This window comes from Dendropsophus ebraccatus, chromosome 9, assembly GCF_027789765.1.
Source record: "Dendropsophus ebraccatus isolate aDenEbr1 chromosome 9, aDenEbr1.pat, whole genome shotgun sequence".
NCBI lineage: Eukaryota > Metazoa > Chordata > Amphibia > Anura > Hylidae > Dendropsophus > Dendropsophus ebraccatus.
The window spans coordinates 84439202-84552794 of NC_091462.1; the positions used below are offsets into that span (position 1 = coordinate 84439202).

A 113593-nucleotide genomic window follows, 5' to 3' on the forward strand; every position below is an offset into this window, starting at 1 on the left:
AACGGCCCTGCAACCCCCATGCCACAGGACCAGTCCCAAAATTGCCACACTAAAACCCAGCCAGCACCACCGGCGGAGGAAGCTGCCCCCAAACAGCACAAGTCTGGATAAGGTATTGCACTCACCATAGCTATCAAAGACAGAATGGGACAGACAGGAGGGATTAAAACCATGAGCACTCAGGTGTCTGCTGCTAATTGCGGTCATGTGGGTCTTACCAGGAGGAGTGCAAAACACGGAGAAAAGAGAGAAAGCAAAATGCGGTTCAGGGAAGAAAAAGAGTGCTGCACCTCACACCTATGGCTGATACTAGTACCTCTCGGCTGTATAAAAAACATCAGAATTCTGTATGTGAATTGATCAAGCCACACTGCCCCATGTACCTCGTGAACCGTATTTTGTTTCTCTCTTTTCTCCGTGTTTTGCACTCCTCCTGGTGAGACCCACATGACCGCAATTAGCAGGAGACACCTGAGTGCTCATGGTTTTAATCCCTCCTGTCTGTCCCATTCTATCTGTGACAGCTATGGTGAGTGCAATACCTTATCCAGACTTGTGCTGTTTGGGGGCAGCTTCCTCCGCCGGTGGTGCTGGCTGGGTTTTGGTGTGGCATTTTTGGGTCGGGTCCTGTGGCATGGGGGTTACAGGGCCGTTCCATGGCCTCCCCTCCCTGACTGTGCACGCCTGCGGGGGTGGTGGTCACTGACTGGCACAGTGTGGACTTAGTGTAGGGACCCATGTGTATTAGATACCTGCACGCGGTACATGGGGCAGTGTGGCTTGATCAATTCACATACACAATTCTGATGTTTTTTATGCAGCCGAGAGGTATTAGTATCAGCCATAGGTGTGAGGTGCAGCACTCTTTTTTCTTCCCTGAACCGTAATTCTATTGCTATGTTGTAAGTACAGGCTCTCACACTCATCCTCGCAGTAAACACCATATCTATGTCCCCATTGATGATGGATTTAATATTGTTTGACAGCTATCTATATTTAGCAGTGGCTCAAAAGTGATTCTCCTCTAGGGCTCAGTTGCTAAGCAGCCATCTCTTGGCTGGAATGATTAGTTTGGTAGCAGGTGGCTATTAGTGTTTTCATGCACAGATTACCTTACGGCCTGTAACAAGCAAGTGTAAGTGTATTTTTCCTCGCTAGACTATTGCTAGATATCAGGGCACAACCGCATTAGCCTCTCGATCCTGCTGAGAAATCCTGCTTTGTCATAGAAAATAACTCCTCACTAGTGATGAGCCTATGGCTGGTTCCATGTTTTCCAGGACTCCCTAGGGCTGCATCCAACTTCTCCAGCCACATGTATCAGAATATTAATATATAGTGGACTAGTCTAAGTCTCTTAAAGTGTTACTGTCACTTTAAAAACTTTTGGCTTGACTCACAAACGTGTCAAAAGTTTTGATCACTTGGGGTCTGGGTGATCCCCACCAATCATTTGAAAGAGCAGGGAGAAGCGTTGCAAGCTTATTTTTTTTAACTATTTCTGAACTGAGCTATTTTCATTTGGGATGTACCGTGAGCTGATAACTACCCAAACTATATGCCATAAAACGTTCCCATGTTTGTATGTAAAAGGTTGCATTGAATGCATATTGGGGGACAGCCAGGGCATATGCTAGGTAGATTCGTCCCTTCTTTCTGGCATAGGCCTGACGCATGCCCCGCTAGCCCGATGGGCAGGCAGTGGGAGCTCGGGGGGGGCATGGCAATCTACACCTGCTGGAAGATTTGGTACGACAGACGCAGGTCCTGGCGCCTAAGAGGCGTGTGCCTCTTAGTGAATTTGTCCAGGGAAAAGGGGGCAGGCCTAAGTTAAGTCCGTCGTAAGAGAAAGCCGGTCTTCATAAATCCCTAAATTTTAGAGAATTGTATTTTATATAGAAAACAGGCAAAAAAATCATTACCATTATTTAGCATTATTTGTCTGTATTGACAGTACCCATTACAGTCTGCACTAGTCTGCACTGTATTAGCTGACTAAAATGTGCACAAACACATGTTTTGATGCATTTAAGCCACACCTCCTTGAAACTGAAGCCACACCCACTTTTGTGGGCCCCGCGACTTGAGGTACAAAAATGTGCTACAACTGTCTAAAACACATTAAAAATGTTGGGTTAGTTTTATGGTGCAAATTGCACCAGATTTTTGGCACATGCAGTGTCATTTATCTACCCCATTGTGTTAGAAAGGGCACAGAGCGGGGCAAAGCCTTAGTGCAGGCTCAGCATGACTGGGTCAGCTGGGACAGGAAACAAGTGTAGGGATTTAAAAAATAGTGTATGGTGTGGGAGATAGGGGAGGGGCATTAAGGGTTAAGATGGGTTCAGGAAGGGAGGAGCAGGTTGGTAAGCAAGGGAGGGGTATTAGATCACTGACCGGTGTGGAGCTATTGAGCTTAAAAGAAGAGGTGAAGATAACGTGGAGCGTCAGTTTCATGCAGGACCAGCTTCAGCCCATCCGCCCATGTTGCAGCATTTTGAATGGAATGGAATGGTGTGCAGGTGTGGGATTTTTGTTTTGATTTATTTTCTGTGGTAACAGCCTGTGGTAGAGAGGTCTTGCAAGGCATGTCCAAGTGGAGTTGGCTAAAGGGATACCCGGTAAAGGAATGGTACTCCTCCACTTTTTATGGTGGTGTAAAATTTGGAGATATGGTGGTGTTCCCATGTAGTGACCCATTACGGGCCCCTAACTCCCTCATGTTCACACAAGTGGGATGAGGTATCCACTGCAGTTAGTGTTTTTTCCACTAGGTGTCGCTACTGTGTTTGTATGTGTCTTGTTCTATGCACAGCTGAGGCTCCCCCAGGGTTAACTGTTATGTGTCACATGTTGCCTTTTTGACCACACACAGGTGCAGGTGCTTTCCCTCCTTTCTCTAGCCTATCTTCTCTTTCCTTTCTCTCTACACACAGCCCCATCAATCACAGACAGGGTTAGAAAAGCCCCTGTAGTTAGGACTTAGTTTCTGGTGGGAGGAAGTGTCAGTTCAGTTGGAGTTAGTTGTAGTCTGGAGTCAGTTGAACAGGGACACAACTAGTCAAGCTACAGTTTCTTTTGATGCACAAGAATCACTATGCAGTGCTAAAACTTTACAGTGGGAGAGAGGCCAAACAGGAAACACCTTGTCCACACCAGGAACCTCTCTACAAGTGCAGGGCAGTTACCACAGAAGTTATAGGAACTGACCCCAGTGGTACAAAGGCATGGGAAGTCTACGTATTCCACTGCATAGCGCAGGACAACTGGGAAGTCTCAGGAGTCTGCTTAGCCCAAATAACAAGGCCTGGGGCTTGTATTATCCACCTAGGATGGGTAGTTCGCAACTAGGGGGCATAAGGCAGTCAGACTAGAAGTCATACTTGAGTAAGTGTATTCTCTATTCTCTTCTTCTACACACCTCTATTGTACCGGCAGAGTATATTTCTGCATTGGACAAGGCCTTTCTGGCAATCCCTCTCCTCTGCTCTCTCTAATGCTCTATGTTCTGGGCAGGATGAGGTTTATGAGTATAATAGGGGAAATCTACTATATGAAACGTAACAGAATTTTATTTCAAAGTGTGGCAAAAAAAATATTTTTTTTGCCCTATAATATTACTATTAAAGGGGTTATCCAAAATAAGAAATAAAAACACAGCTTTTTGTAAAACTGCACCAACCCTGTTGTGTGTGCTATTACAATTCAGCTCCATTTACTTCAATGGAACTGAGCTGCAAAACCACATACAAACTGAGGACAACTGTGGTGCCACTTGTTGAAGAAAGCAGCTGTGTTTTTCTAAGCCCGGAAAACCCCTATAGGGTAGCTTCACACACAATGTATTCACAGCGGATTTCTCGCAGCGAGTTCGCAGCGAAATCCGCTGCAGATACTGGCCCATTCACTTCAATGGGCTGACATACTCGCAGCGGGATTGTCAAATTCAGCGCCATTAACCTCCGCAACCCAGGAGCGTACATCACCTGCTCCACGTTCCGGCGGCTACTGGCGCTCATCCAATCTGTGTGCTGCCCTGCTGCAGCAAGTATTTGCAGCGAGAAATCCGCTGCGGATACATTGTGTGTGAAGCTACCCTTAAATCCCCATAGCCTACCATAGACAAAGACTATAGTAGCCATTAAGGTGTTTTTTGCTTTTTTTTAACAAAAGATTTCAGAATTATATCTATTAAAGTTGTAAATTTTGAGCAGTTTTAACTATATTCACCTTTAAATTAATGTATTTGCTGCATCAGATACATAAAGGGTCAGTAAGGATCTTTAGAGCTGAAACAATCATATCCTGCGGTAACACTGCCACCTTGTGAAACCAGATGGAAATGCTTCACACATAGGAACACACATTGAAATTTATCATGAGATGATTTTTTTATATTATTTTTTATCTGCTTGTCAAAGTTTTATACGGTAGAGTATTGTTGTACCGTGTTAGCCATAGAATTCAGTAGAATAGAGAAGAAATCAGGCGATACCTTTTGGAGGCTAACTGAGTATATTTGAGTGTAAGCTTTCGAGAGTCTAGCTCCCTTCGTCAGACATGATGTTATACAGAACTGAAAAAAAATCACAGACTTATATACACACTAAACAGAGCTCATCAAAGGATTTTAGGAAACTTTAGAATTAACAAAATGTAATATACACAGGGTCTGCTATTTACAACAGGTCCATAAACTATAGCTCATGAGGCGTGACAAGAGGATGGTAAGCTCTTGTTGCTATCTGATTGTTGTCAGATTAATGGCCTAATAGTAATTAATAATCTTCATAGCCAGAACAGGTCACACATAGGCCGACATGAAGCTGGCATGGATATTGAGACCATGTTGCAAAGTTTTACATTTGAGCATTAGTTTATATTCCCATTCCTTTCTTTCTCTTTGTGTCTTAAAATGTCCCATTAAAGGGGTTGTCCGGAGATAAAAAATTATTCACAGAATAACACACATTACAAAGTTATACAACTTTGTAATGTATGTTATGTCTGTGAATGGCCCCCTTCCCCGTGTTTCCCCCCACCCACGCTAGACCCGGAAGTGTGGTGCATTATACTCACCGCATCTCGTGTCGTCCACGGTCTCCGATCGTCAGCAGTGACGTCTTCTTCGGGAGGCCAGCGGATCTTCCCGAGTGCCGGCCACCCTCTGCAGTGTCATCCGAAGCTCAGCCGCGATTGGCTGAGCATAACTGTGCTCAGCCAATCGCGGCTGAGCGGCTGATGACGCGGCCACGTCATCAGCTGCTCAGCCGCGATTGGCTGAGCACAGTTATGCTCAGCCAATCGCGGCTGAGCTTCGGATGACGCTGCAGAGGGCGGCTGGCACTCGGGAAGATCGGCTGGCCTCCCGAAGAAGACGTCACTGCTGACGATCGGAGACCGTGGTCGGCACGTGATAGGTAATGTATAGCGCACCACACTTCCGGGTACACGGGTGGGGGTGGTGGGACACGGGGAAGGGGGCCATTCACAGACATAACATACATTACAAAGTTGTATAACTTTGTAATGTGTGTTATTCTGTGAATAATTTTTTATCGCCGGACAACCCCGTCATCGACGTAGTCCATGGAATCCGACGTAATCCCCAGGATACCGATATCTGAAAAACAAAAAGGGAAGAAACACACAAAAAAAACACAAACAGGAGCACAACACCCATCATTGTGAGCGGTGTTGTGCTCCTTACAGTATGCAGCATCTTTACAGATCGCTGCTTACAGTCTGACCCCCAAGGGGTTAAGGGAGGATGTATTGCATCCCCCTTAACCCCCTGGGGGCCAGACTGATGTCAGACTGCACCCATCCCAGCAAGGAAGGGGTTAAGTGACCCCCCTTCCTTGCTGGGAGGGGTGCAGTGCTGGGGAGGGGTGGGGAGAGCTCTATACTCACCCCGATGTTGTCTCTTCGCTGGTCCGCAGCACAATGAAGTCACTGTACTGCGGACCGGCTCATTATATGTGCGCTCAGCCGAACAGCCAATCAGCTGAGCGCACATATAATTCTAAATGTTTCTTCTAATAATGCTATTGTGATAACATAATTAGAAGAAACATTTGATGTTTTAATTAAAGTAAAGTGATGATTAGTGCAGAATGCTCTATTGCCGGGAATATGAATTAACGGCTTATGGAGCTTCCTGTACTAATTAATATTTAATTAACAAAACACATTTTCGTTGAAATAAATACAGTTTCTTTGTTCAATAATTTAATTCTAACGAATCCATCATTGTGCAATTAAATATACTGTCAAAAAATTAATATATATATAAATATACATTTATTTATATATATATTTATTTTAACAGTATATTTAATTTCAAAATGATGGAATCGTTTACATTTAATTATTGAACTATAAAAGGGACTTTATTAGAAAGAAAATGTGTTTTATTAATTCAATATATTAACCATGAGAGACATCGGCTATAGTGCAGAGGATCGCAAACCCCGGTAATAGCAATTCATGTAAACTGTGTTCCCTGCTTTCCCAGATGCATCCAGAGGTGTTTGCATCACTTTCTTAACATTTTATTTGTTATTTTTTAGTTAAGACTGTAACCCGCAGGTCTTCTACTGTGTGTCCCTCTCCAGAGAAATGTGCAGCCACGGGGAGGTCTGTCCGGCCGTTGTTAATAGTAAATCGGTGTGAGTTCATATGTTGACTCAGTCTCTGCCCTGTTTCCCCCACATAGAGGCCTGTAGTGGGGCATCGCACACACATGATCAGATACACCACATTGGAAGATCTGCAAGAAAATGTTCGCTTGATTCTGTGTACCTCCTGTGACTGTGGGACTGGTACACTGTCAGAGATATGGATATGTGTGCAGGTTTTGCACCGGGTTTGTAGGCAGGGTGAGGTGCCATTATCTGTTGGGGCCTTCAGAGCACTGCGGACAATGATTTGTCGCAGGTTTGGTGGTTGCCGAAATGAAAGCAGTGGGGGGGGCTGGAAATATTTCTTTTAGTCTGCTGTCCTTGTGTAGCACAGATTGGAGTTCCCTAGAAATCTTTCGTAGGATCTCCAGCTGTGGATTGTAGGTGACAACTAGGGGCACTCTGGGTTTATCTTGGGCCTCCTTGTATGTGAAGAGAGTGTCCCTGTTGATGGCTGCTGCTTGGATCCGCTTCGTGTATGGGACCCGGCCCCTTCAACCTCCGCCGCTGGCTGCCCGTGGCCCCGGCCCAGAGCATACATTACCTGCTCGGCGCCGCAGCTGTGTGTGACTCTCCTGGATCCCCTCGCTCCTCATCAGCCAATCAGGCTGATTGGCTGATGGATAGCGAGGGGAGTTGGGAGCGTCACACACAGCCGTGATGCCAAGCAGCTGATGTATACTGGAGGCTGCGGGCAGGCGGCTGGCGGCAGGGGGGATTAAAGGGGTCGGGTCCCATACACGCAGCGGATCCGCTGCAAACTCTCAGCGTGAAATCCGCTGCGTACATGTGAAGCTACCTTAAAGAAAAAAAAGTGATTAACAAATGAATAGGTTTTTATTGTTTGTTTGTTTGTTTTTGTGCCGACTTTCTGGACTAAAATAACACAACGCCAGGGGGAAAAAAGCCATACACACAGCAATGGCATTTTTGAGATGATCAGAACATTTCCATTGAAGTCTATGGGAGAAAAACGCCACAATTTGCCAAAAAATGCCACACCCTCAGCATGCTGCGTTTTGGAAAAACTGCCAGAGTCTCAAAAACACCAGTAAGGAGAGAAAAACGCCACCTCCGAAAAATGCCGTGTAAGGCATATAATAAACCTCCATTGACTCCCTGCTTACTAGGGATGGTCCGAACCTGCCGAGGTTCGGGTTCGTACGAACCCGAACTCTCGGCAATGATTCCTGCTGTCTGCCCGCTCCGTGGAGAGGGTGGATACAGTGGGAGGACCGCCTGGAAAACCGGGATACAGCCATAGCCATAGGCTATATCCACCCACTGCACGGAGCCGGCAGACAGCGGGAATCATTGCCGAGAGTGCGGGTTCGTACGAACCCAAACCTTGGCAGGTTCGGACCATCCCTCCTGCTTACATCAGTTTTACAATTTTTTTTTTCCTTTTTGATGTTTTTCCCACATTTTGAGGCAGTGTGAAGCCAGCCTCCTAGAGCTAAACTCTGCAAGCACTTCTCTCTCAGGATCAGTTGGCACTTTCAGGGCATGGACCCCCTTCACATGTCCTTATTAGTTTTTACTGTCAGGAAATCCTGCTCAGGAGGCCTTCAGTATTTCCTGACAGTAATCAGTATTTACAGTCAGGAAACCATCAGGCCTGCTTTCAGGATTTCCTGAAAAAAAAAAGTATTGCAGCATTTGTAATTCTGGTTGCTTTCCAAGTGCACATTAGGAAACTGGCAGTAATTCTGGATGCTCCCATAGATTTCTATGAGGGCGTACGTGACGGAATTCCCAATAAAAATAGGTCAGGTTCTATAATTTCCTGACCTTTTATCCGGAGCGGACACCCTTCAGGAAAATCCGGAAGTGAGCCAGTGCCCAATAGAACCCTATGGGTTGGGAAATCTATCCAGATTTCCTGATTTTAAAAAATCCTTTAACCCTTTAACACAGTTATCTCCAGTTTGTGACTCTCCAACTGTCTTGTGACTGCTTTTAGCATGTCTTAACAGCTGTAGTTAGAAAAAGCGATCGGAGCGGTGGCGGCGGGGGATGGCGATCGGAGCGGCGGCGGGAGGGGTGGCGATCGGAGCGGCGGGGGTGGCGATCGGAGTGGCAGCGGGGGGGCGATCAAAGCGGCGGGGGTGGCGATCGGGCCGGCGCAGGGGGCTGCGGTTGACCGTGGAGCCGGGCTGCGGATGAGCAGGGGGCCGGGCTGCGAGCGGGGGGCCGGGCTGCGAGCGGGGGGGGCGGGCTGCGGGGGGGCCGGGCTGCGGGCGCGCAATCGCAAAACAATCGCAAAACGATTTTTCTGTACGATATATTGTACCGTCTAAACGCTGATCGTTTTAAAAAAAAATCGTTACTTCGAAATCGTTAATCGTGCAATCGGGCCAATTATCGCTACATGTAAACTTAGCATAACTCAGACTAATCTGTACAAGACACAGATGACATTAGTGAGATGGCGTCTTTTAAGTTTCTATAGAAATCCACACATCCTTCATCTATTACTAGACTGCTTTACATCATCACAGCACAATATGTCTCCTCAGCGTCTTCTACTAATAAATATACATTTATCAAACTGTTCAAAAGCAAAACTGTCCTCATTGTCCACAGCACAGCAATTTATATTGAGTCTGTTCCCTCCTGCTCAGAAACCAGCAGTGAAGATGAAGTGGCATCCACAGGAGGAGGAGGAGAGGCAAGATGGCTCCTGGATATCAGCATGAGCAGTGGTGGGCGTGAGTTGTATCTTTTATACACTGATCATGTCACTATAGATAATTACCCTTCCTGGGAAGGGTGACAGGAGGATCCACGTTAGGGGGCTGGGGCAGGCCTTGGTTAGTAAGAGAAACAGGAGGGTCCCCATTAGAGGGCTGGAAAGGGCCTGGGCTGGGAAAGGTGCCAGGAGGGTCCGTGTTAGGGGGCTGAGGCAGGCCTGGGCTGGGAAGGGCACCAGGAGGGTCTGCATTAGTGGGCTGGGGGGGCCTGCGCTAAGAAGGGCACTGGGAGGGTCTGCGTTAGGTGGCTGGGAAGGGCGCAGGGAGAGTCTGCATTAGGGGGTCAAAAGTTAATGGGCTGGGGAGGGTCCACGTTAGGGGTCTGGGGCGGGCCTTAGCTAGGAAGGGCCTCGGGAGGGTCCGCGTTAGGGGGCTGGGAAGGGCCTGGCCTGGGAAGGGCGCCGGGAGGGTCCACGTCTCTGGGCAGGCCTGGGCTGGAAAGGGCACCGGGGGGTCCACATTATAGCAAACGACATGTACATGAGCTAAGCTGGTGGAAGCAGTACTCCTGGTGGGAGTCACCCATGTCAGAAAAGTCAATGGGGAGAGGCCAGACTAAGCAAGGCACTCTGAAGAGGGGGCTGGTATCCAGGGGCGTAGCTAATGTCTCCTGGGCCCTGGTGCGAGAGGCCAACTTGGGCCCCCCCCCCCTCCTTTCACGACCAAGTGATGCTATTGTTGTGTGTGTGTGTGTGTGTGTGTGTGTGTGTGTGTGTGTGTGTATATATATATATATATATATATATATATATATATATATATACACAGTGGTGCCTTGGATTATGAGCATAATTCGTTCCAGGACCGTGCTTGTAATCCAAATCCACTCTTAAACCAAAGCAAATTTTCCTATAAGAAATCATGTAAATGCAGACAATTGGTTCCACACCCCAAATATATTTATTATTCTGTACTGTACAGTAATGGAGAGGATGGGAAACACAAGGGCTGACAGAGACTGCAGGGAGCATGAAGGAATGAGCAGGACAGATGTGGGCACATACATGCAGCACTCTCTGTCCGGGGAGAGAGGGGTTACAGCTATGGAGAGATTACCCCCCCACACAGTCCTGTCCCCTGATGTAAGCCCCAGCCTGAAGGGGATCTGCTATGATTTGGAAGGTGTTTAGAGTACAGTGCTGTAGACCCCGCTATGCAGGCCATGCCCCTTCTCCACTCGCGCTCCCACCCAATACAGGAAGTTCTTAAACCAAAGCAATGCTCTTAAACCAAGTCACAATTTTGAAAAACTGTGAGCTCTTAAACCAAAACGCTCTTAAACGAAGTTACTCTTAAACCAAGGTACCACTGTATGTATATATATATATATACATACACACACACACACACACCAAGACAGATATTACCTATTACCGCCATACTGTTACCGACCAAATCCTGTATACTGAGACCAATATTACCAGTAATACCAGTATATAGGGAGGAAACATTACCGCCACACCACAACCACAACCATCACCACCATATTGTTACTGACCAAATCCAGTATACTAAATCACCTCATCCAGTCATATAGAGGTGGCCCCAGCTCTACACAGGCTCTATACACCATATACATTACAGTGCAGATATATCAGGTGACTCACAGGAGACGTCTTTTCTGATCGGAGATCTTTCCTTTTCATCTTCTTCTCCATCCGTCCTAGGCCGTTATGAGAACTTCTCCGAGCCACGAATCCACAGAATCTGCCAGACAGACATATTAGGCTCCTCACACTGACACCATCCTCATCTCTATACACACTGCACATCTGTATTGGCCCCTTTACACCCTCATTTAGTGGGTAGCCCTGACTCTATGTGACCTCCTAATAATATATGCCCCCCTCTGTGTATTCCCTCTCCCCCTATGTTGCCCCCCCCCAAATAGATGGCCCCCTCTCTCCTCACCCTCCCTTATGGATGGCCCCCTCTCCCCCACCCTCCCTTATGGATGGCCCCCTCTCCCCCCACCCTCCCTTATGGATGGCCCCCTCTTCCCCACCCTCCCTTATGGATGGCCCCCTCTCCCCCCACCCTCCCTTATGGATGGCCCCCTCTCCCCCCACCCTCCCTTATGGATGGCCCCCTCTCCCCCCACCCTCCCTTATGGATGGTCCCCTTTCCCCCCCCTCCCTTATAGATGGTCCCCTTCCCCCCCCCCTCCCTTATAGATGGTCCCCTTTCCCCCCCTCCCTTATAGATGGTCCCCTTCCCCCCCCCTTTATAGATGGTCCCCTTTCCCCCCCTTTATAGATGGTCCCCTTCCTCCCTCCCTTATAGATGGTCCCCTTTCCCCCCCCCCACCCTCATAGATGCCCCCCTCCTACCCTCATAGATGCCCCCCTCCTTCCCCCCTCACCCTCATAGATGCCCTACTCCTTCCCCCCCCCACCCTCATAGATGCCCCCTCCTTCCCCCCCCACCCTCATAGATGCCCCCCTCCTTCCCCCCCCACCCTCATAGATGACCCTTGTGGCGGGCCCGGTTGCGGCGGCGACCCCCGCGACCACGGTGGCTACGCCACTGCTGGTATCCTAGAAATGTAAAATATTTAAAATACAATGGACATACATTATCGACAATCCATCTAGCACTCTGACTACACATATCAGTCAGCAGGACACACCACACACATTGCTATTCTCATCTGCTTTTGTTGTTGTTGACTAATGAGCATTGTAATGGCAAGCAGGAGATGGCAGGACCCCTGCACCTAAGATTCCTGTCCACCACTAAGTTCTGTCTGCATTCCTGCTAGGCCTCACCCTTTTGTCAAGCCCCCTCTACCTTTTTATTAAGCCTATGGATTTAAAACTAAATTGTTCTTCTGATAGTTACCCCTGCCTTGACCAGTACTGATAAGGAGTCTGCTTTTCCTCCAAGGTCAGATCTGCAGCAATCATGAGGAGGTTGGGCCTGCTTGGAACTAGTAGATGAAGGATATGAGGCTGGCTGAATACAGGACTCCAATGTGATGGATATCTTCCTTTGTTGTGACGTACAAGGAGGTTGCTGTGCTTGGGAAAATCAGCCGTCTAGCTGTTCATGGACTGGCCCACTTAGCACACCGGCCCATCTGGTATCTGCCTGACTTGTCACAATAGTCTGTAAGCATGCATGCAAGCAGAGCCCTCACTGAAAATTGAAAATGAACAAAGTCCTATTTTTTACATAGAAGTAAGATTTTTAACTGTTAGAAGAAAAAATATTCTTTCTTGGTCAGAATACTAAAAATGTAGAGAAACTTCACAATGACAAACCAGCATCTTTTTTATGGTGGACATTACGCAAGAGAAAATAATTCTTTGTAATTACATCCTTGCTTTTCACTCCACGCTAAGATTGTTCTACTGGAACTTGTCGATCTTCAGTCGTGACGGTCCAAGAAACTAGTTCAAAGACGGGGATTTGTTAAATGTCTACAGATGTGTCATAAGATGAATATCTCAGCAGCCTACATGGGTCAAAATACTCATAAGTATAGCCTAAAAAAAAAAAAGTAATAGAAATTCACTAAATTGGGTTTCACGACCTCGGATCATTGATGCCTCAATGCCCATGTCGTGATTTGACATCAGCTTATGGGATCATAATGATCCCATAAGCTGATGTCCCTCTCTCTGCCCCCTCTCCTATGTCCCCTGACGCTGTCATAATCTTGTGACAGCGATAGGGGAGAGAAGGGAGGGGGCGCGCATCCTGCCTTGCCTCCTGACCCCCGCCGGCCTCCGTAGATAGAAACCGGAATCCTGAGGCTTCCGGTTTCTATGGCTACCATAGGGGCTCTTGATCAGTTCGCAGAGTCCAGATGCACACCGGAGAGACAATTGTCCCTCTGTAGAGGGAAAATTGTCTGTCCGGAGCCCTATAGATACTGCGGTCTTGCTGACTACAGTATCTATAGGGTTAACTCTCAGCACTAGAGCGCAGCTCCGGAAAGAAAAGAAAAAACCTAATGCCAGAATTATCATAACTAAAGCAAAGTTAGACACATTCCTAATGTACACTAATTATTGGAAATGCACATATAGTTCTATTTCCCTCAATTTAGTAGATTAGGCAGGCTTCAATTTCTCTAAAAAAATGTGATGTCACGACCCGGTCTGTACCTGAACTGTCCAGCAGGGGGCACAGAATATGTAGACATTGCATGTAAAAAATAACAAGGCCCTACCTGTGCTTTCGGCATAAAATTTAGCTACCTGGGCCCCCCAGCTTACCGCCCAACACATCCCGATAGCACCAGAAGTACCAGCCCTGTCCTGTGCAGCGGGGTTGATGCTCCTCTATTGCCGTCCCTGCTGCCTTTCTCCCGCTGCAGTAATTTAAAGGTTTGGAGGGAGAGGCACCGGAGAAGCCAGACACCAGAAAATGTGGTAAAGTGAGTTAATACTTTTATTTATAATATTTTATACTAAAGGCAAGGACTGCAAGGACTTTTGCTGCCCAATAGTCAGCCCGTCTAATTATTCAGTAAACAAGTTTATGAACGGGCTGTCTAATAGGCCCCTTATATCCAGTGACTTACAGGTTCCATCTTTTGATAAGAGTCCCTCACTTTTCTTTTTCTTTTCTTGTCTGCAGACAAGAATCCAACAGAGATAAATTTTAGTTCCTTGCTCCAGCACATATAGTAAATCGGTCCCGTTGTGTCCCAAAATAGTACTTAGGCCCCTCTGTGCCCCCTGGAAGGCCCCTGTCAGGAACCGAGCCGCACAATCAGCCTCTGGCGATGGCGTCCCTGGTTACGGGCAGGGCCGGTTGCTGAGGGCGCGCCGACGGCGTCCTTAGCAGCCGGCCTGCTGTTTGTGCGCTGCAACGTGTTTTTTTTACCTTAGTCCGTTCCTGGTCTTGTTGCGTTCTTTGTTTGTGTCTTCTGTTATCCGGTCCATGTTTTTCGGTTTCCCTGCACCTTCCTTGCTGTGGCTAACTCACTGATTGTTTCTGTCTGTGTTCTGATTGACAGCTGACCTGGCCAGTTAGCTGTCAGCACCTAGGTTCCTATCCACTATATAATCCAGCCCTAGGCCTCAGTCCACTGCCTGTGAAAGAGCCTAGTAACCCTAGTGTATCATGAGCTAGCATTCCTCTGTCCTGTTTATCCTGTTTTCCTGACCTCCGGCTTTTGGACTTCGACTATTCTTTTTGGACTCTGATTTTGTACTGTAGTTGCCCGTTTGTTGCCGACTTAGCTTTCCTGACTATTCTCCTTTGTGTTGTTTGTCTTGTCTCGTCCTGTGTCTCACTTGCGTCAGTGTAAGGAACGTCGAGAAGTTGTCCGCAGTGTCCCTAGTAACTGTCTGAGGCAAGCAGGTAGGGATAGCTGGGGTGGGTGCGAGTTGCAGGATTGCACTTGTCTTTTGTTTCCCAGTACCCTACCTGACAGCCCCCCTATTGCTCTCATATAGTGGCTAGGCATTCTCTGAGCTCCTATATAGTAATCAGATCCCCGTTGTGCTTTCAAACAGTGGTTAGGTCCCCCCTGTGCTCCCATATAGTAGTTAGGCCCCCTGCCCCATCTGTGAATCCATATAGTAGTTAGGCTTCCTGCTCCATCTGTGAATCCATATAGTAGTTAGGCTCCCTCTGTGCATTCATATAATAATTAGGTGATCCCCCCATGCTGTATAAATAGAGGATATGTGGCTGACAAGGATGAAGGATGGGCCAAATGTTCTAGCAATTCTTATAAATTGTTCACTTATAAATGTTTACAACCTGACCGACATTTTTCCATAGACTTTAATGTAACATATTGTTAGATTATAAATACAGGTGCATTTTGTATTTAGCTTTTATTTTACTGTGTGTTTGAACATAGCCTCAATTGTATATAGTCCCTGTGATAGAAAGATAGTCTGACTACTATCACAGACATCTCAAATAAAATCTCTATTTGTTTTATTGACGCGCTAAACGCCTCAAATGTAGACAAAGCTGCAATCAAAATGCCAATAAAATTAAATTTCCTTCATCCAAGGAACAATTCAGAATTAATTTACAGTGATAAGATTTTCTGTTAAATAAACTTTGGTGTGAAATACCCCAGGCATTAGAATTTTATTAAACATATTCATCAAGTCCTGAGCTTTCTTCTAATCTTCTTATCTTTCTGTAAGGGCAATGGAGCACAAAACAGGAAGATGATTGAATGATAGATAGTCAGCAATAGATAGATAGATAGATAGATAGATAGATAGTCAGCAATAGATAGATAGATAGATAGATAGATAGATAGATAGATAGATTAGATTGATAGATAGATAGATAGATAGATAGATAGATAGATAGATAGATAGATAGACAGATAGATAATAGATAAAAAGATATGTTGAAGTGAAATGATAGAATCCAGGGATTTGATCAAATTCCGGGAAATGATGAAATGACCGTACTGTTCCATCATTTCCCTAGGGATTTGATAAAACACCTGACCCCTATCAGGCATATGGCGGCGGGGGCGGACGGGAACTCCCAGCAGGCATGGCAGCAGAGGCGGATGGGGAGCAGAGCGGCACACCTCCCCGGCAGGCATATGGTGGCAGGGCAAACAGGGGAGCAGAGCAGCACACCTCCTGGCAGGCATATGGCAGCGGGACGGCCGGGACCAAAGACAGACGGGGAGCAGAGCGGCACACCTCCCGGCAGGCATATGGCGGCGGGACGAACGGGACCAAAGGCAGACGGGGAGCAGAGCGGCACACCTCCCGGCAGGCATATGGCATTAGGGCGGACGGGGAGCAAAGCAGACGGCCGGGGGAGCAGGAGGCACGTCGCAGGGCGGGCGGACGGGACCGGAGGCAGACGGGGAGCAGAGCGGCACACCTCCTGGCAGGGATATGGTGTCAGAGCAGACAGGGAGCAGAGCAGACAGGCCGGGGGAGCAGGAGACGTGTAGCAGGGCAAATGAGCGGAACGGGGAGCAGAGAGGCAGCGGAGGTGGACGGTGAGAAAAGCTGAAGGCTGGGGGGGGAGCACAGAGGCGATACGGTAAGCTAATACTATGTCGCAGGGAGAAATTATAGAATTCATTCCATCATTTCCCTGAAAGGGGTCAGTGAATCGATCAATTCCCTAGGGAAGTGATGGAACGGCGCAGGCAATTTTTATCGTTTCACAGGATTTGATCAAATCCCTTAGTGATTTGATCAAATCCCCGATTCTATCATTTCACTGCAACAGATAGATAGATAGATAGATAGATAGATAGATAGATAGATAGAGGCTGTAATTATTCAGTATAAAGCCAGGAACAGATCATAAATGGAGGACACGAAAAAAGGAACGACTGAGACATCTTCTGTTTTTAAATAAATTCTGTGATTTGTATTTAATAATTACAATTATAAACCTGAATGTGTGAAGAAATAGATAATATTTAGCTAGTTCAATCAGCAGATAACTATTAAGTAGATGTAAGGCTCTTTGACACAGCAGAAGTAGCCAGCGGCCGCCGCATGTGTTCGATCATTGCAGCCGGCACCTGGAGTTAGCCACTAGCACTGATAATTGTGTCTGACACCTGGCTGCACCGCCACTTACAGTATACTGATAAGTCCAGGTGTCGGATACAATGATTGAAAGTGTGCAGCTCCAGGCTATTACTGCAGCAGCCTGAGAAAGTAATAGATATATATGGATAGATAGATACAAGGGGGGAACATTACAGAGATAATTGTTGCCAGCAAGTCCAGGGTCATAATCAGGGTCTGTAAATTATTGTTTCGCTGCAGCTTTCCTTTTGTAGGAAAACCTTGCACAACTTTAATCTATCAGTGCAGAGAAAAAGTGAGCAACTTCAGTCTCCTCACAAAACCTTTCCTAAGCTTGGAGAAAGGTTCTGGAATGGGGCTAAAACTTTTTTCCTTCGCTGATGATAAATTAAAGTTTTGCAAGATTTTTTTTTGGAGTGCTGAAGTCTTTTGTTAAAAATAGATAGATAGATAGATAGATAGATAGATACAGAGGAGAAAGGAGCCGCACTTCTTCACAGGTGTAGCGGGTGCAATAGGATGTAAATCCCTTGGCTGGGGGGATCCCCAAGTATCACACGAAAATCCAAAGCACTCCAGCATAAGGTGAAAAAAGGTAGTGGTTTATTACAAAAATGTGCAAAAACACAAGATGCAACGTTTCAGTTCTCTCACAGAACCATTTTCAAGCTTGAAAATGGTTCTGTGAGAGAACTGAAACGTTGCATCTTGTGTTTTTGCACATTTTTGTAATAAACCACTACCTTTTTTCAGCTTATGCTGGAGTGCTTTGGATTTTCGTGTGATAGCTTGAAAATGGTTCTGTGAGAGAACTGAAACGTTGCATCTTGTGTTTTTGCACATTTTTGTAATAAACCACTACCTTTTTTCAGCTTATGCTGGAGTGCTTTGGATTTTCGTGTGATAGATAGATAGATAGATAGATAGATTCAAAAAATTCTAACAGCACTTCCCGATATCTTCAAAAACGTGAAATATTTATTCAATCACATAAAAAAAAAAAAAAAACAGTGGGACATATCAAAAAAATCAAGCGACGTTTCTCCCGTCTCACACGGGCATTTTTAAGCTCATATCCCCAAGTGATAATCAAACTTTTATATCAAACAAGTGACTAAAATTTACATTCCATTGGTTGTTTCAAGTGTCCATCTTTTACAAGTGTTCTCTGATAGGAGGAAATCAAAGTCCATCTGTGCTATTGTGTTTCAGTGAGTTCTTTGTAAGGCAATGTGCAGTGTTAACCCTTTTTGTGCTAAAGTGAGTGACTGCTTGAAATTACCCACTTGCAAGTTCCTCATAATAAAGGTAATTAGAAATACAAAGTAATGAATAAAAATAAGTCCATCATAAGTGTAGCAACGAAGAAGGATAGACAGCACTATGTTATCCACATCATTTGGATCTTTTAGATAGATAGATAGATAGATAGATAGATAGATAGACAGACAGACAGACAGACAGATAGATAGATAGACTGAAATTAAGAGAGATAACTAGCTAACCAGGAAACCAGCACTACAGAGATGAAAATGCTGTGCGTGAATATCTTGATGTGGGTCTAAAAAAAACATTGTATTCAGAAAATTGACAGCTCTCTAAAAATGTGGTTAACAATGTGCAAACCCAGCCGGGTATCTGCTATCTCTTTCATGTTGCCTGAACCATAAGTTATTAGGGTGTTCCCTGGTGACTTCTGCCTACCTTGTCAGCCACTGAGAGACCTATCAATCAAAGCTGATGGAATAGAGAGAAGCTGCCAGAAACCTCCCTTATGATTTATGGCAGAACCATACACAATTAAAGGGAACCTGTCGGTTGCAACTCAGCATCCAAACTGCTGACACTGTTATATAGCTGTTAGGACAAGGTGACGCATGGCACCTTTCATATATCCATCTGTACTTCCATAACATAGTAATATGCTTTTATTATATAGTACAAAGAGTCAGAACATGTTTCCTGTACTCCTGAAGTGCAGCAAGCTGTAACACCTTCTTACTCTCCTTACCATAACGGATCTTGGTAGGGAGGAGGCATTCCAGCCTGCAGCTATTCAGGAGCTTGGGAAAGCCTCTTTAATTCTTTGTACCAAAGAATAAAAGCATTTTTCTATGTTCTACATGTCTCTTTGACCTAACAGCCATCTACCAGTGACAGCAGTTTGGAACCAGAACTACAGCTGATAGATTCCCTTAAAAAAAAATTCAATTAAAGATTTCCACCAGAGGGGCGGAGCCTGACCGCAGACTGAGACGGCAGCACTGTAACTTAGCTCCTCTCAGCCACGGCCTCCAATACTCCAATATAAGAGCCACCAGACCCTATAAATGGGTAACCACCGACATGATAGAAGCAGAGAACACCCGAGCACACCCAGATCGACTAAACGCACGGGTGAGATGGACAAATTCTTTAAAAAGAAGAACATGGGAAGCCCGGCGTGCGCCCAAGATGGCGCCGGCTGCCCAGAGGGGAACAGACCCGGACCCAGACCGGGAAAGCACACAAAGTGCATTAACAGATATGTACGAACCAGACTCCACACAGATCTCCAGATCGTACCTGAAAAAGACGATCCAAAGTGCCCTGAAATCGGCTATAACCCCTGTACTACAGAAACTAGTGGAGCTGAAACAGGAAGTGCGCCATGTTGGAGGCCAGGTGGAATACCTAGAGACTGCGACCACCGAAATTGTGAGTTTTTGTGATGCAATATCCCATACCATGAGGCAGCATGAGACACACCTGAACAAAGCATACCTCCTCCTGGAAGACCAGGAGAATAGAAGCAGGAGGAAGAATATATGTTTTAAGGGCATCTCAGAGACTTATGCTGCCGAAGCCCTGCCTGCTGCAGCGAAACAAATATTTTCCTCCCTGCTGGGAGAAGAAAGGACTGAAGGCATAGTCATTGAGAGGATTCATCGAGCTCTTCACCCTAAACCACAGCCGAACGAGCCCCCCAGAGATGTGGTATGTGGCCTATTGAGCTTTGTAGACACGGCGGCCATCTTACGCGCTAACAGGGAACACCCCGGCCTCACTTTTGAGGGAGCTCCTGTCTCGCTGTACCAAGATGTGGCTGTATCTACGCTTTATAAGAGACGGCTCCTCAGACCGCTATTGCAACAACTAAGAGAGGCCAAGATTCAGTATTCCTGGCTATACCCTTTTGGCCTAGCAATAATCAAAGATGGCCGACGGCTAACGATTCAGTCTCCGGAGGACCTGCAGTCTGTGTGGGACGCGCTGGACCTGACCTCAGTCGAGATACCTTCCTGGCTTCCAGTACAAGCCGGACCTCGTCTCCCTGATCTTCCGAGAATGCCGCAGTGGACCAAAGTGGGTCGCCCGAAATCGCCAAGAAACAAGAAGTCCCAGCACAAAACTCTCACCGGCCCAGATACCTGAATGACAAGACCCCACAAAATCTCTAATAGACGGTCCGGTTCGATTGACAGGTCAACCGGGCGACCTGTTACTGCTGTGACTGTTTGAGATTACATCATAGCTACTTATGTAAATTTTTCACGATGGTATTGTATATTTGGCTCTTGGTTATCTTCACCACAAAGTTTATTATTTATTCATAGGTTAAATTTAATACATATCCTGTCCACAGAAACTCTTCCCCCTCACTCCCCCCCTCCCCCCCCCCTCACTCCCCCCCTTCTCCCCCCCCCCTCACTCCCCCCCTTCTCCCCCCCTCCTAATCCTACTCTCCTACTAACAAATCTCTCCAACCCCCCACCCCCCATTCACCCTCCCCCCCTTTTCTTTTCTCTCCCCTACTTACATACCCACAAATGGTGGCATTTCAACATACCGACTTTAGAATGGAGTTGAAAGGCCGATGTGCGCATCGGATCAGGAACCTCTCTATGTCCCTCCCCCCCCCCCCCCCGACACCTACTCCGTATTATTCTAATCGCTTTCTTAGTATCTATGCTTTTCATAGTTATTCTGTTGAGGACTGTTGTTCTCCCCCACTGTTGTTGTTGTTGTGGTGCATATTATTTTTCCGCTTTACTGTACCTGATACCTGTACATCTATGTGGTCCTTCCAATTGACTTCATATAACACTTAAAGGGGTAGTCCACCAAAAAATTTTTCTTTCAAATCAACTGCTACCATGAAGTGCCAGAGATTTGTAATTTACTTCTATTAAAAAATCTCAAGCCTTCCAGTACTTATCAGCTGCTGTATGCCCAACAGGAAGTTGTATTATTTCCAGTCTGGAGAGCAGGAGAGGTTTTCTATGGGGATTTGCTCCTGCTTTGGACAGTTCCTGACATGGACAGAGGAGGCAACAGAGAGCACTGGGTCAGACAGGAAAGAAAACACCACTTCCTGCTGGACACACAGCAGCTGATAAGTACTGGAAGACTTAAGATTTTTTAATAGAAATGAATTACAAATCTCTGGCACTTTATGGCACCAGTTGATTTGAAAGAAAAATTTTTTTGGTGGACTACCCCTTTAAGGCCTCAATTCGCCACAAAAGAGAAGTCATATTATATCACTACTAAAGAGAGATAAGGCAGCAATCGTCGTTTTTCAAGAGACACATTTTAAATCACAAAAAATCCCTAAACTACCCACTAACTATTTCTCTTCCTGGTTTCATAGCACAGGTGACAGCGCAGCTTCTAGAGGAGTTTCCATAGCGATACAGAAAGATGTTCCATTCTACCATCTGGCAACTCACAGCTCTGGCGATGGCAGATTCCTATTCATTAAAGAGAACCAATCACCTAAAATTTACTATCCCTATTATCAAAGATTCTCTCTCCCTAAGTCTATCTATGAAGATACAGACTGCCTTTGCAGTCTGTATCTTATTCTTTACCTAATTCCTCTTCCTCTGTCCAGTAATGCTGGGCGCCGCCATTTTGATGACGTCACGCTGGAACGCACGTGACGTCATCAAGATGGCGGCGGCCGGCATTAATGCACCCGAACAAAGGAGCAGGTAAAGTATAAGATACAGATTGCAAATGCAGTCTGTATCTTTATGAAGTCTATTTATGAAGATACAGACTATATTTGCAGTCTGTATCTTATACTTTACCTGCTCCTTTGTTCCGGTGCAGTAATGCCGGCCGCCGCCATCTTGATGACGTCACGTGCGTTCCAGCGGTGCGTTCCAGCGGTGCGTTCCAGCGTGACGTCATCAATATGGTGGCGCCCGGCATTACTGCATCGGAACAAAGGAGCAGGTAAAGTATAACATACAGACTGCAAATGCTGTCTGTATCTTCATAAATAGACTTCAGAAAGATACAGATTGCCTTTGCAGTCTGTATCTTATACTTTACCTGATCCTCTGGTCCGCTACAGCAAGGTCGGCGCCGCCATCTTGATTACGCTACTTGCGTTCCACCGCTGGAACGCAAGTGACGTATTCAAGATGGCGGCGCGCGGACTTCCTGCACCGAACAAGAGGATCAGGTAAAGTATAAGATACAGACTGCAAAGGCAGTCTGTATCTTAATAAATAGACAAAATGAAGATACAGACTGCCTTTGCAGTCTGTATCTTATACTTTACCTGATCCTCTGGTCCGCTACAGCAAGACTGGCGCCGCCATCTTGATTTAGTCTTTTGCGTTCCAGCGGTGGAACGCAAGTGACGTCATCAAGATGCATGACGGCAGCTTTCTGTCTCGCGCCGGCTCTTTTGAAAAGAGCCGGCGCGAGATAGGAAAGTAAAAAGTAAATATTTTAAAAACACAGCAAAAAAAGTAATCAATTATATTTACAAATATTAATAAAATAAGTAAATACATCTAATTAGGGAAAAAATGTTTTTTTGATTTTCATCGATAATTGTTTCTCTTTAACCCTTTGAGGACCAGGCCCAAAATGACCCAGTGGACCGCGCAAATTTTGATCTTAGTGTTTTCGTTTTTCCCTCCTCCCCTTCTAAGAGCTCTAGCACTCTCAGTTTTCTATCTACAGGCCATGTAAGTGCTTGTTTGTTACAGGAATAGTTGTACTTTGTAATGGCGTCATTCATTTTACCATAACATGTATGATGGAATTCCAAATATATTATTTATGAAGATATAAATTGGTGAAATCGCAAAAAAGAATGCAATATGGTAACGTTTGGGGGGTTCCTGTGTCTACGTAATGCACTATATGGTAACAGCGACATGACACTATTATTCTATAGGTCAGCCCGAACACAACCATATGCAGGTTACACAGATTCTCTAATGTTATATATTTTTTTTAAATGAAATCCTTTTTTTTGGCAATTAATTATAAATAAAATGGGCCTATTGTGACGCTTATAACGGTTTTATTTTTTCACCTACGGGGCTGTATGGGGTGTCATTTTTTCCGCCATGATCTCTAGTTTTTATTAATACCATATGTGTGAAGATCGGACGTTTTGATCACTTTTTATTAATTTTTTTTTATTTATAATGTAACATAAAATCGGTAATCCGCGCACTTTTTTCCCTCTTTTCGTGTACGCCGTTTACCGTTCGCAATGACGCTTGTTATATTTTCATAGATCGGACAATTACGCACGCTACGGTATATTATATGTTTATTTGTTTATTTATTTTTATATGTTTTATTTATATAATGGGAAAGGGGGGTGATTTAGACTTTTATTGGGGGAGGGGTTTTGGGGTAGTGTATTAGTGTTTATAACTTTTTTTTTTTTACACATTTGAAGTCCCTTTGGGGGACTTGTACATAGATTAGTTTGATTTCTACACTGATGAATGCTATGCCATAGACATAGCATTGATCAGTGTTATCGGCGATCTGCTCATTGAGCCTGCCTGTGCAGGCTTAGTGTAGCAGATCGCCGATCGGACCGCACGGAGGCAGGTGAGAGACCTCCGGCGGCCCGTTTTACCGATCGGGACCCCCGCAGTCACACTGCGGGGGTCCCGATCGGTAAGTGGCAGGGGACTCCCCCTGTCGCTTACACTTAAACGCCGCGGTCGTGCCGCGATCGCGGCGTTTAAGGAGTTAATGACACGCGGCAGCGCGATCGCTGCAGCGTGTCATTACCGGTGAGGTCCCGGCTGCTGATTGCAGCCGGCCCCCACCTGCTATGAAGCGCGCTCCGCTCGGAGCACGCTTCATAGCGGGAGAAACACCCAGGACGTACGGTTACGCCCTAGGTCGTCTGGGGACAGACTGCCATGGCGTAACTATACGCCCTGGGTCGTCTAGGGGTTAAAGGTAAAATAGGACACCTTATATACACACTGGCGTGCTTATACGCCCCCAACACTAAACAAGTGCCATGGCTTTGTCGCACGCTTGAGGAGCTAAGGGCCTTCGCTGAAGGACCTATAATCTTGGGAGGCGATCTAAATGTCACTATAGACCCCACCAAAGATTCCTCCTTAAAGTGTTCCACTCTGCCCTTCTCTGCACTTGGTAGGGTGTCGAACAAATTAAGAGAACTGGGTTTAGTGGATACGTGGAGACTTATGAACCCCACTTCCTCCAACTACACCTTTTTCTCAGCCCCCCATAGATCTCACCAGAGACTGGATTATGTTTTCATTGATGAGAGCCTAGTCCCCTCCCTCACCTCCTCAGACATAGGCCCCCGCACTTTATCAGACCACTCGCCAGTGCATACTTCAGTTCAACTGTCCCATCTCCCAGTAAGACTGGACCTGGAGACTTAATGAAACTTTATTGGATAATCCCACACACGTAGAGTACCTCTCCTCACATCTACAATCATACTTTGATATTAATTCCTCGCCGGAGGTCCCCACCACCGTCACCTGGGAAGCCCATAAGGCATTTATGAGAGGCTTATTTATATCTCTGGGTACCAAAGTTAAGAAAGAAAAAAGGAAATTAGCTCACTTCTCTCAGCTATCACCCATTTGGAATCACGCCATAAACGAACGTCAAATAGAGCGGATGACAAAGAGCTTATGGGTTTGAGAGAGAAGCTGAGAGACCACCTTAACATTAAGTTAGCCAAAAATCTTCTGTATTTCAAGCAAAAAATATATGCACATGGGGACAAGGGAGGTAAACTTATGTCCTCTCTCATAAAGAAAAAGAGAGAAAAAATGTTTATCCATACCATAAAAACCTCTGATGGCAAGATCTTGAACTCCTCTAAAGATATAGCTCTTGCTTTCAAAGATTTTTACAAAGCTTTATATTGCCTACCCACTCAGGGGGATACGCCCCAGGCTAAAGAAACAGCTTTCCTCTCTTTCCTTGACACTCTACAACTCCCTTACCTGACAGACTCTGAAACACATAAGCTGGTGGAACCGTGTACGCTTGCAGAAATAAAGGAGATCCTTTACTCCTTTCCTAACCCAAAAAGCCCAGGCCCAGATGGACTCTCTATAGCTTACTATAGGAAATTCTGTGATTTGCTACTGCCACAGCTGACAGCTACATGCAACTCACTTTTGAGAGGGGAGGCCCTCCCACCTCAAACACTGGAAGCACACATAGTGGTCCTCCCGAAGGAAGGCAAAGACACTACGTCCTGTGCAAATAACCGCCCAATTTCGCTCTTGAATCAAGACGTGAAAATCTGGGCGAAATTGCTGGCAAACAGACTTAGGGATGTGCTGCCTCGCCTCCAACATACAGATCAGACGGGGTTTGTCAGGGGAAGAGAGGGCAGACACAATGCCCATAGAGTTTTACAGGCGATCAATTATGCCCACTGTACTAAAACCCCCTTGGTGCTACTAGGGACGGATGCTGAGAAAGCGTTCGACAGAGTAGCCTGGGACTTCATGATGGCCACCCTTAGTAAATTTGGTCTCCCTCCTAAATTTATAGCTGCAATATTATCCCTTTACTCCGAACCTACCGCCAAAGTAAAGATTAACAGAATACTATCCCCTCCCTTTCCCATAAAAAATGGCACGCGGCAAGGTTGCCCCCTATCCCCCACCTTATACGTCCTTGTTATGGAAACGCTCTTACAGAGCCTACGACAAGATCCATGCATTGAAGGGCTACGTGTTGGCTCCCACACGCACCTAGCCACTGCTTTTGCCGATGACCTATTATTGTTTATTACCAACCCAGCTCAATCTCTGCCCCACATACAGGAAAAACTCACAGAATTTGGTATCCTTTCTAATTTTAAAGTCAATTACAGCAAATCTGAAATCTTAAATATCACCCTTACGAAGTCCCAGGCTACCTGTCTTAAGCGAACATCACCGTTTCAGTGGCTTGCCCATTCTATAAAATACTTGGGCATCAACATCCCTCCCTCCCTAAACTCCTTATACGACTTAAACTTCAAACCCCTCCTTTCCAAGATCTCTCAGCTTCTCTCCTCGTACAAGATACCCTTCCTCTCGTGGATGGGCCGCAAAAGCCTCCTCCAAACTTATATAATGCCTATAATTCTATATATTATAACGATGGTGCCCATGGATCTACCTCAAGCCTTTTTTAAAGATATTAAACGCCTATTCCATAATTTCCTTTGGAATCAGTCTCTCATTCTGTCCTCATACAACATAAGACAAAAGGTGGTATGGGCCTTCCGGATGTAGAAATGTACTATAGAGCAACTCACCTTCAAAGATGGGTGGATCTGGTGACAGTGGGGGGACTCTTGCGGGGCCCAGACTTAGAGACAATAACGATGGGGGACGACAGATATGCGACCCTATGGTCTCCCACTAGGCGTGTTGTAGATTCCATTACTAGCCCCCTCCTAAAAGGTACTCTGCGGGTCTGGAATAAATTCCGTCAAGCGTCACTAACCACCCCCTCCCCCCTAGCCCCTGCCTCCCTTTTGCCACACCTTATAACGTCACCTCACTCCCCTAAAGACCCCCTGTGGGTTATACTAGATAGAATACCACTCTCCACTCTAATGAGTGACAACAAAGTACCTACTGACCAACACATCCAGTCTCTGGTGACACCACATAATCTGAATTTCCTGCAACTGCTCCAGATTAAGCAAGTCTGCACTGCATTCTTGAAAATTCATAGAGCCAGTAGAGAACTACATTGGATAGAGAAAGCCTGCCTCTCCAGAGCTGTGACCAAACTTCGCCTTTCCTATTTTCACTCGCAACTTCTGTCTGAGATTGCTCCACAACCCCCTCCGTATCTTGCCGCGTGGGAAAAGGAATTGCAGCTTTGTCTAACGAAAACAGAAAAGAATCAGATCTTGAGACATGCCCATGGCTTCTCTAGATGTGGAAAACTGCAAGAAAATCATTACAAACTTCTTACTAGGTGGTACAAAACCCCAGAACTCCTGTTCCGCATGGGACTCTCTCCTACAAATGTATGCTGGCGCTGTCACCGAGAGGTAGGATCGCTGTCCCACATTTGGTGGACATTTTCACACATTACCTCTTACTGGCGTGAAATAGAGACCACCATAAATGAGGTATGTTCTACCTCTCTGACGCTTGCCGCCCAAACCATCTTATTAGCTTTACCATCCGCTGATTTTAAGATCTCCAAAATGTCTCTAGCTACCCACATGGTAGCGGCAGCTAAGCTCCTTATCCCCCTTCAGTGGCTCAGTGATTCTCCCCCAACTCTGTACCAGTGGATTGATAAAACTAACCAGATCTGTAGGATGGAAGAACTGACTAGTTGGGCAGAAAGCAAACATGACATGTTTCTGAAAATATGGTCACCCTGGTTGTCTTATAAAAATAAACCCCTGACATCACCTGCTGTTCATCCCACCCCTCCCCAAACAGCTACCTAAATCTATCCCCCCCCCCCTTCTTGCTGCATAGACTTTTTGGCCTCATCCCAAGCTTTTTGGCCTCACCCCGTAACTACCCAACGCCCATCTACCGGCCTTCTACAACTGCCCTCCTTCCCTCTCTAGCAACCTGGCTCCCCCACCCCCACCTCAGGTATGATCCTATCCAGCTCAGTAATCCCATGGAAAAGCACTTCTTCTGTTCAATTGTGCACCACTAATTGTTTATTTGTTCTTGTTTATCATTGTTCATGATGACGGGCTCAGTTCCGTATCCATTTATGTTTTTGTTACCCCCTTATCTCCAACCCCCAGTAGGGTTGTATACTGTATTCTTTTCATTGTAAGTGTCAACAGCTTTCTCTTCAATAAAAAAAGATTTGGTAAAAAAAATTTCCACCAGAGGTCAATTTCCACATGGATATTATTTCTCGACAGTGCATGCCTGGGATTTGTTACCGCCTGCAGATCCGGATGTTACATGAATATCCTTGATAAAGAACAAAATGAGGAAGCGTCGCTCAGACTGCAATGGTTATGCACCCGTGATTTAGACTAAGGTGTACCCCCCTAGGATTGTGAGTATACCTATTGTAGCATCTCTTAAATTTAGTAGCCATAGCAATAGTGAATAAAACTAGGAGAACCATAATCGTAGAAGACATCACACACGTTTCTTAGCAACTGCTGCGTAGCGGTACAAAACATCTGTATGTGGAAATTAAAAGCAGACGCCAGGTTTGCCTGAGAAAGTGGCATCAATAAATTCACGGTTTTTCACTGCTCACGTAGATTTCGAGCACCATGGCAGCAATACATGCCACCGTCCTTGGATAACAAGTCTTTCTGCTCAAAGCTTCAGCATTAATCCCAGACGTCATAGATCCTGAAGTAAGGAAGAGATATTGTATGCATTCATTTGTTATTTGCTTGTTTAACAATTTCCACACCATAGTTATGGTTTATTACCTGTTCAATCACTTACCTGACTTATGGTCATTACCTAATACTTTTAAGGGTGGGTTCACATGTACAGGATTGCAGTGGATTTCATGCTGTGATTTCAGCAGCGAAAACCGCTGCGATCCTGTGTCCTGTCATTTTGTGCAGTTCATCAGTATTTGTTTATTCGAGTCTATTACATGGCACAATGATCGTTAGACATCATTAGGGATTTCTGTGCAGCCTTTGCCCTAAACTGTTAATACATTACCTCTCCACGCTTCCAGGCCTTCTTCTACCCACTGTTCACGGCCACAGCTGCAGCTTCACAGCAACCTGTCTGAGCTAACAGGCCCCTCAACCAGTCACTGGCTGGGACCGCCCTGGCCAGTGATTGGCTGAGCAGCCTGTCGGCTTTGAAGCTGCAGCTGGAGCCGCAGTGCCGGAAAAGAGAAGAGAGCAGGAGAAGACGGGGAACATGGAGAAGTAATGTATTAACAGCTTATTCAATTGTTAGCCGTCGGCCACCCATCGCTATTACACGTAGCGATGCACGGTCAGCGGCTAATGATTTTGGTGTCTGACCTAAAGACAATGATCGTTGTCATCCACTGATCATCTCTATTACACAGACCAATAATTGCCCAAAACTGCCTGATTTGGCCAATTATCGCTTCTTGTAATCGGGCCCTTAGTGCCAGGTCAGTGAACACTGGCATATCTACCACAGAGGCAGAGTTCATGTTTGCTGGGGGTTACCTGGTGATATGGGGTGTGGCACCAAACTGCTTTACCTACTTGAATAGCAATTCCGTCTCTCCAAGTGGCCAAGTTGCGCCACTTCCACAAAAGTGGTGCAACACAGAGAATAAAAAATGGGCCGTAAACCATCCAAAAACAATAGATATAGTTAGGCTGAAATACCAAGCACAATAAGAATGCATAGTAACTTAAATCGCAACTCTGATGCAACTCACCCTCCACTGATTGCTGTCAAGAGATGAAGTCCAAACAAGCAAGCAGTGGGGTAAAAATTATTTGCCATCTGTTACACTGCACGAAACACAAAAAAACAGCATGTACATATAGTATCCAAACTCAGTGTGAACACGACTACTCGGAAGGCACCACCCACTAATTCATAAACCCTGTCTTCCTAAGGGTATGTTCACACTGAGTAAATCAGGTGGAATTCGGAGAGTTCTACCTCAGTGTGCCTAAGTGTGACATAGCCTATTTATGGGAGAGCGCGGGCAGTGACATGGCAATTCTTTGAGCGGAGAGCGGCAGCAGTGGAGGAGCACACGCTTTCCCATAGAAAGGCTATGGCACACTGAGGTAGGCGGGATTCCGTGGCGGAGACCTCCGCCAAAGAATTCCGCCTGATGAACATACCCTTAACCTCGCCCTTTCCAGTGTAAGGAATTAATTGTGAGCCGTACCTGGTTTAGAGTGAAATTTTCAGTCACAGTGACTGGAGATGGTCTGCAGTGGGAGGTGCTTACAGGGACAGGATAGTCCTGTGTCTCAGTACATGAATGGCAATGTTCCTTCCAGTGTTTTTTACAACGTGCAGCGACAAACAACACTTCAAGGAGGAGAAAACAGGTTTGGCTACGATCCTTTGGCTGATGCTGCGGAGTACTAAGAGGGGGCACGCTGTGGCCGGTAGAGTGCTTTTTCCCACGGTACCTTGTGACGTCACAGGTAGTATGGAGGCCACAGGAGGCCAAAACTCCTACGCGTTTCAGAAACTGTAGAGATTTCCTTAGAAGGAACAGAAGTTATTTACAAATTTGTATAACTTTCTGACACTACTACTACTACTACTAATAATAATAATAATAATAATACCTCTAGTAAAGGGGGAAGCCTCAGACAGGATTCTTAGCAGAAACACACTTCAGCCCTAAGCTTAGCAGAAGCTATAAGTTTTCCAGGCTTTCTTCCCTTATTCTCCTCTTAAAAGATTTCTCCCACCATGTGCATAGGCTATCCTGAGACTGCACTACACCTCCTCACACTAGGAGAGTTTACACTACACTAACCCAACTTCGGGTTCTCTCTGCAGAGAGGATAGCTCAGGGTAAGATACTTCCTGCAACAAATCTGCAGCAAATCCACAAGGAAAAAGCAGGATATTCACCACATGTGAACAGACCCCAAATCTGCAAAACATAGGAGGGTGGCATGTGCCCCCTGGGCTGGTCCGCCAGTGGATACTTAGGGCCCCACTGGAGTTCTGCGTCTGGCCCTTTAAGAGTAAGTGTTCATAATAAGTGCTTTTAGTTAAATATTGTGCATGCCTTATATGCTCTCTTTCTTCAATTCCTTTTTTATGGGCAGCTCCATACCCTCCATGGTATGCTGGATTTATATACAACAGTAATTCCAAAATCAGGCAAGTACCCTGCAAGTTTTAGACCTATTTCTCTGTTGAATGCAGTCTGAAGATTTTTACAAAGTTGCTAGCTGTCAGAATGGGGGCGCCCCTGCCCACTATGGTACACAAAGGCTTTGTGACACACCGTCAGGCGTTATTATTTATGCATTTTATTTTAACCAGAGAAAACATTAAAAAAAACCAGTAAGGCACACAGAAGTTTGCGGACAGCTGAGAACCACTGCATCAAGCAGACACAAACCATACTAAACAGGAACTAGTTTAAAGTCTTAAGCGGGCATAAGCACAACAGATCAGTAGTAGTGTTCATGAGACCCAATCCTGTCTCATGCCCAGTGGAGATCTTGTAGCATGAACTGGAAGGACATTAAATACTGCCTGATACCCAGGCCCCCCTGTTGATGGACCCCGTTAACCAACTAGCCAAGTGTCCATACACAACAAACATACAATCACTTACACTCCGTCAATCTCGAAACAAGCCCCCCCCTTCAAAGCAACCAGAAAAAAACAGAAAGCTGTAATCTAATCTTGCTGGGTTGTGGCCGTACCAGGCACCACAATCCACTGGGACCATATTTTATCAAACGTCCTGGGACAGTTTCTCTTTTGATATAGGACTTTATACATACCTCCCAACCGTCCCGGATTCCGCGGGACAGTCCCGTTTTCAGGGTGCTGTCCCGCGGTCCCGGAACGGCCCCCCGTGTCCCGCATTAAATGTGGCCCCAGCGAAAAAAAACAATAAACCAGTAACTCACCTGTCCGCCGGTCCCAGCAGCTCCTCTCCTGGCAGGGCGCGCACTCCCGTCATCCTCCGGAGCGGGGTATACAGACACTGACTGTTCCGGCAGTGACCTGCAGCCTCCATCATGAATCACTTCCGGCACAGTCAGTGTCTCTGTACCCCGCTGCCTGCCCCGGAGGATGACGGGAGTACGCGCTCTGCCGGGAGAGGAGCTGCTGGGACCGGAGGACAGGTGAGTTACTGGTTTATTGTTTTTTTTGCTGGGGCCACACTAATGGGGGGATTGGCTACTCTGTGGGGCATTATATGGGGGATTGGCTACTATGTGGGGCACTATATGGGGGCATTGGCTACTATGTGGGGCATATATGGGGGCATTGGCTACTATGTAGGGCACTATATGGGGGCATTGGCTACTATGTTGGGCACTATAATGGGGGACTAGCTACTATGTGGGGCACTATATGGGGGCATTGGCTACTATGTGGGGCACTATAATGGGGAATAGGCTACTATGGGGGGCATTGGCTACTATGTGGGGCACTATATGGGGATTGGCTACTATGTGGGGCACTATATGGGGGCATTGGCTACTATGTGGTGCACTATATGGGGGCATAGGCTACTATGTGGGGCACCATATGGGGCATTGGATACTATGCGGGGCACTATATGGGGGCATTGGATACTATGTGGGGCACTATATGGGGGATTGGATACTATGTGGGGCACTATGTGGGGGATTGGATACTATGTGGGGCACTATGTGGGGGATTGGATACTATGTGGGGCACTATAATGGGGGATTGGATACTATATAGGGCATTTTTGGGGGGATTGGATACTGTATAGGGCACTATTCAGTCAGCAGCATGTGGTGACTGTAGGGGAGTGGCTATGGAGGGTCGCTATGGGGGCGTGGCTATGGAGGGTTGCTATGGGGGTGTGGCTATGGAGGGCCGCTATGGGGGTGTGGCTATAGGGACCCCAACGCACATGTCCCTCTTTGCTCTTTGCAAAAGTTGGGAGGTATGCTTTATATAGAGGAAGATATGAATTAACCAGAGATTTCCATTGTATAAGGGAGGGGATGTCAGGGGACATGATTACCACCTTTCTGGTGCAGAACAATAGAATGCAGGGGGGGGAGGGGTGTACTTGGGGAGAGAGAATTCTCAGAAAGTCAAAATGCTGGTGCATGAATATTAACACTAATGACCAGAAGACTTAGTGTAGGAAGGTCCTGTGTCACCCCCTTGGACCCACTTACTTATATTCTTAATGTTTTCCCTAAAAACATGTGTAACCATGCACCAGGCTGCTTCTCCATATTTTAACTGTTTGTTAGCCAAGTACTGGAAACAACATCTTTTCCCCTCAGTGGTGGAATTGCTTCAAGGGGTTATCCAGCGCTACAAAAACATGGCCACTTTTCCCCCTACTGTTGTCTCCAGTTCAGGTGCAGTTTGCAATTAAGCTCCATTTACTTCAATGAAACTGAGTTTCAAAACCCCAACCAATCTGGAGACAACAGTAGGGGGAAAGTGGACATGTTTTTGTAGCACTGGATAACCCCTTTAAAGGGGTTATATAGCGCTACAAAAACATGGCCACTTTCTTCCAGAGAAAGCACCGCTCTTCTATCAAGTTTAGGTGTGGTTTGCAGTTAAAGGAGAAGTCCGGCAAATACTTTTTATTAAAGTATTGTATTGCCTCACAAAAGTTATACAAATCCCCAATATAGACTTATTACAGGAAATGCTTATAAAGAGCTGTGCGGGCTGTGGCTGCTGGAGAGGATGATGGCAGGGGAACACTGAGAGACACAGGGCACTGGACACTGAGCATCCTCCTGCCACTCTCCAGCAGCCACAGCCCGCACAGCTCTGGGAGGCGGGTCGTGACATCACCATTTTATCCAGGAAGTGAAGCCTTGATGCAGTAGTAAGTGCAGGGAAAAAAGCACTTTATAAGCATTTCCCGTAATAAGTGTAAATTGGTAATTTGTATTACTTTTGGAGGGCAATACAATACTTTAATAAAAAATTTTGCTGGACTTCTCCTTTAAACTCCATTCACTTTAATTCCTTTCTTTGCTGCAGCATTTAACTGACACAAAGCTCACGTACATGCTGCAGCACAGAAAGGGTTAAAGGGTAGGACACAGGACATTTTTGCTCCATCGCTCCTGCAGCGATTACATCTAACCTCCATTCTCAGACTGTCCGCAAGTAGAAATATTTGCGAGACTCATCGGGGATCATCAGTGCATGATCGATGAAGCATCAATGCCTTTCTTTCTTTGTTGCAGCATATAAGTGAACTTTGTACTTTGTGTCACATGTTGCAGCAAAGAAATGGTTAAACAGCTGCACATTACCAGGGGCCGGGTAGCAAGTGCTGGCCTCCCCTCCATGCTCCTGGGGAAGGTGAGACCACTCGGCTGCTCTTAATAAGCCCTTATAGTAAATATAGTGCTCTTCCAGTCACTCTTGTGGCCACAGGCAGCATTCTGCTTCTGGCCACAAGAGGCTGTTGTTAGGAAGTCAGAGGACTGTCCAGAAGCTAGGTGAGTATGTGTGTTTGTTATTTTATTTTATTTTTTATAAAGGGGGCAAAGCCTATATGAGATGGGGGGTTGCCTACAGGTGGGGCTGTCTACAGAGGTGGGATTACCTACAGGTGAGGGTGCTTACTACTAGGGGGAGGGGGTTTACAGAAGGGAGGATCAACTATGGGGGAAATACCATTTACTGGGGTGGGGGGGATAGGTATATGGGGGATTTTACTTACTGATTGGCTTAATGGGGGGAAGGGGGGACCTAGGCGGGCCAGCTACCATATGAATGTGCAGAGAAGACCCCCTATACTATATGGGGGCACAGAGTGGCCTGACTACTATTTGGAGGCTCCAGGTTACACCTCTGAGTGGGACGCTGCCTATGTGGCAGCCATGTGTTGGAGGCAGACAGCTGGGAACAGACATGTGTGGTGTAAGGAATGAAACTAAAGGAGAACAGCATCTAAGTATATGGGGGGTAATAGGAAGAACATTAAAAAAGTAAGTGGAGGAAAACAGTTCTCATTGCCATTGTGGATTTATAGTCAGGACCCCAGTGCTGTAGGTTACAGAGCTGATCACATGATGTGTACTAGACGTGAGCTCATGGATCTCATAGCTGGAGCATATGGCAGTGTCCCTGAGTGTGTGTCCCAGCCTCTCCGCCAGGTGTCGCTCTACCATCACCGCCTATTGAGCGACACCCAGCGGACAGCTCAGCCTCGCGGAGCGCCCAGGAAAGAAAAGCAAGGGAGAAGAACAGGGGGCGGGACCGTGTTACGACAGCCAATGACAGAGACAGCGCCCGAGAAGGAAACGGATCTCTACCTGATAGCCAATCACAGAGGGCGAGTCAATGAAGGTGGGCGGGACCTCCGACGACAGCCCCGGAGCGAGCAGTTCACACAGCGCTGTAGAGCCGCCTCCTCCTCAGGAAGCAGGAACCGAAAGCACTACTCCCGCCTCGGCCTCGTCCTGTTCCCCGCTCCCTGTAGCCTCGTCCTCTGCTGCTGGCCATGCCGGCGAGGGGAAGGTAATGAGCCGCAGAGCCCCGGGGACTCGGCTGAGCAGCAGCAAGCAGTACACACGGAGCTGGAATGACTGGCAACCCAGGTCAGTTGGCGGCCTAGGCCTCGCGCTGCCCGAGGGCCGGTGCGGAGGGTGACGGGGCACGGCGGGGGGAGCTGGGAGGCCTACACCGCCCGGGGGAGCCCCTCATGTCCCCGGGTGTGTGTGCCATCAGGCCCGGTACAGGGGCAGCTCAGCCAGGGAGCGTATACAGTGCGCCCGGGGACTGTGCCCATTGTGCCCCAGCAGTGTATGGTGAGGACTGTGCCCATTGTGCCCCAGCAGTGTATGGTGAGGACTGTGCCCATTGTGCCCCAGCAGTGTATGGTGAGGACTGTGCCCCAGCAGTGTATGGTGAGGACTGTGCCCATTGTGCCCCAGCAGTGTATGGTGAGGACTGTGCCCATTGTGCCCCAGCAGTGTATGGTGAGGACTGTGCCCCAGCAGTGTATGGTGAGGACTGTGCCCATTGTGCCCCAGCAGTGTATGGTGAGGACTGTGCCCATTGTGCCCCAGCAGTGTATGGTGAGGACTGTGCCCCAGCAGTGTATGGTGAGGACTGTGCCCACTGTGCCCCAGCAGTGTATGGTGAGGACTGTGCCCCAGCAGTGTATGGTGAGGACTGTGCCCCAGCAGTGTATGGTGAGGACTGTGCCCATTGTGCCCCAGCAGTGTATGGTGAGGACTGTGCCCATTGTGCCCCAGCAGTGTATGGTGAGGACTGTGCCCATTGTGCCCCAGCAGTGTATGGTGAGGACTGTGCCCACTGTGCCCCAGCAGTGTATGGTGAGGACTGTGCCCCAGCAGTGTATGGTGAGGACTGTGCCCACTGTGCCCCAGCAGTGTATGGTGAGGACTGTGCCCCAGCAGTGTATGGTGAGGACTGTGCCCATTGTGCCCCAGCAGTGTATGGTGAGGACTGTGCCCATTGTGCCCCAGCAGTGTATGGTGAGGACTGTGCCCATTGTGCCCCAGCAGTGTATGGTGAGGACTGTGCCCATTGTGCCCCAGCAGTGTATGGTGAGGACTGTGCCCATTGTGCCCCAGCAGTGTATGGTGAGGACTGTGCCCATTGTGCCCCAGCAGTGTATGGTGAGGACTGTGCCCATTGTGCCCCAGCAGTGTATGGTGAGGACTGTGCCCCAGCAGTGTATGGTGAGGACTGTGCCCACTGTGCCCCAGCAGTGTATGGTGAGGACTGTGCCCACTGTGCCCCAGCAGTGTATGGTGAGGACTGTGCCCCAGCAGTGTATGGTGAGGACTGTGCCCCAGCAGTGTATGGTGAGGACTGTGCCCATTGTGCCCCAGCAGTGTATGGTGAGGACTGTGCCCATTGTGCCCCAGCAGTGTATGGTGAGGACTGTGCCCATTGTGCCCCAGCAGTGTATGGTGAGGACTGTGCCCATTGTGCCCCAGCAGTGTATGGTGAGGATTGTGCCCCAGCAGTGTATGGTGAGGACTGTGCCCCAGCAGTGTATGGTGAGGACTGTGCCCCAGCAGTGTATGGTGAGGACTGTGCCCATTGTGCCCCAGCAGTGTATGGTGAGGACTGTGCCCATTGTGCCCCAGCAGTGTATGGTGAGGACTGTGCCCATTGTGCCCCAGCAGTGTATGGTGAGGACTGTGCCCATTGTGCCCCAGCAGTGTATGGTGAGGACTGTGCCCACTGTGCCCCAGCAGTGTATAGTGAGGACTGTGCCCCAGCAGTGTATGGTGAGGACTGTGCCCACTGTGCCCCAGCAGTGTATGGTGAGGACTGTGCCCACTGTGCCCCAGCAGTGTATGGTGAGGACTGTGCCCCAGCAGTGTATGGTGAGGACTGTGCCCCAGCAGTGTATGGTGAGGACTGTGCCCATTGTGCCCCAGCAGTGTATGGTGAGGACTGTGCCCATTGTGCCCCAGCAGTGTATGGTGAGGACTGTGCCCATTGTGCCCCAGCAGTGTATGGTGAGGACTGTGCCCATTGTGCCCCAGCAGTGTATGGTGAGGATTGTGCCCCAGCAGTGTATGGTGAGGACTGTGCCCCAGCAGTGTATGGTGAGGACTGTGCCCATTGTGCCCCAGCAGTGTATGGTGAGGACTGTGCCCATGGGCAGCCTATTGGGCCCATAGGCTGCCACCTATCCTGCCCATCATGTGCCCACAGTAGTGTATGGTGGGGAGGCTGCCACCTATCCTCCATCATGTGCCCACAGTAGTGTATGGTGGGGAGGCTGCCACCTATCCTCCATCATGTGCCCACAGTAGTGTATGGTGGGGAGCCTGCCCCCCTATCCTGACCATCATGTGCCCACAGTAGAGTATGGTGAGGAGGCTGCCCCCCTATCCTGCCCATCATGTGCCCACAGTAGTGTATGGTGGGGAGGCTGCCACCTATCCTCCATCATGTGCCCACAGTAGTGTATGGTGAGGAGCCTGCCCCCCTATCCTGACCATCATGTGCCCACAGTAGAGTATGGTGAGGAGGCTGCCCCCCTATCCTGCCCATCATGTGCCCACAGTAGTGTATGGTGGGGAGGCTGCCACCTATCCTCCATCATGTGCCCACAGTAGTGTATGGTGGGGAGGCTGCCCACCTATCCTGCCCATCATGTGCTCACAGTAGTGTATGGTGAGGAGGCTGCCACCTATCCTGCCCATCATGTGCCCACAGTAGTGTAGGGTGAGGAGGCTGCCCACCTATCCTGTCCATCATGTGCTCACAGTAGTGTATGGTAAGGAGGCTGCCCATCATGTGCCTCAGCAGTGTATGGCGGGGAGGCTGCCCATCATGTGCCCACAGTAGTGTATGGCGGGGAGGCTGCCCACCTATCCTGCCCATCATGTGCCCACAGTAGTGTGTGGTGAGGAGGCTGCCCACCTATCCTGCCCATCATGTGCCCACGGTAGTGTATGGTGGGGAGGCTGCCCACCTATCCTGCCCATCATGTGCCCACAGTAGTGTATGGTTAGAAGGCTGCCCACCTATCCATCATGTGCCCCAGTAGTGTATGGTGAGGAGGCTGCCCACCTATCCATCATGTGCCCCAGAAGTGTATGGTGGGGCGGCTGCCCATCTATCCTGCCCATCATGTGCCCACAGTAGTGTATGGTGGGGAGGCTGCACATCATGTACCCACAGTAGTGTAGGGTGGGGAGGCTGCCCACCTATCCTGCACATCATGTGCCCACAGTAGTGTATGGTGAGGAGGCTGCCCACCTATCCTGCCCATCATGTGCCCACAGTAGTGTAGGGTGGGGAGGCTGCCCACCTATCCTGCCCATCATGTGCCCACAGTAGTGTAGGGTGGGGAGGCTGCCCACCTATCCTGCCCATCATGTGCCCACAGTAGTGTAGGGTGGGGAGGCTGCCCATCATGTGCCCACAGTAGTGTAGGGTGGGGAGGCTGCCCACCTATCCTGCCCATCATGTGCCCACAGTAGTGTATGGTTAGGAGGCTGCCCACCTATCCATCATGTGCCCCAGTAGTGTATGGTGAGGAGGCTGCCCACCTATCCATCATGTGCCCCAGTAGTGTATGGTGAGGAGGCTGCCCCACCTATCCATCATGTGCCCCAGAAGTGTATGGTGGGGCGGCTGCCCATCTATCCTGCCCATCATGTGCCCACAGTAGTGTATGGTGGGGAGGCTGCCCATCATGTACCCACAGTAGTGTATGGTGGGGAGGCTGCCACCTATCCTGCCCATCATGTACCCACAGTAGTGTATGGTGGGGAGGCTGCCACCTATCCTGCCCATCATGTGCCCACAGTAGTGTATGGTGGGGAGGCTGCCCATCTATCCTGCCCATCATGTGCCCATAGGGGTGACCAGACGAGAAGTGGCCACCATGTCTAGTTGGTGGCCGGTTATATGGAGTCTACATAGTGACGGCCTAGTTCACACTAGTGTAACGCTCTGATGGTCCGGATGGATGAGCTGTCAGCTTGGGTCATGGTCCGGGACTTGCCGCCATAATAGAAATGCAGACCTCTGTCCGTATTATACTGATGTGAGTCCAGCCCAGCGCCACATGTGATATAGCTGCAGTTAGGCATCGGTATAGCTGCTGCCTGTCCCTGTCCCCCTCATTTCTGACAGCTGGCAGTCCAGGTCATCAGCCCCACGGTCAGTGCTGTAAAAATACCGCCATATTACACCATAGTGACACCGGCCTTATATCCCAGTCAATAAAGCTGTATTGTATGGGGTCCATATACCTCCAATGTGACCTCCTGCTGTCTCCACACCCCATAATAGTGTTGGGCCGCCATTGCATCCTGATGGGACCAGTAGTCAGGCAGGTTGAATATGTCACTAATATCATGCTGCCCGATCCAGGAGCAGCATGAAGGACTGACAGTTCTCCATATCACAGTGATACTTAATAGATTCTGAACAGCGTCATTTTGGCCAGGAATGGGACTTGGGTACTGTGCCAGTGACTTACAGGGGCTGTCTGGGTTTCTGACATTGATGTGTAGGATGGGCTGTCAGTGTGGTCAGTGACTGGTCCTGGCCTGAGCTGTCCCCTGTGTAGCGGTTGTTTGGATTTCTGCAGGTGGAGCTGAGCTTTAGTATCCCACACTACCCCTACACAGAAGCTCCAGGTATTGGTGGCACAATGCTGATAACATATTGATCCCTTATTATTTGTCTAGGCCCTCAATGGTATAAGCCTGGACAACATCTCTAGGTGATCCCTGGTGATCCGACCGCTAGGACTCCCACTGATCATGAGCACAGACCTCAATTGTCCCCTGAAAGAAGGGCACACGTTTTTAGCCCCCCCTACAGTACTGGGGAGAAATCCCAAAGACATTGAAAAGAGCAGTGGCTGAGCAGGTGTGCTGGCACTACAGTCACATGGGGGACGTTTGTGCTGGGGATCAGTGCAGTTCCCAGAGGTCCCACCTCTCTGACACTTTGCACCAAAGACTAAGGTCCCTACTACACCAACAGATTATCTGACAGATTTTTTTGAGCCAAAGCCAGGAATGGTTTATAAACAGAACAGGTAATAAAGGAAAGACTGAGATTTCTCCTCTTTTCAAATCCATTCCAGGCTTTGGCTTAAAAAAAAATCTGTCAGATAATCTGTTAGTGTAATCAAGCCCTAAGCATTTTTCTACATTCTGGAAGCACAGATGGATATATTACAGGTATCATATGTCGCTGCACCCTAACAGTGTCAGCAGCTTGAGATGTAAAGTGCAGCTAAGAGCTTGCCAAGAGCTAGAAGGATTTGCAGAATTTCCAGGGATGAAATAACAATGGAGAGATAACTCTCCTGCCCGGCCCCCTGATGCCAGGCACTAGCTGTGGTAGGTCACAACTGCGGCCTTTTCTGGGGAAGTGTCCAGCAGGTCTCTCAGTAGTTTGCTGTTTCGCCAGGAGGCAGATATCTATCTATCTATCTATCTATCTATCTATCTATCTCTATCACACCCCTAGAAGCCATAGGAGCACAGACCACGGTGTGGACTGTATGTCAGACACATACTGTGTTACAATTTAGACACGTTTAGGCCACACCTCTTCACTGAATTCCTGCCCCTTTGTCAGATAAGAGCCGCAGTACACAAGGCGATTCTAAGCCAAACAGGCTGTTAGTTGCCGTATGTAACAGGACGAGCAATCAGACAATAAATGAGAAAACACTTGTCAGCTGATCGCATTGTTTTTGCATGTTAAAATCTCCTTTTTTTCTGCCGTTCATCTTATGTAACCTACATTGGATGTACAGTCTGTGTGGCTGGAGCTGATTCATTGAGTGTCGATCTAGCTGATCAGCCCCTGCATGGGGCAGCAGTCTGCCTGTCTAAAGCCCCTATTACACTGGGCGACGGAGAGGAGCAAACGAGTGCAGTCAGCGCTATTACACGTGTGGGCAGCAAGTGGGTAAGAGCTGCGGGGGGCTGCCCAAGTGATGGCTAGATCGTCCGGGCAGCCCATAGAAGATAGCGACGGTCTACTGCCGCCGCTCCTATTCCACAGAGCGACGGAACAGATTGCTGCTATTTTAATCGTTTGTCACTTGACATCAGCGGACATCGTTCATGCTTGCTGATCGTTGTCTTCTATTACACAAAGACGATTTTCGTCCGTAAAGGCCAGTATCGGTCGAATGCAGCCGATAAACGTTTTGTGTAATAGGGCCTTAAAGGGGCTATCCTACAAAATCATGGCCACTTTTTTTCACAGACAACACGACTCTTGTGTCCAGTTCAGGTACGGTTTGCAATTAAGCTCCATTCACTTCAATGGAACTGAGCAGCAAAACCCTGCCCAAGCTGGAGACAAGAGTGGGGCTGTCTCTGGAAGAAAGTGGCCATGTTTTTGTATGGCTGGATAACCCCTTTAGGGTGCCTTCACACGTACCGTCTCGCTGTGTATTTATCGCTGCGAGTTTCTTGCCCATAAATCCACAGTGATACTGATTGCTAAGAAGCCAATGTATGTGTATTCTCACTGTGTGTTTGGTGCGATTTTTACATGCGAGTTTTGATTTTCATATGATGAGTTCAACACTACAAAAAACGCAGCTAATTTCACGCGAGTTTGATGCGAGTTTTGTGCAAGAAATAAGCAGCGATGCAGTACGTGTGAAGGCACCCTTAAAGAAGATGTACCATCAGGTACACTCTTTAAAATTACACATAAATCGAACCGGAAGCCGGTGCCGCGGTCCATTTTTAGAATCGGTGGAGCCGCGCCATGGAGGGGTAGGGGTTTCCTGCCACTGGGGTAGGGGTTTCCTGCCCCCCCCCCCCCCCCCCCCCCCCCCTGGCCTGGTAACCATAAATAAAGCAATGCCTTATGCAGGAACCGGGCCATGGTTCAAAGAAAAGTACTGCGGCACCGGCTTCCCCGTGCCAGCGCCGTCCGATTCTTGTGTAAATTTTAAAGAGTGTACCTGATGGTACATCCTCTTCAAGGGTGTTTCCACCTGCTGCATATTTGTTGCAGATCTTCCTAAATATCTTCAATAGTCCAGTTATAATCTCTCGAGTGTTAATGTACTTCATACCACCAACATATCAAATGTGGTGAAAGACCTGGAGGACAGTGGTTTCCTTATAGTTTAATGATATCCACTTGTAGTCCTTGGAGCTGCTGACTGTAATGGCCGGGAGGGAAGGTATCCATTCAGTGACTACAAGCCTGGAAATGGGATTGATCCAGGAAGTAGATTAGACTATTATACAGTGATATGCCTTATTCATGAAAACTGCACCACTCCTTTTTCTTTGTGGTTGTTTATTGCTGCTTATTGTTGATGTATAGATACCAAAGCAGCAAGGCGCACATTTACTGGGTGACTTGCACTACACTTGCTATGTATCTTGTTCAATAAAGGGTTATGGCAAATGCCGATGCTTTCTGCCCTCTCACTCTACTGAATGGGTGGCAAAGAAATCCACTAAACAGAAAAGTGTGATGGTTTAGACATCACATGACCATATGGTAAATTTGATGCATTTTATGCTTAAGTGAAAAGCAATGAGAAGCAATACACAGTTCCCATTGAAATCTGTATATAGCTTGCATGTGCGGGGTCCTGGGAGCAAGGAGGACAATGTGCACACCTTGGCCATAATGTAGAATGATAGAGTGTTTTATAACACTGAAGGAGTTGTCTAAGAGTCTGATAAATGAAAGTACCTGAAGGAGTTGTTATAGGATAATATACTCCTAATAATATTCCTCGCCTTTAGGCCACATCCACACATTAGGTTTGCTTCAGGATCAGTGACGTCCTGGAGACACCATCAGTGTGGCATCAGCAGAAAGTCATAGGGGGTAATAGAAGGCCACAGGGTGGCATCTGCCTAGGGCTTGCCAAGCAATGCTTTAGTACAACACAGATGGCACATTGATGGTGCATTACTGTGTCATCCATGAGAAACTTCCATTGGAACTTCTGTTTTGAAGAAAAACTGACTATATTATTGCAGGTCCTATTTAAAAAAAAAAAAAAAAATCTAACTCAGAGTAGGGAGTTTTCTCCCCACTTGTTCTCCCGATCAATACGGGCCTGAACACTCGGACCCAGACCGATCAAAACTTTTGATGAGTCTTTATGACATACCAAAGTTTTTTGTAACCACAATGACCCTTTAAGTGTTTCAGAGGTCAGGTGGTTCTATAGAAGTTTCTCAGGAGTAGAAACATTTTCTTAGTTCCTTATTAGCATAGAAGTTTGACGTCTATGCTTTATGAAGTGGATTGAGGCAGCAGTGTTTGCCCGTGTGGTGCTTAGCCCCTATAACTAGTATTGGTCTATATTGGTTATTATAGAGCTGTGTCATATCTGTAAGAACCACAGGTTAGAAAGCCTTATACTATTTAGGCATTAGGAGCTTAGTGCCAAATGCTATTGAGGTCACCAGCTCGGCCTCTTGTGATGTCCTGGGATCTCAGAACTGCCGGTGGTACTGGACTCTCAGTACTTTTTGCCATTGACTAATGATCATTGTGGGTATCAGAGAGGTGTATGGCACTTATCTAGCTACTGAATGACGGCCACTTCTATTGTAAATTCTGGTGACATTTTTAGGCTTTGTTCTTCTTTTAACACTGCATTGGTGGTCTGTCCTCCTGTGCAGGACACAACGTATCCAGGATGTGCCTGCATAGTGTAGACAGTGTCATAGACTCACACCTCAGCTCAGTGCACTGTAACCACTTTGTGGCCTTTATATATACATGTCTAGAATAGAAGCAACTGGTGCCTGCATTTCTTATATCATTTAGCTCTATGACTTATACAGTCCTGTCCAGAGCAGTAATCTTCCATAGTCTCCTTAGGGTGGTAATACACGGAACGATTATTGTTCAAAAAATCGTTAACTCGTTTGGATTTGAACAATAATCATTTACTGTAATAGCAGACATTTGGACCTATTTTTATCGTCGATCGTTCGCATGTAATAAGATGACGTTCGGTCATTCGCAGTAGCGACGACAGGACAAACGCAATAACAATCATAAGTAACAATCATCATTCCGTGTAATTGGGTGAACGATTTCAGGTCGTTTACCATAGTGGTCATTTGAGTTCATTTATCGTTAATGGTCAAAAAATCGCTTTGTATAATAGTACCCTTAGACTATGGTCACCTGTGCCGTAGGTTAGAGCGGCAGTGTGCCCACCCAGCCACCACCTCCTAGCTACACCTGTGGGGTTGCCCTTTTTTAGTGACTCAGTAGTCAGGTGATAGCTTGCTGCAGGCTTATATACCAAATAAAACCCTCCTCGATGAAACGGTATGCCATTGTCTGTGTCTTTCTATGCATTCTCCATTGCTGACCAGCTTTATTACCTGGTGGATCACTGTGAATACCACGCATGCTATTTGAACAGTTTGACTTGTATGCTATTTTTAATACTCAACAAACAAGCTGTGCCCTTATGTAATGTGATATTTCTTAAACGTGAGTTCAGTTCTAGTCACTATGTACATTTCAAATGCATATATGTGTGTGTATGTATATATATAAGTATTAACCAAAAGACAGAAATGTGGTAAAATAATAAAAGAACCTTAAGGGTGCCTTCACACCTACCGGATCCACAGCGGATCTCACTTCTGCGGATTCGAATCGAGAACCGCTGCGGATCCGGTATCAGTTCACCCCTATGATAGCACATATTCCCGCTGCGAATATGTGCTTTAACTCCCTGGTGCCCGCAGCCCCGCCATCGCATCCCCCATCCCCGGCGGCGGCACATCAATCCCGCTGCGAATATGAGCTATCATAGGGGTGAATTGATACCGAATCCGCAGCGGTTCTCGCTTCGAATCCGCAGAAGTGAGATCCGCTGTGGATCCGGTAGGTGTGAAGGCACCCTTAAAATAATAATAAAATCATTACTCGTCTGATAAATCCCCTGTCACTCCAGCGTTTCTGAAAATTGTTCACTTGGCTGCAGAGCTGATAGGTAGAGATGTGTAGCCATGGGACTGCTGTGGCCAGTCACAAGTCTGCCAAGACAAGTGATTGGCTGCAGCATAAAAGTTACCTCGCCTCTGCTGTTCCTGCAGTGTCATTTGTTTCATCCGAGCTCAGCTGTATCCATACATTTCATTACTGTATGCTTAATCCTGTTGTTTTCAGAGATACATTGCTACCAAAAGTGTTTGGCAGTAACTTGTCTCTCCTGACTGAGAACAACATGAACATGTATGGAGGGATTAGGAGTGATTGCAGTCGGGCAGCTATCTATGGGGTATGACTACTTAATTCTGGAGGCCACAGTTTAGCACAGCTTTCTGCGGAGGTGCTAGCCACATGCTCTTATGGTTCTCCTGCCTAAAATTAAGAGTGCATCTGATCTGATGGCTCTTAGTAAATCATACAACAGATCATTCAGGATAAGAGAGACTACTAGAGGAAACCCATGCAAACAGGGAGAACACAGACACACTTAAGGCCCTATTACTTGAAGCTATTATAGGCCCAAACAGGCTGTTATCACCCTATATAATAGTCCATCAAACAATGAGCGAGCAGATGCATTTTTTCCCCCCCCCCCTCTTTTTAAAAATTACTAATTTACTAACATTATTTTGGTAGCCCAAGAAGTTAACCACCAGCTGCAAAAAATGGTGAAAATGGAAGGGGTTGACCGCTTAATAGTGAAATTACTCAGTGTACAGTATAAGAAAATGTACTGCACTTACTGACAGCTGTCCTGCTCTGTGTTGATTCTGTCCAAAAGATGGCTGAGCATGTGACCATGCCCCAAACCCAATGTCCACCACTGAGCCTGTATATGCCTAGGTTGGACATAGAGGGAGGGACATGGTCAGATGTCTTTTGGACAGAATCAACACAGGGCAGGAAAGCACAGTCTCAATCAGGGGAGCCGTATTTTGCCTTGTGGGGTACACAAGGAGCTATTGTCAATAAAAGTTGTGGGTACATTTACAACAATTTTACTATAAAGTGGCCAACCCCTTTAATAGACAATCCTGGTGTGCTCATTTAGGGAACAGTTTTGTCCCCATGCTTTTTATCTTGTTAACATGTTACTAGTATTCTTAGGATACCTAGCTGCAAACCCAGACCATTGCACTCCTAATAATTGTGTGTTCTCTTCTTGTAGATCTGATAGTGCTTCAGCTGACCACGACAATCTAAAATACTCTACTTCCAGAGATCGGGGCAATTCTGCCTCCTATGGATCACACACTTCAAATTCAGCTGGGCGACAGAAGCATGATGATGTCAGGGTTCATACTGAGGTGCACAATGAAGAGGAAGGTAAGGACCCTTTACTTGTGGACAGATTATGTTAAAGATTCTACTATCGACAAAGTAAAGAGAAAATGTGAAGGAGGTAGAAATCATTAAAGGGATCTCCACTTTGGTCGTTCCCTACTCGTTAGAAGCATCCCTTGACAATAGGCTGACCATAAACTGTGCAGGGGGCAGGGAGTGCAGCTATCGGCTATAATCTCTGAAAAAAAGTATCTCCAGAGTCCCAGCATTACAGTGCCCCCTTAAGGCCCTATTCCACGGAACGATTATCGTTCGTATTCGGCCGATATCGGCTGCTACGGACGATAATCGTCCGGTGGAATATAGTGCAACGATCAGCCGACATCGTTCATGTCGGCTGATCGTTGCAGTCGCTTGTTTTTCAACATGTTGAAAAACAAGCGACTGATATAGCAGCGATCTGCTGCCGTCGCTCCGTTGAATAGGAGCATCGGCAGCAGACGCTGCTGTATCCTATGGGCTGCCCGGACAATCAGCGATCCCCCGGGCAGCCCTCCCACAGCTCCCCGCCGCCCCCTCCCCCACTCACCCGCTCGCTGCAGCCGCGTTGAATAGCGGCGGCAGCAAGCGGGGAACGAGGAGCAAACGAGCGCTGAGAGCGCTCGTTTGCTCCTCTAAACGACCTGTGGAATAGGCGCATTAGCTGCTGTTACCCTCCCGTGCTGGGAGGGAGTCGGTGGCTGAGGGGGGGGGCACTGTATTGCGGGTGATGGAATGCGGGGACGGCAAAAGCAGCCTGTGGCGGTGTTCTGCATAGAGACTTTGGCTTAAAAAATCTGTCAGATAAATTGGTAAGAAATCTGTTGGTGTAATAGCGCCCTAAGACCAGCTAGTTTTGGGGGCATTTCATGTTTTAGCTCTTGGGAGGAATACACCTTGAAGTAATACTTTCTATCTGGTGCCAGACATATAATTGAAATTACAGTGGTGCCTTGGATTATGAGCATAATTCGTTCTGGGAATGTGCTTGTAATCCAAATCCACTCCTAAACCAAAGCAAGTTTTTCCATAAGAAATCATTGAAATGCAGACAATTGGTTCCACATCCCAAAAATAATGATTTTATATTCTGAATAACATGTAAAACAAATGAAACAAACATTTATAAACAGCTGAATGTGATATTATAAGTTACTGTACAGTATAGCAATCAGCATGTGGTGTATAATGTACAGTAAATTTATAAACCTAAAACCAGAGGATGGAAATGCAGATCCCCATAATGCAGTAGCGTAGTACAACAGGCTAGAATAGAGAAGCAGGGCTGCTGTCACAGGTCTGTGTGGTCACATGACAGCAATGTAGAAGGCATGTGTGTTCAGCATGGACCAATCATGACTGACAGACTGCAGGGAGCATGAAGGAATGAGCAGGACATATGTGGGTACATAAATGCAGCGCTCCCTGTCCGGGGGGAGAGGGGTTACAGCCATGAAGACATTACCTCCCCAGTCCTGTCCCTGATGCAAGCCCCAGCCTGGAGTGGATCTGCTATGATTTGGAAGGTGAGGGAGACTTCCTGGGTCAGAGTACAGGGCTGTAGACTCCGCTATGCAGACCATGACCCTCCCACCCAGTACAGGGAGCTCTTAAACCAAAGCAATGCTCTTAAACAAAGTCACAATTTTAAAAAACTGAGCTTTTAAACCCAAACGCTCTTAAATAAAGTTACTCTTAAACCAAGGTAACACTGTAGTTCTTTTATTTCTTTCATTTCCAGATAGCTACAGCATCAACGGAGGATCTGGAGAAAATGCTTTTGGTCGGAAGTCGTTGGGGCAAGAGCTGAGGGTTAACAATGTGAGCCCTGATTTCACTGTTCAGCATGGAAACCGTGCATTAGCCACAAAAGATATGAGGAAATCCCAGGGTAGGTTATGATTTTACAGATGGTAAATCCTTGTATGGGGGGATGTATTTACACAGCTTGTAATTAGAGAATATCGAATCGGGGTCGAGTCCACCCGCACCCGATGGTTTGGCATTTGATTAGCGGGGGCTGCTGAACTTGGATGAAGCTCTAAGGTTGTCTGGAAAACATGGATACAGCCAATGACTATATCCATGATTTCCACATAGCCTTAGGGCTTTATCCAAGTTCAGCAGCCACCGCTAATCAAATGCCGAAAGTTCGGGTTCGGATGGACTTGAACCCGGTTCGCTCATCTCTACTTGTAATACATGTGGTCCTAAAAAAAAAATAAAAAAAAATGTTGGGATGTTAAAATAATAATCCTGGTATCGCCTTATCATTGTCCTCCCTCAAATCTGCACGTGTTTACACATGGCTGTGTGTATGCTGGCCTATTACAGTCTGAAGCTGGGACAGATCTAGGGTGATATTACAACATAACTGAAAGTGTTATTATAAATATGAAAAATAGCTATAGCACACAGATATGTCAGGTTTTTATCAGTTTGGGTCTCGGTCGGGGGAAGCACTCTGGTGTGCAGCACTTCCTCACTCATCGCTCGTCCGCCTTATTACAGGAGATGAGCTCCATAGACGTACAATGCAGCCATGTCCTGCAATGTATCAGATCCAGCAGGCAGCCATGGCGTGAGACACACAGCCACATGTTTGTCCTGCTGTAAGTGGTCTTAGTACTGTACCTTTGACTGTGTGCCATATCAAAAGTATTCTTTAAATGACATAAACCTTTTCATGTGTTGTAACATCACAATAGACATGTTTCTGCCACAGACTGACAGTAATGCTTTAGCAACTTTAGTATAACAGGATATCTCTGCCTGGTTTACCCAATGAATAGCAAATCCTCCACCTGCCCGAGTCTTGACTATGTGTTTTGCATATATAGTTTCCTCTGCTTTTGTTTTATGATACAGTGGTAGTCATCTACCTTAATCGCAAAAAAAAAAAATAATTTAGTTAATGCAATTATCACAAAAAAGAGAGAATCTGGAAATATTATAGGTAAATTATATTGGACCTTTAATATTTTGTAATAAAGGGGTTATCCAGGATGAGAAAAACTTTCTAAAAGTTACAGCCCCTCTTTTGTCTTAGTTTATGTGCAGTATTGCAGGTTAGTTCCATTGACGTGAATAGCGCAGTGTTGGGGACAGGTGTGGTGGGATTTTTGTAAGAAAGCAGCTTTTTTTTTTTTGCCCCTTAATCCTGGAAAACTCTTAACATTTACTCTTTATGTATTTTATCAGAGCGATCGCTGTCCTATTCTGATGAGTCTCGGCTGTCGAATCTTCTACGGAGGATTACCCGGGAAGACGACAGGGACCGAAGACTGGCTACTGTTAAGCAGCTGAAAGAATTTATTCAGCAACCTGAAAACAAAATGGTAAACGTGTATTTTTATTTCTCTACTTCATCTGGCAGGGTTGGTTGTTATGCTGTTTAATGCCACAGTTAATTTGATATTGAATAGTTTTCCGGGTGAAGTCTTTATTAAACACATCATAAATCATTTGACTCCTGACCGCTGCAGAAGTTAGATACCGCCATAGGAAGCCCTGGAAAACACTGATACAGTCGTAGGCCGCATCCATGTTTTCCTGGCAGCAGTGAACAGTTCACCATCATGAACAGTTCAGCAGGTTTGCTCCACACTACTTCTGACGCAGAGTTATCCCCTCTTTCTCCCTCTCTGTATTAAGAATGTCACATATGGCTGCTCCCCTGGCTATCTCCTGGCCTTTTGTTTTTAGGGGATTGTGGTTCACATACTGGGCAGGAAATGGGGCAGTGTCAGTAAATAGGGCAACAAAGCAGATCTGTGTTGTGCATGAAGAATTGAAGTAATTACATCACTACTTTACACCTTGTAACATAGAGGCAAGCAAGTCGCTGTAAATGGAGGCAATGGGGGAATTGATACAAGACTTAAAACAAAAAACTAGTGTATTTGTGCAAGCCCTGGCACCATCAAAACAAAGATGCTGTAAAACAAAATGAAAATAAAAACAAAGCCGTCACCTAGTGAAGTCCTACATGCAGACTCCTTTAGGTACTTTCTGTATGTTTTTAAAGGCTTGGGAAACCCCTTAGTAGAGGTGTCTGTGTAAACAATTTTTATTGATCTCATTGGAATTGTGGAAACTTGCTTCCCCGACTGGTTTGGTTTCTATAACGTGCTGTAAGAGTCTTTAAGCCAGAATAACACCCTGTGATTTGTAGTCTACAATAGCCCAAATGTGAAGCGTGGCGCTTTGGAGAGATTGTGAGAGAACTTCTACCTCCTCACCATATTCCACATGAAGTTGTGGACTTGCCAGGTCACGTGACCTAAATTGTGTACTTTGGCTTTGCCCTGTATTTTACAAAGCTTATTGTCTATATCCTGGTACACTCCAACTTGTCCTTTTCCTTATTACCTATTTTTCATGTAGCAGTTTAGTACCATTTATAGGTATCCACATGTTCTATTAACCAAATACTACATCGGATAAGTCAGGTTACAATTTGTCTAGTTTTTACATTTATTGTTTGTTTTTTTTACTAATTCTATAACGTGGTTAATCTGTGCAGGTGCTGGTTAAGCAACTTGACAACATCCTGACCGCTATAAATGATGTGTTGAATGAAAGGTATGTCTTAGGAAGCTTGTATGTCTCTTGTGTGGTTAACCCCTGGCAAAAATCTAAAGATGTAATGATATTCTTAATCTTTTCCCTGCAATGATTCATGTTTTAGTACTAGAACTGCCGGTAATCCTTTATAGTAAGTTCACACACAGCAGATTTGTTTTTGCTGGAATTTCTGCAACACTTCTTTCTATCTGAGAGGTTTGCAGAAATCTATATGCTTGAGTATTTAAGGGGTTGTTCAGGCTTAGAAAAACAGCTGCTTTCTACAGCATGGACACAGTGTAGGTTTTGCAGCTCAGTTTCATTGAAGTGAATGGAGCTGAATTATAATACCACACACAGCCTGTGGACAGGGGTGGCACTGTTCTTGCATGAAAGTAGCTGTGTCTTTCTAATCCTGGATAAACCCTTTTAAGACTTTACTGGTAGTCTTTCCGTGTCAGTGACCAAGCGTGTCAGGCTGTGTCCAAAGCAGCATCAGAGGGCCTCTTTGGTGTCTTGTTTCAGATCCCATGACATTTGATAGAAAAAAAAATAGCGCTGTTTTGTGCATCAAATCCACTTACTCCTTGCCAGAATCTGCGGACCCCATTGTGGTCTGCTAAAGTGAGCTTGTAACGTTGAAAATGTAGTCCAGTCGTCAGCTGATCGCTGGCCCTTTTACAGGAGGCAATTATCATCAGTGAGGGTTCCTGTCCATAATCACATACTTGGCTCTGAATGAGATGATTTTATATGAATAAATTAAAAGCTGTCTTGAAAACTGTATTTCAGTCTACAACACAGTTGCACTGGTGTATCAATGCCAGTATATCAAGTACTGAGAAGAAAGGTTCAATGGTTTGTGTATTAAAGTTTTGTACCTGTGCACAATCTAAAGGTTTTCTGTTTCTGTAGTAGTAAACTTCTCCAGGAACTGCGGCAGGAGGGGGCACAGTGCTTGGGCTTGCTCTGTGCGGCTCTGAGCTATGAGGCCGAGAAGATCTTTAAGTGGATTTTTAGCAAATTTAGCTCATCTTCTAAGGATGAAGTCAAACTACTCTTCTTGTGTGCTACTTACAAAGCTCTAGAAACTGTAGGCGAAAAGAAAGCATTTTCCTCTGTGATGCAGGTGAGTGTGGGAACAAGATTTTTATTTCTTGGATTTGAGTGTAGTTAAAAGTGATCTGACTAGTTGTTGAGTCCCAGTATCCTTATCAACACATTGAGTCACCAAGGCACAAAGTGCAAGAAGTGTCATGAGAACAGATTCAGAAGGCTTTCGTCACCAAAATTTTACACACACTCAGATCTATCTATCTCACCAAGATATGGTCCTATAACCAGGATATATTCTATCAGTAGGTAGGTAGGAAAAGACATTTAAAGGGGTAGTGTGGCGTTTAACTTTTATTCACTAAATAACACTAATTACAAAGTTATACAACTTTGTAATGTGTGTTATTTAAGTGAATGGCCCCCTTCCCTGTGTTCCCCCCACCCCGGAAGTGTTATTGCAATATACTTACGTGTTTGCCGATGACGGGGTGGGGGGGGGGGGCGGCGGCTGTAGCTGTTTGGCCGGCCTCCCGAAGATGACGTCGTCTACACAAGATGGCGGCCAGGGTTTTCAGCGAACACGTAAGTATAATGCACCAACACTTCCAGGGTAGGTGGAACACGGGGGAGGGGGCCATTCACTTAAATAACACACATTACAAAGTTGTATAACTTTGTAATGTGTGTTATTTAGTGAATAAAAGCTAAACGTCGCACTACCCCTGTAAAGAATACCTATCATTAGAACAAACTTTTTACATGTCAAAATTTTGATTGATGGGGCTTGAGTTTTAAGACAGTCACTGATAGGAGAATGAGTGCCAGAAGTTGTGTGCGCTACGCCCTCTCTCCTGTGTTATGTGACCCGGATGACCACGTGATGTAAGTCTATGGGACTGATCAGGTGGGAAAAAAAATCACAAAGCCAGGAGAGAATTCATGACTTGCACATTCTCTCAACTTGTTCCCCTGATCAGTCACGGACCCTGAGTGATCAAATATTTTGACATATTTGACTTTTTTTTTTTTTTTTTGATATGGCACATTTAAAGCGTAACTGTCATTTCAGGGCCATTTTTTCTGAAAACATTATCAACAGTACAAGCGATTTTAAGAAACTCTGTAATAGGTTTTATGCACTATAAAAGAGTTTCCTTCTGTAGTGAAAAAGCAATCTCCCAGCCTCCCCCCTCACATCAAATGAAGCAGGATTTCTGTCTCCATTATGTGGCTATGGAGAGGGGAGGGGCTGTTAGGAGTGACTGAGCACGGAGGAAATCTGCAAAGCACAACACCCTGCAATCTTCTCTCAGTAAGTTCATAGATATGCACTGACCTTTCTGACACCTGAATTTAGCGTTTTAGGTGCCCAGAGAGTCTACAAACAGCTGACCTTCATGTCACCTCTTCCTGCTCCCTGCTCGTTTGCTCCTCGTTCCCTGCTCGCTGCCGCCGATCCCCCGGGGAGCTGCGGGGGGGCCGCCCGGGGGATCGCTAGATCGTCCGGGCAGCCCATAGGATATAGCAGCATCTGCTGCCGACGCTCCTATTCAACAGAGCGACGGCAGCAGATCGCTGCTATACCAGTCGCTTGTTTTTCAACATGTTGAAAAACAAGCGACTGCAACGATCAGCCGACATGAACGATGTCGGCTGATCGTTGCACTCTATTCCACAGGACGATTATCGTCCGTATGGGCCGAATACGAACGATAATCGTTCCGTGGAATAGGGCCTTTACAATGGAGAGAGCAGAACCAGTCTTCACTGGCTTCTCTGTAATGAAGACGTGTTTGCCTGATAATGCACAGATAAGAAGTCAGGGGGGAGGCTGGGAGATTGCTTCTTGAGTACAGAAGGAGGCTTTTTTGGCTGATGAAACCTATTACAGAGTTTCTTAAAATCGCTTATACTACTGATTTCTGCAATAAAAAAAACATGACAGTTACGCTTTAACTGTAGAAAATATCCTAATAAAATTCTCATGGTTGGTCTCTTCAGTCTTTGTTTTTCTTTATCGTTTATGTCAGTGATTTTCAACCTTTTTTGAGCCGCGGCACACTTTTTATACTTAAAAAATCCCGGGGCACACCACCAACCAAAATGGCACAAAATGACACTAAAACAGTACATATTATACATATAGTTCACGGAGTTCACTCTTGGGGGTTTTAAATCAGCTTCTTATCACCACAAGAGCTGCTTTTTAAGCCCTCAAGAGTGACATATGCCGGGCAGAGATCCTTTCAATAAATTATTCATTTTAAAAAAAGTGAAATAAAAAAGGATAACCCCCTCATATATACAATCCCATGTAACCTCATACATACAGTTCCATGTATTCCCATATATATATATATATATATATATATATATATATATATATATATATATATATATATATATATATAACAGTCCCATGAAAACTCATACATACAGTCCCACGTATATGAGCACATAATTATCAGCACCATATACTGTGGTGATGTGCACTGTATAGCCACAGTATATGGTGCTGATAATTATGTGGCTCATATAACTGCAGTATAAAGGGGTACAATGAGAAGTACTATGGCCATGAGGCCAGAGTACAAGTGCCCCCTGCTTTGCCCTCATACAGTAATAATGCCCCCTGCAGTATGCCCCATATAATAATAATGCCCCCTGCAGTATGCCCCCATATAATAATAATAATGCCCCCTGCAGTATGCCCCATATAATAATAATGCCCCCTGCAGTATGCCCCCATATAATAATAATGCCCCCTGCAGTATGCCCCCATATATTAATAATGCCCTCTGCAGTATGCCCCCATATAATAATAATGCCCCCTGCAGTATGCCCCCATATATTAATAATGCCCTCTGCAGTATGCCCCCATATATTAATAATGCCCTCTGCAGTATGCCCCCATATATTAATAATGCCCCCTGCAGTATGCCCCCATATAATAATAATGCCCCCTGCAGTATGCCCCCATATAATAATAATGCCCCCTGCAGTATGCCCCCATATATTAATAATGCCCTCTGCAGTATGCCCCCATATATTAATAATGCCCTCTGCAGTATGCCCCCATATATTAATAATGCCCTCTGCAGTATGCCCCCATATATTAATAATGCCCTCTGCAGTATGCCCCCATATATTAATGCCCCCTGCAGTATGCCCCATATAATGCCCCCTGCAGTATGCCCCCATATAATGCCCCCTGCAGTATGCCCCCATATAATGCCCCCTGCAGTATGCCCCCATATAATGCCCCCTGCAGTATGCCCCCATATAATGCCCCCTGCAGTATGCCCCCATATATTAATGCCCCCTGCAGTAAGCCCCCATATATTAATGCCCCCTGCAGTATGCCCCCATATATTAATGCCCCCTGCAGTATGCCCCCATATATTAATGCCCCCTGCAGTATGCCCCCATATATTAATGCCCCCTGCAGTATGCCCCCATATAATGCCCCCTGCAGTATGCCCCCATATAATGCCCCCTGCAGTATGCCCCCATATATTAATGCCCCCTGCAGTATGCCCCCATATATTAATGCCCCCTGCAGTATGCCCCCATATATTAATGCCCCCTGCAGTATGCCCCCATATATTAATGTCCCCTGCAGTATGCCCCCATATAATGCCCCTTGCAGTATGCCCCCATATAATGCCCCCTGCAGTATGAGAACATGCACCAATAGTTTTAAAAAAAACAAAACAACAAACCATCATACTCACCTAATCGGCGCTGTGTGTTCTCCCTCCTCTTCAGGCTCCGTCCTGTGAGCCGCGGCGACTGAACCTCCGGCAGGCGTGATGACGTCACATCATCACGCCTGCCGGAGAGGTCACGTCCCGGCCTCCCATAGGCTGCTGGCATGAAGTGCCGCGGCCTATGGGAGTCAATGTCAGAGCAGGACGCTGACAGGTCCTGCTCTGACATTGTGCGCGATTGAATGTTTCGCCCGCTCACTGTGTGAGCGGGCGGAACATCAATCCATCGGCATATCCCTAGAAGCTGCGCGGCCGCAGCTTCTAGGGATATTAAAGGGACAGTTTCTAATTTCCGACCGGGATCCCGCGGCACAGCTGGCGGGTTCTCACGGCACACCAGTGTGCCGCGGCACCCCGGTTGGGAAACGCTGGTTTATGTGTTATAAAATGCATAATATTGCTTTTTTTATGTTTTAGTTGGTAATGACCAGCTTGCAGTCAATCCTGGAGAATCTAGATACACCAGAATTGCTGTGTAAATGTGTGAAATGCATCTTGCTTGTGTCCCGCTGCTACCCACATATCTTCAGCACAAACTTCAGGGTGAGCTTTTCCTTCTATACATATAAATACGGTACTTGTCTCTATATGCTGTTATTAAATTAAATTGACCAAAATGAACTTTAAACTCTTTGTTTCCACTTTCAGGACACGGTTGATATTTTGGTTGGATGGCACATAGATCTCACTCAGAAACCTTCGCTCACACAACAGGTGTCAGGTAATGTCACTACCTGGAGACAGGTACTCAAGTGTTTGTACATATTTATATAATACATTTATGGAAATAATGCAGAAACTCCCTTTTTATTCTTTGTAGTAATTTGCGTCTTGATTTTGTTTCAATGTCTAAATATATCCTTTTCTTGGGTTACACTTGCAGGGTGGCTACAAAGTCTAGAACCATTTTGGGTTGCTGACCTAGCATTTTCCACTACGTTGTTGGGGCAATTTTTGGAAGACATGGAAGCCTATGCCGATGTAAGAAACTACATACAGTTTGGTTTAATACAACTTTATATGGGTTATATTGAAATGCAGATTATTTTTACGTAACTGTATTCTTTCTCTTCATATAAATAAAGTTTGTTTATGCCGTGTTCAAACTAAACATTGTGGTTTTTAGTATGATAGATACCATGACACTGAAATATTCATAATATTAAGGATGTGATGCGGAGTACTGGGCTGACTTATACTGGCTCCATCAGAATTTTCATTGATTTTAGTGGAAAGAATAGCTGCACTTCTACTAATGTGCATACATTCCAATGAGTAAGAAGTTGTTAAACTCTTCCGTTTTTCTCCTTAAGGATCTCGGTAACATTGCCTCTGGTGAATCTGTTGATGAAGACATTCCTCCTCCATCAGTTTCATTGCCTAAGCTGGCCGCTCTTCTCAGAGTGTTCAGTACAGTGGTACGAAGTATTGGGGAAAGGTTCAGTCCGATCAGAGGTCCCCCGATTACTGAGGCTTACGTCACTGATGTAAGTATAAAAAATATATATAATTTATGCACTGTGGTGTAAAATTTCACCAGCGTTTTTTTTTTATTATTATTATTTGTCATATATACAGTATGTGAATTGGTAATTGTCATCTTTCACCAGTGTCCCAACAGTTTAATTTTAGTTATGAATAGGTCCATTCCCTGACGACGTTACATGTTGCTGTCCCATTTCAATCCTTAGATCTTGTATCGAGTGATGAGGTGCGTTATTGCAGCCAACCAGGTGTTCTCTTCAGAGACTGTATTAACAGCTGCCAATGAATGTGTTGGTGTATTACTTGGCAGTATGGATCCTAACATGGCAATACACTGTGAAATGGTAATCGCATACGGGTTAGACCAGCTGGAGAACTGCCAGACTTCTGGTACCGATTACATTATCTCTGTCCTCAATTTACTAACCTTGGTAAGTATATTCTTATATTTTTTCTCATCAATAAAAAGTACATTTTGCCGAAAAATGCGTGTGTGTGGGAAACGTTTTAGTTTAGCACTTTTAGGGTCAGTTCACACATACAGACTCGCAGCGTAAATCTGTCTGAACGACTACTGCGTGTATGTAATTCTGCCGGCCCCTTAACCCCTTCTGCTGCCGCCCAGCTCCTGCTCTGCTCTGTATTCATTACCTGTCCTCGCTGCACGGAGTCCCGGTGTACTGCTCTCCCGCCCGGCCAATCAGTGTGTTGCCCAGCCGCAGCCACTGATTGGCCGGACAGGAGAGCAGTTCGCTGGGACCCCGTGCAGCGAGGAGAGGTAATGTATACAGAGCAGAGCGGGAGCCGGGCGGCAGCAGAAGGGGTTAAGGGGCCGGCAGAATTACATACACGCAGCGGTCGTTCAGATGGCTGCGAGTATGTAGTGACAGTGAACTGCCAGGACCTGAGCTGTGAGTCTGTATGTAGAACGTATGTTAAAGGGGTACTCCAGGCAGGAGCCTCCTTTAGTACATGTCTGGTGATTGGTCATTTGAAAATAATTAAGTGTATTTCCCTGTGGTACGTATGTTAACCTATCCGTCCTGCTGTTAAGCCGCTTCCTAGTATCACAATGTTGCAGCCCCGCACAGCTAGTTGGAGGCCGCTGTGGTGTACTGCCTCAGTCCACTGATTGGCTGGGTGGGCCTGCAATGTCACGGCTTCAGGACCCTGTAGTGGCCAAACAGTGGGAGCCAGAGAGGTAAATGCACTTTATTGTCAAATGACCCATCACTGGGCATATATTAAATAGGCCTCCTCCCGGAGTATCCCTTTTAAGCTTAGCTACAAGTATTAAAACACCATGCGTTCCACACACTGAAATTATGCAAAGATTATTTGTGTTCTCCTGTGACATGAAAATTGTGGACAATTTTCGCTTCGCTATGGGTATACATTTTAGTTGGGATCCTTAAATTTTAATACTCATATTGTACAATGCACCAGGTCCATAATAGCTACCAACCACTGACCTCTAGGGACAAATGTGACCGTTCAGCAATTTTCTTAGATTTGATGGTTAAAGGAGAAGTCCGGCGAAAATTTTTATTAAAGTATTGTATTGCCCCCCAAAATTTATACAAATCACCAATATACACTTATTACGGGAAATGCACATAAAGTGCTTTTTTTTCCCTGCACTTACTACTGCATCAAGGCTTCACTTACTAGATAAAATGGTGATGTGACGACCCGACTCCCAGAGCTGTGCGGGCTGTGGCTGCTAGAGAGGATGATGGTAGGGGGACACTGAGGGACACAGGGCACTGGAGGGACACTGAGCATCCCTCTGCCATCATCCTCTCCAGCAGCCACAGCCCACACAGCTCTGGGAGTCGGGTCGTGACATCAACATGTTATCCAGGAAGTGAAGCCTTGATGCAGTAGTAAGTGCAGGGAAAAAGCACTTTATAAGAATTTCCCATAATAAGTGTATATTGGTGATTTGTATAACTTTATTTATTTTATTTTTTTTTGGGGGGGGAGGGGGCAATATAATACTTTTAATAAAAATCTCAGCCAGACTTCTCCTTTAATGAGGTTTGTGTAAATGTCAGCAGAATAAAATTAAACAATAGAAACTGTACAAATTTAAGAAAAAAATTAAAGAGCTAATTTTTATACAAGCTCCATGTTGTTTTTTTTTCTCTTAGATTGTCGAACAGATTAATACAAAATTACCTTCAACTTTTGTGGAGAAACTGTTCATGCCCAACTCTAAGCTACTTGCACTAAGATTCCATAAGGAAAAGGATGTAAGAAATTGTTTGTCTTAGAAGTTTTATTTTTTGCAATGACTAATGAACTAAATCCTAATGTGTCAACATAAAAGTACAAATGTGAGAAGGCCCTTTGTCTATTGTCTATGCCACAGGTGTCAAACTGTGGCCCTCCAGCTATTGCAAAACTACAATTCCCATCATGTCTGGACACTAATAACCAAAGCTTTGGCTGTCCAGGCATAATGGGAATTGTAGTTTTGCAACAGCTGGAGGGCCACTGGTTTGATACCCTCTGATCAAGTTGACACTTCTGCATTGTGACATGAGCATGTGTGGTAGTGCTGCAGAAAGGCCATCAGGGTAACATTACCTGTCAGTCACTCAGATTGACAGACCAGATCTGCAAAAGAGATACTGATGCTGGCACACATGAGTTTTTCTCAAATTATAAAAAGTATTTTCGACCAGAAAGACAACAAAGACATGTTTTATACAGGTAAATATGAATCTGGCCAGCCTACCCTTCTAATGATTATCAATGGAGGAGGATGGCCAGATTCATATTTACCTGTATAAAACATGTCTTTGTTGTCTTTCTGGTCACCTGGAAGCAGATTGGCAGGTGGGGGCGGTTGCCCCGCCCCCAGTGCGCTTGACAGGCAGAGGATTTTTGAACAAACTGCAGGGGACCAGCGCTAAGGATGTTAGAGAGCTATCAGCAGGTTAGATTTTTTTTTTTGGGACTTTAGTATGATAAGCTATCCTTCATAAAAATAGCAACAGATTCTCCTTAAAGTGACACTGTCACCCCCCTTTTTCATTATGACTTCTCTACACAGGTGTAATGGGCAGATCTTGCAGTTTTCTTACCTAATTTTATATCATACGTCATGGTGGGGCTTCCTGTAAAAAGTGATCTTTTATCATCTGTGGATTGTGCTAACTGGGCCGCCATTGGTATGGGCTGACCTAGAGGGGGTGGGGCATAGACCGTGCGTACCAATGGCCGTCGAGGGGGCGGGGCCTGACAGTTATGACATTACAGAGGGGCAGGGTGTACAACGCTGTTGAGGGTCGGGCTAAGTGTCACTTTGGTCGAGAAGCCCCGCCCAGGTGGCGCGTCTGCAAATAATAAAAGATCACTTTTAACTGCAACAAGTACCATGATGTATGATATAAAATAAGGTATGGGAACTGCTAAATTTCCCTTTACCCCTATGTAGAGCAGTCATAATGCAAAAAGTGGGTGACAGTGTCACTTTAAAGTCAAATGCATGTTTTCCAAAAGCCTAACTTGGGTGCAGTAAGTGAAATAACTTTTAAATGTTGAATTTTACCATTAGGTAATTGGTGCAGCCAATTCCCTGTACCAGGCAGTATTGACCCTGAAGAACATTCCGGTTTTGGAGACTGCGTATAAACTGATTTTGGGGGAAATTACATGTGCTTTAAACAGTCTCTTGAGCTGCCTGCAGCTACCTGAAGCTTGTGGCGAAATTCAGCATGAAGCCTTTAAGAGCCATGTTTTTGGTGTGGACAGCGCAAAGTTTGTTGCCGTATTTGACCTGAATGTTCTGACAACAATTGGAAACGCAAAAAATTCGCTGATTGGGGTAAGTTATAAAACATTTGTGACAACAAAAAAAAATGCCTCAGTAAGGGATATATTGACTGCACTTCCAGGTGTCTAAACACTGGAGAAAAGCAATGTTCTCTGCCTATGAGAAATTGTAAATGAAGAATGTATGCGTGCTCAGAATGCCCCCAGTAACATCCATTCCCATTCTATGTGTATGCATTGGTTCTTCCTAGACAACCCCTTTAGGGTACGTCTTACCGGATCCGCAGCTTATTTTCTGCTGCAGATCCGCAGCAGATTTCATTTAAATAACTGAACACAGCATCAAATCTGCACCATAAAACCTGCTGCATATCTGCTGGGAATCCTGTAAGTAGAATTCTTGATAATTTTGTGGAAAGAGCCTTAACACTGCAGGTTTGTTCTGTATTCCAACAGTCCCCCGTAACTGTGTATTTTGTTCAGTCTGTTATAATTCTTCCCAGATTGTTATTTTTGTTTTTAAATTTTGATATTTCTACAGATGTGGGCTCTGTCTCCCACCGTGTTTGCTTTGCTGAGTAAGACGCTGATGGTCGTACATGATGACATTGCTGTACACTACCCAGAAGTTCAATACTCTGTACTCTCTACGTTGTATTCTCATTGTACCAGGTATGGAGTAATCTTCAGCTATGTTTATATGAAGTACATATGTAATTTTTATATCTTCATGGCATTAAATCCAGTAGTTTTCCTCTTTGCAGGCATGACCATTTTATTTCTAGTAGCCTCAGTTCCTCATCTCCCTCACTGTTTGATGGAGCAGTGATCAGCACAGTAACCACTGCCACCAAGAAGCATTTCTCTGTAATCCTCAATCTGCTGGGAATGTTACTGAAGAAAGACAATATTTGCCAGGATTCTCGGTAACTTCATTTACCCTCAGCTTTTTCTTTTGCATGCTATCAAAAACATTTGGGAAAAGTTATATATCCTTTTATCTGATGAGATTCAATCCCGCTCTTGTCAGAAAATGGCGTTCCCATGCTAAGCTGTATTACAGATGTATAAATATAGTAAAAAAGGGGGTGGGGAGACCATGGGCAAGAGTTGTTGAGTCTAATCAACCGAGTTGACATCTTTATTTTTCCATCAAGCAGGTATTCTGTCTGTATAACTTTTTTTTTTTTTTTTTTTCTTTCTTTCCGAAGGAAATTGTTGATGAGCTGGGCTGTGGAAGTGGCAGTACTCATGAAGAAATCGGAGACCTACGCACCATTATTTTCATTGCCATCTTTCCATATGTTTTGTAAAGGACTCCTGGCAAATAGTAAGGCTAGCCTGTGCTCCATTGCACTTTACTGACTGTGTTATGCAAATTTCATAATTGTTCACCATGCTTTTCTACTCTCCAGCCCTTTTTGAAGATGCTACAATCTGCTTACAAGCTTGTAACAGCCTCCATGTCCTGTCTTCGTCACTACCAGAAGATTTACTGCAGAGGTATGTCTTAGAACACTGTGTGATAGAGCAGGGGATTAATAAAGCAAGTTATGCCAAGTTACGCTGCCAGTCAGCGAGTTATATGTATCAAAGTGCCATAGAAGGAGAAAACGTAGCAGGAATTCTAGATTAATAATTGTTGTAAAAGATATCCATTCTTTATGGGTTACCTCACTTGTGCTTCATTCACATCTGTGTCAGTAGAAGCTATCACAAGTTCAATCAAAAAGCCAGATAGAATGTGCATCATCTGGCACTAATTTGTCTGGAAAAACTATGTAAACCTGATAGCCCCCGTTATTCTTTGGGTGCCATTGGTGTCTGGCATATGGTGATGCAGCACCATTGTAATTATTATTCTGCTTTAATGATTGCAAACAAGGGTATATGGATTAATGTAACATTTTGGTTACAGGTGTGTTGATGTGGGTCGTGTTCAACTTGTGGCAAGTGGAACACGGGTGAGACAAGCATTCGGAAAGCTTCTGAAATCAATTCCTTTAGACGTTGTATTAAGGTATGTGCTTTTTAACTACATAGCATGTTACTTTCTGTCTTCTGTATTGACATATTTCTGTTGGCTTTCAAAATCTCATCTCATACAGATATGCTAAAATGTCACTAAGGTTAAAGGTGTTTCTGGCCAAAATTCATTGCTTGCTTGTCTTTAGCTTAGGTCATCAGTATTAGATCAGTGGGGGCAGCTTTGCTTCCATTTACCTGAATGGAGCTAATCTGCAGTCACCAAATGTTGCCTGTATACTGAGGTGCCTGCACTGTATATACCCATACTGTGCTTCTGTCAAACAGCTGAGAAGCAGAGGTGCTTGATGTTGCTATCCCACTGATTCGATATTGATCACCTTCCTAAGGATTCTTCAGTAAATTTTGTCCTTTACATGTAACCGTTCTCATCGTGTTGACATTCTGTTCACACTTGCAATATGAGATTTCCCTCAGGGTCTTGTTTATAAGTCCCTGTGATTTGTCGGGATTCCTTGTTAACAGTTTTGAGAAGTGATTTCATGACTGTATAGTGTGAGACCTAGTGATGCAACAACAATTTTGCATATTTTTTTTTTCCTCAAAAGGAATACAAGTCACACTGAAATGCAAGAAATCTCCTCTGCAGTAAGGAACCACATGAGCAAGTCTCCAAGCAACACTTTTCATCCGCAAGACTTTTCTGATGTCATTAGTTTTATACTCTATGGGAATTTTCATAGATCAGGGTAAGACTATGTTTTCAGTTCGATTTAAAGGAGCTAAATCTAGAACAGAACTCGTTTTGGGATTTGCTGTGTTACACTTGGTCAACCTCTAAACATCCCTGTTTTAGGTAGCTCTTGTAGTGCTAGGATGCTTTCCCTGCGAAATAGAAAGTGGAAATGAGTTCCTGTAGACCTTGATACTTTCACCCATTGGTGGAATTGGCAGCTTTTCTTTAAGATAGATTTCACTATCTTAAAGACATATAAAGGCCCTGTCCACATAGTTCTGACATATATTGTGTCTACTGTATATCTATTGACAGTCTGCATCCCATAAGCCTAAATATGGTTTCTTGCCTGCACACATGGAGTGGAAAAGTTAATTTTTATCCCTGTAGAAGTGAAGCCAAATTCTGCCAAATGTTTACTGTGTTCTCTATGGGAAGGAGAGAGGGCTATGCCACAGCCAGACATACATTATCTGTCAGCTGAGACTTGGGAGGACCCCATACAGTTTATACTGAGGACCAAACCCCCCTGCCAGTGGCCAATCCAGCCAACATTGGTTTGAAGTGTCCCTTAAGTAGCATGCTATATTTTCTTGTGGACTTCACATGAAAATCCATGGATTAATCCTACTAAATGACAATGTGGCTGCTCCTCTTATGAATCTGAGGCACTGCAAATTCTTGGCAGAAATACATGTTTTAGTTTAAAGCAAACTGTTAACATAGCTAAATTTGTAAATTTTAACAACCAATGTAGGAATGCCTCGGTATAGGCATGTAGTGAGTGCCATACATTGTCCATAGGCTTCGGTTTAAAAGAAGAAACCTAAAAGGTGTGCTGGTACATGTTTTATACATGATAATCCTATATTGAATAGTTGGATAGGGCATTCTTGGCAGCAGAAAAGAAACTAGCCTTACAGGCAGAAGACAAAAGGATAATGGGTGGCCATGGCTTCATTTGAGACTAGGCACATGAATTCTGGCACATATGCATACTGCAGATTGAGTGAGAGCACCCTGATATATCTTTAATTCTCCAGCCTAGTTTGTTGAGAAAAGTGGAATGATGGTAGCATAAGATCTGTTCAATAGGTAAATATAAGTCTATGCTTTTATTCTTTCTAATAGCAAAGATAACTGGCTGGAGAGGTTGTTCCACAGCTGCCAGAGACTTGATAAGCGAGACTCTTCACTCATTCCAAGAAACTTGCTGAAGACCGAGGCTGTCTTATGGCAGTGGGCTGTATGGGAAGCGGCTCAGTTCACTGTCCTGTCAAAATTAAGGACCCCTCTAGGAAGAGCTCAAGACACGTTCCAGACAATTGAAGGTGTGTAATTGGTGTGAATTGAAGAAGACATTTTATTCGTATGTATATGATCGTTTTTTATTGCACACATCTAAGGTCTGTCTACCTTTTACTCTTTGGACTCATTCCTAGTTTTTATTCACAAGTACTAAAGCACAGTACTGACTAAAATACTGGTTGGTGGAAAGTGGCCTAATTCTATTACTTGGTTGACTGAAATCTTCACTTTGTTATAAGGTATTATCCGAGGTCTGGCTGCTCACACTCTGAATCCAGACCAGGATGTCAGCCAGTGGACGACTGCAGACAACGATGAAGGACATGCCAATAATCAGTTGCGTCTAGTACTTCTCCTACAGTATTTAGAGAATCTTGACAAGTTGATGTACAATGCATATGAGGGATGTGCAAATGCGTTAACCTCACCACCCAAGGTATGTGGAATAAAAGGTTTTTCTTGTGATGTCGAACACTTTTTAAAAAGTCTTTATTAAATCTGCATATATTTTTCTTCAAAGGTGATTAGAACATTCTTCTATACAAACCGACAAACCTGCCAAGACTGGCTCACCCGTATCCGAATTGCTATCATGAGAGTAGGATTGTTGGCTGGCCAACCAGCTGTAACAGTCAGGCATGGCTTTGACTTGCTGACTGAGATGAAGAATAACAGTGCCCCCCAGGTAAAAAGAAAATCATAGTATAAGATACAACTTGTGATAACTTAGGTTCAATGCTTAAGTATGTCTTTTATATTTGTAAAGGGTACAGAGTTTGAGATGACAGTGATGATGGTGGTGGAAGCTCTTTGTGAACTTCAGTGCCCAGAAGCTATACAGGGACTTGCTGTGTGGTCTTCAGTTGTTGCTGGAAAAAGTCTTTCTTGGATTAATTCTGTGGCCCTGCAAGCAGATGGAAGGTACTATTGACTTTTTAATTAAATAGGCTTGCCCTCTCCAGATTTGGCAGATATTAAACTAAAGTGCGTGGATAGATTAAGGGGGTAATCCAGTGAGTGGACATTTTAAATTTTTTTTTATTTTTAAGGTTTGAGAAAGCAGCAGTGGAATATCAGGAGCACTTATGTGCTATGACGGGGGTCGACTGCAGCACTTCAGGATTTGACAAGACTGTTCTGAAATTGGCGAATTCCAACAGCACATCTGCGAGCCCCAAACACGCTAATGGTACGTACTGGATCAAGTGCTTTACCTTTCATAGATTCCTTCATGTTTTAAACACAATTACAAGTACCTTCCCTGTTATTTTAGGGGATGCCCGCAAAACAGTCCTGACAAAACCTAGTGATCCTTTACCTGAAGTTGTCAACTATTTGGGCAATAAGGCCTGCGAGTGCTACATTTCTATCGCTGACTGGGCTGCAGTCCAGGAATGGCAGAACAGCATGCATGACTTGAAAAAAGGAGCATTGGGAAGCTGTATCAATATGAAGACAGACTTCAATTATATAAAGTGAGTCCCTGCATATTTTTACATTCTAATTGTTCAATAGAGAATGGAGGGGAAAAAAAATAAAAAAATAAATATATATATATATATATATATATATATATATATATATATATATACACATATATTAAAATATATTGCCATTACACAGTACCAAAGGTGTTGAGATCTGACAAGAAACTATTCTTACTGAGAATGCTTGCATTAAGACTTTGTAGGTGTTCAGGAGGAAAAGTTGCTGTGTATAGCCGGCTTTAGGTGGGATCAGGTGGGATTCCAGTATAAATAGCTCATCAATAAACATTGTGTTTTAACTTGACTGCCAGTAGGGTCAACCATTGAGGTTACAATTGTGCCCAGTAATCCGCACCAGAAATCTAGTTAAGCAGAATTGTACATTTTAAATCGATGAGGAGTTTAAAATAGTAGGTCTTCTAACTCTCTTATTTTTTTTTTCCCTAACAGGTCTCTAAGTAGCTTTGAGTATGGAGAATTTATTGAATGCGCAGAACAGTTGGAATTGCTGCCTGGAGAAAATCTAAATCTTGTGAATGGAGGATTTAAGGAAAAAATTGGTACATTTCTTAAATCTGTATATATGAATTGTGTTTCTAACTAAGTGACCAGGTAGATTTAATAAAAGTAAGGCTATGTTTACATCTAAAATTACCCTACATTCATGGTATACATGGGCAAGACGGCAGAAAGGTATGCAGGGGTATACCATGGCGTATTAGTGCCAGGACCATCAGGGCTGTGGAGTTAGTCTGAGATAGTTTTGGCAGGAGTTGGATTTGGGGAAAAAAAATTACTTACAAACTCCAGTTTAAAAAAAAAAAAAAATCTTTAAAAATGTTTTAATTGACTTTTTGATTTTGATTTTAATTTTATAAATTTTCCTCAACAATATATTTTATGTTCTATAACTCTAAGGACCTTATTTAAAACCAGAAAAACTTTTTCTCACACATTTAGTTTCCACCATATTTCAGTAATAAAGCACTGGCATCAGATAAGGGGGGTCGGGAGATGTCGGTCACTATTTAGCAGTTTGTTTCTGAACTGGAAGAGTCCACTGCGTGTGTGTGTGGGGGGGGGGGGGGGAGATCTGTGCTGTTCTCATGCTGGATAATTGGATATGATAAAAACAGTAGAGGGCTTCAAAACAGGGCTAGACAAGTTCTTAGACCAAAATAATATAAATGCATATGTATAGAACCTATCACCCCTCCCCCTTCCCTGTATCCATCCCCTCCTTGGTTGAACTTGATGGACATGTGTCTTTTTTCAACCGTATTAACTATGTAACTATGTAACAGCAGTGTAATATGAAGATATTTTGTGTAATGTAGAGAAGCCAGAAGATTGTGTGTGTATGCTATGGCTGCAGCAGGCTGCGTGTGTTTGTGCGCACTCTGAGGGTGGGTTCATACTGAGGAATTCTTGCGGATAATGTCCGCGGAATTCCGTCGGCTCTATAGACACCATTCTATGGGCCGGCGTATTCCGCTATCCGCCAAAAGAAGTGACATGTCACTTCTTTCGGCGGATAGCGGAATACGCAGGCCCATAGAATGGTGTCTATGGAGACGGCTGTGTGTGTGCTATGGCTGCAGCAGGCTGTGTGTGTGCTATGGCTGCAGCAGGCTGTGTGTGTGCTATGGCTGCAGCAGGCTGTGTGTGTGCTATGGCTGCAGCAGGCTGTGTGTGTGCTATGGCTGCAGCAGGCTGTGTGTGTGCTATGGCTGCAGCAGGCTGTGTGTGTGCTATGGCTGCAGCAGGCTGTGTGTGTGTGTACACTCTGGCTGTAGTAGGCTGTGTGTACATGCTGTGTGTGCGTGCTGTGGCTGCAGAAGGGTGTGTGTGTGTGTGTTTGAGAGAGGCAGAAATTAAAAGGGTATTCTGAGCAACAGTAAAAAAAATCCAGGGGAGACGAGGTGGTGGGATCATAATAAAGAAGTCCTATTTACCCAGGAAAGAGATCTATTCGCTTTAGTGCAAGTACACAACTCTCTTAAGCACCTCTGTTAAGGAGGGGAAAGGAAGCACATTAGTTTTTATTTTGCTTCATAACACATGGCTGAGTTTGTTGTGTAATGGTGTTTTCTGTTACACTTTAATAAATGACACACCTTCCTGCTTTTGCTTTTCTTTTTAGATATGAAGAAACTACTTCCCAACACACTTAGTCCTGATCCTAGAGAACTTCAGAAGTGTATTGAGATTCAGCTGCTTAGAAGTTCTGTATGTTTGAGTTTGGCTCTGAGTGAACCAGAACAAGAGCAGAAATGGCAAGCCATCTCAGAGTAAGCAAAGCCTGCCGTTTCCTTCCTTTGTAGCCTCTTGTGTACTGTTAGGAAAAACTGGTTTGTACTTCTGTTGTGATTATTGCTCACTACCTATATGCAAAGGTGTTTAAATTGTATTAATATTTGTCTGTTTTATATACACAAGTCAATGCAAAACTGTAATTTATTGAATTATACCCTGAATTACAGAAATCTTACCAAACACTTGAAACAAACAGCCCGTATAGCTATGGGACCACTTCGACTTTCCACACTCTCTGTATCCCGGGCTGTTCCAGTTTTAGGAACATTGCAACTATACTGTGCATCATCTCTAGAGAGCACTGTGTCAAGCAAGCTCTCAACTGAGGTAAGTATTGCTTTCTTGTTTTTTTCATTGATTGGGGGGAGGGGGCTTTACCATGTGTAGGCTGCTGCCACCTACCTTCCATTTTAAAGTAAAATTCTGTTTTTGTTTTGTACAATTTTGAGTGATTTCTTTGCTGAAATGTTTGTTTTTGAAGATTTTGAAATCGTCGTATAACCTGTTGTTTTTGTTGTTGGCCACCAAATTAACTTTCATGATGTTTCTCCTAGGACTGTCTGATACCTCTTCTTAGTGAGGCTTTGAGGTCATGCAAACATGACGTCAGACCATGGATTAATGCGATCAGATACACCACCTTCCAGAATCGGGTTGCTCACAAATTCCAAGGTAGTTATTACATGTTCTATTTTCACAATGCTTTAGGGTGCCATTAAAAGAAGCTTCGTTTATATTTTTGGAGCAATTATTTTACTGCTTCCTAAGACATAGACTTATACCCAAGTTTCTTTATTATGTTTCCCCCCCCCCACCCTCTGCCCGCACTGTATTTTTTTTGCTTTGCCTGGAGTACCCCTTTAAAGTGAATGTACCACCGGTACATGGATAGACTGCTGGCAGTGCATGGATGCCTGTGCCGCTGTCCTATTTTTGAACTGCGGCCCGCTTCCTGCGTACGACACCAGTCTATTCCCGGTTTCCGGCCTGGGGTGAAGCACTAGAGGCAGGTCTGCTATCCCCCAGTGTGACGATCGGCCCTCCCCTCTATGACGCTGCTCCATTGTTCCATTGGAGCTGTGTCACAGAGGGGAGGGGATTTCGTTACACTGGGGACAAGCAAGCTTGCCTCCGGTGCTTCACCCCCGGACAGTCCCCAGGAATAGGCCAGCGCCATAAACAGGAACCGGGCCGTGTTTCAAAGATATCGTCAGCGACACCAGCATCCCCTGTGCTGGTCAATCCATTTAAAAATCACAAAAACTATGTACCGGTGGTACATTCGCTTTAGGAATCTTGCATGTGCCATAGCCATTTAAGACATAACTTTAATTTTGCAGATAAACATATATGGTTTAATAGTTGGATTTATATACTATTTAGTTTCTCAGACTTCCCTGTCTGATACTTTACAGATCAAACAATATCTATCAAGAGTCATCTGATGGAATTAGGTTTAACAGCAGCAAAATGTTCAAGAAAACGGGGTAATGTCACACTTGCTGCAAGGTTAATCGCCCAGTGCAGCAATATTCAGCTTGGACAAGTGACCAATGCACAGGATCTAGTAACTAGTTTTAAAAAGCTCTCGCTTCATGGGCAGATGGATGAGAAGTGGGGACCAGAGCTCGACATTGAAAAAGCTAAATTACTCTATGCTGCAGGTCAGTATGAGACTGGATGGGGTGCTGAATGTACTGTCTTTTCGTACACTTAAATAATAGATTTTTATGATTTGTTGGCAGGTCAGTCAAGTCATGCCATGGAAATGCTGAGTTCATGTGCCATTTCCTTCTGTAAATCAGCAAAAGCTGAATATGCTGTGGCAAAATCTATCCTGACTCTGGCCAAATGGATCCAAGCAGACTGGAAAGAAATATCAGGACAGATGAAGCAAGTGTATAGAGCACGTCAGCAGGCAAACATTACAAATCTCTCCACTCTGGGTAAAAATGTGCTCACTCTCATTGATCTGCCTCCTGTTAATGCCATGGATGAAGAGTATCCACGTATTGAAAGCGAATCCACAGGTAACACATGTGAAAGTTTGTTGGAGAGATTATTCTACTGATAATAGTTATATTAAGGTTTCTGTGTGTAATACTTGTCTCTTACTTCCTTTGGTGTTACAGTGAACATTGGTGTTGGTGAGCCAGATTTTATACTGGGCCAGCTGTATCATTTGTCTTCTGTACAAGCTCCTGAAGTGGCCAAGTCCTGGGCAGCCCTGGCAAGTTGGGCATACAGATGGGGAAGAAAGGTGGTGGATAATGCCAGGTAAGTAAAGTAGTGATTGTTGCATTACACTCCAGTGTAAACTGTTTGACAAAGATGAGTTATATGGGCTGGTATACAGTCTGTTACTTTTTTAATTGATCTGCTTTTACTTAGAATTAAATACATAGATTTAATGTGATCTGCTCAATTTGAAAAGTTAATCGATCTTGCATGTAATGTAATTTACTCAGACTTGGCACTAACTCGTGTTTTATGTTTTCCCCGGTATGCAGTCAAGGTGAAGGTGTGAAATTGTTACAGCGAGAGAAATTAGAGGTGCAAAGCCTTTTACCAGATAATGTATCTGAAGAAGATAAAGAAAAGATCTATGGTATTTTGGGTCAGGCCATGTGCCGACCTGCTGGGATCCAGGTACGTGCGGTCGTTGCTATGGAATACAACACAGAATAAAAGATTAATTTGCAGAAGCTTTAACATAAAAAGGAAAACTGTGTTTCTAACTCTTACAACATTTTACAGTTTTTATAGCCACATAAATTGTAGAATGTCTCAGGCCAGTTTCAGCAGATCATCATTGATCATCCATGTAATAAAGACAACAATCGGCTGACCTAAAATCATCTGCCTCTGACTGTGCATCACCTAAGTGTAATAGCAATGCGCGGCCAACAGCTGATGATGGCATAAAGAAAAAAATAAAGTATGTGTATAACTGTCCACGCTCCCTGGTATCTTCCTGGCTTCTGCCCACAGCCACCAGTGGAACTTAAAGGGCAAGTCCGGGTAATCCGGTCTATCCCACCTCTGCAGCAGGTGTCGGCAGTTTGTGACGTGACATCACTAACTTTACAGAGATCTGAACACGCCATGTTGTAGTCTGAACACGCCATGTTGTAGTAAGTGCAGAAAAAATGCACTATAGGTGCATTTCCCATGATACATGTCTATTAGTTATTTTCATAATTTTTGTTGGGCAATAACATATCTTGAAATTATTTTGCCCGGACTTCCCCTTTAAGGGCCGGTCTTTTAAGTGACAGGCCGCTCAGCCAATCACTTGCCAAAACAGCTGCAGCTAGTGATTGGCTGAGTAGCGATCTTATGTAAGTAATCTGGTTCATTAGATGTTTTGCCTTGCAAAAAGCTATGGCCTGCAGTAACTAGCTGTAGGGAAAATACTGTGATAACCTGTAATATTGGGGGGGCGGAAGATCTAGTGAATTACTAAATGTGTTAAAGCGCAACTATAAAATATTTTTACAATTTAGTTTGTTAGTTTAGGCCATTATAAGAATTTTTGCAATTTAGATTAATTACGTAAATTAAACCGTTTTTTTAAATATATGAAGCAGAATGTCCCATTAGCTGTGTGTTTGTCTCTCTGCTACTTGTGCAAAACTGTCCAGCCCTGCTGAAAATCCGTACATTGCCTGAGGAGCAGTTAGGTACGGGCTGTCAGCAAGTCACATGACAAGTAGTGAGGAGGAGTCTCCTGATCTTGCTGCTGTCTGTGCTAAAGCTGGGTGATTGTTACCAGGCTGTGGTAAGCAGCAGACCCCAGCTCTCCTTCCTGACATGTGCTCCAGTGTCTGGTGACAGGTCAAATGCCGGAGCACACAAGAGTAGGAGAGCTCCAGGCCCCTCCCGCCCCTCCCCTGCTTCCTCTCACCCTGCACTGGACGGCAGCCCCATCCTCTGCAGCTCAGGCTCCTCTCCTCTCCGGTGTGTTATGGCCCCCTCCCCCGACTCCTGCACTTTGCTTCCATGTGCTCTGGTATCTGTACACAGAGAGCGCTCCGGTCCCCTCCCTCCTCCTCTGGTCAGCCTGACACCCTTTCAGTGCTGGTGCTCTCCTGTAGTAAGCAGGAGAGCAACCCTGTCCTCCTGCTATGTGCTCCTGTCAGGCATCAGAGCACAGAGGGAAGAGTGCTGTGCTCCCCCAGCCCCCACTCCCCTGCATAGTGTCCCACACCTTACTGTAATGCAGCCCTGTATCTAATCCCACTGTGTGGGATACCACCTACACGGGTGCTGTATCTAATCCCACCGTCCAGTGTGTGTGATACCATCTGCTCTGATGCTGTATCTAATCCTACCGTCCAGTGTATGTGATACCATCTGCTATGATGCTGTATCTAATCCCACCATCCAGTGTATGTGATACCATCTGCTATGATGCTGTATCTAATCCCACCATCCAGTTTGTCAGATACCATCTGCTCTGATGCTGTATCTAATCCTACCGTCCAGTGTATGTGATACCATCTGCTATGATGCTGTATCTAATCCCACCGTCCAGTGTGTGCGATACCATCTGCTATGATGCTGTATCTAATCCCACCATCCAGTGTGTGCGATACCATCTGCTATGATGCTGTATCTAATCCCACCATCCAGTGTGTGCTATACCATCTTCTCTGATGCTGTATCTAATCCTACCGTCCAGTGTATGCGATACCATCTGCTATGATGCTGTATCTAATCCCACCATCCAGTGTATGCGATACCATCTGCTATGATGCTGTATCTAATCCCACCGTCCAGTGTGTGCGATACCATCTGCTATGATGCTGTATCTAATCCCACCATCCAGTGTGTGCGATACCATCTGCTATGATGCTGTATCTAATCCCACCATCCAGTGTGTGCGATACCAACTGCTATGGCGCTGGTCAGCAGCCAGTGGATGGAGGTACCCAGCAAGATGAGAGAGATAGGGAGGCCACGCCCACTTTCAGACAGGAGGAGACCACGCCCACTATCTCTCAGCCAGGAGAAAAATTCATTTATTATTCTGAGTCAAACAACTGGGGATATCTCAGCAACCGCACAAGATAGGAATGCAGTTTAGGGCTCTTTTTAAAGGGTAACACGTGGACTTTTTATTTGAGAAATTTCATTTTTTGGCTACTGAAATTATAGTTACGCTTTAAGTATTACAAATGCCTAGCTGAGAGACATTGCAAAGTACCATTCCATCAGTGCAGTACTGTGTGCATTTATATTATTCATTATTCTGTTTTAGGATGAGGATATGTCCCTTCAGATTACAGAGAATGAGGGCAATGATGAAAATGATACAGTGGATGTCATCTGGAGACAGCTGTTAACCAATTGCCCTTGGCTGGCAGACCTAGATGAGACTGCTTCGGAGGGGCTTATAAAGCTGTGGCGTAAAGTTGTGGACCGGATATTTAGCTTGTATAAACTGTCCTGCAGTGCTTACTTCACTTTCTTGAAGCTCAATGCTGGGCGGGTGAGTAGAAATGTACGGGCTGCTTAAAAGTCTCTGCCTACATATTGGGGAATGGGTAGCACAAAGCTTTTTATGGTGGTTTTTTTATTCAGTTTTTTTACTGCAGTACTAGAATCCAGGAGGAAGAAGAATAACTTTTCCTTTTTTTTTTTTTTTTTTTTGTCTTCCTATGGCGAAGTCCTGTGAAATTGCCATTAGTTTGTTGTGGGAAAATAATAGACAAAGTAAACTTACTCCTCCCCATGCCTCCATAGTGCCGCTCCCAGGTCGCAAGTATCATTTTTAGCTGAAATGCGGGTACACAACAAACTTGGCTCTTCCAGCTGCAATGTTATAGCCCAGCTAAGTGACTGCCCGCTCAGCTGGTCAGTGACTTGGATGCTGTCCCACGCCAGTCACTGATTGGCTGAGCAGGCTACAATCACCTGGGTACCTGACATTGCAGCTGGAAGAGCAGGGTTGTACATACTTTTCCCATAGAAACTACAGACAAGGGATCCGTAGCGGATTTCCCTGCAAGTTCACAGCGAGAAATCCGCTGCGGATCTTGCCTGTGTGTTTGCACCATTAAAGTATCATCTTGTGTCATGTGGGGTTCAATATAGTGTGTTCCACTTTTTTTAATGGTAAAATGCATTTTTTACATGTTGTATAGGTTTCTCTTGATGAAGATGATCCACGGTTGCATTTAACCAGCTCATCTAAGCAGAGCACGGACGATGTGATTGTTATGGCCACTCTGCGCTTGCTCAGACTGTTGGTAAAACATGCAGGTGAACTGAGACAGTATTTGGAGCAAGGCCTGGAGGCTACACCCACAGCTCCCTGGAGAGGTGACGTTTAAATACACTAATAAATACACTTATTTGCTTCCAGTGTGTATTAATACCTGTGTTTTCATTGCGTAGGTATAATTCCTCAACTATTTTCACGGCTGAATCACCCTGAAGTATATGTCCGCCAAAGCATCTGCAATTTACTCTGCCGAGTGGCACATGACTCTCCGCACCTAATTCTCTATCCAGCCATAGTGGGAAGCATCTCACTGAGCAATGAATCTCAGTCTTCTGGTGAGTACTGGAGATAATAATAGGGGGTGCTATCACTAGAATTATTTCCTTATTAGTTTACAGTAGTGGTCCCCGACCTGGGGCTCTCCCTGTGCTGTGAAACGACTTGCAGCCTGGCATCTGCTGGGGAATTTTAAGAAAGCTGGGTGGGGCTCCATATGGACCAGTGTTAAGGTGCTCTTTTATGCGCATCGATCTCCGATTGTCTTATTTATACTTGTTGTGGAAATCCACAGAAACATATATATATTTTAGACACTTTTGGAACAGTTTTATCAATTTCTGAAGGGTTAAGGGTTCTATTTGGGACTCTGGCTGCTATATGTGGTGCATCTAAGTATAAGTTTGCGTTCGCACTTGTTAATACTGAGCGGTTTGTGAACACAGGAACCAAGCTGTCATCGGCCATTCCCACCTTACTGGGTAATATGCAGGATGAAGAGCTGATGGTTGGTGAATGTGATGATGGAAGTCTCCCAGATTCTCAAGAAAGCAACAGGGACGAAATCAAGAATGGGCTCAATGAGGACCAAACCATGATGCAGGATTGCTACAGTAAAATTGTGGAGAAACTGTCTTCAGCCAACCCCACCATGGTCCTGCAGGTTTGTGTCTTCTGGTCTGTGGTGGATATCTGATAGCTTTCTGTTTTTTATCATAAGATGATAGGGTTATGTGGTTTTCCATTTTATAATTTTTTAATTATACACAGGTTCAGATGTTGGTAGCAGAACTTCGGAGAGTCACAGTGCTGTGGGATGAGCTCTGGCTTGGGGTCTTGATTCAACAACACATGTATGTACTGCGACGCATCCAGCAGTTGGAAGATGAGGTGAAGAGAGTCCAAAACAACAACACACTTCGCAAGTATGTCTTCTAATTTACACATCTTGGTAACGTTTGGTTTTAGTGCAGTGTTTATGATAGCGGTTTCATAGGTTAGGTGTATGAATTGTATGTACACAGGCCAGGTTTGCTTCATACAGAATCTTTCCTACGTAAATTGTGTCAAGTGAACAAATTTTCCTGAGAATTTTGTAAGTCTTATGTACTCTTCAGGTATACAGTAATACTAAGCGCCTTGTTTTTATGTATGCGAATTCTCAAACCACTTTGATGGACAATCATTGAGCAGGTTCCTTCCATTAAATATTCTTTATTATCTTTATCTCTCTAGAGAGGAAAAGATTGCCATTATGCGTGAAAAGCACACAGCTCTGATGAAGCCCATAGTATTTGCCCTAGAGCATGTCTGTAGTATCACATCAGCACCTTCTGAGACACCCCATGAGAAGTGGTTCCAGGACAACTATGGAGAAGCCATTGAAAATGCTCTGGAAAAACTGAGAAATCCATCCAATCCTGCTAATCCTGGAAATAGCTGGTTGCCATTTAAACAGGTAGATAAAACCCGTTTTATCCTAGGTTATGTAGTATGTGTATTGTTTATCTAGGAGTTTAAGCTGTGAAGCAATAAGGATCTGATGATTGCATAGCACAAAATAAACTTACTACTGTGAGATTCCGTACCTTATCCTTACCTGATGCTCTCAGGCTGGTGTTTGGACTTGTGCTCATAAGATTACCGTGCTAAACTAGTGTTGACATGTAAAATAACCCAGAAAATTTGCTTATCTGTTTAGGTCTAAAAGTTTTATAATCTGGGAGATTCTCTTGCCCACCAGTTTTAGTGGACAGTTTTCTTCTGGTTAGTGTTAGAAATGCTAGGTGACCATCTTAATGTCTATTGGGGCCTTCTGACTCCCATGACTTTTCATTTGAATGAAGGCAGCTGGATAGATAGCTCTTGGCTGAACAGTATGGATGACAGCTATCTTTTATAGAGTGTTTAATCAGTGGCTGGTGGAAAGGGACTTTCCTAAACCTTGAATACTGTAGACTTAAGGTCTTCTTTAAGGGTGCCTTTACACATACTGGATCCGCAGCGGATTTCACTCTGCGAAATCCGCTGCGGGTCCAATATCAGTGCATCCCTATGAGAATACATAATTGACATCCCGCTGCGTGTATCTAAGTCCACCCCCCGGCGGCCGGCGCATACATCACCTCCTCCCCACTCCGGCTCGCTTTGGGGGTTCCTGGCGTCTGCTGGTCCCGCTCAGCCAATCAGTGCGCTGTCCCGCTGCAGCCACTAATTGGCTGAGCGGGACGTCCAGCCAAGAAACCCCGTAGCAAGCCGGAGTGGGGAGGAGGTGATGTATGCTCCGGCCACCGGGGGGTAAACTTAGATACACACAGCGGGATGTCAATTATGTCATGCACTGACACTGGATCTGCAGCAAATTTCGCTGCAAATCCGCAGCGGATCCGTTTTGTGTGTGTGTGTGTGTGTGTGTGTGTGTGAGAAGGCACCCTAAAGGAAAAGTTTGGGCAATGTTGAGAGCTTAAACACAGTTTGGTTTATTTCTTATTATAGGACCTTGTAAGTTTGCAACCCTAGGTATACTGTATAAAAATATAAAATGTGTTCCTTTTCTAGATAATGCTGAGCTTACAGCAAAGAGCACAGAAACGAGCAAGCTACCTGTTACGCCTCGAAGAAATCAGCCCCTGCTTGGCTGCCATGACCAACACAGAAATAGCCCTCCCAGGAGAAGTGTCGGATAGGGACACGATCACAATTCATAGTGTGGGCAGCACAATCACAATCCTGCCTACTAAAACCAAGCCGAAGAAGTTTATTTTCTTTGGCTCTGATGGGAAAAATTATCCATATCTCTTTAAAGGTAACCCTCCAGTTTTTATTGTATTGTGTATACTTTACATTGCACAGTATGTGACCTCTTCTTGTTGTAGGTTTGGAAGATTTGCATCTTGATGAAAGGATTATGCAGTTTCTTTCCATTGTGAACACCATGTTTGCTACCATCAATGGTCAAGAGTCACCCCACTTCCGTGCCCGCCATTACTCTGTCACACCCCTTGGCACTCGTTCTGGTCTCATTCAGTGGGTAGATGGAGCCACTCCACTGTTTGGTCTTTATAAAAGATGGCAGCAAAGGGAGGCTGCATTACAAGCACAAAAGGTATAAACTATACTAAAGTACATAGTGATTATGTTCTATCTGTCTGAAACAGCTCGGCACTGCTGCATCCCTCTCGCACTTTCTTAATATTTGGGGGGGGAGGGGCAGTTGTGGGAGTGATGATGACATGTAGCAATGCTGAGCTGACAGCTCTGCATCTGTCTCTCTCGCTGAGATCACAGGTGCCTCCAGGGATCATCCACAGGCCCAGGAGCAGTCTGTGATCTGAGTGGGAATTAAATGCTGGTGGAAAATAATCACTAGCTGAAGCGCACTCTCCCTAGTCTACCGCTCACCGAACAGAATAGGGCACAAATGCAAAAGTAAGCTAAGTAAAAGAAAAGCAAAAGAATACCCCCTTTAGCTCCAGTGAAGCTCTCATTACATTTAGTATGGAAAGCTATATTGTGTACCTTTTTAAGAAGCAAAGAAGACCTGTTAATAATTATTATTAGAGAATGGTTATCTAGCTAAGAATTGATGTACATTGCCAAGAGGTCAGGGTGTTTTAGTGTTCTGTCACATTGTATGCATTACCGGGGTCATCCAGGACTTTTTAAAGCTTTTATTTCCAACACACCGCCACACTATTGCTTGTATAAACACCTTACTGCATTGACTTCAGTGGAACTGAGCTGCAGGGCCACACACACACAAAATGAGGACAAAAGTGACGATGTTTAAGGAAGAAAGTGTTTTTTTTTTTTTTTTTTTTTGTTACACACCTGGATAACGCCTTAAATTTTTATCCCCCCCCAGGCCCAAGATTCCTACCAAACTCCTCAGAATCCAGCAATGGTTCCCCGTCCTAGTGAGCTATACTACAGTAAAATTGGCCCAGCGCTGAAAGCAGTCGGACTGAGTCTGGATGTATCCCGTCGTGACTGGCCGATAAATGTGATGAAGTCTGTACTAGAAGAGTTAATGGAATCCACCCCTCCAAACCTACTAGCAAAAGAGCTGTGGTGCTCATGTGCCACACCTGATGAGTGGTGGAAAGTTACACAGGTAGGAATAGATCTTGTAAGTGGTTACTAAAACTTTACTGATCTTTGATTTTGTTCTTGGGTAATTTTTGCTTTTTGTGCACTTTTGCTTTATGTACTTTGTAAAGGCACCCTACATTTTACCCACACGAGTCCTGACCCACCACAGGTCTAAAGACTTTAACTGACTGCATCATATATTATTATGATTCTATCAGTTTGGGTCATTAGACTTCAAAGTGAATCTGTAATTTACATTCCAAACTGCTGAGACAAAGATAGCTTTCATACAAGTTTCTATATTACAGAAAATGCTGTTGTTCTCCTGTGCAAAATGTTAGAGGCTTTCAGAAGCTCCAGAACTGCTGCAAGCTAGAATGTCTCCTCACTCTTTTTTCCCATACCTGGTCCCGCAGGATTGTCTGGGGTCCCAAGCCCTTAGCACAACATGGCCTAGGGGAGCGTTGCATTGACACTATGCACAGGAGCATAAAAAGAGTTTTTTCTATGTTCTGGAAGCGCAGATGGATATGTGAAAGATACAATGTGTCGCCTTGACTTCACAGCCATCGAACAGCGTTGGCTGCAGACAGATCCACGTTATCGGGCTGGATGTAATATCTAATATGGACACAAGCACACGTGAAAATGCCCAAAAGACATCCATTTATTATATTGGGGAATTTACAGCAGTCCCTCATTTATACTTGCAGATGACCATTATCTTGCTTTGCCTACAGGAGTGATTCAGTTAATGAGAAATTGTAGGGAAATACGTTTCTCTGGTTCTCGCCAGTGTCACCCCCATTGGGAGATTATATATTTTTTAATGGTATTGGTAGAAACCATTACTTGTAACCTGTAATTTTAAATTCTGTTTTTTGTTTTTTCTCAGTCCTACTCTAGATCAACTGCTGTCATGTCAATGGTTGGTTACATCATAGGTCTTGGTGACAGACACTTGGATAATGTACTGATTGATATGACCAGCGGAGAGGTGGTGCACATTGATTATAATGTTTGCTTTGAGAAAGGTGAGTTGTTTGTTTGAGTGTATAGCTGTAGGTGTAATCCAACATGCGCATAATGTAAACTATGTCTATAACTCTGGTCTGTAGGCAAAAGTCTCCGCGTTCCTGAAAAAGTCCCTTTCCGGATGACCCAGAACATTCAGAGTGCGCTGGGAGTAACAGGAGTGGAGGGAGTATTCCGACTGTCATGTGAACAGGTGAAAAACCCAGTTAAAGTGTTTCCTTTGGTCATTGGCGTACAGTGAATTTGTAAAGCTGCACGCCTACCTCAGTATGCATATGTATGTCAGTGCTAAATTTATCCAATCTTACTTGCTGTGCTTTATTTCAGGTCCTTCACATAATGCGAAGAGGCAGAGAGACTTTGCTGACATTACTTGAGGCTTTTGTTTATGACCCTCTGGTGGACTGGACGGCTGGTGGAGAAGCTGGATTTGCTGGTGCGGTCTATGGTGGAGGAGGTCAACAGGCTGAAAACAAACAAAGCAAGCGTGAGATGGAGCGAGAAATTACGCAGAGCCTGTTTTCTTCCAGAGTAGCGGAGATTAAGGTTAGTGATCGGTTACTACGTTTTTGTAAACTGTGACAACATGTAGGTACAGGTGGTCCTTGGTAACCCTGCATAGTGTAGTAAGTATCTTATTTTAACAGGTGAACTGGTTTAAAAACAAAGATGAGATGCTGAGTGTCCTTCCTAAGCTAGACAGCAGCCTGGATGAATACCTAAACTTGCATGAAGAATTGTCAGAAGTGGAGAAGCTGCAGACGAGACTTGTGGAAGAGATGACATTCTTAGAAGGTGCTGAAGCATCGGATCACCCTGCTCATACTCTGCAGCATAGGTTGGTTGTATGCTTGTACTTACACATCATAAATATTGTGTGACTTCCCTGTGTCCATAAGCTGGTCATGCACATGGGGAAAAATGTGGGCTGAACGCTTAAACTATCTACCATATTTTCCAGCACATAAGACAACTTTTTAACCCTCGAAAAATCTGCTTGTAAGCTGGGAGTCATGTTGTTCGCCAGATACGATCACCGCATGCGGTGAGAGGAGCTCAAGAGCTGCTATAAATAAGCCATCCCTTGGGTCTAGTGGCAGGATCCCCCTGCCCACCCCTACCCCCCTTCCCTTTCTCATTTTATGAATAAAAATTTATAAATAAATATATTTGATATCGCCACAGCAGAATCGACCAAAATATTAAATTATGTCTTTCTTTGCACAATAAATGGCGTAAGCACAAAAAAAATGCACGTTTTTGGTCACATCAAATCCGGAAAGATTGTACTAAAAAGTGACCAAAAATTTGCATGTACGCAAGCAATTGGGTAGGTCTCTTTGTCAGTCTGAGAGTCTGGAAACAGCTATGCACCCTCCTCCTATTGAAATCGCATGCTTAGAGATCAGGACCATCATCTGTTGGTTAAACATAACTTTAAATGAAATTTTTATCATTGGGTTTATATGAATGTTTGTTTTTAAATATGATACATCCTTCTTTCTTTTATTTTTTGCCTTTATACACTTCTTTATGCATGATTGTGATTGTCGTCTTTAGGTATTCTGAACACACTCAACTCCAGACACAGCAGCGAGCTGTCCAGGAATCTATCCAAGTGAAGCTGAATGAATTTGAGCAGTGGATAACACAGTACCAGGCCGCCTTCAGCAATTTAGAGGCAACAAAATTGGCAGGACTGCTTCAAGAAATAAGCAGTCAAATGGACTTGGGTATTTAATGTTTTTTTTTATTACTATCTGTAAAAGAACATAAATTCATGCACCTAATCTGCATCATAATACTTGCTAAAAGTAGAACGTTCTCTTTACTTAGTATACAGAGCTTAAAGAAGGTCTAAATGATTGTGTTAGGAAATTTCTATTTTGTGTGATTTTCTCTTTTGCTTCCTCAGGTCCTCCCAGTTACGTACCTGCGACAGCTTTCTTACAGAATGCCGGCCAGGCACACCTCATCACGCAGTGTGAACAGTATGAAGCAGAGTTAGGCACACTACTGCAACAGCGACGCTCTGTGCTCCGTGGCTGCCTTGAGCACCTTCACAACTATGCCACTGTAGCACTTCTGTACCCGAAATCTGTGTTTCAGAAGCACCGAATGGAACAGTGGAAGACCTGGATGGAAGAATTGATATGCAGCATGACAATGGAGCACTGCCAAGAACTATACAGGAAGTAAGCACAGAAAATAAAATCTGTTATGTAGCTGTAAGATTGTTGGTCATGTATTCTGTGGTTGTTGTAGTAACATAGAACCATTCATAGAACATATTACATAGATATGTAATAAGTTGGCAATACTAAATCTGATCATAACGCTAAAGCCACTACATATAATTCTATGAGGTAGTAGTAGTAGTAGTAGAATATATGCCATACTGAGATTTTTATTTTTTATTTTTCAAGGTATGAAATTCAGTATACTCCCCAACCCTCTCAAGCTCAGTTCATCTCTGCCACAGAGTTGGCACTGCAGCGTCATTATGCAGATACTAACAATCGCCTTTTGAGGCAAGTGGAGCGGCTTAAACAGGAGGCGGTTTCTGTGCCAGTGTGTGAGGACCAACTTAAAGAAATTGAGCGCTGCATTAAGGTTTTCCTACATGAAAATGGTGAAGAGGGCTCGCTGAGTCTGGCCAGCGTTGTCATCTCTGCTCTTTGTACTTTAACAAGGTAGACATTCTGTGGCTGCTTGCTATAAGCTAACCTACACTTCACTTCACTCATGTAGACGTACTATTTACATTTTCTTTATATGCACTTGGCAGGCGTAATCTAATGATGGAAGGTGCAGCGTCTAGTGCCGGGGAACAGCTGGTGGATCTAACATCACGGGATGGAGCCTGGTTCCTAGAAGAGCTTTGCAGTATGAGTGGCAATGTCACATGCCTTGTGCAGTTACTCAAGCAGTGCAAGCTTATTCCACAAGATCTGGATATACCTAACCCTCTGGAAGCGTCAGAAGCCGTGCATCTAGCTAATGCAGTTTACACCTCTCTTCATGTAAGTAAGACATCCAATATCTTCATTACATAAGCAATAGCAGCTAGAGAGGCAATGGATTCTGAAAATGAAAAGTTTTTAAATGTCACTGTTTAAATGTTTTTTGCAGAAATCAGAAAGGCGATTTTTAGAAACTTTGTAATTGGGTTTATTATCCAAAAAATGCATTTTTATTATCAGAAAGCAGTTTGAAGCTCTCCCCCCTGTCTTCATTGTTCTCTATGGAGAGGGGAGGGATGGAGGGAGATGAGGCACCAAAACAGGACAACAAAGAGTTAATTTATAGCTACATCATCGTGCTATCTCCTCTTAATTCAGCACTGACCTCTCTGACCTCTGAATTATGGCTTTCACACAGGTCCTGCTGTGTAATCCTTTGTTCTCTGCTCTCTGCTGCCGACTAATCTCCCTCCTCCCCTCTCCATAGAACAGACAGGGCTCGACTGATGTAAGAGTCGGGATTTCCTGATAATGAGCAGTGCATTAGAGAGAGGAAGGGAGCGGAGGACCTGGGGAAAGTCTTTTTGAATGCAGATAATGGCATATTTGCCTAATAAACCCAATTACAAAGTTTCTTAAAATGGCCAGTACTATTGATTTCTGCAACAAAAAAAAAATAATAATAATAATAATGACAGTGACACTTTAAGTGCTTTTGAAGTGGAATTTAACATTTTAAATTCTCTGAAAGAGCTGTGACATTACCAAAACCACCTGTCTGCAGGACAGAAGATTATTATGTGATCTTTCGGACACCAAACACCATCAGATATCTGTCAGGTCCCAACAGTTGAATGGAGCAATAGGACGCGTGTCAGATTACTGCTTCATTTAAATGGGAGGCAGTGGTCGGACCCCCACAAATCAGACACTTTACCTATCCTACAGTAGATGACCATTGGTTGGTAAAATGTCTTTGTTTGACATATGTAAAGCCAAGGTTGGCCTTGGGCTAACTCTTAGGGAACATTGGGACTAGCATTTATCTAATGTAATCTATTGCTTGAATTGCACTGTTTACTAGCGGAAATGGGAGGGGTCGAGATTTCAAGAGCACATTGTTATTTTACAGAGTTAAAGTGCCATAATACTCTGCTGACCGCACTTGCAGAAATACAGGGAGTAAATTAATTCTCACGTATATGCAAGTCATTTTAGAAGATTGTTGGTGCTGCTAATGCAGCTCTCCAGTATACTCTTTCTGTAAGACTAGATTAGTATGAAATGTTTGCCCTGTTGCCTGCTGACCGTCTCTTATTCTTACATTTTAAAGGAGCTGAACTCAAACTTCTGTCAGATAATCTTCCCTGAAGCACTGAGATGCTTGATGAAAGGTGAACAGACTTTAGAGGCCATGCTGCAGGAACTGGACAACCTGATTGAACAAACAACAGATGGGACTCCATTGCAGGCTCTGGTTGAGTCGTTGCAGACCTATCTAAGGAATGCAGCCATGGGACTGGAAGATGAGGCTAATGCTCACTACATTGACATTGCAAGGTATTCAGGGTTCAAATGAAATGGATGAGATGTATATGCTGGGGTGGCTGATAAAGGAATAGCACTAACACATGTTATGCAAAGAATATTACTGATGTGTGTATCAGTCCTTAAAGCGTTCATAAATGTAGACAATGGAGATAGGGGGGTAAAATCTAATGTTAATAAATTGGTATTTTTTTTGTTTACCCTTCTCTTCATTTATGAACACCTTGAGGACTGCTTTGTAGTTCATACCTTTCCTAGATGACTAAGTGTCTTTTCAGATTTGAAGGAAATTTTTTTTCTTTTGATAGACAAGATTTATAGGGATTTTCCTGAGAAAATCTTTGACATTTAGAAGTGCTCAGGGTGACTGATTCCACCATTGTTGGTGTTCTCTTGGTGCCAGTCCTGCTGCTAAGAGCTTCTTGTTCTGCATCCTGACACATAGGTAGCACTAATTCTGGACCAGTCACTTGCTGAGGAAGGGTCACTATTGTGAACATCTCATATGTGTCCAGATGAAGAAAAAGAACCTGTAAGCAGTGTGATCAGCAACCTAGGTCGATCAGTGGCAGATGAGTTCTTTTTTTCTCCAGGCACCATCCTGTTTCGATCTCTCAGTTTACTACTAATGCTTTGGATCTTGCAGGTTACTTCGCTCTCAGTATGGAGACCTAATTCAGCCAAGAAATGGATCTGTTGATGAAACTCCAAAGATGTCAGCTGGTCAGATGCTATTGGTAGCATTTGATGGGATGTTTGCTCAAGTTGAAACTGCGTTTGGATTGTTACTTGATAAGGTGCAGAAATATTTATGGATATCAATCTGAATTATGTCCTTTGTAATTGCAGAGCTGTAGATAATTTTATGGATTTTTATATTCAGCTGAAACAGATGGAAATCCCCCCTGCATGGAGAAAAGTGGACATCATCCGTGAAGCACGTAGTACTCAAGTGAACTTTTTCGAAGATGAAGAACTTCAACGTGTTTTGGATGAAATCTTTTTCTTAAAGAGGCTACAAACCATTAGGGAATTCTTTAGACTTTGTGGAGTTTTCTCTCAAACCTTGTCTGGTGAGTAATTACCATGTCTGTATAATTTATATCCAGGTACTTTTTTGCTTGTTTTTTCCTTCCTTGTTACATTTTAGTGTGGCCATTTAGGCCAGTAAGCACCAGCGTAGTACAGAGATGTGCTAGGTCCACTATGGTTTAATTTCATATTAGCCCCCAGGACTTGCAGATGGGGAAATAGATGGGACCCTGTGGACATGAGTTTTTCAGCTTGTACAGTTTATTAGCTGCATTACTGAGTGAAGTAAAGGTTATGTATTTAGGATATTTTGTCAGTCCAGTCGGCCTCTGCTTATACGGTGCCTCTGGATAAGACCTCCTGCTGGAGGCAACATGTACTAACACATTGAAGTATAATAGCATGGTTTATGATATAACTGTACATGATAGTTTTATGGTTGTTTCTCTTTTCTTCTCCCTTCCTTTTCTCTACTAGGGAAGTGCCCAGTAGATGATCAGACTCCTGTAAATGGACCTGTGCAACTAGTCAATGTTAAAACCATGTATAGAAATTCTTCTCTGAGTGAAGAGCAGATGGCTAAACCCATTAAGTCCTTCACGGCAGACTTTGTGAGGCAGCTCTTGATCGGCCTCCCTACACAGGCTTTGGGGCTGACCCTGTGCAGCTACATCAGTGCACTGGGGGTTGATATTATTGCCCAAGTAGAAGCTAAAGACTTTGGGGCTGAAAGCAAAGTCTCTGTTGATGATCTCTGTAAAAAGGCAGTGGAGCACAACATCCAGATCTCCAGATTCTCCCAACTTGTGATGAACAGAGCGACGGTCCTAGCCAGTTCTTATGACACTGCTTGGAAGAAACAAGACTTAGTGCGCCGCCTAGAAACAAACATTGCTTCCTGCAAAACCAGCATGCAGCGTCTACAGCTACACATTGCAATGTTTCAGGTAATAATAAAGCAAAGCCTTAGTCTTGTGTACTGATTCATTACTAGGTTGTATAAGCAAAGGAAAAGCTCATCCTTTATTCAGTAAATTAAAAAAAAGTGTTTGTATGTATATATGTATGTATATATTTTTATTAATATATTTTTATATGCATAAGGGTCCATTTCCAACATGCTTCTGTCACACTACAGGAAATGGACTAAACATGGTCACTAGTAGGCTACATTTGGTCCATTTACCACAAACGTGACCATGCGTTCTGGGACAGGGCTAATGCATTTGTAGGGAGATCCTGCCGTACCCTTAAAGTTAATGGCTTGGTCAAGGGTTAGTGGTGGCAAGTAGTAGTTGTAGTAAAAGAACAAAAATGCATTTGTGCTGTTCTTTGGATTCGTACTATGACATTCTTAGTATAAACATAATGCTTTTTTGTATAAACTATATATATTGCTATGAGTATTCAGTGTGCTTACTGTAGTTGTAAGCTATGACACTCAACTTATCCTGAATTGTATATCCTGTTCTTCTCAAATACATTTGAGTGTTAAAATTGATGGTAGCTAAAAAGTTCGTCCATAATACTGAAGTGTGCTGACAGGTGTCCACTTTGCTCCTCAGAAACTTGCAAGAGTTGCTAACAAAGATCTTATTATAGATTTAGTTCATGTCACTGATTTTAGGCTGTTCTGCTTGTTTCTGCATCTGCTACAAACCATATTTGTGTGGTCCCATGACTGTTTTTCATTAGCAGCCATGATGAGCTTTCATTTATATATTTATTCTTTTACTTGGCTTTCATTTCAGTGGCAACATGAAGATCTACTTATCAGTCGGCCACAGACTCCGTCTGTTACACCTCCTCCACGATCGGCTATCTTAACCAGCATGAAGAAAAAACTTCATACACTTGGACAGATTGACTCTTCAATTGCTGCAGCCCAGGTATATACTGACTTTCATCTCCTTTGTCACGGTTCTCTGATGAGGGGCTGTATTCCATTTTTTTCCTAAACACAGATTCAGTTTGACATTTTTAACACTTAAAGCTACTCTGTATCCTCCAAGCAACCCCACCAAACAGCTAGTACCATCAGTCTGTGCCCTTGGTCTATGGCACTTCTCTTTTCTTCCCCACCCACCTAATTATTAGGAACACCCCAGGCAGGATTTCTATCCATTCCTAGTCTAAACCACACCTGTGTCTTATAGCACAGGTGCAGTTAAGACAAGTGACGAATAGGAGAAATCCTGCCTGGTGGTGGTCCTAATGATGAGGAGGGTGGGGAGGAAGAAAAGAGAAGCGCCACAGACATTCTAGTCCACACCAGCGTGACTTGCCTGCTGCAGATGAAAAGATAATTTTTTGCTCTTACCAAGGCACCAGGCACATTTTAAGAGACATTACCGGTAAGGATTTACTCTAATTAAACTGATGGTACTAGCGGTTTGGTGCAGTAGGTTGGTGGATACAGAGTGGTTTAACACATTTTCTCCAGTTACCATAAAGCACACTTCATGCTGCACTGCCTATACAGACATAGAAATATGCACCTACATTCCACATGTCGCCTAAAAAGCTACAACATAAAAAAGAAACTTAGTTTATTCCAAATACTCAAATCTTATTAATGAAACTAAGACTTGATACAATGAGACTTTCTCTGGACATAAGCTTTTTTTATTTTTTGCTGCCTCTTTTTGGCATTTGTTATATCCATACCATGTGACTGTAGAGCATTTGGTAAATTCAAGTGTTTGTAACCTGTAGTGATGTGTTGTGTTGTTCTCTGCATAGGAGAAACTAGCAGCTTTAGAAGCCAGCATTGAACAACGTTTAAAATGGGCAGGAGGGGCAAATCCAGCTTTGGCACCAGTCCTTCAAGACTTTGAGGCAACTATAACAGAGCGAAGAAATTTTGTTCTAAAGGAGAGCCAAAGAACAAGCCAGGTATTATAATGTTCTCTTAAATCCCAGCAGGTGATGTGGTGACATAGAATAGATGGCTCTTAATCTTTCTTGCGTTGTTTTACAGGTAACATTTCTGTGCAGCACCATCATACACTTTGAAAGTCTACGTACCCGGACCACGGAGACCCTGAGCTTGGATGCTGGTCTGTTTGAGCTCCTTAAACGCTGTCAGCAGATGTGCTCATTCGCTTCTCAATTCAACAGTTCAGTTTCTGAGCTTGAGCTACGACTTTTAAAACGAGTAGTAAGTATTGGGTTTCTTTCAATTTTGGTTAGCAATTGAATGTAGTTTCTTTTTGTTTGCTTGGATTTGTACATTTCAGCTTTCTGCCTTGTTTAGCTCTAAGCTTTGTGTCTGCATAACTGCTGACTGCAGGACAAGACAGGCGACTAAACTTTCACGTCCCCCCTCCTTGTGAATCTTGTACAGTTCATATATGTCTGTGCATCTGTAACATAGAAAAATGCTTTTCTTTTTTAGTACAAAGAGGCTTTCCTGAAGTGCAGCAAGCTGTAACACCTCCTCACGCCCCTTCTCCTCCCCCCATACCTGACCCTGTTTGGGACTTAAGGCCTTATTACACAATGTTAATGAGGAAGTGACTGCCGATCTGTCAGATTGAGCATGTCTGCTAATGGTGACCTTTCAACAAGCCCTATTACACAAAGTAATTATCAGCCACGTATGGCCGATAATCGCTCCATGTAATAGGGCCTTTAACTTCTAGGTGTCAATTAAAAAGGGAGGTGGGGGGAGAGAGGAGACATTCCAGCTTTTAGCTAATCAGGAACTTTGAATAAAAGCATTATTCTACACCCTGGAAGCACAGACAGATATATGAAAGGTACCATGTGTCTTTGACCTAACAGCACCTACCAGCATCAGCAGTTTAGAAGGTGAATCTAAGCTGATAGATTCACTAAACAACAAACAGGATGAGAACTGGGATTTAGTAGGGCATCTCCTATATATAAATATCTCACTCTGCCAATATGTTATAACTCCTGTTTATATTTTCTTAAATGAGGAACCCTGTATACCATGTTACCTGGCCAATATGTAGAGACTTATTGAACTACTTGCTTTCACATTTTCTGCAGGGAGCCTCCAGTGAGAGCGCTATTGGAAGCCCGGAGTGGCTGGTTTCTGCCCACAAACAGCTGAGCCATGACATGACAAATCAGAGAAGTCTGCAGAGTGAGAAGGAGCAGCAAGTTGAAACTGTTTGTGAAACCATACAAAACATGGTGGATTGTATCAAGACTGTGCTCACGGGTCACAACAGGCAGTTAGGAGATGTTAAACACCTACTGAAAGCCATGGCAAAGGTAAGGCATGTCATTAAATGTCTGGGGGTATTGTGACAATCTTCCAGTGATGGATTTCCCATGGGTTCATGGTAAATATAACCCTGTAACAATTTCTTTGCTAGGATGAAGAAGCAGCCCTTGCTGATGGGGAAGATGTGCCCTATGAGAACAGTGTCAGACAGTTTTTGTGCGAGTACAAGTCCTGGCAGGACAACATCCAGACTGTCCTTTTCACAATAGTTCAGGCCCTGGGCCAGGTTCGCTCCCAGGAACATATAGAAATGCTGCAGGAGATCACTCCAACTCTGAAGGAGCTTAAGTCGCAAAGCCAGAGGTACGAGTTAGTGGTACTTTTAGGAATGTTTTGCTTTTACTTGGTGTCTTGTATTTATGTTGGTATACCCCTGTCCTTTTCACCTCAGCATTTATGACAACTTGGTGGGATTTGCATCACCTTTGGTAACAGATACCACAAATGAATGTGCCAGCCCAATCTCCACATCAACGTATCTGCCCAGCTTTGCCGCAGGTAAATTCATTAACTGCTGTCCTTTCCTTGGCTTTTACTTTTTATATTTCATTGCTCAGTTTGTTAGCTGTGTATTTCCATGGTTATCGCATTGATGTGTTTATGATGTGTTGATATATTATTTTTTTTTCTCCTTTTAACAATTCTTTCCGAAAATCAAAGCTGTGCGGAGCAACACTCTTCAGAAGACCCAGCCAGAGGGCATGTCTCAGAATACAAAAAAGCCAATTCAGAAAAACTTGGCCCCATCTGCAGACACCCCACCCAGCACCGTTCCAGGGCCTGTCAAGTGTGTTGTGTCGAGTCCTAAAAAGGCAGTGCGGGATCCAAAAACTGGCAAAGGTACATGCCCTGTGCTCCCGTACTAACAGTCTGCCTCTGCAGCTGTCTTTTGTATTCCCAGTGTTTTATTCATTGAGTAGAAAGGCTGCTTTAAATAATTTAAACATTAGTAAGTATGTATATTATAATAGATGCATCTGACATACAGGACCAAAAAGTTGCTAGATAGAGCAAACTCAATTCTGCCAAATCCTAGCTTAGCTTTGCAGCTTTATTGTAGTAACGGTAGCATGTAGTGAAATTGACAGTGCTGTCTTACTTACTACTTTATTTTTTTTCCTTACTAGTAAAAAATGCTGGTACTATCATGGATTTTGTGTGGTCTTGCAAATAGATTTTAAAGGGGTATTCTTCTCTCAAAAATAGCTGATCCCTTCAGGCTTGTTTGTGGCCATCAGAGATAGTTAGGTTAAGGATTTACTCAATTTGCTTAACTCTCATTGACTTTAAGGGTACAAACTCACTGAGAAGATCCCTGCCCTGTACACCCTATGGGCAGACAAACTCGCAGCAGGATGCACGTCCCGTTAACCCCCCAGCCGCCGGAGCCTATACATCACCGGGTCCCCGCTCCGGCTTGCTCCGGGGCTCCTGGTGTCTTCACACCCCCCTCAATCAGTGCTCTACGGCTGGGCAGCGCACTGATTGGCTGAGCGGGACATGCTGGGAACCCCATAGCAAGCCGGAGCAGGGGCCCGGTGATGTATAGGCTCTGGCGGCTGGGGAATTAACGGGGCGGGCTGTGGACAAACTTGCAGCGGGATGTGCATCTTGCTGCGAGTTTGTCTGCCCATAGGGTGTACAGGGCAGGGATCCACAGCGGGTCGCAGTTTGTACCCTTATGGACTATGTAAAACAGCTTTTAGTTCAACAGTACAAAAGACTTTATAAACCAAGTAAATCTTTTGCCAAGTGATTTTTTTTTTTTTTTTCCTTTCTCCTCCCTTAGCTGTACAAGAACGTAATTCTTATGCAGTCAGCGTTTGGAAGCGTGTGAAGGCAAAGCTGGAGGGAAGAGATGTGGATCCTAACAGGAGGATGTCTGTTGCTGAGCAGGTAACTTTAGTTAAAAGAATGGTGACAATACACTGTAGTTGCTAATATTTCTGAGGGGAAATCATTGAGGCTGTATGTCACGTCTGAGCTTGCACAAAGCTTTGTGCCTAAGGGAGAAGACTTTTCCGATGTATGTCTCTCTCCATCGAATTCTTTGGTAATGACTGGTTTATTATGTGGTGTAAACTAATGGACACCATAGCATTTATTACTTTATTTTATAGAATAGCTATTACTTCTGTTTCTATATCAGTTCCGTTGTATAGGTACTGTAACACGTTATTTGGGAATTTTCTTAGCATTGAGTACCAATTCAGTTTTCTGCTCTGTTCTAGGTGGACTTTGTGATTAAGGAGGCGACAAACCTAGATAACCTGGCTCAGCTGTATGAAGGTTGGACAGCTTGGGTGTGAGAAAGAAGACTACAGACAAGCCTGGTTCAGCACAGTCCGAAATCCACCAGAATCAATCAAGTCTCAGGCATCCACAGCCGCGCCAAGGCCGGTGGCGATGTATACTGGGGGCTTAATCTAGGAAATCCTGGTGCAGTGGGAAAAGGAATCCCACAGGAACGCTGCACCCAGAGAAATGTTAAACATCAATGGTCAGCAATCCCCAGGGCACAGAGTATAACGCTCACCGTCTGGTTAACGTGATTGTCTTTCTGCTATGGAAGATCTGACAATATGTCTGACAAATGGCTGCAGAAAGAGATTGGCATCCTCCAGACAGCATGGTGATCTAGAACTCTCTTCCATGTGACCCTGTCAACCATTGAGGAAATGCTAAACCCTGTTCGTAAAGGGGGGAAAACTGGGGCCATCAAGGATTTGCCGTGAAGAAGATGCTATCAGTTTCTTGGGTTACTCTTGTTGCTTGGCAACATTGTTGGTTGAGTTGACCAGTTTAGCACAGAAGAGGCTAGGAGATGAAGCATGGCCTTTAATAAAACATAGCTGAAAAGAAGCAGCCAAAGAACAGAATTGTGAAGTTAGGTGGACTTCTGAGAAGAAGAAAAAGCCTTGTTCTCCATTCTTTTCTTCCCCTAAATTCTCGTAGTTTAGGAAGACTTGTTTATTTTCAACTCTTGTACTTCTCACACAGTTGTCCGCTTTACTCTTTGTATGTTTGCTAATTGGGCAGGTATCAGAATATACAAACCTGGGGCTTAAGAAACCGTACTAATAGATGATTCCCTATGGGTAAGTCTAGTGTGGCCCTCGCCCAGCTTCCGGAAGGGATCAACACTGTGCATTTTTGAACCTCAACTGGTTCTCCTGATCATAAAAATCATTTGTGTTCTAGTATGTTCCAGCCCGTGTTAGTTTTGTTTGTTTTTTTTCTTCACTTCTTTTTTTTTTTTTTCTTTTCCTTTAACCATCTTGTACACTGTTGCAGACAGCTATACAATAAAGTGTTCTGGTGGAGGTAGACTGCAGTGGTGGTTAATTCTCAATGTGAATGGAAGGGAATTTTTCACGTTACACTCCTGGTTTTAAACCCTTTATACTTGGGAGTTTTAATTTGTTCATTTTTTTTTTTCTCCAGTGTGAACTGAGATTTGTTGCCAAATTCTATCTCTTCCTATTCTAGAGTATACGGCTCCAATTCATCCATGATTTCACATTCTTCATCTTTTCTTTAACACATGGACATGCAGAGGCACAGGTTTTCCTAAACTGCAGGACATTTAGAAAGAATAATAGAAACAGTTTTTCCAATATTTTCTTTTGTTTTTACCTTTTAGTAAGTTCTGTAGGACGGCGCATATGCTTGACCATGAAAGCAATGCTTTGCAGACCTGTCCACGCAGATGTGAATTGTGTACTACCCTTTTGTTAGCTAGTTATGTCATAGTTTTTGGAGATAGATATACTGTAAGTCTTGATAAAATGATTTTTAAAATAAACATTCTAGAATTTTTTTCCGTTTTTGTTTCTTCCATTTAGTGAACCTAACTTACCCATATACAAATTGAATTCAAATAGCCATTGTAGTCCTGTATACGTCTGTGATGTGCTAACTTTGGTATAGTCCCTGAGAGTGCATTACAATGATCTACTATTTGATGATACTGAACATTACTAAGAGCACATAATCTGTCTGTTTAGGGAAAATCTTGATTCAACCAGCAGCTGCCATCAAACCTTTTACTACGTTACCAGCAATGTAAGCATGTGGCGTGCTTATCGTATAACCTTCCCCGCCAGGGAGGACTGCAGCACGTGGTGGTAAATTGCGTTTCAGCCCTCTCTCATGAAAACATTCGATCTGTTTTGAGAATTTTAAAACTTTTTTTCCCCACTCCCTAAACCTAAAGTATTAATAGAACGCAAGTAAAAGAAATTGTAATGTTTGCGGTTAGTATACCTATCAGTTTGTAGGAATGACAGTCGTGTTTACTCTGATTGGCCGGCTAAGAGTATATAAATGCTGAGTAATGCATGTCGTTTTGTGTACCAGCAAACACTACTATCACGGTAATGGTAAGACTGTGTGTGTCAGAATCCTTTGTGAAGGAATGACAACTTTTTGGCCACTTTTACTATTGTTAACAGAACTCCTTGTAAGATGTAGATAAAGTGAAGACAGTATGCATTACATTTAATTTCCTGAGAAATGTTAACATTTAATGTACTTCACAGACACCTGTAATATTACATTTCTGCTTTCAAATACAAAGGTCTATGAAGAATCGGATTCTTAATTGTTTAAATAAAATGACATACTTCCTATTAAACTGTACTTGTTTTTGATAACTGGATGCCGTTCAGTCCTGAAATAAAAATGCTTTGCTTTATTTTCACGGAGTACAGTGTCAGTGTTCTGGTGTCTTTTTTTTTTTTTTTTTTCTTTTTTTTGGCAATGGCACAAGGGAGAAAAAAGTGTAGGCCTTCTGTGCGGTCCGATGTGGAAGATAGCAGGGCAGGAGCGATGAAGCCGAAATGTCCTGTGTTCCGCTGCTTATTCCTTTGTGTTGCTGCATGTAACGGAACTATGTGTCACTTACATGCTGCAGCAGAACAAAGGGTGTTTCCCTTACGTCCCATTGGCATCACAACATATGGGGACTTGTTATGCCAATGGGTCTTAGGGAAAACAAATTAACTTCATAATTTTAGCTTAGAGTCTGTCATAGATTCCCAGGAGTTATTCTCTCTCCCTCCATTTGATAGGAAATATACTTGTCATACTTATCTTAGGCCTTATACAAGCAGTTGCAGAGGCAGTTCCTTGGGTACCCTTTACAAACAGAGATCCTGAACCCATAGTACCACAACCTGGGCAGGTTCTGTAAGAGGTGACCCATGTTAGTTTAAACTTACATTTATATTTAATTGTACAAGCAAGAGGTCTTCGATCCAGCCTGTCTGGATCTTGTTGACTGACTGCATCTCAACTAGGTTGAGCACTCTTGGAGGAGGATTCTATGGGGTTCCAAGAGACCCCCTGGAGAAGAATATGAGCAATTCAGAGCCATATATGTTCATTTTAATTAGATTTCATTAGTGCCCAAATAGCAGAGTGACACCTGATCTCAGACTCTTTACAGGTGTCTTCTGGGCATACTTGTACCTTCCTCAAAGGTTTGACTAAGACCACTGAGACAAGGTCCAACAGCTCTAGGGGAATGATCTGAGGATGGCAGGTTCACAGTCCAGCCTCACTGGACCCTGTTAACTACTGGTACATCCCTTTTAGCTTTAATCACTTGAAGCAGACTACTAAGATGTATGGAGAGCTAGAGATCTCATGGCAAACAGGCTCAACACGAAAATGGAAAGATTTTATCGAGAGGACATCCCCTTGGCAAGTAGGTATTCTGTCCATTTCAGGAAGGTTCAAGCTGGCCTATTCCTTCCAGTTTCCAGTATACAAAGTGTATTGATGAAAGACCAGGCCACCATAATAGCCATCCAGTAGTTAGTAGTATCATCCACACTCCGATTAATGCTCAATAAATCATTTTTATTGAGTGGTGTAAACATAATGTTTAGCACAGTTTATATCATCATCTTCCAAATAGTTCAATGTTAAGTTGAAAGTATACCATAAAGTTGGTGGAACATTGGAACATTTCGGTCTTAGAGACCTTTTTCAATTGGCTATACTGATGGAAAGTCAGTACATTTATCGACCATTGTTTAAGCTTAGTTCTTACCCAACTATCTTTCAACTTTCTGTCAGTATAACACCACTACAACCACTCTTGCCTCCAACTCCCCCCCCCCCCCCCCCCCCTCCCCCGTCATAAAAAAAGGCCAGGCTTTGTACATTTGGACATGTTGAATCTCCCAATAGGAAAATTGACCTGACAGTTGCTTCACAGAGTTAAATTGAACCAGGATAGTTGCATGACTTCTGTATAATCACGGTTATTATTCTGCCAGACATGGTTTTAAGAGCGCACTGAAGATGTCACCTGGCAGGTAATGGTTAAATTAAACCAGGAGAGTTGAATGAATAACGCATATTCACGGTTTTAATCCTAAAAGACTTGATTTTCATGTCACCTGACCTGGTGATTCTATGGGTTAAATTCAACCTGAAGTGGTGGATGACTGACTTAATCACGTTTTTTTTCAATCCTGCCAGCAGGGCTGGCGTCAGCTGAGGGCCTACTTGGGCAAGTGCCGGGGCCCAGAGAGGGGTCACAGCGTTCTAATGTTCAACCCACTCACTGTAGTGCAGGGTGAGCGCTGAACATCAGAAGACACAGGAGAGAGAGCAGGACCTGCACAGAGAGAGAAAAGGGTGAAGGACCTGATCACATGACCGGAAGGTCCTCAACCTTACAGTATGGAGAGCAGACTCACAGAGGAAGAGGAAGAATACTGTGCTGTGTGTCAGTGTCTGAGTGTGTCAATCAGTGTGTGTAAGCTGGTGTTAGTCAGTCAGTGTCTGTCAAAAATGTGTGTTTGTGTATGTCTGTCGCCCAAGGGCCCGCAAAATCCTGTCGCCGGCCCTGCCTGCCAGATACGTTTTGTTTTTGTTTTGTTTTGTTTTTTAAGAAAGCACTGAAGATGTCCCCTGACAGATGATTCAAAATCACCCTGGAGAGCTGTGGACACCATGTAGTGACACACAAAGTGACAGGATCTACTTCACAGTTACACAGATTACACAACTACTTTCCTCCAATTCTCTTCAATCTCTAGAGTAACCCATTAACTCCAGAGTAACCCATTAAAGCAAGGGCAGGATGGACATTACTAACGATGTTTATGCAGTCCTTGCCGCATGATCGCAGAGCTGTCTAAATAGGCTCTGTAATCTAGCAGATTGACACTAAAGGTCCATTTACACAGATTATCTGCCAAAGATTTGAAACCAAAGCCAAAAAAAGACTATAAACAGAGATCAGGTCATAAAGGAAAATCTGAGATTTATCCTCTTTTCCAATCCATTCCTGGCTTTGGCTTCAAATCTTTGTCAGATAATCTGTCAGATAATCATTCTGTGTAAATGGACCATTACTTACCCCACTCATTGGGGCATGTAATGTGGCCCTAAATCCAATTCGAAGATGAATTCTTGCACAGGGGTTTCTTACCTCATTGGATGAGTCAAGGGTGTTTGGAGACTTCCCTTGAAGCAGAACTTTGATAAGACCATGGTCCCCCTAGTTGGACCCTGTTGACTATGATGCATCCCTTCGGGGAAAAGATAGCACACAAATCCTGGTGAAATTAAACCTGATGTGTGAAGGAATGATCAGCCTCCTATTACTATCTAGAGGCCTTTCTTGCAAGGATCTGGCCTTTGCCACAGTCCAGGTCTGAGCTTCCGGAAAACAATCTGTACACACAGGGAATGAATAGTCCCATCAGACCAGAAGCCTCCTAGTCTATCAGAAATGCCCAAGTCCCTTTTTCGCACATTTGAGTAAGACCTTTTGCATAGGGTCATTTACACCATGTTTGAGGGTCTAATCCCTGTGTGATCCAAGTCCTTCAGTCTGGGCCGCATCAGGGTTTCCCCAAGAAAAGCTCTTACAAAAACATTCCAATGTTATCAAATGTTTTTATTTTTTCATCTGTTAAAACCACATATAGTTGCTGACTAGAGAAATGTAATTATTATTATAGTGCTTGAAAAGCACTATATTGTAATCCGTATTCTTCTTCTTCCGTTTCTTCTTCTTCCAGCCATTTTTCTGCGCGTAATACAGCCCGAACCGCTTTGTGCACACACTCCATTCAAACTGCGTTTCGAAGCCCTCGGCGGTGTGTGGTGTGCTATCTATTCTTCGTTTCGATCGGATTTGTCGTTTTTAAGAAATTTACGTTAAACGACCCCAAATTTCCCATAGAAAATAATGGCCCATTGCAAATAATGGCCACACTCTGACCGCTAACAGCCAATCACAGCACATATGCAAATAGCTGAGATATAGCAGCCAATAGGAACTCTAAGGTTTTGTCAGGCAATGTATCACACCATCCACAGTCACATGTCCACTATTGGCCAATAGAAGATGTAATATATGGAAGGTCCTTAATGATTTTGTCTCATTGACATGAGTAAGATTGTCACGGTAACCGAGCAATGATCTTTACCATTATAAGTACCCAGATCACTCATAAAGGGACCCAGGTCGCCCTTAAAGGAACACAAGTCGCTCTTAAAGGGACCAAAGTCGCTCTTAAAGGGACGGGAGCCATGTCGCTCTTAAAGGGACCCAAGTCACTCTTACAGAGTCCCATGTAGCTCTTAAAGGGATTCAAGTCGCTCTTAAAGTGACAAGACGCATGTTGCTCTTAAAGGGACCCAAGTCACTCCAAAAGGTATGGGACTCATGGGTCCTGGGTCCCTTTAAGAGCGACCTGGGTCCCTTTAAGAGCGTCCTGGGTCCCTTTAAGAGCAAAATATGTCCCGTTAAGCTTGAAATTGGTCCCTTAAAGAGCGACCTGGGTCCCTTTAGGAGCGACCTGGGTCCCTTTAAGAGCCAAATGGGCCCCTTTAAGAGCGACCTAGGTCTCTTTAAGAGCAAAATATATCCCTTTAAGCGTGAAATTGGTCCCTTTAAGAGTGAAATTGGTCCCTTTAAGAGCGAAATTGGTCCCTTTAAGAGTGACCTGGGTCCCTTAAAGAGCGTCCTGGGTCCCTTTAAGAGCGAAATGGGTCCCTTTAAGAGAAAAATATATCCCTTTAAGCGTGAAATTGGTCCCTTTAGGAGCGACCTGGGTCCCTTTAAGAGCAAAATGCGTCCCTTTAAGAGCGACCTGGGTCCCTTTAAGAACAAAATATGTCCCTTTAAGAGAGAAATATGTTCCTTTAAGAACAAAATATGTCCCTTTAACAGCGAAATATGTTCCTTTAAGAGCAAAATGGGTCCCTTTAAGAGCGACCTGGGTCTCTTTAAGAGTGACCTGGGTCCCTTTAAGAGCGATCTGTGTCCCTTTAAGAGCAAACTGGGCCCCTTTAAGTGCGATCTGGGTCCCTTTAAGAGCGAAATGGGTCCCTTTAAGAGTGACCTGGGTCCCATTAAGAGCTACCTGGGTCCCCTTAAGAGCGTCCCGGGTCCCTTTAAGAGCGACCTGGGTCCCTTTAGGAGCAAAATATGTCCCTTTAAGAGCGAAATGGGCCCCTTTAAGAGCGACCTAGGTCCCTTTAAGAGTAAAATATATCCCTTTAAGCGTGAAATTGGTCCCTTTAAGAGTGAAATTGGTCCCTTTAAGAGCGAAATTGCTCCCTTTAAGAGCGACCTGGGTCCCTTAAAGAGCGTCCTGGGTCCCTTTAAGAGCGAAATGGGTCCCTTTAAGAGAAAAATATATCCCTTTAAGCGTGAAATTGGTCCCTTTAGGAGCGACCTGGGTCCCTTTAAGAGCAAAATATGTCCCTTTAAGAGCAAAATGCGTCCCTTTAAGAGCGACCTGGGTCCCTTTAAGAACAAAATATGTCCCTTTAACACCGAAATATGTTCCTTTAAGAGCGAAATGGGTCCCTTTAAGAGTGACCTGGGTCCCATTAAGAGCTACCTGGGTCCCCTTAAGAGCGTCCTGGGTCCCTTTAAGAGCGACCTGGGTCACTTTAAGAGCAAAATATGTCCCTTTAAGAGCAAAATATGTCCCTTTAAGAGCGAAATGGGTCCCTTTAAGAGCGACCTGGGTCCCTTTAGGAGCAAAATGGGTCCCTTTAGGAGCGAAATGGGTCCCTTTAAGAGCGCAATGGGTCCTTTTAAGAGCGAAATATGTCCCTTTAAGAGCGAAATGGGTCCCTTTAAGAGTGAAATTGGTCCCTTTATGAGTGAAATTGGTCCTTTTAAGGGTGACCTGGGTCCCTTTAAGAGCGAAATAGGTCCCTTTTAAGAGCGACCTGGGTCCCTTTAAGAGCGACCTGGGTCCCTTTAAGAGCAAAATATGTCCCTTTAAGAGCAAAATGGGTCCCTTTAAGAGCGACCTGGGTCCCTTTAAGAGCGAAATGGGTCCCTTTAAGAGTGACCTGGGTCCCTTTAAGAGCGACCTGGGTCCCTTTAAGAGCAAAATATGTCCCTTTAACCTCTTAAGGACATAGGACGTACCGGTACGTCCTATGTCCTCATTAGCACTTCAAAGCGGGGCCGCGCGGCGGCCCCGCTTTGAAGTGCCGCGATCCCGGGTGCCGCGTGTAGCCCGGGACCGCCGCTATTAGCGGGCACGGTCCGATCGCCGTGCCCGCTAATTAGCTAATCGGAGGCAGCTGTCAAAGTTGACAGCTGCCTCCGATTACCGGAGGCAACGTTTCCCTGGTGTCTAGTGGGGGAGATCGCTCCTCCGGGACCTTGTCCCGGAGGAGCGATCTCCGTTACTGATGCCGGCCGGGGACGCGTCCAAGATGGCGCCGTCCTCGGCTTGGCACTCGTTTGTTTCCGGCTGCAGCAGCCAGGGGCGCCGCAATCATGAGGCGACCTGAATCGTCTGCCTCAGGCGGCGCCACCAGCTGTCATCATGGGGGCGGCATTCAGTGGCAGATTATAATATGAGCGGTTCGGGCGGCCGCCCACATTATAATCCGCCACTGACTGTACCCAGGGCCGCTTTAACCAGAGGGCACATGGTGCACGTGCACCGGGCCCCCTGGTTAAAGGGGCCCCCCCGAGCAGGCCGGCCGTTGCTATGTGCGACCAGTGCGGTCGCACAGGGCTCCGGCCACCAGCCTGTCAGGGGGGAGCGCCATGGATGGGTAATCTACTTACCCCTCCATGGCGCCCCCTGCAGGGCCCCCCCGTCCGCCGCTGCCCCCGTCCGCTGCTGCTGCGGCGCTTCAGCGCTGCAGCAGCAGCGACACTGACAGAGAGAGAGCCATTGGCTCCCTCCCTGTCAGTCACTCTTGTGGCCGCACTTCCTGCGGTCACAAGAGGCCGCACTCTCCCTCTAGCGCCCGACGTCACTGGAGCGTCGGCGCGAGGGTAAGGGGAGTGCAGCCTCTTGTGACCGGAGGAAGTGCGGCCTCAAGAGGGAAGAGAAGAGGAACGCGTGGACCCAGGTGAGTAACAGTGTTTGTTTTTTTCAATGTTATATGGGAGGGGGAGCTATATACTACGGGGGGGGGGGGGGGGGGGGGGGGGCACAGGGGGCTATATACTATGGGGGAGAACAGGGGGCTATATACTATGGGGGAGAACGGGGGCTATATACTATTGGGGAGCACAGGGGAGCTATATACTATGGGGGAGCACAGGGGAGCTATATACTATGGGGGAGCACAGGGGAGCTATATACTATGGGGAGCACAGGGGGCTATATACTATGGGGGAGAACAGGGGGCTATATACTATGGGGGAGAACAGGGGGCTATATACTATGGGGGAGAACGGGGGCTATATACTATTGGGGAGCACAGGGGGGCTATATACTATGGGGGAGAACGGGGGCTATATACTATTGGGGAGCACAGGGGGGCTATATACTATGGGGGAGAACGGGGGCTATATACTATTGGGGAGCACAGGGGGCTATATACTATGGGGGAGAACAGGGGAGCTATATACTATGGGGGAGCACAGGGGAGCTATATACTATGGGGAGCACAGGGGGCTATATACTATGGGGGAGAACAGGGGGCTATATACTATGGGGGAGAACGGGGGCTATATACTATTGGGGAGCACAGGGGGGCTATATACTATGGGGGAGAACGGGGGCTATATACTATTGGGGAGCACAGGGGGGCTATATACTATGGGGGAGAACGGGGGTTATATACTATTGGGGAGCACAGGGGGCTATATACTATGGGGGAGAACGGGGGCTATATACTATTGTGGAGCACAGGGGGCTATATACTATGGGGGAGCACAGGGGGCTATATACTATGGGGGAGCACAGGGGGCTATATACTATGGGGGAGCACAGGGGAGCTATATACTATGGGGGAGCACAGGGGGCTATACACTATGGGGGAGCACAGGGGAGCTATATACTATTGGGGAGCACAGGGGAGCTATATACTATTGGGAAGCACAGGGGGCTATATACTATTGGGGAGCACAGGGGAGTTATATACTATGGGGGAGCACAGGGGAGCTATATACTTTGGGGGAGCACAGGGGGCTATATACTATGGGGGAGCACAGGGGGCTATATACTATTGTGGGAGAGCACAGGGGGGCTATATACTATTGTGGGAGAGCACAGGGGGGCTATATACTATTGTGGGAGAGCATAGGGGGGCTATATACTATTGGGGGAGAGCACAGGGGGGCTATATACTATTGTGGGTGAGCACAGGGGGCTATATACTAATGGGGGAGCGCACAGGAGGGCTGTATATAACTGGAGGAGCACATGAGGGTCTATATACTACAGGGACACCTTAAAACTATGGAGGCACAGAGGGGTGTAACTATGTAGGAGTACAGAGGGGTGTAACTACTGTATAGGGGTACAAGGGACCTAACTACTGTATGTGTTGGAGCCTAAAATATTTGTCTGGCAGATTCTGGAGAGAAGATTCACAGCCAGGAGAAGACTTCAAGGTGGCCCACGCTGGATGGAGAGAAAAAGAAAAGGTGACAGACTCTGATCGGAGAAGACGCCTCCGGTGAGTCACTGGATGTAACTTCACTCTGTTATAGGCTTGTACTGATAGGGGTCATGGTGTGGCGGTATTATGTAATGGTATCAATGGTGATATCTTTCTGTTTTGTTTAGTGCAGTTTTTATGTAATATGTAATCACTGAATGGTGGAAATAGTGTTATAAGGTAACTACTGTATGTATTGGGGCTCTTGATACAGTGTGGGGGCAAATTCAGTACATTATACAATGTGCAGAAAGGTAAGGGGGGGCCCACTCTTGAGGGCTGTGCACTGGGCCCACCAATGTATTAAAACGGCCCTGACTGTACCATGTACTGGAGCCCCCCCCGCCCCCGGGCAGTATCTGTAATGAGATGCTGTGAGCGGGGGAGACTGTATTCATAAGCGCCGCGCTGTACTAAATCAGCCGCGCGGTGCTGATACTACAGCGCGGCGCTTATGAATACAGTCTCCCCCGCTCACAGCATCTCATTACAGATACTTCTCGGGGGCGGGGGGGCTCCAGTACATGCATTCCACGTCCGTGATCCGTCAGGATCACGGAACGTGGGAATGCAGCCTTAGTCCCCCGGCTGATGTGCGGCTGCCCGGGGTGTCCCGTCCTGTCCCCGGCAGCGCGCGCATCAGAGAGCTCCCCGTGCGCCGGAAGTCACAGGCACAGGCGCACGGGGAGCTCTGTGATGCGCGCGCTGCCGGGGACAGGACGGGACACCCCGGGCAGCCGCACATCAGCCGGGACCAGACCAGAGAGGCTCGACGGGGGAACGGAGGGCAGGTGAGTTGTGTGCTGTTTTTTGTTTTTGTTTTATCTGCTGTGCAGGGGGGGGGGGGAGAGGGGGACCATCTATAAGGTAGGGGGGGAAGGGGGCCATCTATAAGGGAGGGGGGAAAGAGGGGGACGATCTATAAGGGAGGGGGATCATCTATAAGGGAGGGGGAGAGGGAAGAGGGGGACCATCTATAGGGGGGGGCATCTATAAGGGAGGGGGGAAAGAGGGGGACCATCTATAAGGGGGGGGCCATCTATAAGGGAGGGGGGAAAGAGGGGGACCATCTATAAGGGAGGGGCGGGAGGGGGACCGTCTATAAGGGGGGGGAAGAGGGGGACCATGTATAAGGGGGAGAGGGGGACCATCTATAAGGGAGGGGGAAAGAGGGGGACCATCTATAAGGGGGCATCTATAAGGGAGGGGGGAGAGGGGGACCATGTATAAGGGGGGGAGGGGGACCATCTATAAGGGAGAGGGGACCATCTATAAGGGAGGGGGAGAGAGGGAAGAGGGGGACCATCTATAAGGGGGGGGGGAAGAGGGGGACCATCTATAAGGGGGGGGAGAGGGGGACCATCTATAAGGGGGGAGAGAGGGAAGAGGGGGACCAACTATAAGGGGGGGGGGAAGAGGGGGACCATCTATAAGGGGGGAAGAGGGGGACCATCTATAAGGGAGGGGAAAGAGGGGGACCATCTATAAGGGAGGGGGGAGAGGGGGACCATCTATAAGGGAGGGGGGGAGAGGGGGCAGTAGTGGATTATAATGTGGGCGGATTGACGGGGGGGGGGGGGGCGTCATTCTATAGTTCGCCTCGGGCAGCAGAGAGGCTAGAATCACCCCTGGCAGCAGCCGAAAGCAAACGAGTGCCGATCTCATGGATCTCTGCAGCATATCTATGCTGCAGAGATCTCAATGAGAGATCACAGTGTATATACTAGAAGTCCCCCAGGGGGGCTTCTAGTATATGTGTAAAAAAAAAAAAAAGTGTTGTTAATAGTAAAAAGCCCCCTCCCCTAATAAAAGTCTGAATCACCCCCCTTTTCCCAGGTTTTAAATAAAAGTAAACAAATAAATAAATAAATAAACATGTTTGGTATCGCCGCGTGCGTAATCGCCCGAACTATTAATTAATCACATTCCTGATCTCGTACGGTAAACGGCGTCAGCGCAAAAAAATCCCAAAGTGCAAAATTGCGCATTTTTGGTCGCATCAAATCCAGAAAAAATGTAATAAAAAGCGATCAAAAAGTCGTATATGCGCAATCAAGGTACCGATAGAAAGATCACATCATGGCGCAAAAAATGACACCTCGCACAGCCCCATAGACCAAAGGATAAAAGCGCTATAAGCCTGGGAATGGAGCGATTTTAAGGAATGTATATTGGTTAACAACGGTTTGAATTTTTTACAGGCCATCCGATACAATATAAGTTATACATGTTATATATCGTTTTAATCGTAACGACTTGAGGAACATGCATAACAAGTCAGTTTTACCCCAGGGCGAATGGCGTAAAAACACATTTCCCCCAAATAAAAGAAATGCGTTTTTTTTTTCAATTTCACCACACTTTGAATTTTTTTCTGGTTTCGCAGTGTACTTTATGCAAAAATTCAGCCTGTAATTGCAAAGTACAATTAGTGACGCAAGAAATAAGGGGTCATGTGGGTTTCTAGGTGGAAAAATGCAAGTGCTATGACCTTTTAAACACAAGGAGGAAAAACCGAAAACGTAAAAACGAAAATGGGCCATGTCCTTAAAGGGTTAAGAGCAAAATGGGTCCCTTTAAGAGCGACTTAGGTCCCTTTAAGAGCGAAATGGGTCCCTTTAAGAGCGAAATAGGTCGCTTTAAGAGCGAAATGGGTCCCTTTAAGAGCGACCTGGGTCCCTTTAAGAGCAAAATATGTCCCTTTAAGAGCAAAATGGGTCCCTTTAAGAGCGACCTAGGTCCCTTTAAGAGCGAAATGGGTCCCTTTAAGAATGAAATGGGTCCCTTTAAGAGCGAAATGGGTCCCTTTTAAGAGCGACCTGGGTGCCTTCAAGAGCGACCTGGGTCCCTTTAAGAGCAAAATGGGTCCTTTTAAGAGTGACCTGGGTCCCTTTAAGAGCAAAATATGTCCCTTTAAGAGCAAAATGGGTCCCTTTAAGAATGAAATAGGTCCCTTTAAGAGCGAAATGGGTCCCTTTAAGAATGAAATAGGTCCCTTTAAGAGCGAAATGGGTGCCTTTTAAGAGCGACCTGGGTCCCTTTAAGAGCAAAATATGTCCCTTTAAGAGCAAAATGGGTACTTTTAAGAGCGATGAGGATGATGGGAATCCCCCTCTTGGTCTGAACCAAAAGACCAGTTCTACCACTTTTTGTGCTGATTATATATTTGAAGCATTGCAGTACAACGACTATATGGCTATTTATATGAGTATTTAGTTGTTTTATACACTTTTACACCTTTTATGTTTTGTTTTGTTTTCTTTTTTCTTCCATTTTTTCTTTTGTTTTCATATGCTTTTGTACCGCACTCCCTAACCCTCTGTGTTGATGTATTGTACTATAAGGGCCCCGGGGCTTATGTATTTGTATGGTTTATGCTTTTAATGTGTTTATGAGTATTTTATCCTGGACTAGACAGAAAGACATTTCAGGTTTAAGATTTTTTTTATTTTTTATTATATATTTATATACATTTTTATTACATTTTATTACAATAAATTGACACATATTATCAGATTTTGCTTTGAGGACTGGTATGTTTAAGAATTTTTTAGTTACTGTGTACATTGGATGGTGTATTCCAGTTAACCTCAGCCAAATCAGATACAGGTGAGCTGCACCTTAGATCGTTACTGTGTACTTTTAAGAGCGACCTGGGTCCCTTTAAGAGCAAAATATGTCCCTTTAAGAGCGAAATATGTCCCTTTAAGAGCGAAATGGGTCCCTTTAAGCGTGAAATTGGTCCCTTTATGAGTGAAATTGGTCCCTTTAAGAGCGACCTGGGTCCCTTTAAGAGCGAAATATGTTCCTTTAAGAGCAAAATGGGTCCCTTTAAGAGCGACCTGGGTCCCTTTAAGAGCTAAATGGGTCCCTTTAAGAGTAACCTGGGTCCCTTTAAGAGCGACCTGGGTTCCTTTAAGAGCAAAATATGTCCCTTTAAGAGCAAAATGGGTCCCTTTAAGAGCGACCTAGGTCCCTTTAAGAGCGAAATGGGTCCCTTTAAGAGCGAAATAGGTCGCTTTAAAAGCGAAATAAGTCCCTTTAAGAGCAAAATATGTCCCTTTAAGAGCAAAATGGGTCCCTTTAAGAGCGACCTAGGTCCCTTTAAGAGCGAAATGGGTCCCTTTAAGAATGAAATAGGTCCCTTTAAGAGCGAAATGGGTCCCTTTTAAGAGCGACCTGGGTGCCTTTAAGAGCGACCTGGGTCCCTTTAAGAGCAAAATGGGTCCTTTTAAGAGCGACCTGGGTCCCTTTAAGAGTAAAATATGTCCCTTTAAGAGCAAAATATGTCCCTTTAAGAGCGAAATATGTCCCTTTAAGAGCGAAATGGGTCCCTTTAAGCGTGAAATTGGTCCCTTTATGAGTGAAATTGGTCCCTTTAAGAGCGACCTGGGTCCCTTTAAGAGCGACCTGGGTCCCTTTAAGAGCGAAATATGTCCCTTTAAGAGCAAAATGGGTCCCTTTAAGAGCGACCTGGGTCCCTTTAAGAGCGAAATGGGTCCCTTTAAGAGTGACCTGGGTCCCTTTAAGAGCAAAATATATCCCTTTAAGGGCAAAATATGTCCCTTTTAAGAGCGACCTTGGTCCCTTTAAGAGCGACCTGGGTCCCTTTAAGTGCAAATTATGTCCCTTTAAGAGCAAAATATGTCCCTTTAAGAGCAAAATATGTCCCTTTAAGAGCAAAATGGGTCCTTTTAAGAGCGACCTGGGTTCCTTTAAGAGCTAAATGGGTCACTTTAAGCGTGAAATTGGTCCCTTTTTAGAGCGACCTGGGTCCCCCTAAGAGCGACCTGGGTCCCGTTAAGAGCAAAATATGTCCCTTTAAGAGCGAAATATGTCCCTTTTAAGAGCGAAATGGGTCCCTTTAAGCGTGAAATGGTCCCTTTAAGAGTGAAATTGGTCCCTTTAAGAGCGACCTTGGTCCCTTTAAGAGCGAAATATGTCCGTTTAACAGCAAAATGGGTCCCTTTAAGAGCTAAATGGGTCTCTTTAAGAGCGACCTGGGTCCCTTTAACCCTTTAAGGACATGGCCTATTTTCGGTTTTACGTTTTCGGTTTTTCCTCCTTGTGTTTAAAAGGTCATAGCACTTGCATTTTTCCACCTAGAAACCCACATGACCCCTTATTTCTTGCGTCACTAATTGTACTTTGCAATTACAGGCTGAATTTTTGCATAAAGTATACTGCGAAACCAGAAAAAAATTCAAAGTGTGGTGAAATTGAAAAAAAAAACGCATTTCTTTTATTTGGGGGAAATGTGTTTTTACGCCATTCGCCCTGGGGTAAAACTGACTTGTTATGCATGTTCCTCAAGTCGTTACGATTAAAACGATATATAACATGTATAACTTATATTGTATCTGATGGCCTGTAAAAAATTCAAACCGTTGTTAACCAATATACGTTCCTTAAAATCGCTCCATTCCCAGGCTTATAGCGCTTTTATCCTTTGGTCTATGGGGCTGAGCGAGGTGTCATTTTTTGCGCCATGATGTGATCTTTCTATCGGTACCTTGATTGCGCATATACGACTTTTTGATCGCTTTTTATTACATTTTTTCTGGATTTGATGCGACCAAAAATGCGCAATTTTGCACTTTGGGATTTTTTTGCGCTGACGCCGTTTACCGTACGAGATCAGGAATGTGATTAATTAATAGTTCGGGCGATTACGCACGCGGCGATACCAAACATGTTTATTTATTTATTTATTTGTTTACTTTTATTTAAAACCTGGGAAAAGGGGGGTGATTCAGACTTTTATTAGGGGAGGGGGCTTTTTACTATTAACAACACGTTTTTTTTTTTTTTTACACATATACTAGAAGCCCCCCTAGGGGACTTCTAGTATATACACTTTGATCTCTCATAGAGATCTCTGCAGCATAGATATGCTGCAGAGATCCATGAGATCGGCACTCGTTTGCTTTCGGCTGCTGCAGCCGGAAACAAACGAGTGCCGAGCCGAGGACGGCGCCATCTTGGACGCGTCCCCGGCCGGCATCAGTAACGGAGATCGCTCCTCCGGGACAAGGTCCCGGAGGAGCGATCTCCCCCACTAGACCCCAGGGAAACGTTGCCTCCGGTAATCGGAGGCAGCTGTCAACTTTGACAGCTGCCTCCGATTAGCTAATTAGCGGGCACGGCGATCGGACCGTGCCCGCTAATAGCGGCGGTCCCGGGCTACACGCGGCACCCGGGATCGCGGCACTTCAAAGCGGGGCCGCCGCGCGGCCCCGCTTTGAAGTGCTAATGAGGACATAGGACGTACCGGTACGTCCTATGTCCTTAAGAGGTTAAGAGCGAAATATGTCCCTTTAAGAGCAAAATGGGTCATTTTAAGAGCGACCTGGGTCCCTTTAAGAGCGATCTGGGTCCCTTTAAGAGCGAAATGGGTCCCTTTAAGCGTGAAATTAGTCCCTTTAAGAGTGAAATTGGTCCCTTTAAGAGCGACCTGGGTCTCTTTAAGAGCAAACTGGGTCCATTTAAAAGCGAACTGGGTCCCTTTTTGTACGATCTGGGTCCCTTTAAGAGCGAAATGGGTCCCTTTAAGAGCGACCTGGGTCACTTGAAGAGCTACCTGGGTCCCTCTAAGAGCAACCTGGGTCCCTTTAAGAGTAACTTGGGTCCCTTTAAGAGTGAAATGGATCCCTTTAAGAGTGACCTGGTTCCCTTTAAGAGTGACCTGGGTCCCTTTAAGAACGACCTGGGTCCCTTTAAGAGCGAAATGGGTCCCTTTAAGAATGAAATGCGTTTCTTTAAGAGCGACCTGGGTTCCGTTAAGAGCGACCTGGGTCCCTTTAAGAGTGAAGGGACCCACGTCGCTCCTAAAGGGACCCATGTCGCTCTTAAAGGGACGGGAGCCAAGTTGCTCTTAAAGGGATGGGACCCAAGTCGCTCTTAAAGGGACAGCACCCAGCATTTATGTTAAAGGGGTTGTCCGGCGATAAAAAAATATTCACAGAATAACACACATTACAAAGTTATACAACTTTAGGCTGGGTTCACACACTGTATACTTCAGGCAGTATTTGGTCCTCAAGTCAGGTCCTCATAGCAACCAAAACCAGGAGTGGATTGAAAACACAGAAAGGCTCTGTTCACATAATGTTGTAATTGAGTGGATGGCCGTCATTTAATGGCAAATATTTGCTGTTATTTTAAAACAACGGCTGTTATATTGAAATAATGGCAGTTATTTACCGTTATATGACGGCCATCCACTCAATTTCAACATTGTGTGAACAGATCCTTTCTGTGTTTTCAATCCACTCCTGGTTTTGGTTGCTATGAGGACCTGACTTGAGGACCAAATACTGCCTGAAGTATACAGTGTGTGAACCCAGCCTTGTAATGTATGTTATGTCTGTGAATGGCCCCCTTCCCCGTGTCCCACCACCCCCACCCGTGTACCCGGAAGTGTGGTGCGCTATACATTACCTGTCACGTGCGGACCACGGTCTCCGATCCTCAGCAGTGACGTCTTCTTCGGGAGGCCGGCGGATCTTCCCGAGTGCCGGCCGCCCTCTGCAGCGTCATCCGAAGCTCAGACGCGATTGGCTGAGCATAACTGTGCTCAGCCAATCGCGGCTGAGCAGCTGATGACGCCGGCCTCCCGAAGAAGACGTCACTGCTGAGGATCGGAGACCGTGGATGACACGAGATGCGGTGAGTATAATGCACCACACTTCCGGGTCTAGCGTGGGTGGGGGGAAACACGGGGAAGGGGGCCATTCACAGACATAACATACATTACAAAGTTGTATAACTTTGTAATGTGTGTTATTCTGTGAATAATTTTTTATCGCCGGACAACCCCTTTAAAGAGGATGTACCACCCGGTACATCCTCTTTAACCTGAACCCACGGATCGATCGGCGCCGGCACGGGGAAGTCGATGCCGCTGTCCGTTTTTCGGACCGCCGCCCGGTTCCCGTGCACAGCGCCGTTCGATCCAGAAGTACCGGCCGGTGCTGAAGCACTGGAGGTCGGCCGGGCCGCCCCCAGTGGGAGGGAATTCCCTCCCCTGTATGACGCGGCTCGCCTAGAATGAATAGAGCCGCGTCATACAGGGGAGGGAATTCCCTACCACTGTGGGCGGCCCGGCCTACCTCCAGTGCTTCAGCACCGGCTGGTACCGCTAAATCGAACGGCGCCGTGCACGGGAACCGGGCAGTGGTCTGAAAAACGGACCGTGTCACCGGCTTCCCCGTGTCGGCGCCGATCGATCCGTGGGTTCAGGTTAAAGAGGATGTAACGGGTGGTACATCCTCTTTAAGCTCATGTGTGATATCAACCAAAAATGCTTAGTCCATGAGCCATTTTGGATCACTTAGCAAGGGAACAGCAACCCCATCTTTCTCCATGAAGGCTTTCACATCTGCTCTCAGCTCAAAAAATCTCTTTAACATGTTTCCCCTGCTGAGCCAACGCACCTCGGTGAAGTAGAGCACATCCCTATATTCTGACTCCATTTCCTCTAAAAACGCACGAAACCTTCTATGCTTTAAGCCCCTAGATCTGATTTGGTTGATGCATTTCACAACGAAAGACATCACATTGTCAAATTCAGGCATTTGCTGCAAAGGGCCTGCTGATGGATAATGCAGTGCAGAGCAATGGCCTCCTCCACACCTTCCTCTTCCAGTTTTTTCTGAACAAGGGCCACCAGTCCATTTTTCCTCCCTGTCATTGATGGCACTCCATCAATTGTTATTCCAACCAATGGCGGAACTACCACCGTAGCAGCCGTAGCCGCTGCTACGGGGCCCGGCGGTCAGGTCAGCCTTCCTGATGTCCCCTGGTTAGCCAATTAGGACGTTTGTCCTGACACCAGCTAACCAGGGGAGAATAGTGTGCGCACATAACAGGGCCCGGCATACACTGTCACCTGTACAGAGCATAGAGAGAGGGAGATAACTATCTGCGCTCCCCCTCCCTCTCTCCCCCGGTCACTGTGCGGCAGCGCTGATTGGAGGAGAGACTCCCCTTCTTAGCTTCTGCTGTCTGCACGGAGAATCCTCTGACCTGATGGATGACCTCTGACCCCTTCCTGCCGGACCTCAGACAGTGACAGCAACTTGTGTGAGTACATACTGACATACTGTCACTGATAAGGGAGGGGGGATGGTGGCTGCTGCCTTACACACAACTATAGTCAGCAGCATAACTGTGGAGTTTACTTCTACAGTAGTTGCGACAATGTAGGACTACAACTCCCAATGTGGCCTGCTGTCTCTGCCCCCCACTCCCCCCAAAGACTCAAATGAGGCACAAACTGCATAAAGAGACAGACCACACTGGGAGTTGTAGTCCCACACAGTCTATATACAAAGCTTTGGTGTGACTGCAGCTCCTGCATAACTGGAAAGCTCATCCCGAAGCATAATATTCATTTATATGAATATGTATTGTCCCATTTTACTTTTTTTTGTAAATAAGGGGGGGGGGGGAATCTAAATCGTAAAAGATAAATAATCACTTTAGGTATCACCTCATGTGGAAACCTCCAGAGTATGAAAAAAGAATAGTACTGATTCTGTGTGGTATCAGGTCTGGTATGGCGGTGTTATCCAGTCACAGTTTGGCGGTATTGGTCGGGTCTGGTGTGGCAGTGTTATCCAGTCACAGTATGGCGGTATTGGTCAGGTCTGTTTTGGCGATGTTACCCAGTCACAGTATGGTGGTATTGGTCAGGTCTGGTATGGCGGTGTTATCCAGTCACAGTTTGGCGGTATTGGTCAGGTCTGGTGTGGCAGTGTTATCCAGTTGCAGTATGGTAGTATTGGTCAGGTCTGGTGTGACAGTGTTATCCAGTCACAGTATGGTAGTATTGGTCAGGTCTGGTATGGCAGTGTTATCCAGTTGCAGTATGGTAGTATTGGTCAGGTCTGGTATGGCAGTGTTATCCAGTTACAGTGTGGTGGTATTGTTCAGGTTTGGTATGGCGGTGTTACCCAGTCACAGTATGGTGGTATTGGTCAGGTCTGGTGTGACAGTGTTATCCAGTCACAGTGTGGCGGTATTGGTCAGGTCTGGTGTGGCGGTGTTATTTGGTATGGTATGACTGTGTTATCCAGTCACAGTATGGTGGTATTGGTCAGGTCTGGTATGGCAGTGTTATCCAGTTACAGTGTGGT

General features: G+C 45.1%; 1 protein-coding gene and 1 long non-coding RNA gene across 4 annotated transcripts; one reads left to right on the forward strand and one right to left on the reverse strand.

The window, feature by feature from the left end:
* Nucleotides 1-28332: 28332 nt before the first annotated feature.
* LOC138801190 (uncharacterized) lies at nucleotides 28333-35419 on the reverse strand. The gene is made up of 3 exons (XR_011364579.1): nucleotides 35138-35419; nucleotides 30040-30364; nucleotides 28333-28541 (listed from the first exon to the last, which is right to left on the reverse strand). It is a non-coding gene; the product is annotated as an uncharacterized lncRNA (long non-coding RNA).
* SMG1 (SMG1 nonsense mediated mRNA decay associated PI3K related kinase) lies at nucleotides 35158-95247 on the forward strand. 3 transcript variants are annotated; one of them, XM_069983743.1, is made up of 63 exons: nucleotides 35158-35422; nucleotides 46471-46628; nucleotides 48367-48516; nucleotides 49827-49963; nucleotides 51151-51209; nucleotides 52107-52320; nucleotides 56435-56560; nucleotides 56666-56738; nucleotides 56901-56998; nucleotides 57331-57504; nucleotides 57709-57933; nucleotides 59656-59757; nucleotides 61068-61337; nucleotides 61827-61957; nucleotides 62035-62211; nucleotides 62497-62615; nucleotides 62701-62788; nucleotides 63204-63305; nucleotides 63880-64020; nucleotides 65139-65338; nucleotides 65555-65751; nucleotides 65836-66000; nucleotides 66082-66236; nucleotides 66365-66504; nucleotides 66589-66790; nucleotides 67253-67362; nucleotides 68946-69093; nucleotides 69286-69445; nucleotides 69673-69790; nucleotides 70534-70782; nucleotides 70864-71148; nucleotides 71251-71395; nucleotides 71629-71767; nucleotides 74382-74612; nucleotides 75268-75445; nucleotides 75521-75682; nucleotides 76070-76287; nucleotides 76395-76549; nucleotides 76860-77082; nucleotides 78183-78429; nucleotides 78500-78729; nucleotides 79489-79737; nucleotides 80611-80749; nucleotides 80834-80943; nucleotides 81078-81296; nucleotides 81398-81588; nucleotides 82311-82483; nucleotides 82666-82945; nucleotides 83177-83443; nucleotides 83539-83773; nucleotides 85047-85273; nucleotides 85908-86058; nucleotides 86145-86334; nucleotides 86771-87240; nucleotides 88045-88182; nucleotides 89036-89188; nucleotides 89274-89453; nucleotides 90311-90538; nucleotides 90643-90854; nucleotides 90943-91049; nucleotides 91212-91391; nucleotides 92341-92447; nucleotides 92783-95247. In XM_069983743.1, exons 1-63 carry the CDS (start codon nucleotides 35166-35168, stop codon nucleotides 92858-92860), a joined length of 11142 nt encoding a protein of 3713 aa, XP_069839844.1. In that variant the 5' UTR covers nucleotides 35158-35165; the 3' UTR covers nucleotides 92861-95247. The 3 variants fall into 3 exon arrangements, with proteins under 3 accessions (XP_069839844.1, XP_069839846.1, XP_069839845.1); XM_069983745.1 differs by having other exon boundaries at nucleotides 62050-62211; XM_069983744.1 differs by having other exon boundaries at nucleotides 52110-52320.
* The last annotated feature ends 18346 nt before the right edge of the window (nucleotides 95248-113593 follow it).

What these genes read in the sequence shown, in the direction of transcription:
- SMG1 (XM_069983743.1), top strand. Translation starts at nt 35,166, where the DNA reads ATGAAGGTGGGCGGGACCTCCGACGACAGCCCCGGAGCGAGCAGTTCA. An exon ending in TTATCCATATCTCTTTAAAG is followed by an intron (nt 78,430 to 78,499) that starts GTAACCCTCCAG and finishes TTCTTGTTGTAG; the next exon opens with GTTTGGAAGATTTGCATCTT. An exon ending in TTTCTCTCAAACCTTGTCTG is followed by an intron (nt 86,335 to 86,770) that starts GTGAGTAATTAC and finishes TTTCTCTACTAG; the next exon opens with GGAAGTGCCCAGTAGATGAT.